Below are 114,713 nucleotides of genomic sequence, written 5' to 3'. Positions count from 1 at the left end.
CTGATTGAGTTGTTAGGAGTATGTCCTTGGACTCTATCATCCATAGTTGTCAATTCTAATGATTTTATCCCCAGATGTCCAGGATTTAATGACTTTACTTCTGCTTGTGACTAATTGATTCAGACTTAATCTGGATGATGGTTGTGTTTGCTGTACGTTTCACTACCTAGTTTTATGATGTTCTATACTTCCTACACAATGTCCCACTCAAGGTTTTATGAGTCTGGTCCCAAAAAACAAGAACTGAAAGTATGGTTATAATATTTCATGTAGATGATCCCTTACAGAACTCGCATGCATGCACTCAACCTTTATGTTAGCATGTAAAGGCTAAGATATTAGCCTTTAAACTGATTGAATTGTAGGATTTGTCAGTCTAATTCAGACACATCCAGAAAAACAAATTAAGAAGTAAAGTTTGTTTCTCATTATCGTACGGTTTGTTCTTATTTAGAAGTGATGTTAAACATTTTTTTCAAAATTTTGAAAAAAACGTCATTTACATAAAGAAATTTTGCGTTATGAATTACTGAATGTTCGTCACTTGCGTCGCAATATGTTTAACATATATGGACGCCACGTGTTGCTGAACATCGCGATTTCTCAACTCAACTTGACCATTTAAAAATGTTATTGTTCTGACAAACATGAAAAAATATTATTCTTTTAGAACATATAAAACAACTAACATTTATTGACAACATAAAAGTCAAAAGTGTACTTCCACAATCCGGAAATTTGAATGTACTTCCCTAGTATTGCCATGCGTGAGCCTGTAGTATGTCGACCTGTGCGCTGAACTTGTAACAATTTCTAATCGTGGTTGGTGATGCTTTGAATGATACTCACTACAATGTTATGATAATCTTGCTTACAACCAGGATATTATATGTCGCTGAAATGGTGATGGGAGTAGCAATATGCAAGATCAAAACAAAACATTATTGTGCCCATGCATTCAACTACTGTATGCATACTATTAGGCACTGTCTGTTGGGCAAAGTATCTTGTGGAACGAACATTTGACTGTCTGGGTTAGCATGAATGTTGGCCGATTTCCAGGGGTTTCTAGGTAGGATTTGACATTCCAGAATTTTCCAGGATCATACCAAGGTGTGAAAATGAAAATATGTGATTGCAAAATGAAAGCCGAGGAGGTTGATTTGTGTTTAGACATGTTTACATGAAGTGCCAAGTGATGGCTTTTATAAATAGCCATAAAAAAATCAAAAGCGATGAATACAGCAACCAAATTAAAAGCTTTGAAACACTGCAACAGACTTGTCAAAACAGTGCAGGTATCATATCCAATTTTTACAAACATTTCCAAGTTGTGGAGGATGATTTCCCAGTGTCACAACAGTTTATAAATAGTTACATTTTAGTATAAATGTTGCAGTGAATATTGCATAGTTCTTTTCACTTAAAACATTCTCTCACCTTCATGAGATGATGGTAAATTATTACCTTCCATGTGTCAATCACACACTCCAAATCAATGTAATTTCTACAAAAATTAGTTTGTAAAAGACTTATTGAATATTGAAACTTGGATTTCTTGCATCTTTGATGATCACATTAGAATATTGCCCATGAACTTGTACTCATTAGAACATGTACTTCATCAGCACATTTCTTGCTGCAGTGCATGGTTTTCTTTGATGATCGAAAATTATGACCAACTACGATAAAAGACGATTGTCATTATTGGAAACAAGGAAGGTGAGAAGCACTATCTATTATGTGTCGGCAATCACAAATTATTTGTATCGGTGTATTCAAAGACGACATCTTTAAGGGAAACAAAGAAAGACGAACTTATTATTTATCGTCAGTTATTCATAAACTTGAACACCTCATTATCTCCTGTTTCCCTGTCATGAATTGTCTCTACTGGTCATTACTCATCTTTTATTGTTAGGACGCGTGATTACGATGTGTTTTATTTTGAATTCACCCCTTACATGACAGTGATTGTAATGGTGAATATAGTGGGGTTATCTTACATTAGTTGGTGTCTTTCACAGTTTGAAGAGAAATCTATTTCAGACAAATTTTATGTGTCAGCTAGACATTAATTCTTTTGTTGATTGTACATTAAATTGTAGCCAATGACATTTGATATTGGATGTTAATTAGTAGTCCCACATCACAGTTGATAAAACATGATGTACATGAAAGCTTTGAATTGATAGCATTAATGTGGTATGTATAGTCCTACCCTGGAATGTGTACCCATTACAGTCAAAAAACATGTTTCTACAACTAAGTGATATCATTTAATTCTGTGTCATGTGCATCATCTTCTTCGCTATCAAACATTAACTGACATTTTCTAATTCACATGTGGTAGTCAATGATGTTAGGTTGACATCTATTAAAGTAGAATGGATTGCCATAAATACACTTACTATTTGAAGAAGCTAAAATTTGTCCTCTACTTGAAGTTTGAGAAGTCAACATGTATAATGACCATTTTTAGGCAAACAATATGAAAGAACCATTACTATAAATACAGCTGACATAGAGTAACATTACCCAGTTCAAAGTTTAACATAGCATTCTAACTAACTACTAGTAGTTGGTAATTACATTTACTAAGTTACTAATCTACCCAAATGTCAATGTGTCAATCAAACATGATGTCAACAACAATAAATCATTCTTCTTGCTGTACACATATTTACAGTGTGATTATAGATGAAAACTTTACTGCATACATGATTTGTATTCTACCTATATTATTACCTTCAGTAAGGAGGTTATATATTAGGGATGAAAAATATGTGTCTGTGTGTGTGTGTGTGTGTGTGTGTGTCTGTCTGTTTGTCTCTGTCTGTGTGTCAGTGTGTCTGTGTCTACATGTGTGTCGTCTCTCTGTCTTTATCATCATTTTTAAAAAAACGGCTGGCTCAATTCAAATGAAATTTGGTGCTCATATTCTTTTGGGTATGGTTAGATCTAATCATGTTTTGTGTACATCCATGAGCTATTTGCATAATTGATGGTTTTAGGTAATTAGGCAATATCTTAAGAATGCAGACTTCAAATTCAATTAGTACATACATTTGTGATACCAAAGCATATCTGTCCTGAAAATATTTTTCATGTATAGCTTTTAGTTTTGAATAGTTATTTGCATATTTTTAATTAGCTATCTCTTTGCAAACTTATTAAAACTCTTCATAGAGTTAGACCTATCCTAATTTGAATATTGACCCATCAATTTCATTGCAGGGATGTTTACCATTCAATATCATGATAAATCAGACCACATCTGTGGGCAATCTTGATAAATCAAACCACATCTGTGGGCAATCTTGATAATTAAGTCAGACCATATCTGTGGGCAATCTTGTAAGTCAGACCACATCTGTGGGCAATCTTGATAAGTCAAACCACATCTGTGGGCAATCATGATAAATCAGACAACATCTGTGGGCAATCTTGATAAGTCAGACCACATCTGTGGGCAATCTTGATAAGTCAGACCACATCTGTGGGCAATCTTGATAAGTGACAGACAACATCTGTTGGCAATCTTGATAAGTCAGACCACATCTGTTGGCAATCTTGAGAAGTCAGACCACATCTGTGGGCAATCTTGATAAATCAGACCACATCTGTGAGCAATCTTGATAAATCAGACCAAATCTGTGGGCAATCATGATAAATCAGACCACATCTGTGGGCAATCTTGATAAGTCAGACCACATCTGTGGGCAATCTTGATAAGTGACAGACCACATCTGTGGGCAATCTTGATAAGTCAGACCACATCTGTGGGCAATCATGATAAATCAGACCACATCTGTGGGCAATCTTGATAAATCAGACAACATCTGTGGGCAATGTTGATAAATCAGACAACATCTGTGGGCAATCATGATAAATCAGACAACATCTGTGGGCAATCTTGATAAATCAGACCACATCTGTGAGCAATCTTGATAAATCAGACCAAATCTGTGGGCAATCATGATAAATCAGACCACATCTGTGGGCAATCTTGATAAGTGACAGACCACATCTGTGGGCAATCTTGATAAGTCAGACCACATCTGTGGGCAATCATGATAAATCAGACCACATCTGTGGGCAATCATGATAAGTGACAGACCACATCTGTGGGCAATCATGATAAGTCAGACCACATCTGTGGGCAATCATGATAAGTCAAACCACATCTGTGGGCAATGTTGATAAGTGACAGACCACATCTGTGGGCAATCTTGATAAATCAGACCACATCTGTGGGCAATCATGATAAGTCAAACCACATCTGTGGGCAATCATGATAAATCAGACAACATCTGTGGGCAATCTTGATAAATCAGACCACATCTGTGAGCAATCTTGATAAATCAGACCAAATCTGTGGGCAATCATGATAAATCAGACCACATCTGTGGGCAATCTTGATAAGTGACAGACCACATCTGTGGGCAATCTTGATAAGTCAGACCACATCTGTGGGCAATCATGATAAATCAGACCACATCTGTGGGCAATCTTGATAAATCAGACCACATCTGTGTAGTGTAGGATTGGCAGGAACATTCGAACCGTAGGGAGAAAAAATAGTCCTGTAGAACAGGGGTGATATGGGATTTTGATCTGCCCTGTTTGATGCCACACAGGTGAAGATTTGCATGTATTTATGTGATAATTATTGGATATTTTATAAATCTGATATTGATACGCGAGCTGGACAGTAATCTAAGTTCAATGCTAGATAATACATGTCCGATATTCAAAAACTGTGCAATGTCATGCCTTCATGATAGATATAGTGTAGTGCACTTATTCAGTTGTTGAGCTTTTAAAGCCTTAGCAAAAAGACTTTAGTTGTAAATTTGAGATCATAAATGATGACGAATAATGAATCGATAGAGTTCCTGGTAACAAACCTAACAATAGACTATAGTCAAACAAGAAATCAGCATTAATCTGGAAATACATCATAGTTTATGATAGGAGGATTTCCATGAATTTATGTCACAGAATGTCAGTAGTCATTATGATTCTAGTTCTTGTATAGTCATAGTTGCATATCTTATATATGTAGCATGGATGTCAACATGGTATCAAATCATATATATATTGCTAACCCCGTTCGGTCAAATTACTCAATCATGAACCAAAACATTGTTCAGGCAAATGAGTGAACCCCTACGCTCATTTAAATGATGTAAACAGGATATGGATGGAACCTTAAAAATATGGAATTTAAATAAAAACACAACATATTGATCTTCATGAAATAAAATATGCAAGTCATATTACAGAGGACAACAGTATGAACTGTGTAGAAAGGCTAATTCTTACTAGACTAAGATTTAGACAATTTGTACATTTTATCATATAGGACGTGGCAAAGTTTAACCTGCGTAGGTGTTTTTATCACCTAAAAAATCAATAGTTGCCTAGCTACTTGATGTTACCAGTTGGTGTACCAAAAGATATTAATAATGACGTCATTTGAACTTTGATTGCACTGAGATCTCTAATTTCATGTTACTGTTAGTGTGAAAATATTAGATGTATCAACCATTTTAACATTTTAAAACATGTTTCTTTGCTAATGTATGTCATCATTTACTTTACTACTTGTAATTGATTTACTAAAGTGGTATAAACTAGTATTTTTGTGAAGGTCTGGGAATTCTAGTAAGAGGGTAGGGTGGGAGGGGGGAATAAACTTTTTTGCATAGCTTTCCATGGGAACCACAAGTAATAACCATGTCTTAACTCACATGATTTGACCAGCTTAAATACTGGTCCCTACACCCTTAACCCATAACACTTAACTTATGTTGATATTTGTAAACTGAAAGATGTCAATAGGTATACATAATCAGAAACAACAATGAATTTTTTAATCTAGTGATATTTAATTAAAGAACATTTGTTGTGTTTCATAAAGTAGCCTTGCTGTGTATAAAGCTTGTCTATAAATTGTCACTAGCTTGGTGTTGAACATTTTTTTTGACATGATTGCAACAGGATATTAAAAGATAAAACATAATAACATGTACAACACTTCAGTTTTTGATTAGTGAACAGCATTAAAATTTAAGTGGTTTTGTACTGTGACCTGCTGTCTATGTCTACTCTTTATCATATATGTGTGTGGTCACGTATGTGTCCATGCATATCTTTCACATGATGTAATAGAAAAGTATGACTCTAGGAGCTATTATAAATTCATCAAAAGATGTTTATCAAAAATAATTGATTACATCTTTGCCCGACATGCTTTTCATAAAAAAGAGTAAAATCTTGGTTTTTAACAGACTCATTAGCAGTCCACATTTCCTTATTGTAATCTCTGTGTAGACATATATTGAAACCATGGTGTCATGTCACCAGTATAGTTTCTGTTCAAGTTATTTATCACTGAAAGATAAGATGTTGATGAGAAATGGAACTATTTATTAGCCCCCCTCCCCACCCCTACTACAATGGGCACAGTCTGTCTGCATGTCCATCCGTCCATCCACCCGTACTACATTATTTCTCAGACATGCAATATCAGAATTCTTTCAAACCTGACATAAATGTGACATATCATATGGGACATATGCACATCAATTTGTTTTTTTATTTGACTTGATACATGTATATCCAAATTTATCCAAAACCAGGAAGCCATATTTGTAGTTAATAGAAATCAATATTTACTGCATAATTCAATAAAAATAGCACAATGGTGTTGTAGCACAACTGTACTGTTTTTAAAAAATGATTATCCACATGCTGATCTATGCTAGGTATAGGTGTTCATTTGCTGAATGATTATCCAGTTGCCTATCCAGCCCTGTTGTTATCTTTGCAATATGCTATGGGTATGGTATTGTTGCTAGGAATATTTGGATACACTTTTTGAATGTTTGTTCCCTTGTCTAAGAATCCCTGTTATCTTTGTGAAATACACCATCTGTTGGCTGCTGCTATGGGTGTGGTCATGGTTGCTAGGGATATTTGCATACATTTGTTGAATGTTTACTCACTTGCCAACCAGATGATGTTGTTGTTAGCAAACTATACTAGCATTTGGCTGTCGCTAAGGGCACAGTTGCTAGAGCCAATTGCTTCAAAATGTTTTCAACAAAATCTGCAGAATAACACTTCTAGAAACATCTCACCAAATTTCAGTCTCATTGACCAAGTACTTTTTGAGGTATAAATTTTTAACCAAAATTCACATCTTTACACCTAATTTGCATATCACCAATGATATCATTATATGCTTAATATTTATATCTGTTCAGAAGTTTTGGAACTAAAGATCTTTTACCAAAAAGAGCTCTAATTTGCATATCACTGATGGAATCATCATGTCGTGAACAACTCTTAATCTAAACACCCCTAAGAATGTTCCCACCAAATTTCAGACCAATCTGCCCAATTGTTTTTTAGTTTAAGTTTTTGGACCAAAAATCACATTTTTTGACCCAAATCACACACCTGTGATGCGATCATTTTGCTTTGAAAGATTTCCCAACTAGACACCACAAGTGATGTCCCCATCAAGTACCAAGGCAATCTGTCCAGCGGTTTTTGAGTTTAAGTTGTTTACATACACAGACAGACAAACAGACACTTTTCCATGCCTATAGCACTTAACTGAACCTAAAGGTTTTTGTTGCCACCAATTTCTTTATATTGTGCCTCCATTCAGTCACATAGAAATAAAGTATTGGGGGGGGGGGGCTGTGTCTTATACGAAGACTTGTTTTAGTTTTGTTATAAAGAAACTAGTTGATCAGAGAAGAGGTATTAATAGGTTATATTTGTTTATGTCAACTTCCAATAGACACATGACCATTAACCTTAGGCAATTGGGGACTTTGAATTTTGATTTGCCAATCATTGAGGAAGTAACAAATTCAAAACCCTCATGCACATGGATTCCAGGCTAACAACCATGATTACAGATCATCAGCATGTTGAGGAATATTTAACAAACAAATATACATTAACACTCACACACGTACCATAAAACCTGACTAAGTGAAATGTTATGTGATATGTGTATTATATACTACATTCCTCATGATGTAATATGTTAGCTAATGTACTAGTGCATTAAAGGTGATTCAAAATGCCCCACACTACAACCTTCAAAAATGTTCTTTAAATGTCTCATAACCAGTACATGCAAAGCTGACTGTTCAAAATTGAATTATAAGTGAGAAAAAAAGAGTTAAAATTGGCGATCAGTGGCGATTGGAGCAGCCATGAATTAGCAGTTACACTGGTGGGTAGTGTTGTCAAAGCAGAAGTTTTATTTCGCGGGCAGTCACCACGGCCGTGGCAGTAGGACTGTTCCCCAATCAAAGCTGAAGTAGTGTGTGTACGTATGGAATCGGGGAGCACACTCAGGTTGAATTTATCCATATGATATAATCTATATTTATCAATTGTAAATTATTAAAAATCATACAGAAATAATGACAAAACAAACGTGGCTCCAATCTAGTTGCAGGCTTTCTCTCATAACCAATCGCTGGGTCATGACCTTGATTGCTGATGTCAATATTGTCCAATCATATAGAATAGCATGAACACATTGTGATGTTTGATTTGTTGGTTTCCTAAACTGTATACTTCGGATACCATGATTCGTTATTGAATTCTTCTGAAGAATATTAACTAGGCTTGTTGTATGAAGTGATATCACAACAAAAGAAACCATACAAGTTTTCTTTTAGACAAGTCACTAAAGTCATTAAATGATAACCCGAGACTCACAAAATTTTGTAATTCTTTTACAACTTTATTGATAATATCCAGATAATAAACCTTCTTTAATGTCATTTTCATTGAAATTTAGCAAGTAATATATGAACCTTTGGCTTTTGAGTGGTACACAGTGCTATATACATGCAATGACTTGGAGCATGCTGCCATATGCTAGGAGAAAATCGAATCAATTAGTATTATGGGACCAACAAATAATATTATGGCACTGCATATCCTGATATGCTTTCTTGAAGTTTTCTTTGTATGTTTACTTTGTTGTTAAATGTGCCGTTCAAAAGGAGACATGAGTGAGTGGGATAAAATATGCTGTCAAGATGGTATTGCAGTGCTCTTGTCAGCAAATGATAAAAATCAGATAAATAAAAGTCCTTGACTGAGAAACACCCAGAAATTACAAGTATTTATTATAATCGAGTCTAGCCGGTTTCATTTACCTTGCCCACTTCAAAAATATGAGGACGTAAGGCGTAAACAAAATAATTGTGTGGTTTTGATTACATTCAATTTTAAAATAGGTGGGGTAGGTAGATTTTTTATTTTATTTTATTATATTTTATTTTTTGTCCTGTGTGAGTGTCCAGTTCAGGTTTTCCATTGTTTTACAAATTTTCTCTGTGTTGTTCATTTTATCCTATCAGTTCTATATTATCTTTTTAAGTTGATATCAATTTTCGCACCCACTATTTCTTGCGTGACTTCACGATTTTCGCGATTTTATTATTTTTCTCGCATGAGTAAAAAAAGTTTAGGGTTGGCTTCAAAAACTAGGTAGGGGTCGGGTAACTGGAACCAAACAATTTTTTTTTATTTGGCCTAATATGGAAACTTCAAATAAATGATTTTTTGTACTACCCACAGACACAGACACAGACGATAGTCAGGTAATGTGGGTAAACATTGGTAAATGCTGGTTAATAAGACATGTAGTTTTTGTGTACTGATATCTATTACCTTCAGCAATGTATTTTTTCACAATGCTGTTGAGTTTTATTCACCTGTTGACTGCTCGTCTTGAATGCTAAAGAATTCTCTCAGACGTCACTAAGCGACATGGTCTACCAGTGGGTGGGACTGGAAATACCCGAAAACTTATGGTAAATCTTATGGGAACTGACTGAAAAAAGGTCCCTCAAAGGTGTTTTCATTCAGACACTTGTTAAAAGTTTTACAACCAGAATACGTTTAACAAACATGTCGTCTAGCAAATAGCAATAGTGAATGTGAGCATTTTGAATCACCTTTAAGGTTATATGGCCACATGTGTCAGACTATATAACCACAGTTCCTGAGAAAACAAGACGCTTGTCAACCATTGAAATTAATATAAAAGTGTTGTTTGCTGTCATGAATACATTTCATACACATGTAGTTATAAATCTCTCTTTGTTGCTAAGGCTATAGATTCATATTGAATATGAATATAATTTTATATATATTTTTAAATTTGTTTGCCCATTTGTGGATTTCTTTCTTACTAGGCAGATCATAAAATTCTACCATGTGCTTTAATGTATCTGTAGCCTGTTCTAGTTTTCATTTTATGGTATACAAAAGTATGACAAACAATGCATGCCAGCCTACACATATATACATATGAGGAACAGACACTTGAGCTCTGCTACAATCACACATTAATTTTTATTAGCACAACTATTAAATTGATACTGTGATAGGGTTCAAATTCAGTGCTGCTATAGGCATGTGCGGTGTCTGTCTGTCTTTCTGTGTGTGTGTGTGTGTGTGTGTGTGTGTGTGTGTGTGTGTGTGTGTATGTGGACAACTTAAACTCGAAAACCGCTAGACCGATTACCTTGGTATTTGGTGGGACATTACTTTTGGTGTCTAGTTGGGAAATTGTTCAAAGCAAAATGATCGCATTACAGGTATGTGGTTTGGGCAAAAAAATGTCATTTTTGGTCAAAAAACTAAAAAATAATTGGGCAGATTGGTCTGAAATTTGGTGCAAACGTTCTTATAGGTGTGTAAATTACAATTTGTTCATGACATTATGATTCCATTAGTAATATGCAAATTAGGGATAAAAATGTGTCTTTTTGGTCAAAAATCTTTAATTCCAAAACTACTATTCCAAAACTGAGCAGATTGGGCTGAAATTTAATGTAGACGAAGAATATATAATATAATTAGCATATAATGATTTGAAAAATTCACTGGACAGATTGCCATGATATTTGGTGGGTACATTACCCTGGGTGTCTAGTTAGGAAATTGTTCAAATCAAAATGATCTTATCGTGGGTGTGTGATTTTGGTAAAAAAAATGTGATTTTTGGTCAAAAAAACTTCAACTTTAACTCCAGAACTGCTGAGGAGATTGATCTGAAATTTGGTTAGAACAGTCTTAGAGGTATTTATCTTAAGAATTGCTCATGACATGATAATCCCATACGTGATATGCAAGTTAGGGCTAAAATGTGTGTTTTTGGTCAAAACTCTATAATTCCAAAACTACTGAGCAGATTAGGCTGAAATTTGGTGGGAACGTTCTTAGGGGTGTTTAGATTAAGGATTGTTCATGACATGATGATCCCATCAGTGATATGCAAATTAGGTCTAAAAATGTGTCAAAAATATATAGTAGCTGAAATTTACTGAGGATGCATCTGGGGATGTGTAGATGAAGTTCATGACCTGATGATCCCAATAGCGATATGCAAATTCTGTTTTCGGAAAGATACTCACCTTAACATTCGGATTTGCTTGCAATTCCTGATGGTTTTCCAATAAAACTTTATTAATCCACCTCCTCCTACAATTACTGCCCTCAACGTTGGAAGACAAGTTGCTTTTTTTGGAACACAGTGTGAAACACGTAGTGTTATCTAGTGTACCAGAAACTCGGTGTTTTTCTCCTGCTGATCAGTGAATTCTAGTGGTTTGCAGTTTTGTTGACAATATATTGTCTAGCAACCTTTTGTGAATCTTTTCTCTGATTTTTCTTCACTTTTTCTGTGAAGATTTTCATTTTCTTGATCGTGGTGCTGTTAGCAGTTTTATTACCTGCCTTGTTATATACCGTTTATTGTCATCATGCCTAAGGGTAAGAAGAAAGGGGATTGTGGCCATTCTATGGCAAATCGTGATGACCACTCTGTCTGCCTGCCTGAATTGCGGCAGTGTTCTCGCGATGCTCCATGTACTGTGTTTATGTCGTGGGTTCCACTATTGTGGGCTGAACTCGGCACAAGCGTAGATCCAATGTAAGTAGACGCGTCACAAAGATAGGTCCATTTTGTCTAGTACTTTGCCAGCCAGTGCAGGCCATGCTGTGTCTTCCCTTTCAGATTCAACAACATGTAAGACTGCACCGACTGGGCAAAACCATCCTTTTCAGGACGAAACTAGTACCTCTACGTCAATTTGGGTGGATGGTGGTTCATTAACTTGGCACCTTCACAACCAGTCTGATCGAGGTAAGAGGTAAGAGGTCACACAGACAGAAGCATTATCATTCTTCCAGTTCCGAGTCACCCAGTTCTAAGTTGTCTTATTATAGACATTCAAAATGGCATGAGCGTTGACATTCATCGTTGACGTCACCATCAGGTGACAGAAGTTGTTACCGACGTCACTATGACATGAACGACACATGACACAACGACATTTGAATAGGCATGATTGTCAACATGCTTACTATGAAAGCCGGCATGGGGTAGAGCGCCACCAATGGCTAGAGCTGGCAAGTCGTTCAGCTTATCAACAGCCTGCGTCTCTTGATACAGGAATCATTAGACAGGTGGTTTTAGAGGCTGTAGCGGCTCTCAACCCAGAGTTAACACATGCTGGGGCACCCACATCTGATATGAGCACAGGGTGTGCCACTCCTTTGGATTCTCAATGTGTTTCTCACAGAGAGAGGATGACTGATCCTGATGCTATTTCAGTTGCAGCATCTCATAGCAAGGATTTTGGGGAATCCTCAGGGGAGGAAGAGAGGTCAAGAGGTCATGGTCCAACAATCTCTCTCACTTTGTGTAACGTCAACACTCAACTGGTTCCTAGCTGTTCTATTCAAAGAACTTCAGGCTGTAAATCTCAATAGTTCTAAGGTATCTCGAATTATTGAGATTGTGGATAAGGGCTTGTCTCATATAGCAGAGTCTGCTTGCAGAGAGTATACAACTCTCCAATTAATGGAGAGGGATGCCTTTTTGAAACGCAAATCTGGTTCATTGTCTTCCGAGTTGAAACAGGAAGCTCGTTTAGCTCCTATTACCACTTTCAGTCTGTTTGATGGACAGTCATCTCACTGCGCTAGCAGCATGTGCCAGTGAGGCTAAACAGCGAGAACACCTATTATGGGATGAACCTTCTACATCCCGTGTACAACAGCCTAGGGCAAAACAAGCTGGCAATTGACCAGCACTTGTTGGACGAGGCAAGCAACCCAGTGTTCCTTACAAGTCCAAGACATTTAATAGAGGTCAGGGGTGAGGTAATGTGTCTAAGCCTAAGAAAGACAACATGCCCAGACCATTCTTGGATTCAGTAGGTAGGGGGTCAGGGAGTGCTCAGTGCTCCTGACCCAATAACTGCTGTCACTGTCCCGCCACCAGCACAGCAAAGTCCAGTGGGGGCGATGACTCCGTTTCTATGCACAAAACTGGTCCGTAATATCATCAAACAGTTGGGTGCTAAATACAGTATGAGACAGATACATCCCAGACTTCGTATCACAGCCTCCACTATCAACAAAGTTCATAGTTACCCCGTTACCAAGGCAACCAGATCGGGTTCTTGCCTTGAGAGAGGCCATTCAACGTCTGTTAGAAAAGGCTGCTAGTACAGTCAACCTAAAGAACGCAGGACCAAGGTTTTTCAACCACCTGTTTCTGGTTCCTAAAAGATCGGGAGGCTGGAGACCAATTCTCAACATCTCCATTCTCAATCGGTATCTGCCAGTCCCCAAGTTTCAAATAGAAACACCCAGAGTGGTGTTAGCTGCCGTTCAGCCAGGCGATTGGATGGTATCCATAGACTTAAAGGACGCTTATTTCCATATACCTATTCACCCAGCCTGCTATAAATACCTCCGTTTTGTAATCGATGGACAGATATTCGAATACACGGTTCTCCCCTTTGGTCAGGCAACAGCACCATGAGTGTTTATACAGGTGGCAGCAGTGCCAGTGTGTAGTTACACCAACATTCAATTCTGTTACACCCCTATTTAGATGATTGGTTACTGAGGGAGAAGGAATGGGTCATACTATCCACTCAGGTGGCTGTGATGACAGATCTTCTCCAAAGACTAGGATTTATTCTCAATCAGGAGAAATCATGTTTGACTCCTACCCAGGACATGACCTTTGTGGGAATGAGATTGCTGACGGAATTGGGAGTCCTGCCCAACTGATGATCGAATCACTATTAACCTTCATTCGGTCCATCCTTCTTCAATGTTCAATAGTGGCAAGGAGTCTGTTATCTCACCTGGGGGCTGATGAATTCATTTATAGACATCACCCTTGGGCATGACTAAGAGCTTGCCCGATCCAATTATGCTTTGGCACCCATCCAGTCAGCCATTGCAGGCGTCCATCCCTATTCGTCCCTCTCTTCGCCTTCATCTCAACTGGTGGCTGAACATGGCAAATTTATTGAGGTCACTAGTACCCCCAACCTAGACATCTCATTATTCACCGATGCATCAAAAAAGGGATGGGAGGGGGAAGGGGTGCATGTGGAAGGTCATATGACAGCAGGTTGGTGGAATTCAAGCGAATACAGTCACCACATTAACTGGCTAGAACTGAAAGCAGTTTTCCTGGCCCTCCAGAAATGAGAGTTTCTGGTAGGAGGGGTTTGCATATTAGTACACTCACACAACACAATATAGTTGCCTACATAAACAAAATGGGGAGGGGGGGGCAGTCTCCCCAACTCTGTGTTATCTGTTGTGGGATCTAATGCTATGGTGTCATGACAGAAAGATTACACTAATAGCCAGACACCTACCAGGCAGGGCTAAATGGGATAGCCGATGCACTGTCCCATTGGTGTTGGATATGACAGACCAAATGGGAACTACCACAGAGTGTAGTAGATCTGATTTTCCATTGTTGGGTCTCCCGTCACAAGACAAGAACAGGAAACTATCACTGTATGTGTCCCCAGTCCTAGATCCAATGGCAATGGTGGTGAATGCTCTCTCCATGTCATGGGAGGGGATCATAGCATATGCATTTCCACCAGTCATTCTGCTGCCCAGAGTTCTCAGGAAAATCCGGGAAGAGGGGCCAATGATTTTTCTAGTGGCACCTCTTTGTCAAACCAAAGCATGGTTCCCAACCATTCTCAATCTGTTGATAGTTCTCCTCTCAAAATCCCATTGAGAGAGGATCTACTGACACAGGACAGAAACATCATTCACCCGTACCCAGAGATGGTCCATCTTCACGTGTTTCGGTTGTCGAACAATCCCTCATGGAGAAAGGCTTTTCTAGAGAGTCTGCAGCCATTATTGCCAGACCTCAGAGACCCAGTACACTGGCAGCATAAAATGAGAAATGGCAATTCTTCTGTAGTAGGTATGACAGAAAACAGATAAGTCCTTTCAAAATCACTAACAGGCAGTTAGATGACTTTCTTCTTTTTGTCACAAAAAAGTACTCTCCCAATACTATTAAAAAGTATATCGGTCAGCCATTGCAGCCACCATTACAAGTATTGGAGGAGACGATTTTGGACAGGACAAAATCGTCTCCAACATGATTCGCCCCTTCCTTCTCAAGCGTCCTCCCTCTAAACAAACAGTTCCACAGTGGAGTCTGCCACTGGTTTTATGAGCGTTACAGGAACCCCCTTTCGAGCCCATGGGTTCTGTGTCACTGAAAGCACTTACTCTCAAAACAGTTTTTCTTGTTGCCTTGGCATCCAGGAGAAGGCGTAGTGTGATCCATGCCCTATGTATTAGCGAGGGTCATTTAATCTCTCTCGGACTGCAGCAGTAATGCATACTGCACCAGGATTTTTAGCCAAGAACTAGCCAGGTTTTGGAGTTGGTGCCTAATCTGATTATGATCAAGTCATTGGATGACTTTGTTGGGCGAGATAAAGTAAAACAGACTCTATGTCCAGTGAGAGCACTTCACTGGTATTTAGACCGATCTAAGTCATTTAGGAAGGGTAAGACACGGCTGTTCATCATGTTTCCCCCTTCAATAAAGATGACTGCTCCCCAGCACATATTTCTAAATGGATTGTTGATACTGTCAAGTGGGATTATGTAGAAGCCCAACAGGATCATTTATCTCCTCACAGAGTCACAGCTCATGAAGTAAGAGCTATTGCTTCCTCATGGACCCTCAGATCAGGCGTGCCTGTGGCTAACATTTTACAAGCAGGCATGTGGAGGTCTCCTAATTCGTTTATTAGCTATTATCTACAGGATATGTCTAGCCATGCTTAGGATCTAGCCACTCTACAATGTAGGTCCACTTAGCATTAGCCAGAATATCACATTAACAGGTCATACAGAGACACCCACCACCTAGCTGGTGACAAATTCTGTATCCTATTGTAAGAATATTTAGGTGAGTATCTTTCCGGAAACAGAATTGTCGTTTCTCCTGAAACTACTCACCTAACAGTCCCTCCCTCCTTCCCCACTGTCTCAGTATAGTTGGGTTTCTGGACTAAGATTGTGTTCCATAGTGCAACTAGTCTTCCAACGTTGAGGGCAATAACTGTAGGAGGAGGTGGATTAATAAAGTTTTATTGGAAAACCGTCGGGAATTGCAAGCAAATCCTATAGAAAAAAATATTTAGGTGAGTATCTTTCCGGAAACAGAAATTAGTTTCGTGAGAAATGACAATTAAAAGCTTAAATTTGGTCAAAAACTTATATCTTGAAACTGCATGGTGAATGGGTTGAAACTTGATGGGGATGTTTCTGGAGATATTATTCTGCAGTTATTGTTGAAAACATGTCGACACAATTGGCCCAATTATTTGCCCTCACTGATAATGCAGTTTACTAATAAATGAATGAAAAAGAGTTATTTTTAGTCCCAAAAACTTGAAACTCCAAAATTTGCATCAAGTGTGCAGTAGTGCTTCAATAATTAGGGTTTCAAAAATATATTGTTTCTGTTCTGTTTTTAGCTCCGCTGTCAGCGAAAGCTGAAAGCGTAGCTTTAGGTATAGGTGGGTATTGAGGTATAGAGAGTAGAGTGAATCATAGGTGTCCGTCAAACTTTTATATTTTCACTTTCTATTCCGAAAGTGACAGTCGGAATTCTTCGATATTTGGTGTGCATGTTCCCTGGGGGGAGGCTATTCAGATTTGTTCATGCCAAGTTGATCTGTGCCATTTTCAATTTTTTATGATTTTTTTTCCAAAAATGACTTTTTCATCAACTCCTCATAAACTTTAAGTCAGATTGCTTTGATATCTGGTGTGTTGATGCACAGGGGGTAGCTTACTTAGATTTGTTAATTTCAAGGCTTCTCTTCTATTTTTTATGATTTTTTTTTTGAAATTTGAAAAAAAAATGAATATGTTAATGAGCATAATGACCGACGCCATATTGGAAATCAGTCCGCGAGACTTTAGGTAAAGTGCAACTTTTCAAAAGACACTATTGACGTCAAACAAGCAATGTAATATGTGCTATAGTCTTAATTCTACGCATTGTGCGCCCAAATGACAAATATTTGTTCGAAAAAGGTTTGTTTGTAAACTTCAAATCCAATTCTCCACCCCTCCTACAGAATGGTTCATTCCAGTATATGCACTCATTATCATTGTGAGAAGTCTTCCATGCCTGAACTGAAGTGTATCGAACGAGTCAGTCGTCAATAAAAACGATAATACTTTTTCTAAAATTACCACATTTTGAAAGGGAAAGTACTTTATGGTTCATTTATGGAGTTTTGTTTTTGTACGATCAATATTGGTGGCAAAATTACAGCATCAAAATTACCGATGTGGTAGTTCCGTACGGCGACAATCCCAAGTACCCGGATGCAGGAGGGACTAACCCAGAAGCAAGTCGTTGTCAGCCATACGTTACAGTGCAGTGGTAACATCGTCCGAGAAATCGCTGCGTTCAGTGTCATTATTCACAGAATTGTTGTTTTCGAGTGAAAACCCGTCTTGAATTGTATAACTCTAACATGTCAAGTTATATTTTGAAAGTTGTATCGCTAGTTTGAGACGATTTTCTCACGTACTATCGGGCTTACTTGGACTTGGACCTTACTCCAGTTCATCGGGAAGTTTAGCCAGCCCGATAATTCTTTCTGGTTTAGTTTACAACACTTTTGATCGCGCAGATTTTGTTGTTGTGATGAAAAGAAATTTAAAAAAAAGATCACTTCATCACTTAATCGAACATGAACGAGTGTTACCACTGTAACCAGGAGGGTCTATGCTGTAACGTATGGCAAGGGTTCGACATACACGTACACGCTGGTCCGCTATCCCGCGAGTCAAGTAACTTTCTGCATGGAAGTATAACCGTTTCTGGGTTATACTTCCATGCTTTCTGTAAGGACCAGTAAAGGTTACTAAAATGTCCGACGGTGACTTTTCGATAGGTATATTAGGGAGCTCAGAATTCAAACCACCGGCTATATGATGAATTCACGGTCATAGTAAAATTCATTTGATTTTTAATTTGCTATTTTGACCAACTCTGGTTGTCTATTCGCGATAAAATTACGATTAGTTTGGAAACGGGGTAGATTTTCTATGATTCCGTGTCATAAAAGCATGTGTTGTGTAGTTTTCGAAAAACACACCCGGTGGGAAAGTCGCCCAACAGGCGATCTCGCGCCATTGCTGTACTATGTGGCACTTTATTCTGGCGGGGTGTCTCTTGAAAACGGGAATAGCGAAGGATGAGCCAATCAAGTGAGACCTTTCAAATGTAGCTAATATTATAGCCAATAAAATTAGTTGTACGATGATATGTGTATAATAAGGGTAAGGCTGGCCTCTACACTGTAACAAGTAGTAAAGTTGAAATCTTTGTCGCATGAATTCGTATTTATGTACGGATGCGTAGTCTTTCTGAACAGTAATTTTTAGATCAGTTAGTATTTAAACTACGTTTCTGAGTTAATTATTCGGTAGGTAATTGACGAGCTCCCTTTGTAAAAATGCTGTACAAATTGGATGTCAGCATTCGCCCGGCCACGTTCAACGGAACTAAGTGAAGCTCAATCATAACAATGGTGACTGTCAAAATCGAAGACGCAATTTGACCGTGTTGTTATTTCAGTGAGTTTATTCAGCAAGAAAACAACGTGTTCTATGTTTTTGTACTTCCTACATGATGTGATGATTGGTTTTTTTACCGGTACAACTTACAGCCTACAATGAAACTGCTAACTTAGTAACACTAGCCCCATACTCAGGTAGGATTTTTAGTGCCGTGTAGACGGGGCTACTGACACGATTCCGTGTTCCGTGTTCCGTGTTCATGTTTTGGGGCACATTTCTAAATACGCGAAACCAGTTATTGAATGTGTAGTGGATATTGATATTCAGTTTGAAAAATTAAAATCCTGAACTTTATTTTGCGAACGGTTTTGTCATTTCTTAGTAATTATAGGGCCGACTGTATCACGTTTAACATTTATGTCAACCCGGAAGTACATAGACACGAAAATAGATGAAGTGACTTGTACATGTAATTAGTAACAAAATTTTGCTGTAACTGCTGGTAACCTTCAAATTTATTTATTTTTATGTTGTAAATATATTCTAATATGCACTAAGGACAACACTATAAAGACTTGCTCCATGGGAAGGTAATTTTTTGTCTTTTAAAAATGCAATAGTTAGATCAATGTGTACCAGAAATGTTATGTAGTATTTAAGCTAGAAATAAGACCACATAACATCTTATTACTCCCCCCCCTCCAATTAAGACAAACTACTCACAGAAAGCAACAAAAAAAGAGAAGAAGTTCCAAAACATAAAAAAGAAAATAAAATTACAGTAAGGAGTTGATGATGCACAAACAAGTACAAAGAAATAGACAGTTCAATTACAACACACGGTTTGAAATAAATATGATGGGGTTTGGAAAAGTGAATTAGAAGTAGAGCAAAAACTAAGAGAGATGAAGAGCCTAAGTGAACAAGCGAAAGCACTTAAAAATAGGACCACCAATTTTTTTGCAGGACTACTACGTTATCAATTTTACTAGTCCTGTGGGATAGTGACTTTTTTACTACAGTGTCAAACCCTGTTGGCTGAGAATGACTCTCTTTCGGGTACTTGGGGATTGTCGCCGTACGGAAACTAAGATGGCGATTAATACATTTCTTCCCTATATATATATCTACTACAACTAGTACAAGTTGAATGTTGTTGACTTGGTAAATTTGTTAGAAAATTTTTTTTTTTTTGTTGTGTGCATTTCCCAGTCATTTTTTTTCTGAGATTTTGTGCAATTTTTCATAACAGTAAATTTTTGTTATAATATGGTGACTATGGTATAAAAGTACAATACATTACCAACTTCTGTGTAAAATGTGTTTTATAGTGAGACATCATATGAAACCACTAACCACTTTATTGCATCGCTAAAACAAAACTGCATAGTAAAGAGCTGAAGAACTGAACCACTTCTACATGTCACCAAAATAAAAAATAAAATTAAAAAAAAACCAGCGGAGCTATTCTGACCGATAGGTCGCTTGTTTATTGTTCCGCCTACTAAAAGTACCTGCCAATCAAACATGCTTGTACCAAATGACTTGAAATTTGGCACATGGGTAAAACACAAAAATGGTATTTTTTTATTGTAAAACAAAGCCAATCGGTCACATGGTCTGTTGGCCATCTTGGATTCAATATTCAAATGGCATAATAAGTAAACAATCAAAACTCTGTTAAGAAGTTTTGTGGACCATGTAGCCAAGAAGCCACATGCCAAATTTCAGGTTGATTGGCCTTGTCGTCTTTGAGAAGAAGATTTTTGTGTATTTTCCTAGCAACCACTCCCTCATTAATTATTTGCATGTTTTAATTCCAAGCTCACTAATAGGATGAGAGAGATGGGTTTTGCTGGACATGGATTAGTATAGGACCAAAATATGTTCCCAAATTTAAAGGTGACCTTTGACCTTAGAATTGAATTTATTATGTGCATATCTAATTCAAGGCAATCTAATAGGGCTGGGGATGTAGTTTTTGGTTGAAATGCTCTAGTATGGGACCAAATTTATTTCCCACATGTTGGGATGACCTTTGACCTACTTTCACATATCTCAGCCTGTACAACATGTGTACACGTGGAATGTGGGTAACTATGGGATCAAATTTATTTTCCAAATTTTGGGATGGTCTTTGACCAACTTTTACATATCTCATTGTATACAGTGTGAACTTGCAGGCATAATGTCTTGAAACCCGTGATTGCTGCTTTGCAGCTATATTTGACATTATTCTTGTTACTTACAGCTGTACCAGGACCTCCTACAAATGTGAGCTATGCATGTCCCAATATGAATTGTAGTGTCACATGGGATCCCCCAGAAGGTAGCTCTAATGGTGATGTCATCTACTACACTGTAATGTATCAGCAGTAAGTACAAACCTAAATTTCCATTTGAAATCAAATAAATCATTTCAACAAAAAAATCTGAACATTTTTTGTAATATATCATGGTTTCAACAAAAACTTGAATGGATATTTACTGACATGACGTTATGGTTTCTTTGGTACTCCAGCATTTATTGATACCAATTAAATAGTGAACTACTTTATCTACCATGTTAACATAGTTTAAGTGACCTTTGACCTACATGTAGCTGCGAGTCTCCATTCAAGTTAAATTTTAATCAAAATATTAATTGCTCATATCATTATGCAATGTTAGAATATTAAAGTGTATGAAGTATCTCATTGAAACAAGTTAATATAAAAGTAACTACTGGTGAAGTTATTTCTATTTTGACACTTATAAGTCTAAATTTAACTTATACTCATTTATTTATTGGCCATTTATTTGTAAATAAACTATCCAAAGTGTCTACTGACATTTTGTCATCTAGTCTGTAAGATGCCATGATGGGGCGCCCTCACACATCGGTCAACCCTCTCATTCATTCATTCATTCATTCATTTTATTGCCAATTTTTTAAAGTAAGTTACAATTACAAAATGACAGGAAATAAATAAACAGATTGGCAATTTGGAGTCAAAAAAATAGCTTTTCGCTAATCAAGTTTGGCTCCACCTCAGAGTTCATATGCATCAATAACAATAAGGGCTACACAGAACTAGAAGAAAAAATATAATGGGAGAAAATTTCAAAAACGAGCTAACAATGCAAGAATATGTATTATATTCACTAGTTTAAATTTCATCAAGTAGATACTCTTTAAAAGCTTTCCTGAACAGATGTTTTGATGTGAGACATTTCATTTCTGTTGGCAAACTGTTCCACAATTTTGTGCCTGAAAACCTGATGGAAAATTGACCGGCAGCTGTGCGTATTTTTGGAATTGCCAAATTTCGCCTAAGTTTAAATCTTGTGTCTCGGCTATGATTGATCTCCTGGAAATAATCGCTTAAATCATGAGGAAGGTTCTTGTTATACAAATCAAAAATAAAATTTCCTATACCAAGTTTATGAAGTTTATAAATATTAAGAAGACCCAGCTTTTTAAATAAAGGAGAAGACGAGTCTCTGAACCCAGAGTAAGTCATACATCGCACACACATTTTCTGGATATACATAATTGGCTGTAGATACGACGAATATGTACTGCCCCAAACTTCTAAACCATACATTATATTGGGCTCATATTCATGAGGCTGGTGAGGGCAGAACGACACAACTTACCTTACAGTCTATTTGTCATCATGGCAAATTTGAAATAATAACATGAAAAGTTCAAAAGAAATTTTAAAAAAGCCACACTTTTCAACTGCAATGGCTACCTTTCTCAAAAGACAAAACAAGCCATGGGTGTTTTCCTTTGTAACATAAATAAATGCTTCAAGACAGTTTAAACTTAAAGTGCCCATATGGATGAAGATTGAATATTTATTTTGGATGTTAAGCCCCCCTCCTCCATGTGCACCCCACGCCCACTCCCACAAGAGAGGCTAATACAAATTGGGGTCTTTCCATTTGTCTGTCTGTGCATCTGTCCGTAAAATCTAAAAAATGTGTATAAAGTTTGTTATTGTATTTTCAATAATGAAAAATGTACACATTTATCAAGTTAATCTTCTGCCAGTTAATGATTTATTACAAAGACTTGGTATATGCTGTTCCACATGTATTTTTTCAAGTAGGCAGCCATGATAAAATTGATTTATAAATTAAAAAATCCAAAATAAATACCCAACCCTCATCCATATGGCCACTTTAATGATGTACACTATTATGGCACTTTACTGTAGCAATGGAAGATATAATCATTTCAAATTCACTGTTCATCTTGAAATGTTATGTCTTACAAATCATTTTTAAAGTTGTAATATTTTGCCTTTTTATCAATCCATCATGTTCATTAATAACCATGTATGAAGAAAAGTTACTCTTGTATGAGGTAGGTTAATTGATTCACAAGTTGATTTCACACCAGCATGAAATAATTGAACTTTTGCTAGCAGATAACTGAATGTGTATGTCACTAAATTGTACTGCTTGTTAAGTAGTTTAGATTTTAAATTTAATATCATTTTATTAGCACTACTGAACCTTCATATAGGCATGGCAAAGTGTCTGTCTGTCTGTTAGTCTGTCTGTCTGTTAGTCTGTCTGTCTGTCTGGATGTGTGTGTGTAAACAATTTAAAGTCAAAAACTGCTGGACCAATTGCTTTGTTACTTCTGGTGTCTATTTGGGAAATTGTTCAAATGAAAATGATTGCATCAGAGATGTTGGTTTTGGGTCAAAAAATGTGATTTTTGGTCAAAAAAATTAAACTCCAAAAACTACTGGGCAGATTGCCATGAAATTTGATGGGGACATTCTTAGATGTGGGTAAATTAAGATTTGTTCATGACATGATGATTCCCCTGGTAATATGCAAATTAGGGGTAAAAATGTGTCGTTTTCAAAAACCTATAATTCCAAAACTACTCAGCAGATTGGGCTGAACTTTAACAGGGATGCATCTGTGGGTGTATAGATGAAGAAATGCTAAGCATATAATGATCTCCCTAGCAACCATGACCACGCCCATAGCAACAACCAAACGGCTGTGTAGTTCACAAAGATAACAACAGGGATTAATAGACAATTGAACATTCAAAAAATGTATGTAAATTTACCTAGCAACAAGACCACGCCCATAGCAACAACCAAATAATCATGTATATTGCAAAGATAACAGGAATTGAAAGACAAATGAATAAACATTCAAAAAAATGTATGCAAATGTGCCTAGCAACAAGACCACGCCCATAGCAACAGCCAAATGATCACATATATTGCGAAGATAAGAACAGGGATTAATAGACAATTGAATAAACATTCAAAAAATGTATGTAAATTTGCCTAGCAACAAAACCACACCCATAGCAAGTTAAATAATCATGTACATTGCTAAGATAACAGGAATTGAAAGACAAATGAATAAACATTCAATAAATGTATGCAAATGTGCCTAGTAACAAGACCATGCCCATAGCAGCAGCCAATTGATCACGCATTTTGACAAGACAATATCAGGAATTCATACACAGGTGAACAAAAACATTAGAAAATGTATGCAAATATATCTAACAACATGACCACGCCCATAGCAACAGCCAAATGATCGCGTCTATCGCAAAGAGATAGCAACATGGTTGGATAGGCAACTGGATAGTCATTCAGCAAATGAACACCTATTGTTAGCATGGACTAGCATATGGATAAACATTTTTAAAAACTGTACAGTTGTGCTACAACGCCATTGGCGGTATTTTATTTGTTAGTACAGTAACATTCCTATATCATCAAGTTGAATTGAGAAATCAAGACGTTTGGCAACACGTAACGCCATACATAAATATTTGCGAAGCAAGTGATGAACGTATTCAGATATTCATAGCCCGTAATTTCGTTACATACCAGATTTAAACTGAATGCCTCCCGTAAGGGAATCACTAATTATGCAAATAAGTCATTAAACTAAAAAAACTATGGTAACAGGCTTTGTTTTTTGGACAAGCGTGCTTTCTTAGGTTGATGTATGTATGATACTGCTTAATTACTGAATATTGTTCATTATTCAAAATACTCATTAACGGAAAAAGTTGTAGCAACAAACTTCATAGGACAGGTGCGTATGGTTGATGTATGTATCATATTATACGAAATTTGAAGCTTGCATTTTTAAGATACAACCTAGTTACCTAAAATCATTAATTATGCAAATTTTTCATTAAAACTAAGCTATATAAAAGATTTTATAGGACATATCCGCTTTGTTATGGTTAACGTATGTACTAAATTGTATTGAAATTGAAGTATGCAGTCTTAAGATATAGCCTAATTACCGAAAATAATTAATTATGCAAATTATTCATTAACACTGTAAGGTACATCAACTAACTTTATAGGACATACACAATTTGTTATGGTTAATGTATGTACTGAATTGTATTGAAATTGAAGCATGCAGTCGTAAGATACAGTCTAATTACCAAGAATCATTAATTATGCAAATTATTCATTAACACTGAAAGGTACACCAACAAGCTTTACAGGACATATGCGATTGTTATAGTTAACGTGTATACTGAATTATATTGGAATTGAAGTATGTATTCTTAGATATAGCCTAATTACCGAAAATCATTAATTATGCAAATTATTCATTACACTGTACGGTGCATCAACAAACTTGATAGGACATATGTGTTTCTTATGGTTAACGTATGTACTAAATTATGTTGAATTTGAAGTATGTATTCTTAAGATATAGCCTAATTACCAGAAATAATTAATTATGCAAATTATTCATTAACGCTGTAAGATACATCAACGATTTTTATAGGACAAATGTGTGTTATTATGTTTAACAAATATACTAAATTATATTGAAATTGAAGTATGCAGTCTTAAGATATTGCGTAATTAGTTGATTTCATTAATATGCAAATTTCTCTAATTAAACATTAACAGATCTGGCTCAAAACCTAATCAGGTCTAGCTATTACCCTAAAGATTATATATCCCAAATTTCATTACAATTGAGCCAGCCGATTTTTAGAAAATGACAGACAGACAGACACACAGACAGACACACAGACAAACATTCCCCTTTTAATACCTCCCGTACCCTTACGGGAGGTAAAAATGATGTTTAGGTGACTTTTCAATATATTCAGCTCAAACCGTATAATATTGACATACATACGCTATTTTTTATTTGTTTTACTGGATATGTGTGAATTAGACTTATGAATCCTGCGACTCAAATATTACACCATCAATGCTACAGCTGGATGAAACTACTACTTTAATAGGGGGGGGGGGGGTAGAACTGTTGATCTCAGAGTGAAAATGGAGGTGTACCCGACTGAGTCGATTTCAATGTGCCTGAAAACTGATGCAAAAAACATGTGAGAGTAGTTGTTAATTACTTCTCATCCATGTCAGAGAATAAAATGTCAATCATTAAAATAGATTTTGATGGTCAACACCCCTGGAAAATGACCCAAATCAATACGAATACCCCTGGAAAACTGACGGAAAACCCCTGGAAAGCCCTGGAATTTTTTTTACTCCAAGTGTACAAACCTTGAAATTACAGAATGATAGGTGCAGAATTAGGTGTGGTAGAACACGGTATTAGGCAGGGCAGCACATGTTGGTTGCATTGTAACAGTTGACAAGTTGGGAACAATAATGATATAGAAACGACTGCAAGCTGGGTTTAAAGTGTTAGCGGACAGTTCCTTTCATGGTAAGCAAACACTTTCTTTGTGTAAAAGTGTCCCGTTAACTGAAAAAGTGTCCACTAAATGACATTGAGAGCACAGTTGAAACAATGGGAAAGAGTGGGAAAGGAGTATATTAACCTTGTAGCAATTATTGGTGTCCCCAAAGGACAAGACGAAAAAGGAAAATATGTGTGGAGTGATCTAGCTACCAAATTCCTTGCCAGGGCATGTGGCAGACCAACACAGGCCAATGTCAAGAATCATACATAGTGAAGACAGAGAGATCACTCAAACTGGGTTTATGGAGCATAGGCGACCCAGTTCCAGCACATAAGAAGTTTCCTAGCAGACCCAGTTTCAGCACATCAGTCTAAGTCTCCCAGCAGACTCAGTTTCAGCACATCAGAAGTCTCCCAGCAGACTCAGTTTCAGCACATCAGAAGTCTCCCAGCAGACCCAGTTTCAGCACATCAGAAGTTTCCCAGCAGACCCAGTTTCAGCACATCAGAAGTCTCCCAGCACAGCCACATCAAATCACCAGGACATTCCATTAACATAAACAACATTAAAATCCTAGACACTGAAACTATAGGCACTTTGAATAAGGAGTGAAGGGAGCTATCAACATCTGAGCACTTAAACCATTAGTGAAGAGAGACAGAGGGCGATATAAACTTCCAGGCACCTTCAACCCCTTTCTGTGCACCTATAACCCCTTTCTGTGCAAGTCCATATAGTAGGTCATGTGTACTATAGTGGGTCAATCTGGTGACAAAGACTGAATTGTGAAGTCGAAAATTTCAGATAAAATTTTCAAGTTGCATTTGGAACAAAGGTTAAATTCAATAGTAAAATAATGTCCTGGTTGTAATGAAAATGTCTGACCAATATCAGGCTATGTACAGTTCTGATTTGATATTATTAAAGTCACAATGTACTCTATGTGTACTCCTTAAAACCTTCAAAGTACTCATGGAAAGTCTTTCTCAAACCTTTTTTTTGTACAACAATTTCATTTGTACAAATATAGAATTAGCTATAAGTCTATAAAAATGTTTTTCACCAATGTGCCTGTATGACACAAAATATTTGCAAAATGCATGTGCTGCTGTAACAGTTGCTTAGCATGAAAGACAACCAATGCTATGTTTCTTACAGATGTAATAAAGTTTTTCTGCATGGTTGGTTAAACAAGACAGAGTGTACTAATATAACAAAGACTGCATGTCATTTTGGTGCTGATTTTGATGATGTTCATCAGAATTGGTGTGTGCCAATTGAAACTCTGAGTTGTGATGGAGGTCCAAATGTTGCATGTATTATAGTACTAGAGAATATACACCCTGCAAATGATGGTAAGAATTCAACACTTTATTTATTATTATACTTGCAGGCCTTTATCTTACTTGTGGTGATTTAACAGATATTATTATAAGAAGGACGAGATATGGAGTAATGTGTGTAACTATACAATGTCAAATGTATGTACAATTGGTGCCAAGTTTGATATTATGGAAATATCTTGGTTTGTTAAAGTCACTGCTTATAGTGAGGGATATAGACAACCAAACACAAGTAAAGAATTGCACATTCAACTTTTATTTGATGGTAGGTTAATCTGTGCTGATTCCCTCTACTTACAACTTCCCTACCATGAAGGTGAATTTCATTTGAATATAATTGTACATTTTAATTAGAATATACCAAGTGATAGATCATCTAAAATATGGACATGTATATGAATATACCAAGTGATAGATCATCTAAAATATGGACAAGTATATGAATATACCAAGTGATAGATCATCTAAAATATGGACATGTATATGAATATACCAAGTGATAGATCATCTAAAATATGGACAAGTATATGAATATACCAAGTGATAGATCATCTAAAATATGGACATGTATATGAATATACCAAGTGATAGATCATCTAAAATATGGACAAGTATATGAATATACCAAGTGATAGATCATCTAAAATATGGACATGTATATGAATATACCAAGTGATAGATCATCTAAAATATGGACATGTATATGAATATACCAAGTGATAGATCATCTAAAATATGGACATGTATATGAATATACCAAGTGATAGATCATCTAAAATATGGACATGTATATGAATATACCAAGTGATAGATCATCTAAAATATGGACAAGTATATGAATATACCAAGTGATAGATCATCTAAAATATGGACAAGTATATGAATATACCAAGTGATAGATCATCTAAAATATGGACATGTATATGAATATACCAAGTGATAGATCATCTAAAATATGGACAAGTATATGAATATACCAAGTGATAGATCATCTAAAATATGGACAAGTATATGAATATACCAAGTGATAGATCATCTAAAATATGGACAAGTACAAATGATAACGCTTCATATTTTTGCAGCATTTCCTGGACCACCTGATGTATATGAGTTGGAAAGTACAAGTGGTACCATTACCATAAGTTGGTATGCACCAGAAACCCCCTACACAAATGAGGATGGTAGTACCAAACGTCTCAGTGACTTTCACACAGATCAATATAATATGACGTATTGGAGTGTAGACCAACCAGATCATACTGTAAGTATTATTAAACTAATCATATCACTGACAAATTACTGCACTTTTCCTACTCACCTCTATAGTACTTGTAATAAATCAATCAGTCAAACTTTATTGCATAACAACATGTCATAGCAAGCATGGTAAAGCATACAAAAATAACATACAGAAATAAAGTGAATACAATCATAGACCCTTCGCCAACGTGTTGATGGAGGGTCTATGATACAATACAGTCATTTAGCCAACTGATGAAGGAGTGTTTACATCAACAAGAAATTTTCCAACAGGAAGATTATCATCAGACATCAAAATGTGCAAAAATTTACTTTTGTTATTTAAGGAATGAAAATTTGAATTATTTAATGACAAAGAAGAAAAAAGTGCCTTTCTCTCATTAATATGGGAACAAAGAATTAAAAACATCTACCGTATTTTGACAAAATTTACAGAATCTTTCATTGACAGGAATCTTGGGAGTACATCGTCTTTCCAACTCAAAATTCAAAATTCAAAATTTAGTCACTAGTTTTCTACAAACAGGATTTTTGATTTGCAGAAGATATTTCTCAAAACCAAAAACAGTTTTAAACAATCTATATGTTCTCATTTTGTTTTTATCAGTACAGTTACCTCTGTCATTATGTAATTCCCTGTACCAAGATTTACAAAATTCTTGACATAAATTATCATGAACCTTCTTGATTGAATTAAACCTGCAAAGATTTGACCACATACTGTTCTCACTATATTTATCAAGTGAATTTCTTTTATAAATGCCCCATTTTGAATAACACATAGAAGACATGTAGGCTGCTCTCAATAAACCATCTCCATCAATAATTAATATATACCAATACTTTAACATCAGTTTAATTAGTGAAATTAACAGGTAAACGACCTAATTCTCCAACAACACCACATCTTGGTACCTTCTTAGAAACCCCAAGTCGAAATCTATAAAAAGAAAATACTGCCAATGGCGTTGTAGCACAACTGTACACTTTTTAAAAATGTTTATCCATATGCTAGTCCATGCTAACAATAGGTGTTCATTTGCTGAATCCAGTTGCCTATCGAACCATGTTGCTATCTTTGCGATATACGCGATCATTTGCTATGGGCGTGGTCATGTTGCTAGATATATTTGCATACATTTTTGAATGTTTTTGTTCACCTGTGTATGAATTCCTGATATTATCTTTGCAATATACGTGATCATTTGGCTGTTGCTATGGGCGTGGTCTTGTTGATAGGCAAATTTACATACATTTTTTGAATATTTATTCAATTGTCTATTACTCCCCATTGCTATCTTCGCAATATATGTGATCATTTGGCTGTTGCTATATGATATGTGTTTTATTGTCTTATATATACTGATACATATATAATGAAATGTGCATTGATTTTGCGTGTAATGAAAAATTTACAAAAACAATATTCTGTAGAGGACTCCTAACATGAAATTGATGCGTCAATAGAGAACTTAAATTGATTCATTAAGAGTGCGGACTGCAGTTGGGTAAAAGCTAAACAATGTGCGATTAGAACCTGATTTGATCGAACGGTACCGCTCGCCTGAGCGCATAAGTTGGAATAAATTACGTGCTGGATGGAAATCGTCTTTTACAATTGACTGAGCTCTTTTCTTTACTTGAGCGTTGTACAACTCATTAAGAAAAGGAAGTTGACATCCAATGATGCTACTGGCAGTGTTAACGATTCGATTGAGACGTTTCCGGTCATCAACTGTGGCATTGCCTCACCAAACGATGATTGACAGTGTCAGGACACTCTCAATCACCGCTCGGTAGAACTTAATCAACAGTCCCTGGCTGACACGGAAACTTCTCAATCGTCTTAAGAAGAACAGTCTTTTCTGTGCTTTCTTCACAATATGATCAGTATTGATTTCCCATTTCAGATCGGCTGAGAGGTAAACACCGAGAAACTTAAAATACTGCACTATTTCAACCTCTGAGTTGTTGATGACTAGAGGAACAATATCAGATGGATTCCTTCGAAAGTCCACAATAATCTCTTTGGTCTTTTTGACATTCAGTTCAAGATTGTTTTCAGAGCACCATGTTATGATAGAGTTCACTTCATTACAATATGATGTTTCATCGTTTTTTATTAATCCGCCCACGGTGGTGTCATCAGCAAATTTGATGATAAAATTATTATCAGACACAGTAACGCAATCATGGGTAAATAATGAGTATAACATTGGCGACAAATTACAACCTTGAGGTGTACCAGTATTAAGAACTAGAGATTTCGAATAATTATTTCCAATTTTAACAACTTGTGATCGATCTAATAAAAAATGTAACACCCATTTACATATACTAGCAGTAAGTCCCAGCGATATTAGTTTGTCATATAATCTAAAGGGTGAAATTGTATTGAAAGCTGAGCTGTAATCGATGAATAAAAGTCTGGAATAGTTAGGTATTTTCTGGTCAAGGAAGCTCGTTACATTGAATAATGCTAATGAAATTGCATCCTCAACTGATCTGTTCTTTCTATAAGCAAATTGGTATGGATCAAGAGACGGTGGGAGTTTAGATCTAATGTACTGACTTACTAGAGTCTCTAAACATTTCATAACTATCGATGTTAACGCAACTGGACGGTAGTCGTTCAAACATGTAACCGGTGAACGCTTTGGCACAGGAATGATGATCGCTTTCTTTAATATATTTGGGACATAGCAGATCTTTAAGGACCAATTGAATATGGCGCAAATAATTTCACACAGTTCATCCCTGCATGATCACAAAAAGACGGGGACTAATTCCATCAGGGCCTGGCGCCTTCTTCACTTTCAGTTTGGATAGAACGCGGTGAGTGTCTTCATGCGATACCTCAAACGGTTGAGGTAGACTGTCGCTACTGATCACATGTAGTGTGCCCAGGGGTTGATCAAAACGCGCATAAAATTCATTGAGTTTGTTCGGCAAGGAAGGGTCATCACTGGGTGCAGACTTTGACCTGGGCTTAAACCCTGTAATTTTATTGAAGCCTTTCCACAGCTCGTTTGAATTTGTAACCGAAATATCCTCCTCAAGTTTGGTTTGATATCGGTGCTTCGCCTCTCTGATGGCTCTCCTGACGGCGTACCTTGCTGCTTTCATGGCTAGAGTGTCTCCACTTTTAAATGCATTATCTCTTGTGCGAAGTTCTAAACCAACTGATCGATCAAACCAAGGTTTGTCATTAGCATATGACGTCACGAGCTTTCTTGGAATACAAAGCTCCTCACAAAACTTGATATAGTTCATTGTGACTTCTGTGCACTCGTCCAGGTCAGCTGCACTGTCAATAAACAAATCCCAGTTCGTACATGCAAAGCAGCCCTGGAGCCGCTGAATAGCCTGTTCAGTCCACTGCGGGACAAGGCGCTTTGTAGGCTTCTCGCGTTTAAGTTGCTGTCTATATGCTGGAACCAGATGTATCATATTGTGATCTGAGTTACCGAGAGGGGCTCGCATTAGTGACCGATAAGCTCCCTTGATGGTCGTGTAACAGTGGTCTAGGATTTTATCCTGGCGGGTCGCACAATCCACATGTTGGTAATACTTGGGTAAGCCCTTTTTAAGGTTAGAATGATTAAAGTCACCTGCGACGATAGAAAAGGCCCCAGAGTACTCATTTTCATGTTTCATAATGATGGCTGAAAGTTGTTCAATAGCTGTATTTGCATTAACATCTGGTGGTATGTACACTGCAGTCAGTAAAAGTGAGCTGAATTCCCTCGGCAGATAAAATGGCCGACATTTGATCACAAGTGTTTCCAGCTCAGGTGTACATGAGTGTGAAATAACTTTGGCATCTGTGCACCAAGAGTCATTCAATAGGAAACATAGTCCTCCTCCAATAGACTTATTCACTCCCTTGAAATCGCGGTCTGACCGAAAGAGTGTGAATCCAGGTGGTGTGAATGATGAATCTGGGATTAGTGGGTCTAACCAAGTTTCGGTGAAACAAAATATAGAACAATCATGATAATCCTTCCTAGTGTGTATGAGGCAAGACAGTTCATCGATTTTGTAACGAAGCGAACGTACATTAGCGAGAAACATACTGGGTAGGGGTGGTGTGGTCTTGTTGCTAGGTACATTTGCATACATTTTTTGAATGTTTATTCATTTGTCTTCCAATTCCTGTTATCTTCGCGATATACGTGATTATTTGGTTGTTGCTATGGGTGTGGTCTTGTTGTTAGGCACATTTACATAAATTTTTTGAATGTTTAGTCATTTGTCTTTTAATACCTGTTGTTACCTTTGCAATATATGTGCTCATTTGGCTGTTGCTATGGGTGCGGTCTTGTTGCTAGGCAAATTTACATACATTATTTGAATCTTTATTCAATTGTCTATTAATCCCTGTTGTTATCTTTGTGAAATACATGACCGTTTGGCTGTTACTATGGGCGTGGTCATGGTTGCTAGGGATATTTGCATACATTTTTTAAATGTTTACTCACTTGCCTACCAGAAGATGGTGTTATTTAACCAAAATATACTGCCATTTGGCTGTTGCTAAGGGCGTGGTCATGGTTGCTAGGGCCAATTTTGTCAAAATGTGTTGAAGAAAATCTGCAGAATAACATTTTCAGAAACATTTCACCAAGTTTCAGACTCATTGACCAAGTACTTTTGAGATATAAGTTTTTGACCAAAAATGAACATTTTACACCTAATTTGCATATCACTCATGGAATCATTGTATGCTTAATATTTCTTTATCCATACATCCTGAGATGCCTTCCCATTAAATTTCAGCCCAATCTGCTCAGTTTTTTTGGAATGATAGATTTTTGACCCAAAAGACACATATTTAGCCCTAATTTGCATATCTCTGATGGGACCATCATATCATGAACAATTCTTAGTAAAAACACCCTGAAGAATGTTTCACCCAAATTTCAGCCCAATCTGCCCAGTAGTTTTTGAGTTTAAGTTTTTTGACCAAAAACCACATTTTTTTACCCAAATCACAAACCGGTGGTAAGATCATTTTGATTTGAACAATTTCCCAACTAGACACCCAAGGTAATAGACCCACCAAATATCATGGCAATCGTTTCAGTGGTTTTTGACTTTAAGTTGTTTACACACACACACACACACACACACACACACACACACACACACACACACACACACACACACACACACACACACACACACATACATCCACACAGACAGACAGACAGACAGACAGATGGGTGGGCGATCCCTATAGCACTACTGAACCTCAGTTCAGTTGTGCTAAAAAAACTAACATCATCAAGAAAATTTCTTTTGCTATCAATTTTAGAACCCCAAACTTCACAGCCATAAGTCATAATAGGAACAATTAAACGATCAAAGAGATCTAAAGCTACATCAATAGAAATATTCTCATTTGGAGAATAGTTCTACATAAACTAAAGAGAGCTCTCTCATGGATTTAAGCTTTAAGTTATTGAAGTTTTGTTTAAATTTATCATTAGCAGAAATAATGATACCAAGATAACGGTATTTTCTTACACGGTCGTGAGTAATGCTATCAAAATAAAATTTCACACCCTTAATTAATTGATTTCCTTTATTTAATACAAAGACTTTGGTTTTCTTAACATTGACAGTTAATTTCCACTTTGTACAAAAATAATGTAATTTATCCAAGCAACATTTTTGCAACCCAACTTTAGTTTCAGAGAACAATAATAGATCATCAGCATATAAAAGACAATTCAGAGACAGAGTTGTAAGTTTCACAGGGCTATCGTTCAAATCAAAAATAGATGGTAAATCATTTAAAAAGATGTTGAATAAAGTTGGACTTAAGTTACATCCTTGTTTAACACCAACAAATGAATGAAAGTTTCTTGGTAAGACCAACATCAGTTTTAACACAGTACTGTACACTGTCATACATAGACTTAATAAGGTTATAAAATTTACCATTTATACCATATTTTCGTAATTTCCAAACTAAACCTGTGTGCCAATAACACTATCAAAGGTCTTGCGAAAATCAACAAAACAACTGTAAAGATGTTGATTGCTATCATTGCCCTAAGATGCAGAATAAACATATTTTTCAACTACTGACTTAAGTACAAAAATATTATCAGAAGTTCTTCTTTTATCTCTAAAATCTGACTGAAATGGAGTATAAATGTTATTTTCTTCCAAAAAAATGAACAAGTCTACTATTCAACACAGAAGTAAAAAGCTTAGCCAAACAACTACCGGTAGTCACAGAAATACCCTTACCAGTATAGTTAGAAGGATCACATTTGGCACCAGACTTATATATAGCAACCAACATGGCACTTTTCCAGGTAGATGGAAACTTACCAGAATAACAAAGCATTAAATAACACACAAAGTGGTTTAAGCAAAACATGACTGCCAAATTTCAACATCTTATTCAAGATACCATCAAAACCAGGAGATTTACCACATTTCAATCTATGCAATGTTTTTAATATTTCTGATTCACACATTAAGAGTCTTGTCTATCCTACTATCATCAGATTCCATAGAAAACAACTCACTCTCTATGTTCTTAGAGGAAACATCATCAGATGATGAAATTTTCAAACCCAGTTTTTAGCACAACTGAACTTATAAGGTTCAGTAGTGCTATAGGCATGGCAAAGTATGTGTGTGTGTGTGTGTGTGTGTGTGTGAGTGTGTGTGTGTGTGTGTGTGTGTGTGAGCGTGCGTGTACGTGTGCATGTGCGCACATGTGTGTGTGTGTGTGTGTGTGTATGTATGCGTGCATGTGCGTGTGTGTGTGCGTGCATGTGCGTGTGTGCATGTGTGTGTGTGCACGTGCGTGTGTCTGTGTGTCTGTGTGTGTCTGTCTGTGTGTGTGTCTGTGTGTGTGTCTGTGTGTGTGTGCGTGTGTGGACAACTTAAACTCAGAAACTGCCAGATCGATTGCCTTATTATTTATTTGGTGGAGAGATTACTTTTGCTGGTGTCTAGTTGGGAAATGATTCAAAGCAAAATTATAACATCACAAGTATGTGATTTGGGTCAAAATAAGTCATTTTTGGTTTTAAAAAGACAATTTATTTTCGCATTCACTCGGGCCTGGCCATCGACCTGGTTCAAACTGAACATCTCAATGTGAACCCCCATATATTAGGTATGCTAGCTATATAAATCTTGATGTTATCATCTGATGACAATGACTTTATCATTTTACAGACCCATGAAGACCTTGACACCAAACGATCAGTAGTCCTGAGTGAAATAAATGGCATTAAACCATGGACTGTTTACAAAATCATAATACAAGGTCGAATTAATACAAACACCTATGGAATACCAGTTAAACTAACAGTAGAAACTAAGGAGGAAGGTAATATTTAACAATTTAAAGTCAAACTAATAAGATATCAAATATAGCTTTACAGAAACTGAGTTATATCTACCAGATATGTAACTATAAAATAGTTCTATAGTTATATCTACCAGATATGTAACTATAAAATAGTTCTATAGTTATATCTACCAGATATTTAACTATGAAATAGTTCTATAGTTATATCTACCAGATATGTAACTATAAAATAGTTCTATAGTTATATCTACCAGATATTTAACTATAAAATAGTTCTATAGTTATATCTACCAGATATGTAACTATAAAATAGTTCTATAGTTATATCTACCAGATATGTAACTATGAAATAGTTCTATAGTTATATCTACCAGATATGTAACTATGAAATAGTTCTATAGTTATATCTACCAGATATGTAACTATAAAATAGTTCTATAGTTATATCTACCAGATATGTAACTATGAAATAGTTCTATAGTTATATCTACCAGATATTTAACTATGAAATAGTTCTATAGTTATATCTACCAGATATGTAACTATAAAATAGTTCTATAGTTATATCTACCAGATATGTAACTATGAAATAGTTCTATAGTTATATCTACCAGATATGTAACTATGAAATAGTTCTATAGTTATATCTACCAGATATGTAACTATGAAATAGTTCTATAGTTATATCTACCAGATATGTAACTATGAAATAGTTCTATAGTTATATCTACCAGATATGTAACTATGAAATAGTTCTATAGTTATATCTACCAGATATGTAACTATAAAATAGTTCTATAGTTTTATTTACCAGATATGTAACTATAAAATAGTTCTATAGTTATATCTACCAGATATGTAACTATGAAATAGTTCTATAGTTATATCTACCAGATATGTAACTATGAAATAGTTCTATAGTTATATCTACCAGATATGTAACTATGAAATAGTTCTATAGTTATATCTACCAGATATGTAACTATAGAATAGTTCTATAGTTATATCTACCAGATATGTAACTATGAAATAGTTCTATAGTTATATCTACCAGATATGTAACTATAAAATAGTTCTATAGTTATATCTACCAGATATGTAACTATAAAATAGTTCTATAGTTATATCTACCAGATATGTAACTATAAAATAGTTCTATAGTTATATGTACCAGCTATGTAACTATGAAATAGTTCTATAGTTATATCTACCAGATATGTAACTATAAAATAGTTCTATAGTTATATCTACCAGATATGTAACTATGAAATAGTTCTATAGTTATATCTACCAGATATGTAACTATAAAATAGTTCTATAGTTATATCTACCAGATATGTAACTATAAAATTGTTCTATAGTTATATCTACCAGATATATAACTATGAAATAGTTCTATAGTTATATCTACCAGATATGTAACTATAAAATAGTTCTATAGTTTTATTTACCAGATATGTAACTATTAAATAGTTCTATAGTTATATCTACCAGATATGTAACTATGAAATAGTTCTATAGTTATATCTACCAGATATGTAACTATAAAATAGTTCTATAGTTATATCTACCAGATATTTAACTATAAAATAGTTCTATAGTTATATCTACCAGATATGTAACTATGAAATAGTTCTATAGTTATATCTACCAGATATGTAACTATAAAATAGTTCTATAGTTATATCTACCAGATATGTAACTATAAAATTGTTCTATAGTTATATCTACCAGATATGTAACTATGAAATAGTTCTATAGTTATATCTACCAGATATGTAACTATAAAATAGTTCTATAGTTTTATCTACCAGATATGTAACTATGAAATAGTTCTATAGTTATATCTACCAGATATGTAACTATAAAATAGTTCTATAGTTATATCTACCAGATATGTAACTATAAAATTGTTCTATAGTTATATCTACCAGATATGTAACTATAAAATAGTTCTATAGTTATATCTATCACTGACATATATAATATAGCTTTATAGTTATATCTACCACTGACATATATAATATAGCTTTATAGTCATATCTATCACAGATATATATAATATAGCTTTATAGTTATATCTACCACAGATATATATAATATAGCTTTATAGTTATATCTACCACTGATATATATATAATATAGCTTTATTGTTATATCTACCACTGATATATATATAATCTATCTTTATAGTTATATCTACCACTGATATATATATATATATATATATATATATATATATATATATATATATATAATATAGCTTTATAGTTATATCTACCACTGATATATATAATATAGCTTTATAGTTATATCTACCACAGATATATATTGCTTTATAGGTATATCTACCAGATATATATAATATAGCTTTATAGTTATATCTACCACAGATATATATAATATAGCTTTATAGTTATATCTACCACAGATATATATTGCTTTATAGGTATATCTACCAGATATATATAATATAGCTTTATAGTTATATCTACCACTGAGATATATATATATATATATATATATATATATATATATATATATATATATATATATATATATATATATATATAACTCGGTGAGTGTCAATCTGCTAAGATAGTGCTCTATACCGCAGTGGCAGAGCGTAATAGCGTAATATATATATATATATATATATATATATATATATATATATATATATATATATATATATATATATATATATATATATATATATATATATATATATATATATATATATATATATATATATATATATATATATATATATAGTTTTGGTAGTACTGGAACTCTTTCTTGGGTGTAACTCGGAGTTTCACGCATATTGCGATCATCAGACACTCTCTCTGAGTGTCTGATGATCGCAATATGCGTGAAACTCTGAGTTACACCCAAGAAAGAGTTCCAGTACTACCAAAACTATTACGCTCTGCCACTGCGGTATAGAGCACTGTCTTAGCAGATTGATACTCACCGATATATATATATATATATATATATATATATATATATATATATATATATATATATATATATATATATATATATATATATATATATATATATATATATATATATATATATATATATATATATATATATATATATATATATATATATATAATATAGCTTAATAGTTATATCTCCCACAGATATATATATATATATATATAATATAGCTTTATAGTTATATCTACCACTGATATATATATATAATATAGCTTTATAGTTATATCTACCACAGATATATATATATAATATAGCTTTATATTTATATCTACCACTGATATATATATATATATATATAATATAGCTTTATAGTTATATCTACCACTGATATATATATATAATATAGCTTTATAGTTATATCTACCACAGATATATATATATAATATAGCTTTATATTTATATCTACCACTGATATATATATATATATATATATATATATATATATATATATATATATATATATATATATATATATATATATATATATATATATATATATATATATATATATATATATATATATATATACCACTGATATATATATAATATAGCTTTATAGCTATATCTACCACAGATATATATAATATAGCTTTATAGTTATATATATACCACTGATATATATATATATAATATAGCTTTATAGTTATATCTACCACTGATATATATAATATAGCTTTATAGTTATATATACCACTGATATATATAATATAGCTTTATAGTTATATATACCACAGATATATATATATATATATATATATATATATATATATATATATATATATATATATATATATATATATATATATATATATATATATATATATATATATATATATATACCACTGATATATATATATATATAATATAGCTTTATAGCTATATCTACCACAGATATATATAATATAGCTTTATAGTTATATCTACCAGATATATATAATATAGCTTTATAGTTATATCTACCACTGACAAGTATATAATATAGCTTTATAGTTATATATATATATATATAATATAGCTTTATAGTTATATCTACCACTGATATATATAATATAGCTTTATAGTTATATCTACCACTGATATATATAATATAGCTTTATAGTTATATATACCACAGATATATATATATATATATATAATATAGCTTTATAGTTATAAAGTTGATTTTTATAGTATTTGCAAGCTATATTCCATATTGTAAATCCTACAGGTTTTATTTCTGGTGTCTCCATGTTATGATAATGTTTTGTTTATGACTATTTCTGCTGTACTTGAAATATTACTCAAATCATTCAAAAATGTCATAGTTTCCCTCGTTTTATCAATAAGCATACACAATGTCATGTACACTAATAAGTATTTCACTATATACATTTTTTTCATTCATGACCTGGAAAATACTCATAATATAAAGACCTAATGATTGTTTTTATCCATGTGTTATTTTGTTAGTTCCTGGGGAAGGTGTGACAGTCACTTCTGTTGATTACGTCACTAACTGTACATGTTCTGTTAATCTACGGCAAGTTACAGTAACTTGGTTGGTAAGTAATTGAATACAACTTTTACCATATATTACTTGTTCTGTTAATCTATGGCAAGTTAAAGTAACTTGGTTGGTAAGTAATTGAATACAACTTTTACCATATATTACTTGTTCTGTTAATTTATGGCAAGTTACAGTAACTTGGTTGGTAAGTAATTGAATACAACTTTTACCATATATTACTTGTTCTGTTAATCTATGGCAAGTTACAGTAACTTGGTTGGTAAGTAATTGAATACAACTTTTACCATATATTACTTGTTCTGTTAATTTATGGCAAGTTACAGTAACTTGGTTGGTAAGTAATTGAATACAACTTTTACCATATATTACTTGTTCTGTTAATCTATGGCAAGTTACAGTAACTTGGTTGGTAAGTAATTGAATACAACTTTTACCATATATTACTTGTTCTGTTAATTTATGGCAAGTTACAGTAACTTGGTTGGTAAGTAATTGAATACAACTTTTACCATATATTACTTGTTCTGTTAATCTATGGCAAGTTACAGTAACTTGGTTGGTAAGTAATTGAATACAACTTTTACCATATATTACTTGTTCTGTTAATTTATGGCAAGTTACAGTGACTTGGTTGGTAAGTAATTGAATACAACTTTTACCATATAATACTTATATATAATGCCTTGCAGTTTACTGAAAGAGGCTTGCTGTACACTGGGGTGAGGCATTCTGGGAAACAAACAAAGTTAGGAACTTTTAATCTCTTCTGAGGTTATTGGTTAAAGAGATAAGGAGTCACTTTGTGTATTTCCCCCCAGTGTACAGAAGATATCTTCTAGCCCAATTTGCCCATCATTATAACTCTTATTTCAAAGCAATCACATAATTAGTTCAAGGGCGACCTGGAACTTATGAATTACTGTGGGTTCTTACGTTCTATCCACTTCCGGTTTACAACTCTGTGGGGGGTCTCCATGTTTCCCAGCATGCATTGCGGCAAACACTAGCCCTTGGGGACCCCCTATCTCCATTGCTATTTGCGTAAGCTAAAAACGTTTGATAGCTGACAATATCGTGTTGAAGGTGGTACTGTACTAAAAGTTGTGGAGTTGAGGAGTCGTGTTTAAATGCTGAGTCCAAAGGTTACGTGTTTACGCATTCAAATTTCAATGATTCATATTTTGGTTGCTTTGATCGTAACACAAATTTGAAAACGCGAAAATTGTTTTTAATGGATGGCAAAATATTTCATCATGTGGGACACATTACTCAGTGTTTGACAGTATTAGGTAAATTGACTGCAAACTAAATTCACAAGTGCAAGTCAAAACTACATGTACGGTACTTCCGATGACCTTTCACTGTACAAGTACGCGATTTCTTGTGTTCAAGATCTTTCAATGATTTTCTATCCACACCCCTTGAAAAGTATGAACGGCTAAAGCTCTTTGATGATGAATATTAAACTTGTCCTATTTACGAAATCCATCTGTATTTACCAAAAACAATTGGCATAGACTCGCCAACAATCACACGACATGAATTCCACATGTACTCCTCCCCCGATAGGGCCGGCCTTCGTGTACAGCGACTTGCTCCGAAGTCGAGTGTACTTGACTACTACTACGTGGTAGTGATATACCAATCAAGTCTAGTTTTTGTCTAGTGACAAATTTGTTTGTCAATGACGTCTGTCAACATCAATATTATTTAAACTCTCATGAACAATTCAAGACGTTTTTATCGTGTTATTCCATAGACCCTCCACCTCCGTGGGTGGAGGGTCTATGGTTATTCTGAGTGAAATGAATGTCAACAGCAATTTACAGAGGCCGAGATACATATATGTGGACAGTGGCACGTACGTCATGTCAGCAAAGACACGACTACCAAAAACTAACTAATTTGATAGAAGACATGTTTATTTGTACAAAACTGTCGAATCAAAATCATGCTTTTACTATGTGTATTAAACTGAGTTTGATGTAACACATACTGGGTGTTAGAGTTTCTCTTTTGCTTCAAGTTCTAGAGCTTGTTGATGGTACATGGTGTTGCATGTAGGCTGTAGCATGTTTCTCTCTGACGGAGGTATCAGAGTCCTCGATGACTTTTCCTTATTTTTCTTAGATGCTAACTTAGATGCTTGTTCCTACCTTCTATATCTTACTTACTGAGCAAACCATTTTGATATAGAATATGATGTCCCCAACTGTGCCCTGGAACTACCACGCTTTTGCTTGCAAATGCATACTAGTGTAGAATTCCATTTGTGAAATACAGCTAGGATAAAATCAGCCTTGGTTTTGTTCCTCTTAGCCATTATTTGTTACATTGCAATCATTTACAGCCAATCAATGAAGACTATTGGTATGGTAACTTAACACATCACAAAGTAGATTACTGGATTGATGGACTAAATGATACTAAAGAAACCATATTTACGGATGCCATGGCAACATCTATTGAATTGGATAATTTATCAAGATGGAGGAACTACAACATCGTTGTACAAGTTTGCAATTCTGCTGGTTGTAGCCCACATGAATACTACCCATACACTCTAGCACCACATTCCATAGGTATGTTGTAGCCCACATGAATACTACCCATACACTCTAGCACCACATTCCATAGGTATGTTGTAGCCCACATGAATACTACCCATACACTCTAGCACCACATTCCATAGGTATGTTGTAGCCCACATGAATACTACCCATACACTCTAGCACCACATTCCATATTAGGTATGTTGTAGCCCACATGAATACTACCCATACACTCTAGCACCACATTCCATAGGTTTGTTGTAGCCCACATGAATACTACCCATACACTCTAGCACCACATTCCATAGGTATGTTGTAGCCCACATGAATACTACCCATACACTCTAGCACCACATTCCATAGGTATGTTGTAGCCCACATGAATACTACCCATACACTCTAGCACCACATTCTAAGGTAAATAATAATAATGATGATAATATAAATGATAATAAGAAAATTTATTGCAACCTTATCTATATTACCAGATGTCAGTACAATACAATAAAGTATAAAGAAAAATACTTGTATTAACCAAAAACAAAAGAAGTAGTTTCACAATGTGAAACTCAACACAGCATATTGGTTATACAGATAGTGATGAGCCTCTGAGGCCACATGTAATCAGAGGGCCTGAAAGGTAGTAAATGTATTTGTTGAATGTATTATCACGAGGCAGCTGGTATATTTTTGTTAAAATGATATTCTCGAATTTTGAATCAATGTTGAATAAATTTGCTTATTTCAACTAATGCATTTTTAGTCCCCGCCGGACAAAGTCCGGGACGGGGACTTATGGATTGGGATCCGTCTGTCTGTGCGTGCGTCCGTCCGTCCGTGCGTGCGTCCGTGCGTCCGTCCACAGCCGTTTCTTGGAGATGCCTGGACCGATTTTTTTCAAACTTGGTACAGGGGCAACATACAATGGCATACATATGCACGTCAATTTGTTTCATGATACGATCCAATATGGCCACCTAGTAGCCATTTTGTTTGTGAATTTTCCATGTCCAAAGCCATAACTCAGACTTGCTTGAACAGATCTCATTCAAAGTTGGTATTACAGTGTTCTATGACATACATGTGCATATTCATTGTTGTTGTGATACAATCCAATATGGCCACCTGGCAGCCATTTTGTTTGCGATTTTTCTATGTCCAAAGCCATAACTCAGACTTGCTTGAACAGATCTCATTCAAAGTTGGTATTAGGACAGTGTTCTATGACATACATGTGCATATCCATTTTCGTCGTGATACGATCCCCCATACCCAACCAATCCTTTATTGTTGTAGGCATGTTCCATGTCCAACAAGCAGACACAACATATCTAAGTCTTTTGATTTAGGTTCACAAGTGTTGTTGCATGATCAGAGTAGTGATAATTCCTTAAAACCCAATCATAGCGGGGACTATGTCATTCTCAATGACTTGTTGTCATTTACTTTAAAAATCTTTATGAGATTTTTATTATCCGTGCTTGTACCAGAATATATAGTTCTTTCCTTTCATTTTGATATCCTGTACAGCGTAATAAAAAATGCTCCTCGTCTTCATACAGGGCATGTCCTGCTTGATAAGGTGGTGTTTGTATCTTCCAGTTTCTATATGTAAAATATGTGCATTAATTCTAAGTTTTGTCATTGCTGATATGTATTGTGGATTTTTAATGTCTTCTAAATAGTTTTCAAAGTTCATATCCATTTTAATTTGTCTATATGTACTTAGTTTGTTTTTATGTTGCTTGTCCTTGTCCTTCATTGTGTCCATTATATTTTTGTGGAGAAGTAACTTCAACTTTTCTTTAAATCTAGCAATTAGGTTTTCACTATTTGGAGTGGTTTGGTTCAGCTGTCCAGACCTTATCCATACTCAAAAGTTTTAGTGTTTGCTTCATTCCTGTGGCCCATGATTGTATTCCACTAGACTCCAAATTTTTACTCAGACAGTAAGCTTCCTTAGTTAGGGTAGTTTCTGCTTTCTGTGAGATGATCTTTAGCTAATATTTGAACATTTGTGTCAGGCCAGATGCTAGTAGGGGATAGCAATGGGGGTATAGGTATGTTGTAGCCCACATTAATACTACCCATACACTCTAGCACCACATTCCATAGGTATGTTGACATCTGTGATAATGTCCGGTATACATTTGTTGTGAAAATTCCCATTTTGCCTACTAATTCAAAGTGTATTTGATACAAATGTATCCCATTCAAGTGTGTACACTAATGGTAATGGTAAGCTTTCTTAGACCTTGGTCTTCAAAATCAAATCAAATAGCCAAATTATACTGACAGTCTCAAAGCGTACATTAATTTTAACATGCATCAGTCAATGTCAACTAAACCTGGTACAAATGACAGATACTATACAGATGCATGAATATGAAATTACAAGTAACTAATTTCACAGTTCATATTTTTTCAAAAATTTAATACTGAATCTCTAGTTCGTAAAATCAGTAAAGATGTGAAGAATAGACAAGTGAACTTTTCCTTCATATTTGTAATGTAGAAGAAATTTACAAATCAGTCTACTAAAATGTATCCTATTCAAGAAGGATGTGAGACAAAAAAGCCTTGTAACTATTTTATCTGTGTTTTTGCCCCAGCAAAAAAAAAAAGTTAAGCTTAAATAATATTGTCTTTGAGTAAAGTAGTATAAGCACAATAGTCACATGCCAAGTAATAAAACCCCAGGGAATGACAGCATAACACTTGATTTTTACAAAACATTTTGATACATGGATTGGCTCCCATCTTTTAGATTTTCTAAATTACTGCTATGAAAAGGGTGAATTGAGTACTTCTCAGATGCAAACAGTAATCACACTTATTGAGAAGGCAAAATATAGATTGGAGCTAGACAACTGGTATCCAATCTCTTTGCTGAATGTAGATTATAAAATGGGTTCACCTAAAATGTACTCCCCAGAGTATATTGATAATGAAAATCAAATCAAACAGGATATGTCAAAAGGTCAAAGGTCAGCATATAAGTGATACAGTTTTAAATATCTTTACAGTATACCGATATTAAAGATCATCATATTCCAGGTGTTTTACTATGTGTTGATTTTAAAAGGGCCTTTGATTCATTTGAATGGTCCTTTCTTGAGCTTGCCCTGAAGAAATTCATTTTTGGTGATTTCCTTTATAAGGTGGATCTCTACTTTTTATAAGGGCATTTAAAAGTTGCATTATGAATAGTGGAGTAACATCTGGATATTTCCCCTTTACTAGAGATTCATGTCTGGGTGACCCTTTATCGCTGTATCTTTTTGTAATTACAGTTGAATTGATGGCCACAGCTGTCAGACAAAATAGTAAGATTAAAGGAATTTCCATTGAAAAGAGCAAAACTAAATTATTAACTCAGTACGCTGATGACACCACAGCCTTACTTATACTTACTTAGTACAGCCTTACTTATACTTACTTAGTACAGCCTTACTTATACTTACTTAGTACAGCCTTACTTATACTTACTTAGTACAGCCTTACTTATACTTACTTAGTACAGCCTTACTTATACTTACTTAGTACAGCCTTACTTATACTTACTTAGTACAGCCTTACTTATACTTACTTAGTACAGCCTTTCTTATACTTACTTAGTACAGCCTTACTTATACTTACTTAGTACTGAGCCTTACTTATACTTACTTAGTACAGCCTTACTTATACTTAGTACAGCCTTATACTTACTTAGTACAGCCTTACTTATACTTACTTAGTATAGCCTTACTTATACTTACTTAGTACAGCCTTACTTATACTTAGTACAGCCTTATACTTACTTAGTACAGCCTTACTTATACTTACTTAGTACAGCCTTACTTATACTTACTTAGTACAGCCTTACTTATACTTACTTAGTACACTATAGTCTTACTTATACTTACTTAGTACAGCCTTACTTATACTTACTTAGTACAGCCTTACTTATACTTACTTAGTACAGCCTTACTTATACTTACTTAGTACACTATAGTCTTACTTATACTTACTTAGTACAGCCTTACTTATACTTACTTAGTACAGCCTTACTTATACTTACTTAGTACACTATAGTCTTACTTATACTTACTTAGTACAGCCTTACTTATACTTACTTAGTACACTATAGTCTTACTTATACTTACTTAGTACAGCCTTACTTATACTTACTTAGTACAGCCTTACTTATACTTACTTAGTACACTATAGTCTTACTTATACTTACTTAGTACAGCCTTACTTATACTTACTTAGTACAGCCTTACTTATACTTACTTAGTACAGCCTTACTTGTACTTACTTAGTACACTATAGTCTTACTTATACTTACTTAGTACAGCCTTACTTATACTTACTTAGTACAGCCTTACTTATACTTACTTAGTACAGCCTTACTTATACTTACTTAGTACAGCCTTACTTATACTTACTTAGTACAGCCTTACTTATACTTACTTAGTACAGCCTTACTTATACTTACTTAGTACAGCCTTACTTATACTTACTTAGTACAGCCTTACTTATACTTACTTAGTACAGCCTTTCTTATACTTACTTAGTACAGCCTTACTTATACTTACTTAGTACTGAGCCTTACTTATACTTACTTAGTACAGCCTTACTTATACTTAGTACAGCCTTATACTTACTTAGTACAGCCTTACTTATACTTACTTAGTATAGCCTTACTTATACTTACTTAGTACAGCCTTACTTATACTTAGTACAGCCTTATACTTACTTAGTACAGCCTTACTTATACTTACTTAGTACAGCCTTACTTATACTTACTTAGTACAGCCTTACTTATACTTACTTAGTACACTATAGTCTTACTTATACTTACTTAGTACAGCCTTACTTATACTTACTTAGTACAGCCTTACTTATACTTACTTAGTACAGCCTTACTTATACTTACTTAGTACACTATAGTCTTACTTATACTTACTTAGTACAGCCTTACTTATACTTACTTAGTACAGCCTTACTTATACTTACTTAGTACACTATAGTCTTACTTATACTTACTTAGTACAGCCTTACTTATACTTACTTAGTACACTATAGTCTTACTTATACTTACTTAGTACAGCCTTACTTATACTTACTTAGTACAGCCTTACTTATACTTACTTAGTACACTATAGTCTTACTTATACTTACTTAGTACAGCCTTACTTATACTTACTTAGTACAGCCTTACTTATACTTACTTAGTACAGCCTTACTTGTACTTACTTAGTACACTATAGTCTTACTTATACTTACTTAGTACAGCCTTACTTATACTTACTTAGTACAGCCTTACTTATACTTACTTAGTACAGCCTTACTTATACTTACTTAGTACAGCCTTACTTATACTTACTTAGTACAGCCTTACTTATACTTAGTACAGCCTTACTTTCTGACATTAAGTCTGCATAGGAATTCCTTGGGACAATTGAAGATTTTGGTAATTTATCTGGCCTTGTTATCAACAAACTTAAACGAAGGCAATGTGGATTGGAAGCGACAAGTACAATGCTTGGAAGGCTCATGGTCTATCTTGGTTTGATAGGCGTCTAAACTTTTGGGTGTTTACATCTCGTATGATGAAACAAAATCAAACAAGTTTAATTTTCAAGATAAAATTTACATGGTCAGGGGATGTTTTAATGTCTGGAGATCAAGGGCTTTGATTCTTCTCAGACGTTTTCAGCGGCATCTGTAAAAATCTCATTGTTTCTAAATTTTCATATGTAGCATCTCTTTAACCAATCCCTTTTGAGTACTTGAAGCAAATTTTGAGCAAGTTCATATGGGCTAGAAAATGAGAAGAAGTTAATAAAAACACAATGATTTCAGACTTTAATAATGGAGGCTTGAAGGTACATGATAATGAAAATCAAATCAAACAGTTAATTCCAGTTAATTCTGACAACCTCCCGTATTATATGGATCAAAAGATATTTCTGTCCCTCTCGGACAACATGGAAGTTCCTTGCAGATTCATTTGCCAAAAAGTATGGAGATTTTAATATGCTCTTGTATTGTAATTTTTATGAAAACATATTGTTACTCCCAGATTTCTATAAAAGATCTGTTAAGATCCCTGGATATTGGTATGGAGTCGGTTGGATCAGTCTTAACACACTGAGTTTTTAAGGAATAACAGATATTTTCAAATTGATGGTAAATTAAGGAAGTATTCAATAGAGATATGATACAAGATTCTTTTAACAGAGTAATCCCTTTTGATGTTTGGGTAAATCAAATTGGCTATCAATTGGACATCAAAGCCAGGGTATTCCAGTACTACACATTGTATCAGTAGATATCATATCCAGAGTATTCAAATACCAATCTTTGTATCAATTAGACATCAAATCCAGGGTATTCCAATACTACACATTGTATCAATTAGACATCAAATCCAGGGTATTCCAATACCAAACTTTGTATCAATTAGACATCAAATCCAGGGTATTCCAATATTACACATTGTATCAATTAGACATCAAATCCAGGGTATTCCAATATTACACATTGTATCAATTAGACATCAAATCCTGGGTATTCCAATATTACACATTGTATCAATTAGACATCAAATCCAGGGTAATCCAATACCAAACTTTGTATCAATTAGACATCAAATCCAGGGTATTCCAATATTCCACATTGTATCAATTAGACATCAAATCCAGGGTATTCCAATATTACACATTGTATCAATTAGACATCAAATCCAGGGTATTCCAATACTACACATTGTATCAACTAGACATCAAATCCAGGGTATTCCAATACTACACATTGTATCAATTAGACATCAAATCCAGGGTATTCCAATACCAAGCTTTGTATCAATTAGACATCAAATCCAGGGTATTCCAATACTACACATTGTATCAATTAGACATCAAATCCAGGGTATTCCAATACATTGTATCAATTATTGTATCATTCCATCATAATGTTTACTAAATTATCTTGCTGTTAACTATTGGCTTAAGAAATGGAGTATTTGCAGTAGTGAGGCGTGTTGATTTTGTTCAAATCATAGTGAGTCTATTTTCTATCATTTTTTGTGAATGTGAAACTGTTAGATGAATTTTGGGAACATTTCAAGAAATGGTGGAATATGGCATGACTGAATTGTCTACTAATAATTTTGACAGCGATGTTATTTTGTATGGGTCTACAAATTTCTCAGAAATTCTCAATTACTTACTAATTTAAGCCAAGCAGTTATATCAGTCCAGAGGATCAACAAGGCTACCACCATTTCAAAATTTTACTGACCAAATCAAGCAATTGTACAAGATTGAAAACCAAATTGCCATTACAAATAACAGACAGGTTAAATTTCAAAAGAGGTGGTCACTTATGAAGAATTTCAGATAATTATTTTGATGTGGACATGGGTTGTAATTACTAGTACTGTTTTCATTACATTGTCTTCACTCTGTATGGTCAGCGTACTTTGTACTTTTCATTTGCTGGTTTGTCTCCCTTCTTTTGTTTTGTCTTGGTATTGTTAAATAAATATTAATAATAATATTTTAAAATTTTTAAAAAAATCCAAAAAACAATAGTCCTAATTGTTCACTAATCTCAGGATAATGTTCTAATGTTAATTTTAAATATAATTATTATCTTTTTCATACATAGACCAAAGTCCACCAACCAATACCTCTGCGTATACAACATCATATACCTCTTTCAGCGTGGCATGGCACCCACCAATTAGTGATGAATGTATTCAAAGTTACCATGTAGTGTATGTAAGTGATAACACACAAGGAGAAGTGGGACCAGTGTATGGACTTTATGCACACATAGAAAATGTAGCAAGTAATGTTGTTTATACTGTCTATGTGTATGCAGATATTGCTGCTGAAAATAATTCCACCATCCAAAGCATTCCTGGCACAACCATTGTAGCTACAGAAAGTAAGTATTATATTTGTCAGTGAGAAACTATAGTGGCCTTTTAATAGACTGTTAAGGATGCCTATAGTGGCCTTTTAATAGACTGTTAAGGATGCCTATAGTGGCCTTTTAATAGACTGTTAAGGATGCCTGTTTTGGCACTTTAATAGACTGTTAAGGATGCCTATAGTGGCACTTTAATAGACTCTTAAGGATGCCTATAGTGGCCTTTTAATAGACTTTTAAGGATGCCTGTTTTGGCACTTTAATAGACTGTTAAGGATGCCTGTTTTGGCACTTTAATAGACTGTTAAGGATGCCTGTTTTGGCACTTTAATAGACTGTTAGGGATGCCTGTTTTGGCACTTTAATAGGATGTTAAGGATGCCTATAGTGGCCTTTTAATAGACTGTTAAGGATGCCTGGTTTGGTACTTTAATAGACTGTTAAGGATGCCTATAGTGGCACTTTAATAGACTCTTAAGGATGCCTATAGTGGCCTTTTAATAGACTTTTAAGGATGCCGGTTTTGGCACTTTAATAGACTGTTAGGGATGCTTGTTTTGGCACTTTAATAGGATGTTAAGGATGCCTGTTTTGGCACTTTAATAGACTGTTAAGGATGCCTGTTTTGGCACTTTAATAGGATGTTAAGGATGCCTGTTTTGGCACTTTAATAGGATGTTAAGGATGCCTGTTTTGGCACTTTAATAGGATGTTAAGGATGCCTATTGTGGCCTTTTATTAGACTGTTAAGGATGCCTGTTTTGGCACTTTAATAGACTGTTAGGGATGCTTGTTTTGGCACTTTAATAGGATGTTAAGGATGCCTGTTTTGGCACTTTAATAGGATGTTAAGGATGCCTATTGTGGCACTTTAATAGACTCTTAAGGATGCCTATAGTGGCCTTTTATTAGACTGTTAAGGATGCCTGTTTTGGCACTTTAATAGACTGTTAAGGATGCCTGTTTCGGCCTTTTAATAGACTGTTAAGGATGCCTGTTTTGGCACTTTAATAGACTGTTAGGGATGCTTATTCTTATAATGATTGTGGTAGTGATGTTGACAAATACCCCAGATTATGCATTATGTACATTTAGTATGAGAATACATTATTTTTCAATAAAAGTGTATTGCAATATTTGATACAGGTACTGCATGTATTAACATTGCTATCACTATAAATGTTTTCACTTTAAAATCTTATGAGTTCTGATATTGTGAGATATAAATACCATACACTATAACCATGTAATATAACCATGTATTGAATGCCTGCATGCAGGCTCATGTCAAAATTTATCTGCCAGGAATAAGTGTGGAATGTTTAGCTTCTAATAACTTAATAATTGCATATTAAATGTAAATGTAGTTTTGATAAAACTGCATCTCTCTTCTTTGTAGTTTTCTAATTCCCAGTAAAAATCAAGAAAATTCCAAAGATTGATGGGCAAACAATAGAAGACTATATTATTCAAAGTGACAACTCTAACATTGTAATAATTATTAGGTTACAGTTTCAAACAACCATTTATTTACCCCAACTGTCTGACATGTATACTTCAATAAATGTCAAGAATTGTACAATTATATGTTTCATTGAAAAGGTGAAGTCCAGCATACCAATGCCATTTCAATTTACTCCATGGATATATACTATATATACTAAATACATGCGTTAAAAATAATTCAGCACTGATGATCATTATTTGATGTTTTGTATTTTCAATAATTGTTGTCATTGTCCCATTTAAAACATAATACAGCCAAGGATATATTGGGATGAATTTGGCAAAAACATCAAAAAAAATGTTGAGGTTATGAAAATCTCAAAACATTTTAGGATGGGGTTAAATATTTCTCTTCAATAGGGTGGTTGGATGGTTTTAAAACAATTTCTAAACATACACTATTTCCCCTCTTTTCTAAACATACACTATTTCCCCTCTTTTCTAAACATACACTATTTCCCCTCTTTTCTAAACATACACTATTTCCCCTCTTTTCTTTGTATCTGGTTGCATCAGGGCAAAGTTGGGTGAGGTACTTCAAATATTATTCAAGCCAGGAGGTGTACTTGGAAAAATAGAGAGTTTTCAGAAAGGGGTATTTGACAACATAAAGGGTCATGACTTAAAATATCCTGAATCCCACCCTCCTCACCCCCACACCACCCACACCACTTTGTGTTTAGGGAATTTAGCCAAAGATGTAATAGGTAGTGAAGTGAATGAACATTCAGAATATAACACAAACATTAATGTGTAGTAACCATAGCAACAGTCACACAACTGTATCTTATATAAAGATAACAAAAATGATGAATACCAATTAATCCACCATGACTGAACAATGTCACACCAATCACCCACCAAGACTGAATCATGACCCACCAATTAACCCACCAAGACTGAATAATATCACACCAATCACCCACCAAGACTGAATCATGACCCACCAATTAACCCACCATTCCCTCTAAATGTATATTACAATTAGCAGTCTTTACCATTCCTTCTAAATGTATATTACAATTAGCAGTCTTTACCATTCCTTCTAAATGTATATTACAATTAACAGTCTTTACCATTCCATCTAAATGTATATTACAATTAACAGTCTTTACCATTCCCTCTAAATGTATATTACAATTAACAGTCTTTACCATTCCCTCTAAATGTATATTACAATTAACAGTCTTTACCATTCCCTCTAAATGTATATTACAATTAACAGTCTTTACCATTCCCTCTAAATGTATATTACAATTAGCAGTCTTTACCATTCCTTCTAAATGTATATTACAATTAACAGTCTTTACCATTCCCTCTAAATGTATATTACAATTAACAGTCTTTACCATTCCCTCTAAATGTATATTACAATTAACAGTCTTTACCATTCCATCTAAATGTATATTACAATTAACAGTCTTTACCATTCCCTCTAAATGTATATTACAATTAACAGTCTTTATCATTCCCTCTAAATGTATATTACAATTAACAGTCTTTACCATTCCCTCTAAATGTATATTACAATTAACAGTCTTTACCATTCCCTCTAAATGTATATTACAATTAACAGTCTTTACCATTCCATCTAAATGTATATTACAATTAACAGTCTTTACCATTCCTTCTAAATGTATATTACAATTAACAGTCTTTACCATTCCTTCTAAATGTATATTACAATTAGCAGTCTTTATCATTCCCTCTAAATGTATATTACAATTAACAGTCTTTACCATTCCCTCTAAATGTATATTACAATTAACAGTCTTTACCATTCCCTCTAAATGTATATTACAATTAACAGTCTTTACCATTCCCTCTAAATGTATATTACAATTAGCAGTCTTTATCATTCCCTCTAAATGTATATTACAATTAACAGTCTTTACCATTCCCTCTAAATGTATATTACAATTAACAGTCTTTACCATTCCCTCTAAATGTATATTACAATTAACAGTCTTTACCATTCCCTCTAAATGTATATTACAATTAGCAGTCTTTATCATTCCCTCTAAATGTATATTACAATTAACAGTCTTTATCATTCCCTCTAAATGTATATTACAATTAACAGTCTTTATCATTCCCTCTAAATGTATATTACAATTAACAGTCTTTACCATTCCCTCTAAATGTATATTACAATTAACAGTCTTTACCATTCCATCTAAATGTATATTACAATTAACAGTCTTTACCATTCCCTCTAAATGTATATTACAATTAGCAGTCTTTATCATTCCCTCTAAATGTATATTACAATTAACAGTCTTTACCATTCCCTCTAAATGTATATTACAATTAACAGTCTTTACCATTCCATCTAAATGTATATTACAATTAACAGTCTTTACCATTCCCTCTAAATGTATATTACAGTCTTTATCATTCCCTCTAAATGTATATTACAATTAACAGTCTTTACCATTCCCTCTAAATGTATATTACAATTAACAGTCTTTACCATTCCATCTAAATGTATATTACAATTAACAGTCTTTACCATTCCATCTAAATGTATATTACAATTAACAGTCTTTACCATTCCCTCTAAATGTATATTACAATTAACAGTCTTTATCATTCCCTCTAAATGTATATTACAATTAACAGTCTTTACCATTCCCTCTAAATGTATATTACAATTAACAGTCTTTACCATTCCCTCTAAATGTATATTACAATTAACAGTCTTTACCATTCCCTCTAAATGTATATTACAATTAACAGTCTTTACCATTCCATCTAAATGTATATTACAATTAACAGTCTTTACCATTCCCTCTAAATGTATATTACAATTAACAGTCTTTATCATTCCCTCTAAATGTATATTACAATTAACAGTCTTTACCATTCCCTCTAAATGTATATTACAATTAACAGTCTTTACCATTCCATCTAAATGTATATTACAATTAACAGTCTTTACCATTCCCTCTAAATGTATATTACAATTAACAGTCTTTACCATTCCCTCTAAATGTATATTACAATTAACAGTCTTTACCATTCCCTCTAAATGTATATTACAATTAACAGTCTTTACCATTCCCTCTAAATGTATATTACAATTAGCAGTCTTTATCATTCCCTCTAAATGTATATTACAATTAACAGTCTTTACCATTCCCTCTAAATGTATATTACAATTAACAGTCTTTATCATTCCCTCTAAATGTATATTACAATTAACAGTCTTTACCATTCCCTCTAAATGTATATTACAATTAACAGTCTTTACCATTCCATCTAAATGTATATTACAATTAACAGTCTTTACCATTCCCTCTAAATGTATATTACAATTAACAGTCTTTATCATTCCCTCTAAATGTATATTACAATTAACAGTCTTTACCATTCCCTCTAAATGTATATTACAATTAACAGTCTTTACCATTCCATCTAAATGTATATTACAATTAACAGTCTTTACCATTCCCTCTAAATGTATATTACAATTAGCAGTCTTTATCATTCCCTCTAAATGTATATTACAATTAACAGTCTTTACCATTCCCTCTAAATGTATATTACAATTAACAGTCTTTACCATTCCCTCTAAATGTACATTACAATTAACAGTCTTTATCATTCCCTCTAAATGTATATTACAATTAGCAGTCTTTACCATTCCCTCTAAATGTATATTACAATTAACAGTCTTTATCATTCCCTCTAAATGTATATTACAATTAACAGTCTTTACCATTCCATCTAAATGTATATTACAATTAACAGTCTTTACCATTCCATCTAAATGTATATTACAATTAACAGTCTTTACCATTCCCTCTAAATGTATATTACAATTAGCAGTCTTTATCATTCCCTCTAAATGTATATTACAATTAACAGTCTTTACCATTCCTTCTAAATGTATATTACAATTAACAGTCTTTACCATTCCCTCTAAATGTATATTACAATTAACAGTCTTTACCATTCCCTCTAAATGTATATTACAATTAACAGTCTTTACCATTCCCTCTAAATGTATATTACAATTAACAGTCTTTACCATTCCATCTAAATGTATATTACAATTAACAGTCTTTACCATTCCCTCTAAATGTATATTACATATTGACTTGTATGTATTATTAATATTTATACTCATGTCAATCAAACCTTTCGATCAGTTAGACAAACTTATCTTGCCATTTGAAGTAAAAGACTTGCGATATATTTTGTATTTTGTGTTTCCTTTTTTTAACAGTTCCATTCCGTTGGTACTTCATTGTAGCCATGTTTACTGCCATTATATCAATTATTATAGTCTGTGTGGTGTATCAGTGCCGGAAACCTCTTCATAAATATCTTTGCTACATGGTTACAAAAGAAGAATTTCGACACCACCTGGTAAGACTAACATTAAAATGAAATCAAAAGGTTATAAAGAAAGAAAACAATTGTTTAGAAGGCAACTGTTCTTGTCCTCAATAGGGAACTTGCAAGCCCACCATGTTGAATGTTGCATCATGGGAAATGTGATAATAAATACTAATCAATTATAAACATTATAAACAAAATGTTTACATTGTTTGTAACCACGAATGATCAATTCATAGTTACCCTGACAATTGTGGGAGGTTTATTTTATCGGTAGCTCCAGATTACGTATTACGATAACCACAGATAATCCCATAGTCCTTTGCGTCTGAGCATGCTCAGTCTGTATTGCAAGTTCCCTATTGTCTTCAATCTATGATTGTTTGTGAATGCATTACTCCTGGAGTGTTATACAACTCTCTGAATGTCATAGTTAGTCCAACTCAAAGCTATAGCTATGAACTGTAAACGGAACTTGTAAACAAACTTACCAAGACATTGAAGTCTAGTTTTTATAGTAAATTAATTTCCGATAAATCAAATAGCAAAAACATATGGAAAGCTATACGTGATTTACACCCTAAACCTTCACAAAAGAATCCTGTTAAGTTTTGTATTGATGGAAATGATATCAAATGTCATACTGAAATAGCTAAGTCAATTAACAGACACTTTGTTAATATTGCAAACTCTCTTACAAATAACTCAATTTTGTATAGTCAATAATTATTTTCCATCTCACTGGAAAATTGCCAAAGTACTTCCCCTTCATAAAGCCAACTCAACTGAATCATGTTCCAACTTTCGACCCATTTCTATACTACCTTGTCTCTCTAAACTTCTTGAATCCCATGTCCATCAAAGCCTTTACTATTATCTCACTAAATTTGATTTACTAGTACTCTCTCCCTTTCAATCTGGATTCGGTCCTGGCTATTCCTGTTAGACTTCTCTAACCTATTTCGTAGACCTTTGCTATAAAGCTATTAATAATAATGAATGGAGTGGCATAGTTTTTCTAGACTTATCTAAAGCTTTTGATTTGGTCAATCATAAACTGCTCATTGATAAACTTGGTTCATATCATATCTTCGTGATAGAAAATAATTTGTTAATTTTAAAAATTGTCAATCTTATCTGGTGTACCACAAGGTTCTATCTTAGGACCTCTTTTATTTTTGATTTATGAAATATTAATGACCTTAATTTAAATATTGATAAAAATCATATCAACACTTATGCTGATGTCTCTTCCTTGCGTTACTAAATATTTACTGATCTATAAAAATGTCCATAACATGGTACCTCCCTACCTTTCCGATCTTTTTATAAAAAAAGAAATTCGGACTTTCAAATTCATACTCGTTCATGTTCTAATGACCTTTTCATTCTACCTACTCCCAACTGTCAACGCTTCACTCACTCTTTTCCTTATGAGGCACCCAAATTATGGAATGTACTTCCGACTTTAATAAGAAAGACTGAAAATATTAATGTATTTAAAAAACTTTTAAAGTGTCACATTTCAGGATGTGTATTTTAAAGCATTTTGATAATAAAAGTCATTATTATTATTATTATTATTATTATTATTATTATTATTACAAGTGGAGGGGTTTAAATATTATATAATAATAAAGCAATGTGTCAGAGACAATTTAGAGGAATGGTGCCTTTTGGTCCTATTGTCAATAAAATGTATCCATTTGAGCATGTATTTGCTATGCCGGCGGACGTTTGAGGGCGCACTTTCACAATTTTATCTGTACATACTGCATTCAATTTGTGAGAGTCTAAACAATAATAAAAGTCATTTCAAAATTGCATGCCTGGAAAATGAAAAAGTTAAGGGGTGTAATATTATATCATAATGAAAATGTGTGGGAGAACTTTAGTTGAATATCACTGAAGTTGAAGTTTTAATACTCAATTAATTTTGCGACATTTCTCATTCAAGCTCAAGTTGTAAAAGTTTAGAGTTTGGTTACTCCTCTGTATATGAAAATAAATATAAGTATTATTTTATTTCTTACTAATTATGCACACTTCACACTTAAATAACTGAACTTTTAATAATTCAAATCGAACATATGCCATTATACTGTGGAGTGCGCCCTGTCGACAAAAGTCTAAATGTTTGTATATACTATTAGCAGTTCTGTGCAATGACAAAACATAGATCAGTGTGAAATATCCTCAGGAATCAATAGAGTTTGTTCGAACCTACTTTATTTATTTCTATATGCCAGTGTAACTGACTGTGACTTCACATGTTTACGACTAGTTTGACTCTTACCAATATTTCTCCCGAGGCGGAACCAGTGGCCATCTCTGATAGGGGTGTGTCGTCATAGGCCCAATTTTAGACTCACCTTGACCAAAAGTCAATATCCCATTTTATACCATTAATTTACAGAGTTTTTTTAGAATAAAGTTTAAACAAAATACATTTTCCTTAGGAGGCTACATTTTGGGGCAATTTATGGCAATTACGATTTGACAAAGGACAAAGGGCCACATTTTAGACCAAGCAAAATCAAATATAATGCAAAGTGGACCTGTTTTAGACTCTTGAGTTCGAAAAAACCCTGACCCCATTTTAGACCAAATGGCTTGAAAACGAACCCAAAAGGTCGGCACATAAATGTATACTCAAATAAGGGAGTAGCCCCCCCCCCCCCCCCATATTTGTCTGAACAGCTCGCATCATGACCGAGCAAGGTTAATAGGCCACATACATTGCTCTGTTATGATTTATAATGTTGCCGATAACATTCCCTGAAAACAATATTAGCAATGAGCCTTACTATATTTTATATTTGTAATATTATTCCCAAATCGCTGCTGTTTTCAAAACATCGTAGACTTTCACAACATTCTGTAACAAATATCCCTCGCTGGCCGTTCAGCAAATTCATGTAACATAATGTAATACAATGTACAGTCCAAAGTAATTATATTATTCCACGAAGTGTTTAGTAGTAGTATTTGTACTATGCAGCAGTACATTGACAGGTACAATTATTTTGATTATACAGTGTTGCAAAGTTTACTGAAAAGATTATCAATTTTTTTCCGACACCCTGCAGGCGCTCAGAGCTGTGCGAGTGTGATAAAATTGAGCCAGGTTTTTGAGCTATTGGTACTTATTTTATTGTTCACAATATATTTGTGTGCCATTGTGGTGGAGTCAAATGATGTATCCATTCGTTGCAAAACTTGGCCTCAGATTTCTGTTTGCTATGAAGACAGGTGTACTTGATATTTAAGGATCATTTACAGAAATAATAGTTACCAACGCAACGTTAGATTTGTTTACGAATTACGTCGCTGTACCCATCATCAATGTCGCTTATCAGATGTCACACTAAATGATTGTGTTGCTTCCCATCAGAAAATTTAACTAAAGGTAAGGGAAATTTTGATCGTAACATATTCAGTCATGAAATCATCAGGTTTCTGGCAATTTCCATGACTTGTTTAGAAAGATTACAGTTCAATAATATTTGGAAGCAACAGCATAAAGTTAGTGCTAAATATTACGTGATCACAATCAATCCCAGTCAACCAGATGCACATGGTGGTATGTTTGTGCCTCATGTGTATGGTACCGAACGGACTAGCCTGTCTGTCAGTGTCACATTTTGCTTCTTATCTTCATGATGTTTTAAGAAAATGAAAATAGTCGTTGTCTGATCAACAGAATTTCTCTTCCACTGAAGTTTAGACAACATTTAGTTGTATTCTCATGTAAACGTTGTTGATCATGCATGATATGTCACACTGACCTCGTTTCCGTCGACGTCTTTATGAAACTAGGTCAAGGGTTAAATTCACCGAGAACGAACACTTTCGCTACATTGCTAGTCTTGTTTTGCCGCGTAATCGTCAAATACTTTCCAGATAATTATGAATAAATTTCTTATTTTACACTTTGGGCTTTTTAGTTTTGTCTGATAACCAGCCACCTTGAATACTATGTACTCACTTTATTTCACTTTCTCTTGATTGGGTTCATTACCATCCACACAGTGACACGAATGCGAAGCTGTTTCATTGTCTTTCAAAAACGTACCCGTCCCGTTCGTACTGAAGACTTACTGTACATGTGGCGTGGTGTATCGTCTACGACTATATTTGCCTTGTATTAGTTGTAAAATGAAATAAAATTTGAACATGCTGAACAGAACTTTGGCCAGGCATGTCTTATTTTTGTTTTATTTATTTATTTTTTTGTTTTGACGTAACTGTACTGTGTTGTGTCTATATGAACCTGTGTTTGCCATGATCCAGGTAGACACAACAATGGCAACACTGAATTGCAACATCAGTACAGCGTTGTGTATTTTTAATGTTGATTTCGACAATGATTCATGCTATGTATCAAAATAAAAGCAATCAACTTTCAGTAGTCTGTTTGAAAGCAAGACAGACAATCGGACTACGCATTATTGTTCAAAAACAAAAACAAAACAAAATATTATCATGAAGCTGACTTGCCTTCTTTATATCAGTTCAAACACAATTTTCGATTTCACTTTGATCATGAGCCACAACCGTGGAACTCCTAAATCGGTCAGAGAACTCAGTTATATTTACATGCTTACTGGCTCGGTAAAGGTTATTATTGTGATGGGCAAGTATAGTGTGTATACTAGTATTTTTTTAGAGTGTTGTGTTTTTTGGTTCATTGTGCACGATTGAAATAGAAACAGGTGAAATGCACATAAAATCGTAAGTGCTAATTCGTATTGGGGAAGGAAACGAGGTCAAGTCAAGTAATCTTTCAAAAAACTACCCAAAACAGTGTGTCATGGTGTCGTATATCGTCTACAACTATTTTTGTCTCGTAAAATAAAATAAAATTTGAACATGCTGAAGAGAACTATGGCTAGGCATGTCTTACAGTGCAATTTTTTGTTTCATTTATTTATTTATTTATTTTGTTTTGAATTTTGACGTGGGAGCGTGAGGTATTCACTGCACTGTGCGTCTGACATGTGCTATGTCCATATGAACGTGTTTTCGCCGCGATGTGTGTAATTTTCCAGGTAGACACAACATCATTGTTGCGTCTTTTTATATTGACTGCGTCAGTGGTACATGTTATTGTATCAAAATAAAAGCAATCAACTCTCGGTATCGGTAGTCTGCTTGAAAGCAAGACAAACAATCCGGACTATACCATGCATTACAAAATATTTGCAATGACCCTTTCTGTTTTTAAGTCAACTTCGTGTAAATTTTATCAACTTGTAAATTAATGATTATTCCTATTCGTTCGGCAAAGTCATGTAAACAATAAACTAGTGAGTTGGTTGCTTTCATTGCCTAACATTTTGTGTATATGATGTGTGTACGGCACACCTGGTGACACCAGGTAGCACTAACTCATACATGCCAAAAAGAAGGAAATTTTTTCACTAAATTTGATTTTTTTTCAATGTTTTATGCCAAATTTTAGAAAAATGATTAACATATTATGGTGATTTTGGTTACCATGGCAACATATAATCATAAAATAAACCCCTTTTTGAACTCAGCATAACAAACTATCCCAGGTAGGGTGGTTAATTTTCAAATAAATGTGATTTTTATTAAAATTATGAGAGAGAGAACATTAGAACTATTAATGTAACACTGTCCATTCTAGAGAACACTAGAACTATTAATGTAACACTGTTCATTCTAGAGAACACTAGAACTATTACTGTAACACTATCCATTGTAGAGAACATTAGAACTATTAATGTAACACTGTCCATTCTAGAGAACATTAGAACTATTAATGTAACACTGTCCATTGTAGAGAACACTAGAACTATTACTGTAACACTGTCCATTCTAGAGAACATTAGAACTATTAATGTAACACTGACCATTCTAGAGAACACTAGAACTATTACTGTAACACTATCCATTGTAGAGAACATTAGAACTATTAATGTAACACTGTCCATTCTAGAGAACACTAGAACTATTAATGTAACACTATCCATTGTAGAGAACATTAGAACTATTAATGTAACACTATCCATTCTAGAGAACACTAGAACTATTACTGTAACACTGTTCATTCTAGAGAACACTAGAACTATTACTGTAACACTGACCATTGTAGAGAACACTAGAACTATTAATGTAACACCGTCCATTCTAGAGAACACTAGAACTATTAATGTAACACTGTCCATTGTAGAGAACATTAGAACTATTAATGTAACACTGTCCATTCTAGAGAACACTAGAACTATTAATGTAACACTGTCCATTCTAGAGAACACTAGAACTTACTGTAACACTGTCCATTCTAGAGAGCATTAGAACTATTAATGTAACACTGACCATTGTAGAGAACACTAGAACTATTACTGTAACGCTGTCCATTCTAGAGAACATTAGAACTATTACTGTAACACTGTCCATTCTAGAGAACACTAGAACTATTAATGTAACACTGTCCATTCTAGAGAACATTAGAACTATTAATGTAACACTGTCCATTCTAGAGAACATTAGAACTATTAATGTAACACTGTCCATTGTAGAGAACACTAGAACTATTAATGTAACACTATCCATTGTAGAGAACATTAGAACTATTAATGTAACACTGTCCATTCTAGAGAACACTAGAACTATTAATGTAACACTATCCATTGTAGAGAACATTAGAACTATTAATGTAACACTATCCATTCTAGAGAACACTAGAACTATTACTGTAACACTGTTCATTCTAGAGAACACTAGAACTATTAATGTAACACTATCCATTGTAGAGAACATTAGAACTATTAATGTAACACTATCCATTCTAGAGAACACTAGAACTATTACTGTAACACTGTTCATTCTAGAGAACACTAGAACTATTACTGTAACACTGACCATTGTAGAGAACACTAGAACTATTAATGTAACACTGTCCATTGTAGAGAACACTAGAACTATTAATGTAACACTGTCCATTGTAGAGAACATTAGAACTATTAATGTAACACTGTCCATTCTAGAGAACACTAGAACTTACTGTAACACTGTCCATTCTAGAGAGCATTAGAACTATTAATGTAACACTGACCATTGTAGAGAACACTAGAACTATTACTGTAACACTGTCCATTCTAGAGAACATTAGAACTATTACTGTAACACTGTCCATTCTAGAGAACACTAGAACTATTAATGTAACACTGACCATTGTAGAGAACACTAGAACTATTACTGTAACACTGTCCATTCTAGAGAACACTAGAACTATTAATGTAACACTGACCATTGTAGAGAACACTAGAACTATTACTGTAACACTGTCCATTGTAGAGAACACGAACTATTATTGTAACACTGTCCATTCTAGAGAACATTAGAACTATTACTGTAACACTGTCCATTGCAGAGAACATTAGAACTATTACTGTAACACTGACCATTCTAGAGAACACTAGATCTATTACTGTAACACTGTCCATTCTAGAGAACACTAGAACTATTAATGTAACACTGTCCATTCTAGAGAACACTAGAACTATTATTGTAACACTGTCCATTCTAGAGAACACTAGAACTATTACTGTAAAACTGTCCATTCTAGAGAACACTAGAACTATTAATGTAACACTGTCCATTGTAGAGAACATTAGAACTATTAATGTACCACTGTCCATTCTAGAGAACACTAGATCTATTACTGTAACATTGTCCATTCTAGAGAACACTAGAACTATTATTGTAACACTGTCCATTCTAGAGAACACTAGAACTATTACTGTAAAACTGTCCATTGTAGAGAACACTAGAACTATTAATGTAACACTGTCCATTGTAGAGAACATTAGAACTATTAATGTACCACTGTCCATTCTAGAGAACACTAGATCTATTACTGTAACACTGTCCATTCTAGAGAACACTAGAACTATTAATGTAACACTGTCCATTCTAGAGAGCATTAGAACTATTAATGTAACACTGTCCATTCTAGAGAACACTAGAACTATTACTGTAACACTGTCCATTCTAGAGAACACTAGAACTATTAATGTAACACTGTCCATTCTAGAGAGCATTAGAACTATTAATGTACCACTGTCCATTCTAGAGAACATTAGAACTATTAATGTAACACTGTCCATTGTAGAGAGCATTAGAACTATTAATGTAACACTGTCCATTGTAGAGAACACTAGAACTATTACTGTAACACTGTTCATTGTAGAGAACACTAGAACTATTAATGTAACACTGTCCATTCTAGAGAACACTAGAACTATTAATGTAACACTGTCCATTCTAGAGAACACTAGAACTATTACTGTAACACTGTCCATTCTAGAGAACACTAGAACTATTACTGTAACACTGTCCATTGTAGAGAACATTAGAACTATTAATGTAACACTGTCCATTCTAGAGAACATTAGAACTATTAATGTAACACTGACCATTCTAGAGAACATTAGAACTATTACTGTAACACTGTTCATTGTAGAGAACACTAGAACTATTACTGTAACACTGACCATTCTAGAGAACATTAGAACTATTACTGTAACACTGTCCATTGTAGAGAACATTAGAACTATTAATGTAACATTGTCCATTCTAGAGAACACTAGAACTATTACTGTAACACTGTCCATTGTAGAGAACACTAGAACTATTAATGTAACACTGTCCATTGTAGAGAACATTAGAACTATTAATGTAACACTGTCCATTGTAGAGAACACTAGAACTATTACTGTAACACTGTCCATTCTAGAGAACATTAGAACTATTAATGTAACACTGACCATTCTAGAGAACACTAGAACTATTACTGTAACACTATCCATTGTAGAGAACATTAGAACTATTAATGTAACACTGTCCATTCTAGAGAACACTAGAACTATTAATGTAACACTATCCATTGTAGAGAACATTAGAACTATTAATGTAACACTATCCATTCTAGAGAACACTAGAACTATTACTGTAACACTGTTCATTCTAGAGAACACTAGAACTATTACTGTAACACTGACCATTGTAGAAAACACTAGAACTATTAATGTAACACCGTCCATTCTAGAGAACACTAGAACTATTAATGTAACACTGTCCATTGTAGAGAACATTAGAACTATTAATGTAACACTGTCCATTCTAGAGAACACTAGAACTATTAATGTAACACTGTCCATTCTAGAGAACACTAGAACTTACTGTAACACTGTCCATTCTAGAGAGCATTAGAACTATTAATGTAACACTGACCATTGTAGAGAACACTAGAACTATTACTGTAACGCTGTCCATTCTAGAGAACATTAGAACTATTACTGTAACACTGTCCATTCTAGAGAACACTAGAACTATTAATGTAACACTGTCCATTCTAGAGAACATTAGAACTATTAATGTAACACTGTCCATTCTAGAGAACATTAGAACTATTAATGTAACACTGTCCATTCTAGAGAACACTAGAACTATTAATGTAACACTGTCCATTGTAGAGAACATTAGAACTATTAATGTACCACTGTCCATTCTAGAGAACACTAGATCTATTACTGTAACATTGTCCATTCTAGAGAACACTAGAACTATTATTGTAACACTGTCCATTCTAGAGAACACTAGAACTATTACTGTAAAACTGTCCATTCTAGAGAACACTAGAACTATTAATGTAACACTGTCCATTGTAGAGAACATTAGAACTATTAATGTACCACTGTCCATTCTAGAGAACACTAGATCTATTACTGTAACACTGTCCATTCTAGAGAACACTAGAACTATTAATGTAACACTGTCCATTCTAGAGAGCATTAGAACTATTAATGTAACACTGTCCATTCTAGAGAACACTAGAACTATTACTGTAACACTGTCCATTCTAGAGAACACTAGAACTATTAATGTAACACTGTCCATTCTAGAGAGCATTAGAACTATTAATGTACCACTGTCCATTCTAGAGAACATTAGAACTATTAATGTAACACTGTCCATTGTAGAGAGCATTAGAACTATTAATGTAACACTGTCCATTGTAGAGAACACTAGAACTATTACTGTAACACTGTTCATTGTAGAGAACACTAGAACTATTAATGTAACACTGTCCATTCTAGAGAACACTAGAACTATTAATGTAACACTGTCCATTCTAGAGAACACTAGAACTATTACTGTAACACTGTCCATTCTAGAGAACACTAGAACTATTACTGTAACACTGTCCATTGTAGAGAACATTAGAACTATTAATGTAACACTATCCATTGTAGAGAACATTAGAACTATTAATGTAACACTATCCATTCTAGAGAACACTAGAACTATTACTGTAACACTGTTCATTCTAGAGAACACTAGAACTATTACTGTAACACTGACCATTGTAGAGAACACTAGAACTATTAATGTAACACTGTCCATTGTAGAGAACACTAGAACTATTAATGTAACACTGTCCATTGTAGAGAACATTAGAACTATTAATGTAACACTGTCCATTCTAGAGAACACTAGAACTTACTGTAACACTGTCCATTCTAGAGAGCATTAGAACTATTAATGTAACACTGACCATTGTAGAGAACACTAGAACTATTACTGTAACACTGTCCATTCTAGAGAACATTAGAACTATTACTGTAACACTGTCCATTCTAGAGAACACTAGAACTATTAATGTAACACTGACCATTGTAGAGAACACTAGAACTATTACTGTAACACTGTCCATTCTAGAGAACACTAGAACTATTAATGTAACACTGACCATTGTAGAGAACACTAGAACTATTACTGTAACACTGTCCATTGTAGAGAACACTAGAACTATTATTGTAACACTGTCCATTCTAGAGAACATTAGAACTATTACTGTAACACTGTCCATTGCAGAGAACATTAGAACTATTACTGTAACACTGACCATTCTAGAGAACACTAGATCTATTACTGTAACACTGTCCATTCTAGAGAACACTAGAACTATTAATGTAACACTGTCCATTCTAGAGAACACTAGAACTATTATTGTAACACTGTCCATTCTAGAGAACACTAGAACTATTACTGTAAAACTGTCCATTCTAGAGAACACTAGAACTATTAATGTAACACTGTCCATTGTAGAGAACATTAGAACTATTAATGTACCACTGTCCATTCTAGAGAACACTAGATCTATTACTGTAACATTGTCCATTCTAGAGAACACTAGAACTATTATTGTAACACTGTCCATTCTAGAGAACACTAGAACTATTACTGTAAAACTGTCCATTGTAGAGAACACTAGAACTATTAATGTAACACTGTCCATTGTAGAGAACATTAGAACTATTAATGTACCACTGTCCATTCTAGAGAACACTAGATCTATTACTGTAACACTGTCCATTCTAGAGAACACTAGAACTATTAATGTAACACTGTCCATTCTAGAGAGCATTAGAACTATTAATGTAACACTGTCCATTCTAGAGAACACTAGAACTATTACTGTAACACTGTCCATTCTAGAGAACACTAGAACTATTAATGTAACACTGTCCATTCTAGAGAGCATTAGAACTATTAATGTACCACTGTCCATTCTAGAGAACATTAGAACTATTAATGTAACACTGTCCATTGTAGAGAGCATTAGAACTATTAATGTAACACTGTCCATTGTAGAGAACACTAGAACTATTACTGTAACACTGTTCATTGTAGAGAACACTAGAACTATTAATGTAACACTGTCCATTCTAGAGAACACTAGAACTATTAATGTAACACTGTCCATTCTAGAGAACACTAGAACTATTACTGTAACACTGTCCATTCTAGAGAACACTAGAACTATTACTGTAACACTGTCCATTGTAGAGAACATTAGAACTATTAATGTAACACTGTCCATTCTAGAGAACATTAGAACTATTAATGTAACACTGACCATTCTAGAGAACATTAGAACTATTACTGTAACACTGTTCATTGTAGAGAACACTAGAACTATTACTGTAACACTGACCATTCTAGAGAACATTAGAACTATTACTGTAACACTGTCCATTGTAGAGAACATTAGAACTATTAATGTAACATTGTCCATTCTAGAGAACACTAGAACTATTACTGTAACACTGTCCATTGTAGAGAACACTAGAACTATTAATGTAACACTGTCCATTGTAGAGAACATTAGAACTATTAATGTAACACTGTCCATTGTAGAGAACACTAGAACTATTAATGTAACACTGTCCATTCTAGAGAACATTAGAACTATTAATGTAACACTGACCATTCTACAGAACACTAGAACTATTACTGTAACACTATCCATTGTAGAGAACATTAGAACTATTAATGTAACACTGTCCATTCTAGAGAACACTAGAACTATTAATGTAACACTATCCATTGTAGAGAACATTAGAACTATTAATGTAACACTATCCATTCTAGAGAACACTAGAACTATTACTGTAACACTGTTCATTCTAGAGAACACTAGAACTATTACTGTAACACTGACCATTGTAGAAAACACTAGAACTATTAATGTAACACCGTCCATTCTAGAGAACACTAGAACTATTAATGTAACACTGTCCATTGTAGAGAACATTAGAACTATTAATGTAACACTGTCCATTCTAGAGAACACTAGAACTATTAATGTAACACTGTCCATTCTAGAGAACACTAGAACTTACTGTAACACTGTCCATTCTAGAGAGCATTAGAACTATTAATGTAACACTGACCATTGTAGAGAACACTAGAACTATTACTGTAACGCTGTCCATTCTAGAGAACATTAGAACTATTACTGTAACACTGTCCATTCTAGAGAACACTAGAACTATTAATGTAACACTGTCCATTCTAGAGAACATTAGAACTATTAATGTAACACTGTCCATTCTAGAGAACATTAGAACTATTAATGTAACACTGTCCATTCTAGAGAACACTAGAACTATTAATGTAACACTGTCCATTGTAGAGAACATTAGAACTATTAATGTACCACTGTCCATTCTAGAGAACACTAGATCTATTACTGTAACATTGTCCATTCTAGAGAACACTAGAACTATTATTGTAACACTGTCCATTCTAGAGAACACTAGAACTATTACTGTAAAACTGTCCATTGTAGAGAACACTAGAACTATTAATGTAACACTGTCCATTGTAGAGAACATTAGAACTATTAATGTACCACTGTCCATTCTAGAGAACACTAGATCTATTACTGTAACACTGTCCATTCTAGAGAACACTAGAACTATTAATGTAACACTGTCCATTCTAGAGAGCATTAGAACTATTAATGTAACACTGTCCATTCTAGAGAACACTAGAACTATTACTGTAACACTGTCCATTCTAGAGAACACTAGAACTATTAATGTAACACTGTCCATTCTAGAGAGCATTAGAACTATTAATGTACCACTGTCCATTCTAGAGAACATTAGAACTATTAATGTAACACTGTCCATTGTAGAGAGCATTAGAACTATTAATGTAACACTGTCCATTGTAGAGAACACTAGAACTATTACTGTAACACTGTTCATTGTAGAGAACACTAGAACTATTAATGTAACACTGTCCATTCTAGAGAACACTAGAACTATTAATGTAACACTGTCCATTCTAGAGAACACTAGAACTATTACTGTAACACTGTCCATTCTAGAGAACACTAGAACTATTACTGTAACACTGTCCATTGTAGAGAACATTAGAACTATTAATGTAACACTATCCATTGTAGAGAACATTAGAACTATTAATGTAACACTATCCATTCTAGAGAACACTAGAACTATTACTGTAACACTGTTCATTCTAGAGAACACTAGAACTATTACTGTAACACTGACCATTGTAGAGAACACTAGAACTATTAATGTAACAATGTCCATTGTAGAGAACACTAGAACTATTAATGTAACACTGTCCATTGTAGAGAACATTAGAACTATTAATGTAACACTGTCCATTCTAGAGAACACTAGAACTTACTGTAACACTGTCCATTCTAGAGAGCATTAGAACTATTAATGTAACACTGACCATTGTAGAGAACACTAGAACTATTACTGTAACACTGTCCATTCTAGAGAACATTAGAACTATTACTGTAACACTGTCCATTCTAGAGAACACTAGAACTATTAATGTAACACTGACCATTGTAGAGAACACTAGAACTATTACTGTAACACTGTCCATTCTAGAGAACACTAGAACTATTAATGTAACACTGACCATTGTAGAGAACACTAGAACTATTACTGTAACACTGTCCATTGTAGAGAACACTAGAACTATTATTGTAACACTGTCCATTCTAGAGAACATTAGAACTATTACTGTAACACTGTCCATTGCAGAGAACATTAGAACTATTACTGTAACACTGACCATTCTAGAGAACACTAGATCTATTACTGTAACACTGTCCATTCTAGAGAACACTAGAACTATTAATGTAACACTGTCCATTCTAGAGAACACTAGAACTATTATTGTAACACTGTCCATTCTAGAGAACACTAGAACTATTACTGTAAAACTGTCCATTCTAGAGAACACTAGAACTATTAATGTAACACTGTCCATTGTAGAGAACATTAGAACTATTAATGTACCACTGTCCATTCTAGAGAACACTAGATCTATTACTGTAACATTGTCCATTCTAGAGAACACTAGAACTATTATTGTAACACTGTCCATTCTAGAGAACACTAGAACTATTACTGTAAAACTGTCCATTGTAGAGAACACTAGAACTATTAATGTAACACTGTCCATTGTAGAGAACATTAGAACTATTAATGTACCACTGTCCATTCTAGAGAACACTAGATCTATTACTGTAACACTGTCCATTCTAGAGAACACTAGAACTATTAATGTAACACTGTCCATTCTAGAGAGCATTAGAACTATTAATGTAACACTGTCCATTCTAGAGAACACTAGAACTATTACTGTAACACTGTCCATTCTAGAGAACACTAGAACTATTAATGTAACACTGTCCATTCTAGAGAGCATTAGAACTATTAATGTACCACTGTCCATTCTAGAGAACATTAGAACTATTAATGTAACACTGTCCATTGTAGAGAGCATTAGAACTATTAATGTAACACTGTCCATTGTAGAGAACACTAGAACTATTACTGTAACACTGTTCATTGTAGAGAACACTAGAACTATTAATGTAACACTGTCCATTCTAGAGAACACTAGAACTATTACTGTAACACTGTCCATTCTAGAGAACACTAGAACTATTACTGTAACACTGTCCATTGTAGAGAACATTAGAACTATTAATGTAACACTGTCCATTCTAGAGAACATTATAACTATTAATGTAACACTGACCATTCTAGAGAACATTAGAACTATTACTGTAACACTGTTCATTGTAGAGAACACTAGAACTATTACTGTAACACTGACTATTCTAGAGAACATTAGAACTATTACTGTAACACTGTCCATTGTAGAGAACATTAGAACTATTAATGTAACATTGTCCATTCTAGAGAACACTAGAACTATTACTGTAACACTGTCCATTGTAGAGAACACTAGAACTATTAATGTAACACTGTCCATTGTAGAGAACATTAGAACTATTAATGTAACACTGTCCATTGTAGAGAACACTAGAACTATTACTGTAACACTGTCCATTCTAGAGAACATTAGAACTATTAATGTAACACTGACCATTCTAGAGAACACTAGAACTATTACTGTAACACTATCCATTGTAGAGAACATTAGAACTATTAATGTAACACTGTCCATTCTAGAGAACACTAGAACTATTAATGTAACACTATCCATTGTAGAGAACATTAGAACTATTAATGTAACACTATCCATTCTAGAGAACACTAGAACTATTACTGTAACACTGTTCATTCTAGAGAACACTAGAACTATTACTGTAACACTGACCATTGTAGAGAACACTAGAACTATTAATGTAACACCGTCCATTCTAGAGAACACTAGAACTATTAATGTAACACTGTCCATTCTAGAGAACATTAGAACTATTAATGTAACACTGTCCATTGTAGAGAACACTAGAACTATTAATGTAACACTATCCATTGTAGAGAACATTAGAACTATTAATGTAACACTGTCCATTCTAGAGAACACTAGAACTATTAATGTAACACTATCCATTGTAGAGAACATTAGAACTATTAATGTAACGCTATCCATTCTAGAGAACACTAGAACTATTACTGTAACACTGTTCATTCTAGAGAACACTAGAACTATTAATGTAACACTATCCATTGTAGAGAACATTAGAACTATTAATGTAACACTATCCATTCTAGAGAACACTAGAACTATTACTGTAACACTGTTCATTCTAGAGAACACTAGAACTATTACTGTAACACTGACCATTGTAGAGAACACTAGAACTATTAATGTACCACTGTCCATTCTAGAGAACACTAGATCTATTACTGTAACATTGTCCATTCTAGAGAACACTAGAACTATTATTGTAACACTGTCCATTCTAGAGAACACTAGAACTATTACTGTAAAACTGTCCATTGTAGAGAACACTAGAACTATTAATGTAACACTGTCCATTGTAGAGAACATTAGAACTATTAATGTACCACTGTCCATTCTAGAGAACACTAGATCTATTACTGTAACACTGTCCATTCTAGAGAACACTAGAACTATTAATGTAACACTGTCCATTCTAGAGAGCATTAGAACTATTAATGTAACACTGTCCATTCTAGAGAACACTAGAACTATTACTGTAACACTGTCCATTCTAGAGAACACTAGAACTATTAATGTAACACTGTCCATTCTAGAGAGCATTAGAACTATTAATGTACCACTGTCCATTCTAGAGAACATTAGAACTATTAATGTAACACTGTCCATTGTAGAGAGCATTAGAACTATTAATGTAACACTGTCCATTGTAGAGAACACTAGAACTATTACTGTAACACTGTTCATTGTAGAGAACACTAGAACTATTAATGTAACACTGTCCATTCTAGAGAACACTAGAACTATTAATGTAACACTGTCCATTCTAGAGAACACTAGAACTATTACTGTAACACTGTCCATTCTAGAGAACACTAGAACTATTACTGTAACACTGTCCATTGTAGAGAACATTAGAACTATTAATGTAACACTGTCCATTCTAGAGAACATTAGAACTATTAATGTAACACTGACCATTCTAGAGAACATTAGAACTATTACTGTAACACTGTTCATTGTAGAGAACACTAGAACTATTACTGTAACACTGACCATTCTAGAGAACATTAGAACTATTACTGTAACACTGTCCATTGTAGAGAACATTAGAACTATTAATGTAACATTGTCCATTCTAGAGAACACTAGAACTATTACTGTAACACTGTCCATTGTAGAGAACACTAGAACTATTAATGTAACACTGTCCATTGTAGAGAACATTAGAACTATTAATGTAACACTGTCCATTGTAGAGAACACTAGAACTATTACTCTAACACTGTCCATTCTAGAGAACATTAGAACTATTAATGTAACACTGACCATTCTAGAGAACACTAGAACTATTACTGTAACACTATCCATTGTAGAGAACATTAGAACTATTAATGTAACACTGTCCATTCTAGAGAACACTAGAACTATTAATGTAACACTATCCATTGTAGAGAACATTAGAACTATTAATGTAACACTATCCATTCTAGAGAACACTAGAACTATTAATGTAACACTGTTCATTCTAGAGAACACTAGAACTATTACTGTAACACTGACCATTGTAGAGAACACTAGAACTATTAATGTAACACCGTCCATTCTAGAGAACACTAGAACTATTAATGTAACACTGTCCATTGTAGAGAACATTAGAACTATTAATGTAACACTGACCATTGTAGAGAACACTAGAACTATTACTGTAACGCTGTCCATTCTAGAGAACATTAGAACTATTACTGTAACACTGTCCATTCTAGAGAACACTAGAACTATTAATGTAACACTGTCCATTCTAGAGAACATTAGAACTATTAATGTAACACTGTCCATTCTAGAGAACATTAGAACTATTAATGTAACACTGTCCATTGTAGAGAACACTAGAACTATTAATGTAACACTATCCATTGTAGAGAACATTAGAACTATTAATGTAACACTGTCCATTCTAGAGAACACTAGAACTATTAATGTAACACTATCCATTGTAGAGAACATTAGAACTATTAATGTAACACTATCCATTCTAGAGAACACTAGAACTATTACTGTAACACTGTTCATTCTAGAGAACACTAGAACTATTAATGTAACACTATCCATTGTAGAGAACATTAGAACTATTAATGTAACACTATCCATTCTAGAGAACACTAGAACTATTACTGTAACACTGTTCATTCTAGAGAACACTAGAACTATTACTGTAACACTGACCATTGTAGAGAACACTAGAACTATTAATGTAACACTGTCCATTGTAGAGAACACTAGAACTATTAATGTAACACTGTCCATTCTAGAGAACACTAGAACTTACTGTAACACTGTCCATTCTAGAGAGCATTAGAACTATTAATGTAACACTGACCATTGTAGAGAACACTAGAACTATTACTGTAACACTGTCCATTCTAGAGAACATTAGAACTATTACTGTAACACTGTCCATTCTAGAGAACACTAGAACTATTAATGTAACACTGACCATTGTAGAGAACACTAGAACTATTACTGTAACACTGTCCATTCTAGAGAACACTAGAACTATTAATGTAACACTGACCATTGTAGAGAACACTAGAACTATTACTGTAACACTGTCCATTGTAGAGAACACTAGAACTATTATTGTAACACTGTCCATTCTAGAGAACATTAGAACTATTACTGTAACACTGTCCATTGCAGAGAACATTAGAACTATTACTGTAACACTGACCATTCTAGAGAACACTAGATCTATTACTGTAACACTGTCCATTCTAGAGAACACTAGAACTATTAATGTAACACTGTCCATTCTAGAGAACACTAGAACTATTATTGTAACACTGTCCATTCTAGAGAACACTAGAACTATTACTGTAAAACTGTCCATTCTAGAGAACACTAGAACTATTAATGTAACACTGTCCATTGTAGAGAACATTAGAACTATTAATGTACCACTGTCCATTCTAGAGAACACTAGATCTATTACTGTAACATTGTCCATTCTAGAGAACACTAGAACTATTATTGTAACACTGTCCATTCTAGAGAACACTAGAACTATTACTGTAAAACTGTCCATTGTAGAGAACACTAGAACTATTAATGTAACACTATCCATTGTAGAGAACATTAGAACTATTAATGTACCACTGTCCATTCTAGAGAACACTAGATCTATTACTGTAACACTGTCCATTCTAGAGAACACTAGAACTATTAATGTAACACTGTCCATTCTAGAGAGCATTAGAACTATTAATGTAACACTGTCCATTCTAGAGAACACTAGAACTATTACTGTAACACTGTCCATTCTAGAGAACACTAGAACTATTAATGTAACACTGTCCATTCTAGAGAGCATTAGAACTATTAATGTACCACTGTCCATTCTAGAGAACATTAGAACTATTAATGTAACACTGTCCATTGTAGAGAGCATTAGAACTATTAATGTAACACTGTCCATTGTAGAGAACACTAGATCTATTACTGTAACACTGTCCATTCTAGAGAACACTAGAACTATTAATGTAACACTGTCCATTCTAGAGAACACTAGAACTATTATTGTAACACTGTCCATTCTAGAGAACACTAGAACTATTACTGTAAAACTGTCCATTCTAGAGAACACTAGAACTATTAATGTAACACTGTCCATTGTAGAGAACATTAGAACTATTAATGTACCACTGTCCATTCTAGAGAACACTAGATCTATTACTGTAACATTGTCCATTCTAGAGAACACTAGAACTATTATTGTAACACTGTCCATTCTAGAGAACACTAGAACTATTACTGTAAAACTGTCCATTGTAGAGAACACTAGAACTATTAATGTAACACTATCCATTGTAGAGAACATTAGAACTATTAATGTACCACTGTCCATTCTAGAGAACACTAGATCTATTACTGTAACACTGTCCATTCTAGAGAACACTAGAACTATTAATGTAACACTGTCCATTCTAGAGAGCATTAGAACTATTAATGTAACACTGTCCATTCTAGAGAACACTAGAACTATTACTGTAACACTGTCCATTCTAGAGAACACTAGAACTATTAATGTAACACTGTCCATTCTAGAGAGCATTAGAACTATTAATGTACCACTGTCCATTCTAGAGAACATTAGAACTATTAATGTAACACTGTCCATTGTAGAGAGCATTAGAACTATTAATGTAACACTGTCCATTGTAGAGAACACTAGAACTATTACTGTAACACTGTTCATTGTAGAGAACACTAGAACTATTAATGTAACACTGTCCATTCTAGAGAACACTAGAACTATTAATGTAACACTGTCCATTCTAGAGAACACTAGAACTATTACTGTAACACTGTCCATTGTAGAGAACATTAGAACTATTAATGTAACACTATCCATTGTAGAGAACATTAGAACTATTAATGTAACACTATCCATTCTAGAGAACACTAGAACTATTACTGTAACACTGTTCATTCTAGAGAACACTAGAACTATTACTGTAACACTGACCATTGTAGAGAACACTAGAACTATTAATGTAACACTGTCCATTGTAGAGAACACTAGAACTATTAATGTAACACTGTCCATTGTAGAGAACATTAGAACTATTAATGTAACACTGTCCATTCTAGAGAACACTAGAACTTACTGTAACACTGTCCATTCTAGAGAGCATTAGAACTATTAATGTAACACTGACCATTGTAGAGAACACTAGAACTATTACTGTAACACTGTCCATTCTAGAGAACATTAGAACTATTACTGTAACACTGTCCATTCTAGAGAACACTAGAACTATTAATGTAACACTGACCATTGTAGAGAACACTAGAACTATTACTGTAACACTGTCCATTCTAGAGAACACTAGAACTATTAATGTAACACTGACCATTGTAGAGAACACTAGAACTATTACTGTAACACTGTCCATTGTAGAGAACACTAGAACTATTATTGTAACACTGTCCATTCTAGAGAACATTAGAACTATTACTGTAACACTGTCCATTGCAGAGAACATTAGAACTATTACTGTAACACTGACCATTCTAGAGAACACTAGATCTATTACTGTAACACTGTCCATTCTAGAGAACACTAGAACTATTAATGTAACACTGTCCATTCTAGAGAACACTAGAACTATTATTGTAACACTGTCCATTCTAGAGAACACTAGAACTATTACTGTAAAACTGTCCATTCTAGAGAACACTAGAACTATTAATGTAACACTGTCCATTGTAGAGAACATTAGAACTATTAATGTACCACTGTCCATTCTAGAGAACACTAGATCTATTACTGTAACATTGTCCATTCTAGAGAACACTAGAACTATTATTGTAACACTGTCCATTCTAGAGAACACTAGAACTATTACTGTAAAACTGTCCATTGTAGAGAACACTAGAACTATTAATGTAACACTGTCCATTGTAGAGAACATTAGAACTATTAATGTACCACTGTCCATTCTAGAGAACACTAGATCTATTACTGTAACACTGTCCATTCTAGAGAACACTAGAACTATTAATGTAACACTGTCCATTCTAGAGAGCATTAGAACTATTAATGTAACACTGTCCATTCTAGAGAACGCTAGAACTATTACTGTAACACTGTCCATTCTAGAGAACACTAGAACTATTAATGTAACACTGTCCATTCTAGAGAGCATTAGAACTATTAATGTACCACTGTCCATTCTAGAGAACATTAGAACTATTAATGTAACACTGTCCATTGTAGAGAGCATTAGAACTATTAATGTAACACTGTCCATTGTAGAGAACACTAGAACTATTACTGTAACACTGTTCATTGTAGAGAACACTAGAACTATTAATGTAACACTGTCCATTCTAGAGAACACTAGAACTATTACTGTAACACTGTCCATTCTAGAGAACACTAGAACTATTACTGTAACACTGTCCATTGTAGAGAACATTAGAACTATTAATGTAACACTGTCCATTCTAGAGAACATTAGAACTATTAATGTAACACTGACCATTCTAGAGAACATTAGAACTATTACTGTAACACTGTTCATTGTAGAGAACACTAGAACTATTACTGTAACACTGACCATTCTAGAGAACATTAGAACTATTACTGTAACACTGTCCATTGTAGAGAACATTAGAACTATTAATGTAACATTGTCCATTCTAGAGAACACTAGAACTATTACTGTAACACTGTCCATTGTAGAGAACACTAGAACTATTAATGTAACACTGTCCATTGTAGAGAACATTAGAACTATTAATGTAACACTGTCCATTGTAGAGAACACTAGAACTATTACTGTAACACTGTCCATTCTAGAGAACATTAGAACTATTAATGTAACACTGACCATTCTAGAGAACACTAGAACTATTACTGTAACACTATCCATTGTAGAGAACATTAGAACTATTAATGTAACACTGTCCATTCTAGAGAACACTAGAACTATTAATGTAACACTATCCATTGTAGAGAACATTAGAACTATTAATGTAACACTATCCATTCTAGAGAACACTAGAACTATTACTGTAACACTGTTCATTCTAGAGAACACTAGAACTATTACTGTAACACTGACCATTGTAGAGAACACTAGAACTATTAATGTAACACCGTCCATTCTAGAGAACACTAGAACTATTAATGTAACACTGTCCATTGTAGAGAACATTAGAACTATTAATGTAACACTGTCCATTCTAGAGAACACTAGAACTATTAATGTAACACTGTCCATTCTAGAGAACACTAGAACTTACTGTAACACTGTCCATTCTAGAGAGCATTAGAACTATTAATGTAACACTGACCATTGTAGAGAACACTAGAACTATTACTGTAACGCTGTCCATTCTAGAGAACATTAGAACTATTACTGTAACACTGTCCATTCTAGAGAACACTAGAACTATTAATGTAACACTGTCCATTCTAGAGAACATTAGAACTATTAATGTAACACTGTCCATTCTAGAGAACATTAGAACTATTAATGTAACACTGTCCATTCTATAGAACACTAGAACTATTAATGTAACACTGTCCATTGTAGAGAACATTAGAACTATTAATGTACCACTGTCCATTCTAGAGAACACTAGATCTATTACTGTAACATTGTCCATTCTAGAGAACACTAGAACTATTATTGTAACACTGTCCATTCTAGAGAACACTAGAACTATTACTGTAAAACTGTCCATTGTAGAGAACACTAGAACTATTAATGGAACACTGTCCATTGTAGAGAACATTAGAACTATTAATGTACCACTGTCCATTCTAGAGAACACTAGATCTATTACTGTAACACTGTCCATTCTAGAGAACACTAGAACTATTAATGTAACACTGTCCATTCTAGAGAGCATTAGAACTATTAATGTAACACTGTCCATTCTAGAGAACACTAGAACTATTACTGTAACACTGTCCATTCTAGAGAACACTAGAACTATTAATGTAACACTGTCCATTCTAGAGAGCATTAGAACTATTAATGTACCACTGTCCATTCTAGAGAACATTAGAACTATTAATGTAACACTGTCCATTGTAGAGAGCATTAGAACTATTAATGTAACACTGTCCATTGTATAGAACACTAGAACTATTACTGTAACACTGTTCATTGTAGAGAACACTAGAACTATTAATGTAACACTGTCCATTCTAGAGAACACTAGAACTATTAATGTAACACTGTCCATTCTAGAGAACACTAGAACTATTACTGTAACACTGTCCATTCTAGAGAACACTAGAACTATTACTGTAACACTGTCCATTGTAGAGAACATTAGAACTATTAATGTAACACTGTCCATTCTAGAGAACATTAGAACTATTAATGTAACACTGACCATTCTAGAGAACATTAGAACTATTACTGTAACACTGTTCATTGTAGAGAACACTAGAACTATTACTGTAACACTGACCATTCTAGAGAACATTAGAACTATTACTGTAACACTGTCCATTGTAGAGAACATTAGAACTATTAATGTAACATTGTCCATTCTAGAGAACACTAGAACTATTACTGTAACACTGTCCATTGTAGAGAACACTAGAACTATTAATGTAACACTGTCCATTGTAGAGAACATTAGAACTATTAATGTAACACTGTCCATTGTAGAGAACACTAGAACTATTACTGTAACACTGTCCATTCTAGAGAACATTAGAACTATTAATGTAACACTGACCATTCTAGAGAACACTAGAACTATTACTGTAACACTATCCATTGTAGAGAACATTAGAACTATTAATGTAACACTGTCCATTCTAGAGAACACTAGAACTATTAATGTAACACTATCCATTGTAGAGAACATTAGAACTATTAATGTAACACTATCCATTCTAGAGAACACTAGAACTATTACTGTAACACTGTTCATTCTAGAGAACACTAGAACTATTACTGTAACACTGACCATTGTAGAGAACACTAGAACTATTAATGTAACACCGTCCATTCTAGAGAACACTAGAACTATTAATGTAACACTGTCCATTGTAGAGAACATTAGAACTATTAATGTAACACTGTCCATTCTAGAGAACACTAGAACTATTAATGTAACACTGTCCATTCTAGAGAACACTAGAACTTACTGTAACACTGTCCATTCTAGAGAGCATTAGAACTATTAATGTAACACTGACCATTGTAGAGAACACTAGAACTATTACTGTAACGCTGTCCATTCTAGAGAACATTAGAACTATTACTGTAACACTGTCCATTCTAGAGAACACTAGAACTATTAATGTAACACTGTCCATTCTAGAGAACATTAGAACTATTAATGTAACACTGTCCATTCTAGAGAACATTAGAACTATTAATGTAACACTGTCCATTGTAGAGAACACTAGAACTATTAATGTAACACTATCCATTGTAGAGAACATTAGAACTATTAATGTAACACTGTCCATTCTAGAGAACACTAGAACTATTAATGTAACACTATCCATTGTAGAGAACATTAGAACTATTAATGTAACACTATCCATTCTAGAGAACACTAGAACTATTACTGTAACACTGTTCATTCTAGAGAACACTAGAACTATTAATGTAACACTATCCATTGTAGAGAACATTAGAACTATTAATGTAACACTATCCATTCTAGAGAACACTAGAACTATTACTGTAACACTGTTCATTCTAGAGAACACTAGAACTATTACTGTAACACTGACCATTGTAGAGAACACTAGAACTATTAATGTACCACTGTCCATTCTAGAGAACACTAGATCTATTACTGTAACATTGTCCATTCTAGAGAACACTAGAACTATTATTGTAACACTGTCCATTCTAGAGAACACTAGAACTATTACTGTAAAACTGTCCATTGTAGAGAACACTAGAACTATTAATGTAACACTGTCCATTGTAGAGAACATTAGAACTATTAATGTACCACTGTCCATTCTAGAGAACACTAGATCTATTACTGTAACACTGTCCATTCTAGAGAACACTAGAACTATTAATGTAACACTGTCCATTCTAGAGAGCATTAGAACTATTAATGTAACACTGTCCATTCTAGAGAACACTAGAACTATTACTGTAACACTGTCCATTCTAGAGAACACTAGAACTATTAATGTAACACTGTCCATTCTAGAGAGCATTAGAACTATTAATGTACCACTGTCCATTCTAGAGAACATTAGAACTATTAATGTAACACTGTCCATTGTAGAGAGCATTAGAACTATTAATGTAACACTGTCCATTGTAGAGAACACTAGAACTATTACTGTAACACTGTTCATTGTAGAGAACACTAGAACTATTAATGTAACACTGTCCATTCTAGAGAACACTAGAACTATTAATGTAACACTGTCCATTCTAGAGAACACTAGAACTATTACTGTAACACTGTCCATTCTAGAGAACACTAGAACTATTACTGTAACACTGTCCATTGTAGAGAACATTAGAACTATTAATGTAACACTGTCCATTCTAGAGAACATTAGAACTATTAATGTAACACTGACCATTCTAGAGAACATTAGAACTATTACTGTAACACTGTTCATTGTAGAGAACACTAGAACTATTACTGTAACACTGACCATTCTAGAGAACATTAGAACTATTACTGTAACACTGTCCATTGTAGAGAACATTAGAACTATTAATGTAACATTGTCCATTCTAGAGAACACTAGAACTATTACTGTAACACTGTCCATTGTAGAGAACACTAGAACTATTAATGTAACACTGTCCATTGTAGAGAACATTAGAACTATTAATGTAACACTGTCCATTGTAGAGAACACTAGAACTATTACTGTAACACTGTCCATTCTAGAGAACATTAGAACTATTAATGTAACACTGACCATTCTAGAGAACACTAGAACTATTACTGTAACACTATCCATTGTAGAGAACATTAGAACTATTAATGTAACACTGTCCATTCTAGAGAACACTAGAACTATTAATGTAACACTATCCATTGTAGAGAACATTAGAACTATTAATGTAACACTATCCATTCTAGAGAACACTAGAACTATTACTGTAACACTGTTCATTCTAGAGAACACTAGAACTATTACTGTAACACTGACCATTGTAGAGAACACTAGAACTATTAATGTAACACCGTCCATTCTAGAGAACACTAGAACTATTAATGTAACACTGTCCATTGTAGAGAACATTAGAACTATTAATGTAACACTGTCCATTCTAGAGAACACTAGAACTATTAATGTAACACTGTCCATTCTAGAGAACACTAGAACTTACTGTAACACTGTCCATTCTAGAGAGCATTAGAACTATTAATGTAACACTGACCATTGTAGAGAACACTAGAACTATTACTGTAACGCTGTCCATTCTAGAGAACATTAGAACTATTACTGTAACACTGTCCATTCTAGAGAACACTAGAACTATTAATGTAACACTGTCCATTCTAGAGAACATTAGAACTATTAATGTAACACTGTCCATTCTAGAGAACATTAGAACTATTAATGTAACACTGTCCATTGTAGAGAACACTAGAACTATTAATGTAACACTATCCATTGTAGAGAACATTAGAACTATTAATGTAACACTGTCCATTCTAGAGAACACTAGAACTATTAATGTAACACTATCCATTGTAGAGAACATTAGAACTATTAATGTAACACTATCCATTCTAGAGAACACTAGAACTATTACTGTAACACTGTTCATTCTAGAGAACACTAGAACTATTAATGTAACACTATCCATTGTAGAGAACATTAGAACTATTAATGTAACACTATCCATTCTAGAGAACACTAGAACTATTACTGTAACACTGTTCATTCTAGAGAACACTAGAACTATTACTGTAACACTGACCATTGTAGAGAACACTAGAACTATTAATGTAACACTGTCCATTGTAGAGAACACTAGAACTATTAATGTAACACTGTCCATTCTAGAGAACACTAGAACTTACTGTAACACTGTCCATTCTAGAGAGCATTAGAACTATTAATGTAACACTGACCATTGTAGAGAACACTAGAACTATTACTGTAACACTGTCCATTCTAGAGAACATTAGAACTATTACTGTAACACTGTCCATTCTAGAGAACACTAGAACTATTAATGTAACACTGACCATTGTAGAGAACACTAGAACTATTACTGTAACACTGTCCATTCTAGAGAACACTAGAACTATTAATGTAACACTGACCATTGTAGAGAACACTAGAACTATTACTGTAACACTGTCCATTCTAGAGAACACTAGAACTATTACTGTAACACTGTCCATTGTAGAGAACATTAGAACTATTAATGTAACACTGTCCATTCTAGAGAACATTAGAACTATTAATGTAACACTGACCATTCTAGAGAACATTAGAACTATTACTGTAACACTGTTCATTGTAGAGAACACTAGAACTATTACTGTAACACTGACCATTCTAGAGAACATTAGAACTATTACTGTAACACTGTCCATTGTAGAGAACATTAGAACTATTAATGTAACATTGTCCATTCTAGAGAACACTAGAACTATTACTGTAACACTGTCCATTGTAGAGAACACTAGAACTATTAATGTAACACTGTCCATTGTAGAGAACACTAGAACTATTAATGTAACACTGTCCATTGTAGAGAACATTAGAACTATTAATGTAACACTGTCCATTGTAGAGAACACTAGAACTATTACTGTAACACTGTCCATTCTAGAGAACATTAGAACTATTAATGTAACACTGACCATTCTAGAGAACACTAGAACTATTACTGTAACACTATCCATTGTAGAGAACATTAGAACTATTAATGTAACACTGTCCATTCTAGAGAACACTAGAACTATTAATGTAACACTATCCATTGTAGAGAACATTAGAACTATTAATGTAACACTATCCATTCTAGAGAACACTAGAACTATTACTGTAACACTGTTCATTCTAGAGAACACTAGAACTATTACTGTAACACTGACCATTGTAGAGAACACTAGAACTATTAATGTAACACCGTCCATTCTAGAGAACACTAGAACTATTAATGTAACACTGTCCATTGTAGAGAACATTAGAACTATTAATGTAACACTGTCCATTCTAGAGAACACTAGAACTATTAATGTAACACTGTCCATTCTAGAGAACACTAGAACTTACTGTAACACTGTCCATTCTAGAGAGCATTAGAACTATTAATGTAACACTGACCATTGTAGAGAACACTAGAACTATTACTGTAACGCTGTCCATTCTAGAGAACATTAGAACTATTACTGTAACACTGTCCATTCTAGAGAACACTAGAACTATTAATGTAACACTGTCCATTCTAGAGAACATTAGAACTATTAATGTAACACTGTCCATTCTAGAGAACATTAGAACTATTAATGTAACACTGTCCATTGTAGAGAACACTAGAACTATTAATGTAACACTATCCATTGTAGAGAACATTAGAACTATTAATGTAACACTGTCCATTCTAGAGAACACTAGAACTATTAATGTAACACTATCCATTGTAGAGAACATTAGAACTATTAATGTAACACTATCCATTCTAGAGAACACTAGAACTATTACTGTAACACTGTTCATTCTAGAGAACACTAGAACTATTAATGTAACACTATCCATTGTAGAGAACATTAGAACTATTAATGTAACACTATCCATTCTAGAGAACACTAGAACTATTACTGTAACACTGTTCATTCTAGAGAACACTAGAACTATTACTGTAACACTGACCATTGTAGAGAACACTAGAACTATTAATGTACCACTGTCCATTCTAGAGAACACTAGATCTATTACTGTAACATTGTCCATTCTAGAGAACACTAGAACTATTATTGTAACACTGTCCATTCTAGAGAACACTAGAACTATTACTGTAAAACTGTCCATTGTAGAGAACACTAGAACTATTAATGTAACACTGTCCATTGTAGAGAACATTAGAACTATTAATGTACCACTGTCCATTCTAGAGAACACTAGATCTATTACTGTAACACTGTCCATTCTAGAGAACACTAGAACTATTAATGTAACACTGTCCATTCTAGAGAGCATTAGAACTATTAATGTAACACTGTCCATTCTAGAGAACACTAGAACTATTACTGTAACACTGTCCATTCTAGAGAACACTAGAACTATTAATGTAACACTGTCCATTCTAGAGAGCATTAGAACTATTAATGTACCACTGTCCATTCTAGAGAACATTAGAACTATTAATGTAACACTGTCCATTGTAGAGAGCATTAGAACTATTAATGTAACACTGTCCATTGTAGAGAACACTAGAACTATTACTGTAACACTGTTCATTGTAGAGAACACTAGAACTATTAATGTAACACTGTCCATTCTAGAGAACACTAGAACTATTAATGTAACACTGTCCATTCTAGAGAACACTAGAACTATTACTGTAACACTGTCCATTCTAGAGAACACTAGAACTATTACTGTAACACTGTCCATTGTAGAGAACATTAGAACTATTAATGTAACACTGTCCATTCTAGAGAACATTAGAACTATTAATGTAACACTGACCATTCTAGAGAACATTAGAACTATTACTGTAACACTGTTCATTGTAGAGAACACTAGAACTATTACTGTAACACTGACCATTCTAGAGAACATTAGAACTATTACTGTAACACTGTCCATTGTAGAGAACATTAGAACTATTAATGTAACATTGTCCATTCTAGAGAACACTAGAACTATTACTGTAACACTGTCCATTGTAGAGAACACTAGAACTATTAATGTAACACTGTCCATTGTAGAGAACATTAGAACTATTAATGTAACACTGTCCATTGTAGAGAACACTAGAACTATTACTGTAACACTGTCCATTCTAGAGAACATTAGAACTATTAATGTAACACTGACCATTCTAGAGAACACTAGAACTATTACTGTAACACTATCCATTGTAGAGAACATTAGAACTATTAATGTAACACTGTCCATTCTAGAGAACACTAGAACTATTAATGTAACACTATCCATTGTAGAGAACATTAGAACTATTAATGTAACACTATCCATTCTAGAGAACACTAGAACTATTACTGTAACACTGTTCATTCTAGAGAACACTAGAACTATTACTGTAACACTGACCATTGTAGAGAACACTAGAACTATTAATGTAACACCGTCCATTCTAGAGAACACTAGAACTATTAATGTAACACTGTCCATTGTAGAGAACATTAGAACTATTAATGTAACACTGTCCATTCTAGAGAACACTAGAACTATTAATGTAACACTGTCCATTCTAGAGAACACTAGAACTTACTGTAACACTGTCCATTCTAGAGAGCATTAGAACTATTAATGTAACACTGACCATTGTAGAGAACACTAGAACTATTACTGTAACGCTGTCCATTCTAGAGAACATTAGAACTATTACTGTAACACTGTCCATTCTAGAGAACACTAGAACTATTAATGTAACACTGTCCATTCTAGAGAACATTAGAACTATTAATGTAACACTGTCCATTCTAGAGAACATTAGAACTATTAATGTAACACTGTCCATTGTAGAGAACACTAGAACTATTAATGTAACACTATCCATTGTAGAGAACATTAGAACTATTAATGTAACACTGTCCATTCTAGAGAACACTAGAACTATTAATGTAACACTATCCATTGTAGAGAACATTAGAACTATTAATGTAACACTATCCATTCTAGAGAACACTAGAACTATTACTGTAACACTGTTCATTCTAGAGAACACTAGAACTATTAATGTAACACTATCCATTGTAGAGAACATTAGAACTATTAATGTAACACTATCCATTCTAGAGAACACTAGAACTATTACTGTAACACTGTTCATTCTAGAGAACACTAGAACTATTACTGTAACACTGACCATTGTAGAGAACACTAGAACTATTAATGTAACACTGTCCATTGTAGAGAACACTAGAACTATTAATGTAACACTGTCCATTCTAGAGAACACTAGAACTTACTGTAACACTGTCCATTCTAGAGAGCATTAGAACTATTAATGTAACACTGACCATTGTAGAGAACACTAGAACTATTACTGTAACACTGTCCATTCTAGAGAACATTAGAACTATTACTGTAACACTGTCCATTCTAGAGAACACTAGAACTATTAATGTAACACTGACCATTGTAGAGAACACTAGAACTATTACTGTAACACTGTCCATTCTAGAGAACACTAGAACTATTAATGTAACACTGACCATTGTAGAGAACACTAGAACTATTACTGTAACACTGTCCATTGTAGAGAACACTAGAACTATTATTGTAACACTGTCCATTCTAGAGAACATTAGAACTATTACTGTAACACTGTCCATTGCAGAGAACATTAGAACTATTACTGTAACACTGACCATTCTAGAGAACACTAGATCTATTACTGTAACACTGTCCATTCTAGAGAACACTAGAACTATTAATGTAACACTGTCCATTCTAGAGAACACTAGAACTATTATTGTAACACTGTCCATTCTAGAGAACACTAGAACTATTACTGTAAAACTGTCCATTCTAGAGAACACTAGAACTATTAATGTAACACTGTCCATTGTAGAGAACATTAGAACTATTAATGTACCACTGTCCATTCTAGAGAACACTAGATCTATTACTGTAACATTGTCCATTCTAGAGAACACTAGAACTATTATTGTAACACTGTCCATTCTAGAGAACACTAGAACTATTACTGTAAAACTGTCCATTGTAGAGAACACTAGAACTATTAATGTAACACTGTCCATTGTAGAGAACATTAGAACTATTAATGTACCACTGTCCATTCTAGAGAACACTAGATCTATTACTGTAACACTGTCCATTCTAGAGAACACTAGAACTATTAATGTAACACTGTCCATTCTAGAGAGCATTAGAACTATTAATGTAACACTGTCCATTCTAGAGAACACTAGAACTATTACTGTAACACTGTCCATTCTAGAGAACACTAGAACTATTAATGTAACACTGTCCATTCTAGAGAGCATTAGAACTATTACTGTAACACTGTCCATTCTAGAGAACACTAGAACTATTACTGTAACACTGTCCATTCTAGAGAACACTAGAACTATTAATGTAACACTGTCCATTCTAGAGAGCATTAGAACTATTAATGTACCACTGTCCATTCTAGAGAACATTAGAACTATTAATGTAACACTGTCCATTGTAGAGAGCATTAGAACTATTAATGTAACACTGTCCATTGTAGAGAACACTAGAACTATTACTGTAACACTGTTCATTGTAGAGAACACTAGAACTATTAATGTAACACTGTCCATTCTAGAGAACACTAGAACTATTAATGTAACACTGTCCATTCTAGAGAACACTAGAACTATTACTGTAACACTGTCCATTCTAGAGAACACTAGAACTATTACTGTTACACTGTCCATTGTAGAGAACATTAGAACTATTAATGTAACACTGTCCATTCTAGAGAACATTAGAACTATTAATGTAACACTGACCATTCTAGAGAACATTAGAACTATTACTGTAACACTGTTCATTGTAGAGAACACTAGAACTATTATTGTAACACTGTCCATTCTAGAGAACATTAGAACTATTACTGTAACACTGTCCATTGTAGAGAACATTAGAACTATTAATGTAACATTGTCCATTCTAGAGAACACTAGAACTATTACTGTAACACTGTCCATTGTAGAGAACACTAGAACTATTAATGTAACACTGTCCATTGTAGAGAACATTAGAACTATTAATGTAACACTGTCCATTCTAGAGAACACTAGAACTTACTGTAACACTGTCCATTCTAGAGAGCATTAGAACTATTAATGTAACACTGACCATTGTAGAGAACACTAGAACTATTACTGTAACACTGTCCATTCTAGAGAACATTAGAACTATTACTGTAACACTGTCCATTCTAGAGAACACTAGAACTATTAATGTAACACTGACCATTGTAGAGAACACTAGAACTATTACTGTAACACTGTCCATTCTAGAGAACACTAGAACTATTAATGTAACACTGACCATTGTAGAGAACACTAGAACTATTACTGTAACACTGTCCATTGTAGAGAACACTAGAACTATTATTGTAACACTGTCCATTCTAGAGAACATTAGAACTATTACTGTAACACTGTCCATTGCAGAGAACATTAGAACTATTACTGTAACACTGACCATTCTAGAGAACACTAGATCTATTACTGTAACACTGTCCATTCTAGAGAACACTAGAACTATTAATGTAACACTGTCCATTCTAGAGAACACTAGAACTATTATTGTAACACTGTCCATTCTAGAGAACACTAGAACTATTACTGTAAAACTGTCCATTCTAGAGAACACTAGAACTATTAATGTAACACTGTCCGTTGTAGAGAACATTAGAACTATTAATGTACCACTGTCCATTCTAGAGAACACTAGATCTATTATTGTAACATTGTCCATTCTAGAGAACACTAGAACTATTATTGTAACACTGTCCATTCTAGAGAACACTAGAACTATTACTGTAAAACTGTCCATTGTAGAGAACACTAGAACTATTAATGTAACACTGTCCATTGTAGAGAACATTAGAACTATTAATGTACCACTGTCCATTCTAGAGAACACTAGATCTATTACTGTAACACTGTCCATTCTAGAGAACACTAGAACTATTAATGTAACACTGTCCATTCTAGAGAGCATTAGAACTATTAATGTAACACTGTCCATTCTAGAGAACACTAGAACTATTACTGTAACACTGTCCATTCTAGAGAACACTAGAACTATTAATGTAACACTGTCCATTCTAGAGAGCATTAGAACTATTAATGTACCACTGTCCATTCTAGAGAACATTAGAACTATTAATGTAACACTGTCCATTGTAGAGAGCATTAGAACTATTAATGTAACACTGTCCATTGTAGAGAACACTAGAACTATTACTGTAACACTGTTCATTGTAGAGAACACTAGAACTATTAATGTAACACTGTCCATTCTAGAGAACACTAGAACTATTAATGTAACACTGTCCATTCTAGAGAACACTAGAACTATTACTGTAACACTGTCCATTCTAGAGAACACTAGAACTATTACTGTAACACTGTCCATTGTAGAGAACATTAGAACTATTAATGTAACACTGTCCATTGTAGAGAACATTAGAACTATTAATGTAACACTGACCATTCTAGAGAACATTAGAACTATTACTGTAACACTGTTCATTGTAGAGAACACTAGAACTATTACTGTAACACTGACCATTCTAGAGAACATTAGAACTATTACTGTAACACTGTCCATTGTAGAGAACATTAGAACTATTAATGTAACATTGTCCATTCTAGAGAACACTAGAACTATTACTGTAACACTGTCCATTCTAGAGAACACTAGAACTATTACTGTAACACTGTCCATTGTAGAGAACACTAGAACTATTAATGTAACACTGTCCATTCTAGAGAACATTAGAACTATTACTGTAACACTGTCCATTCTAGAGAACATTGGACTATTAATGTAACATTATCCATTCTAGAGTACACGAACTATTAATGTAACACTGTTCATTGTAGAGAACATTAGAACTATTAATGTAACACTGTCCATTGTAGAGAACACTAGAACTATTACTGTAACACTGTCCATTGTAGAGAACACTAGAACTATTAATGTAACACTGTCCATTCTAGAGAACACTAGAACTATTAATGTAACACTGTCCATTCTAGAGAACACTAGATCTATTACTGTAACACTGTCCATTCTAGAGAACACTAGAACTATTACTGTAACACTGTCCATTGTAGAGAACATTAGAACTATTAATGTAACACTGTCCATTCTAGAGAACATTAGAACTATTAATGTAACACTGACCATTCTAGAGAACATTAGAACTATTACTGTAACACTGTTCATTGTAGAGAACACTAGAACTATTACTGTAACACTGACCATTCTAGAGAACATTAGAACTATTACTGTAACACTGTCCATTGTAGAGAACATTAGAACTATTAATGTAACATTGTCCATTCTAGAGAACACTAGAACTATTACTGTAACACTGTCCATTCTAGAGAACACTAGAACTATTACTGTAACACTGTCCATTGTAGAGAACACTAGAACTATTAATGTAACACTGTCCATTCTAGAGAACATTAGAACTATTACTGTAACACTGTCCATTCTAGAGAACATTGGACTATTAATGTAACATTATCCATTCTAGAGTACACGAACTATTAATGTAACACTGTTCATTGTAGAGAACATTAGAACTATTAATGTAACACTGTCCATTCTAGAGAACATTAGAACTATTAATGTAACACTGCTCATTGTAGAGAACATTGGACTATTAATGTAACATTGTCCATTCTAGAGTACACGAACTATTAATGTAACACTGCTCATTGTAGAGAACATTAGAACTATTAATGTAACACTGTCCATTCTAGAGAACACTAGAACTTACTGTAAAAACACTTTCCATTCTAGAGAACATTAGAACTATTACTGTAACACTGTCCATTGTAGAGAACACTAGAACTATTACTGTAACACTGTCCATTCTAGAGAACACTAGAACTATTACTGTAACACTGTCCATTCTAGAGAACACTAGAACTTACTGTAACACTGTCCATTGTAGAGAACATTAGAACTATTACTGTAACACTGTCCATTGTAGAGAACACCAGAACTATTACTGTAACACTGACCATTGTAGAGAACACTAGAACTATTAATGTAACACTGACCATTCTAGAGAACACTAGAACTATTAATGTAACACTGTCCATTCTAGAGAACACTAGAACTATTACTGTAACACTGTCCATTGTAGAGAACACTAGAACTATTAATGTAACACTGTCCATTGTAGAGAACACCAGAACTATTACTGTAACACTGACCATTGTAGAGAACACTAGAACTATTAATGTAACACTGTCCATTGTAGAGAACACTAGAACTATTACTGTAACACTGTCCATTCTAGAGAACACTAGAACTATTAATGTAACACTGACCATTGTAGAGACACTAGATCTATTACTGTAACACTGTCCATTGTAGAGAACATGAACTATTAATGTAACACTGTCCATTGTAGAGAACATTAGAACTATTACTGTAACACTATCCATTGTAGAGAACACTAGAACTATTATTGTAACACTGTCCATTCTAGAGAACATGAACTATTAATGTAACACTATCCATTGTAGAGAACATGAACTATTAATGTAACACTGTCCATTCTAGAGAACACTAGAACTATTAATGTAACACTGTCCATTGTAGAGAACACTAGAACTATTAATGTAACACTGTCCATTGTAGAGAACACTAGAACTATTAATGTAACACTGGCCATTCTAGAGAACACTAGAACTTACTGTAACACTGTCCATTCTAGAGAACACTAGAACTATTACTGTAACACTGTCCATTGTAGATAACATTAGAACTATTAATGTAACACTGTCCATTCTAGAGAACACTAGAACTATTAATGTAACACTGTCCATTGTAGAGAACATTGGACTATTAATGTAACATTGTCCATTCTAGAGTACACGAACTATTAATGTAACACTGCTCATTGTAGAGAACATTAGAACTATTAATGTAACACTGTCCATTCTAGAGAACACTAGAACTTACTGTAAAAACACTTTCCATTCTAGAGAACATTAGAACTATTACTGTAACACTGTCCATTGTAGAGAACATTAGAACTATTAATGTAACACTGTCCATTCTAGAGAACATTAGAACTATTACTGTAACACTGCCCATTCTAGAGAACATTAGAACTATTACTGTAACACTGTTCATTGTAGAGAACACTAGAACTATTACTGTAACACTGACCATTCTAGAGAACATTAGAACTATTACTGTAACACTGTCCATTGTAGAGAACATTAGAACTATTAATGTAACATTGTCCATTCTAGAGAACACTAGAACTATTACTGTAACACTGTCCATTCTAGAGAACACTAGAACTATTACTGTAACACTGTCCATTCTAGAGAACACTAGAACTATTACTGTAACACTGTCCATTCTAGAGAACATTGGACTATTAATGTAACATTATCCATTCTAGAGTACACGAACTATTAATGTAACACTGTTCATTGTAGAGAACATTAGAACTATTAATGTAACACTGTCCATTGTAGAGAACACTAGAACTATTACTGTAACACTGTCCATTCTAGAGAACATTAGAACTATTAATGTAACACTGCTCATTGTAGAGAACATTGGACTATTAATGTAACATTGTCCATTCTAGAGTACACGAACTATTAATGTAACACTGCTCATTGTAGAGAACATTAGAACTATTAATGTAACACTGTCCATTCTAGAGAACACTAGAACTTACTGTAAAAACACTTTCCATTCTAGAGAACATTAGAACTATTACTGTAACACTGTCCATTGTAGAGAACACTAGAACTATTACTGTAACACTGTCCATTCTAGAGAACACTAGAACTATTACTGTAACACTGTCCATTCTAGAGAACACTAGTACTTACTGTAACACTGTCCATTGTAGAGAACATTAGAACTATTACTGTAACACTGTCCATTGTAGAGAACACCAGAACTATTACTGTAACACTGACCATTGTAGAGAACACTAGAACTATTAATGTAACACTGACCATTCTAGAGAACACTAGAACTATTAATGTAACACTGTCCATTCTAGAGAACACTAGAACTATTACTGTAACACTGTCCATTGTAGAGAACACTAGAACTATTAATGTAACACTGTCCATTCTAGAGAACACTAGAACTTACTGTAACACTGTCCATTGTAGAGAACATTAGAACTATTACTGTAACACTGTCCATTGTAGAGAACACCAGAACTATTACTGTAACACTGACCTTTGTAGAGAACACTAGAACTATTAATGTAACACTGTCCATTGTAGAGAACACTAGAACTATTACTGTAAAAACACTTTCCATTCTAGAGAACATTAGAACTATTACTGTAACACTGTCCATTGTAGAGAACATTAGAACTATTAATGTAACACTGTCCATTCTAGAGAACATTAGAACTATTACTGTAACACTGACCATTCTAGAGAACATTAGAACTATTACTGTAACACTGTTCATTGTAGAGAACACTAGAACTATTACTGTAACACTGACCATTCTAGAGAACATTAGAACTATTACTGTAACACTGTCCATTGTAGAGAACATTAGAACTATTAATGTAACATTGTCCATTCTAGAGAACACTAGAACTATTACTGTAACACTGTCCATTCTAGAGAACACTAGAACTATTACTGTAACACTGTCCATTCTAGAGAACACTAGAACTATTAATGTAACACTGTCCATTCTAGAGAACATTAGAACTATTACTGTAACACTGTCCATTCTAGAGAACATTGGACTATTAATGTAACATTATCCATTCTAGAGTACACGAACTATTAATGTAACACTGTTCATTGTAGAGAACATTAGAACTATTAATGTAACACTGTCCATTGTAGAGAACACTAGAACTATTACTGTAACACTGTCCATTGTAGAGAACACTAGAACTATTAATGTAACACTGTCCATTCTAGAGAACACTAGAACTATTAATGTAACACTGTCCATTCTAGAGAACACTAGATCTATTACTGTAACACTGTCCATTGTAGAGAACACTAGAACTATTACTGTAACACTGTCCATTGTAGAGAACATTAGAACTATTAATGTAACACTGTCCATTCTAGAGAACATTAGAACTATTAATGTAACACTGACCATTCTAGAGAACATTAGAACTATTACTGTAACACTGTTCATTGTAGAGAACACTAGAACTATTACTGTAACACTGTCCATTCTAGAGAACACTAGAACTTACTGTAACACTGTCCATTGTAGAGAACATTAGAACTATTACTGTAACACTGTCCATTGTAGAGAACACCAGAACTATTACTGTAACACTGACCATTGTAGAGAACACTAGAACTATTAATGTAACACTGACCATTCTAGAGAACACTAGAACTATTAATGTAACACTGTCCATTCTAGAGAACACTAGAACTATTACTGTAACACTGTCCATTGTAGAGAACACTAGAACTATTAATGTAACACTGTCCATTCTAGAGAACACTAGAACTTACTGTAACACTGTCCATTGTAGAGAACATTAGAACTATTACTGTAACACTGTCCATTGTAGAGAACACCAGAACTATTACTGTAACACTGACCATTGTAGAGAACACTAGAACTATTAATGTAACACTGTCCATTGTAGAGAACACTAGAACTATTACTGTAACACTGTCCATTCTAGAGAACACTAGAACTATTAATGTAACACTGACCATTGTAGAGACACTAGATCTATTACTGTAACACTGTCCATTGTAGAGAACATGAACTATTAATGTAACACTGTCCATTGTAGAGAACATTAGAACTATTACTGTAACACTATCCATTGTAGAGAACACTAGAACTATTATTGTAACACTGTCCATTCTAGAGAACATGAACTATTAATGTAACACTATCCATTGTAGAGAACATGAACTATTAATGTAACACTGTCTATTCTAGAGAACACTAGAACTATTAATGTAACACTGTCCATTGTAGAGAACACTAGAACTATTAATGTAACACTGTCCATTGTAGAGAACACTAGAACTATTAATGTAACACTGGCCATTCTAGAGAACACTAGAACTTACTGTAACACTGTCCATTCTAGAGAACACTAGAACTATTAATGTAACACTGTCCATTCTAGAGAACACTAGAACTTACTGTAACACTGTCCATTGTAGAGAACATTAGAACTATTATTGTAACACTGTCCATTGTAGAGAACACTAGAACTATTATTGTAACACTGTCCATTGTAGAGAACACTAGAACTATTACTGTAACACTGTTCATTGTAGAGAACACTAGAACTATTACTGTAACACTGTCCATTGTAGAGAACATTAGAACTATTACTGTAACACTGTCCATTGTAGAGAACACTAGAACTATTACTGTAACACTGTCCATTCTAGAGAACACTAGAACTATTAATGTAACACTGTCCATTCTAGAGAACACGAACTATTAATGTAACACTGTTCATTGTAGAGAACACTAGAACTATTACTGTAACACTGTCCATTGTAGAGAACACTAGAACTATTAATGTAACACTGTCCATTCTAGAGAACACTAGAACTTACTGTAACACTGTCCATTGTAGAGAACATTAGAACTATTATTGTAACACTGTCCATTCTAGAGAACACTAGAACTATTACTGTAACACTGTCCATTCTAGAGAACACTAGAACTATTACTGTAACACTGTCCATTGTAGAGAACACTAGAACTATTAATGTAACACTGTCCATTCTAGAGAACACTAGAACTATTAATGTAACACTGTCCATTCTAGAGAACACTAGAACTATTAATGTAACACTGTCCATTGTAGAGAACACTAGAACTATTAATGTAACACTGGCCATTCTAGAGAACACTAGAACTTACTGTAACACTGTCCATTCTAGAGAACACCAGAACTATTAATGTAACACTATCCATTGTAGAGAACATTAGAACTATTACTGTAACACTGACCATTCTAGAGAACACTAGAACTATTAATGTAACACTTTCCATTGTAGAGAGCATTAGAACTATTAATGTAACACTGGCCATTGTAGAGAACACTAGAACTTACTGTAACACTGTCCATTCTAGAGAACACCAGAACTATTAATGTAACACTATCCATTGTAGAGAACACTAGAACTATTACTGTAACACTGACCATTCTAGAGAACACTAGAACTATTAATGTAACACTTTCCATTGTAGAGAACACTAGAACTATTAATGTAACACTGGCCATTGTAGAGAACACTAGAACTTACTGTAACACTGTCCATTCTAGAGAACACCAGAACTATTAATGTAACACTATCCATTGTAGAGAACATTAGAACTATTACTGTAACACTGACCATTCTAGAGAACACTAGAACTATTAATGTAACACTTTCCATTGTAGAGAACACTAGAACTATTAATGTAACACTGACCATTCTAGAGAACACTAGAACTTACTGTAACACTGTCCATTCTAGAGAACACCAGAACTATTAATGTAACACTATCCATTGTAGAGAACATTAGAACTATTACTGTAACACTGTCCATTGTAGAGAACACTAGAACTATTACTGTAACACTGTCCATTCTAGAGAACATTAGAACTATTACTGTAGCACTGTCCATTCTAGAGGACTAAGCCATGGCAACAACAATATATAGTTGCTAAGACTCACCTGGTAGCTAGAATGTCAAGACTAGAGACATAGCAACAAGAACATAGTTGCTAAGATTTACCTGGTAGCTACGATGTCAAGACAATAGTCATAGCAACAAGAACATAGTTGCTAAGATTTACCTGGTAGCTAGGATGTCAAGACTATAGTCATAGCAACAAGAACATAGTTGCTAAGATTTACCTGGTAGCTAGGATGTCAAAATTATAGACATAGGTACAAGACCATAGTTGCTAATACCTACCTGGTAGCCAGGATGTCAAGACTATAGCCACAGCAACAGGAAATTGACATTAACTATTGCAAAAAAAAAACGGTGCATTTTTGGTGTAGTCAAGTGAATGAGCTTTAAAGATATTAACATTAGTATGTCATAACAATATTTAATATAGCAACAGCCAAACATAGCATATAGCAACAACCAAACATAGCACATAGCAACAGGGAAACATAGCACATAGCAACAGCCAAACATAGCAACAGCCAAACATAGCACATGGCAACAACCAAATGACATCGTATTTCGTAAAGAGGGTAATTAACACTATTAAGTGAGTGAACAATCAAGAGTACAGAGGTATGCATAGTGACCATGGCCTCATCCATAGCAACAGTCTTTTTTTTACAATAACAGTGGGTAGTCAAGTGAATGAGCATTCAGAATAAACACATGTATATAACTGACATGCCCATAGCAACAACCTAACAACAACAAAGATAACAATAGTGAAAGATATATTAATCAACCCACCTAGAGTAAACGTCCCACCAACCAAACCAAAAGTTACAAGAACTTGAATTCTAACACAAAGTATCACCTCGCCTTGAGTAAACGTCCCACCAACGAAACCAAAAGTTACAAGAACTTGAATTCTAACACAAAGTATCACCTCGCCTTGAGTAAACGTCCACCAATGAAACCAAAAGTTACAAGAACTTGAATTCTAACACAAAGTATCACCTCACCTTGAGTAAACGTCCCACCAACGAAACCAAAAGTTACATGAACTTGAATTCTAACACAAAGTATCAACCCACCTTGAGTAAACGTCCCACCAACCAAACCAAAAGTTACAAGAACTTGAATTCTAACACAAAGTATCACCTCACCTTGAGTAAACGTCCCACCAACCAAACCAAAAGTTACAGGAACTTGAATTCTAACACAAAGTATCAACCCACCTAGAGTAAACGTCCCACCAACCAAACCAAAAGTTACAAGAACTTGAATTCTAACACAAAGTATCAACCCACCTAGAGTAAACGTCCCACCAACCAAACCAAAAGTTACAAGAACTTGAATTCTAACACAAAGTATCAACCCACCTAGAGTAAACGTCCCACCAACCAAACCAAAAGTTACAAGAACTTGAATTCTAACACAAAGTATCACCTCACCTTGAGTAAATGTCCCATCAACCAAACAAAAAGTTACAGGAAATTGAATTCTAACACAAAGTATCAACCCACCTAGAGTAAACGTCCCACCAACCAAACAAAAAGTTACAAGAACTTGAATTCTAACACAAAGTATCAACCCACCTTGAGTAAACGTCCCACCAACCAAACCAAAAGTTACAAGAACTTGAATTCTAACACAAAGTATCAACCCACCTAGAGTAAACGTCCCACCAACCAAACCAAAAGTTACAAGAACTTGAATTCTAACACATAGTATCAACCCACCTAGAGTAAACGTCCCACCAACCAAACCAAAAGTTACAAGAACTTGAATTCTAACACAAAGTATCACCTCACCTTGAGTAAACGTCCCACCAACCAAACAAAAAGTTACAGGAAATTGAATTCTAAAACAAAGTATCAACCCACCTAGAGTAAATGTCCCACCAACCAAACAAAAAGTTACAGGAAATTGAATTCTAACACAAAGTATGCAGTTATGCTAAAATCCAATTTGTGATATTTTTCGCTATTTTTTGACAAAATTGTACTTTGCAATTACAAAATGTTTTACTTAGATTTTGTAGTGATTTTCAATTGACAGTCGTAATAACTATGACAGATAGAGTTGTTTGTCTAAAATCACCATGGTAATAGGTATCTTTCAATTTCAGTATAATATGAATTGAATTGATGTTCAGTAAATAACTATTAAGGTACTGGTAGAACATGCCACTGTACACTAGTTTACCCACAACTCTCTCCAATTTGTATTGTCAGACATCATCTCCTTCAAGTCAGACAAATCTCACCTATGTTCTGGGTTTTGTACAAACATTTTTGACATAATTGACATTTGTGAAGCATAGAATAGCCACTCGTGAGTTTCTGTATATCCATTTTTATTGATTCAGATATCATAGAATAGCCACTCCTGAGTTTCTGTATACCCATTTTTGTTGGTTTATTGTAGAGGAGATACAAGTTTTAGGAATTTGTCAACAGGCTTTCTTGAAAAACATGCACAATTTTTGCAATGAAACTAAGGAAAATGTGTGCACCTTGATTTCTCTGAATACGTATAACAAAAGAAATTTACATATTAAAACTCTTCATACAAACTGACATTGAAAAGTATTTTATTCAGAGCATGTTTAATTTAGTTAGTGGTGCATTTTTATGCAATATTTAGAACTAAGCCTTTCTTTTGTTACATATTATTTGAAAGTAATTATTATGCTTAAAATGTTGAGAAATAGTGTCTTTAAATATTGACCTTTATTTAAGAACTTTGTCCAGTGACCCTTCATTTAAATATTGACCTTTATTTAAGAACTTTGTCCAGTGACCCTTCATTTAAATATTGACCTTTATTTAAGAACTTTGTCCAGTGACCCATCATTTAAATATTAACCTTTATTTAAGAACTTTGTCCAGTGACCCTTCATTTTAATATTGACCTTTATTTAAGAACTTTGTCCACTGACCCTTCATTCCTTTTTCCTATGATTTTAACTGAGAAATGGTTTTAGTTTTCTTGAAGAAAGTAGCAGAAAAGTTTAAACAGTTGATTGCTGAGCTTCATTCTGTTAAGTGTGTATTATTTGTTTATTTTATGACTTCAAACTTGAAACAAATATGATTGAAAGAAGTAATCCAAGATGTGATATTTCAGACTGTTTGTCTTTTAATATTAACAAAGACTATAGTAGAAGTCATTAAAAGTCAGTTGATCTGATTATAGTCTCTCATATTTATCTTCCACAGACAAAAACATTGGAATCTAAACCAGTAATTCCCAAAACTGAAGATGACAATGAATATGACCATTTGATAACATCAGATAGTTCATCCAGTGGTCCACATAGGGAAGCTATTGAAATAGGTGTTATCAATGCAAATCAAAGCGTTAGTATGGGTATGGGAGTGAACAACCCTGTTATGGTGGCAAACCCTACTGTGGCAATTAACAGTACTCAAACCCAGTCCTCTGGACACAGTCCAAATGGATATATTGGTGAAAGCTATAGTCAGCTGTCGAGACATGCTACTAAGGAACAAAGAGATCAAGAAATACAAGTAGACTTTGAGATTGATGAAGAATGTCCAAGTATCCCTATTGATGACTTCACCAGTAAAACTGAAACACAAGAAAATCCAACATTAAGTGATATACTGGATTTTGATAACACGAGAGATATTGCTGACAGTCTCAATATTAGTTCAGATGCAAATCATGATCAACCAAACAACCTGCAAGTGAATGATACAAGTAGTTCAGATGATATACAGATTGACATGAGTCAATTTTTGAGAGATGATATGGGCATTGACCGGAATGATGGAAATCAAATGGAACGTACTCCACCAGGTTGTTCCCTTGAAACACCAAACTCATCTGATGCAGTCATACCTGAGAAGACTGACAGTAGTATGGAGAGTGATTATAGTGCCTCTGAAAACACAGGATACAGGGACTTCATATCAAACATTGACACCGATGGACATACATCTACAGGGCCCAACTTTGATAGTCAAGATAAAGAGCAGCTGTCCAATTCAGACTACGCTGGTGTAGTTTCAAGACCATTAGACACAGCATTAGGTGCTGCATCAACATCTGGATCATTGCCCTCATATGTCAAGGCAACTGATAACAATGGAAATTGTACATCAAATTCAGTATTGAATGACATGGCTGATGTAAGTAAGCTGATTCCAGAACCTGACATGACATCACAAAGAAACACAAGTACTTCATCACCAGTGGAATCCACTAACCCTAAACCTTTACAGTTGCAGGGAATGGAGTCAGATGACTGTAATCTCCCACAGAACACAGCTGCAACTATATCATGTCCTGCAGATTTTACCAGTAGCAGTGATGCATCTGACAGTGAACACAGAAATATTCAAGAATCACTGATAGAACATATCTCTGGTGATTATGAAGGATCCAGAAATATGGCAATAATGAACAACCCATTAATGGTGGAACACTTAGATGTCTTTGACTCAACTCAGAATGGAGGTAGTTGTAGTGACTCCGCTGTTTCCGGTTTATCATCATCTACTAAGTCTGACATTTTACATGATTCAAACTCTAGTTGCTCAGATATCTCAACAGAACAAGAAAATTGAGAACCATCGATAGAAAACAAGAAAATTGAGAACCATCGATAGAAAACAAGAAAATTGAGAACCATCGATAGAAAACAAGACTTTGAGCAGTCAGATATCTCAACAGAACAAATAATACCGCCAATGGCAGTTTTTAAAAGTGTTTATCCATATGCTAGTCCATGCTAACAATAGGTGTTCATTTGCTGAATGACTATCCAGTTGCCTATCCAACCATGTTGCTATCTTTGCAATATACACGATCATTTGGCTGTTGCTATGGGCATGGTCATATTGTTAGATATATTTGCATATATTTTCAAATGTTTTTGTTCACTTGTGTATGAATTCCTGATATTATCTTTGCAATATATGTGATCATTTGGCTGTTGCTATGGGCATGATCTTGTTGCTAGGCATATTTGCATACATTTTTTGAATGTTTATTCATTTGACTTTCTTATTCCTCTTGTTATCTTTGCAATATACATGATTATTTGGCTGTTGCTATGGGCGAGCTTGTGGGTCTTGTTTTCAGCATTTTTTCTGTACTCCGAGAAACACACAGGTCATGAATCATATACACATTGTTTGTGAATGTTGTAGGATGGTAACTTGATACACTAATTAGTTGAAAATCAATCAGTTTGTATCATAGAATGTAAAACCTTTCAAAATGAGACAAATTCTCCTGCAAACAGCTGTTTAGATTGTGTGTCACTCAGAATTATTCAAATATGCAATATTTGCATGTGAACAACCCAGATAGGGAATGTATACAGTATGGGAATAAAATTTAGCCATGCTGTGTGATGTTGATTATAATATTTTTACAGTATTGCCTGCAAGCCAATTCAACATACTACTTATGCAGAATTAATTAGTTTGGTGCACTAAAAATATTTAATATGCCTATATTTGCCTTACCTTAGTACCCTTTACCATGACAACGCAAAAGTAAACACATTTTTTGATAATTTGACTCATCACACGTTTTTTCTTCTGTTAGGAGATACACTACTGGTATGTAAAACAGTGATTCAACTTTAGATGATGCCCTCTACCATCTAACTGTAGAGGGCGCCCTTCTATAATGTCTACAGTTGAACCTACCATGAGTATAAAGTTGGCGTCAGATTCAGATTCAGATTCAGGTAGCGTCATATTCAGCGTTATATTCAGCATCAGATAGCCTCAGATCCGAAGACACCCGATGGACTCAATCAAACGTGAAATAATACCGTTGAGACTACAGGGAAAGATTCCGCCTCACAACCTTTTGATGGAAGGAGGAATGTCTCTACTTGCACAATTATTAAATTTTAAATTTAAATTTTTAAAAATAGCAACATATTACGTACGTAAACTTTACTTTTACTGACACCTTTACTGACGGCATCCCACGTCATGTACATTTTTGGCAAAATGTATCAACCAACAAACATACAGTGGCTGAACTTGGGGCTATCAATGTCTCAGTTGCAAGTATTTCAACTCTTATTTCATGTATTTTTCCCAAATAAAAGAAGAGGAATCTTTTCCTGTAGTCTCAACGGTATTATTTCAGGTTTGATTGAGTCCGTCAGGTGTCTTTGGATCTGAGGCTATCTGACGCTCAATATGACGCTCCATATGACACTATCTGAATCTGAAGCCAACTTTATACTTGTCAACCTACCATTGATACATTTCTAGTGTACAGAAAATAGACGTAGTTATTAAACTACTAGTAGATGAAGTGACTATGCAACTTAACTGAGAAAGGAGAATTTCAGTACAAAATACTTCACATGCTGCATTTTAACAATTCTAAATACTTGTGACAAATCAAGACACATTGGTCTGATGCTATTCAAATAATGTTTTAATAAAAATAATATTTGGAATATTTTAAATGGATGATGAAATGTACTTAGAATATAGAAATTGATAGACATTATTGAAGTTAATTTTACCCAGATTGACAGACTTTTATTGAAGACAAAAATTATTCTAGGTAGAACTAACCATATAGAGTCGATCCGATATGGAATATTATATGTGAACATTTTAATGTCTATTGTTAATTTCTGGAGCATTAAGTATTAACTTGTAAAGAAACAAACATTACAAACATTATAATCAGCTCCAAAAGTTTATTTTACTAAACTCCATTACGGTTGGAAGGTCCCGGCCACATGCAGGATTGAAACCGAATAAAGGGGTCTTAAAAGTTACGATGACATCAAAGTTGCTCGAAATATGTATTTTATCTTGCATTGGACAAGTGACTTTCAATTTGGGTTCAAAAGTAACCACTCCACTGATATGTGTATCTTTGTGTTAAAAGAGATAATTGACTTTTATAAGAGACACAATTCGCCAGTATTTTCCTGTTTTATGGATGCAACGAAAGCATTTGATCGGGTGAACCACTGGACCATGTTTAGAAAACTGATCAATAGAAATATTCCTTTATTTATAGTTAGAATATTGCTATTTTGGTATAGTAGCCAATTATTCTCTGTTCACTGGGCTTCAGCAGAATCTACCCCTTTTAGTGTTTTTAATGGGGTTCGTCAAGGAAGCATCATTTCGCCAAAGTTATTTGCTGTATATGTCAACGGACTGAGTAAAGAGCTCCAGTTAGCAGGAGTAGGGTGTCATATGGCTGGCAAAATAGCTAGCCACCTGTTTTATACAGATGATCTAGTCCTGATTTGTCCTTCAGTCAAGACTTTAAGGAAATTGATTAAGATTTATGAACAGTATGGCGAGCAGCATGACATTCTTTTTCACACAACTAAAACTGAGTGTATGTATATTTACCCTAAATTTTGGAAACCGGTTCGGATCCCCAATGTTTATTTGTACGGAAAGCAATTGAAGTTTGTTACTTCTAAAAAGTACCTCGGGTACATAATGTCTTCGACAGGGGATGATGAATTAGATATGCGGAGGCAGCTCAAGTCGTTTTATGCTAGGGCAAATTTCATTGTTCGTAAATGTAGTCATTGCTCCGAGAAGGTGAAATGCACACTTTTTAGAAGTTTTTTATACAATGTATATTGTTTAAATGTTTGGTGTAACTATAGTACTAGGATGACGCATACTTTAAAAGTGGCATATAATAACACAATGAGATTAGTATTTGACCTAAGAGGTGCAGTCAGCATTAGAAATATCTGTGTATCCAGTGATATTTTGAATTTTTCATCACTCCACTGAAAGACAATACTTTAATTCGAATCTGCATTGACTCTGATGCATACTTTCGTTTTGGAGAAAGTATAGGATTGTCATGTATACTGCAAGATAGTTGCTAGTTTAATATTATTTTATGTCTTTTTCTTTGTGTTTGTATGTTTTTTATATTTTATGGGACATCTTAGTGGCATGAAATTAAAGAAATAATAATAATAATAATAATAATAATAATATTAATAATATACTCAGCAATATCACTCGAACTTAAGCAACTCATTTCCGCATGGAAAGATATATTTTTCTCCTTACATATATTTTTTATAGTTAGTGGTTCTGAAAGTGCAAAATAACTTAGCTTAGCGGAGTCCGTCCCACTCTATTCCATGTGTATGCCCATCTTTTGCCAAGTTTTCTTGGCCATGATTTGTTGGACAACTGTTGGGATTCTTGCCACGCCTTCTTTAGGCATGTTGTTTGTCTTTTGTGCATGTTTGGCTTCGGCCTTTGTTTTATTGTTCTGTTAAAAAAAATGGGTGTCGACATAACTAATCATTCCGAAAAAACAAAGAAACTATTTGTAATCAATTCATGGATGATAAGGTATCGATCCTTACTTTGAATTGTAGGGGACTGAGGGAATATAAAAAGAGGAAAAAGGTTGAGATCTGGCTTAGCAACAAAAATATTGATATTGTTTTTTTACAAGAAACTCATAGCACCTTGGCGGATGAACAGTTTTGGTCATCCCAATTTAAAGGGAAATGTTGGTTCTCACATGGCACTAGCAATAGTAGAGGGGTAATGATAAATATCCGTAACCCAAACCTAACCGTTAATAACACATTCCATGATAACCAAGGCAGGCTTATTGTGATTCATACCACAATTGATGACTCCCCTTGCCTCCTGCTTAACACTTACGCGCCAAATAAAAAGGGGGACCATCTTGCATTTCTGGGTATGGTACAGGATAAACTTAATACTCACACTGAGATCCCAGGGGATATAGTTATCTGGACTGGGGATTTGAATTTTACTCTTGACAATAATTTAGATAGGACTGGGTCTAGCTCATTACCATGGAAGGGTTCAGTGATCAAATTCCACGAAACACTACTAAGAACAATTTAACCTTATTGATTTATGGAGGGTCAAACATGAAGACACCAGGCAGTTTACCTGGCATAGAAGAAATCCAATTCTGCAACAAAGTAGGCTAGACTATCTGACTGCTTACAGTCCATCACCAAAAGCATTGGTATCATTCCAGGTATCGGATCGGATCACTCTGCAGTAATGTTACAGCTTCAGAACCCAAATCAAACAGTCACTGGAGATTCAACTCCTCCCTGGTGGCTGATGAAACTTACAGGAATACATTAAAGGAAAAAGTTGGAAAATTGGGACAGGGAATTTACAGAAATGCAAGACAAACATATGAAATGGGACCTGTGCAAATTAAATTACAGAGACTGAATAATATCTACTTCTCCTAATGAGCTACATCTTTCTAACCTTGAGACAGCAGCAAAAGAATTGGAAGAACACTATAATTATATAACTGAGGGCTCCATCATTCCATCAATATCTATTTGGTATGAAAAAGGGGAAAAGAATAACAGGTATTTTTTGAATTTAGAAAAACAGAACAAAAAGAAGTCAAGTATAAAGCACTTAAGGAGGACTGGGAATTTTTAAACAGGGTACTCCAGAGATACAATTTTGGCCCTAACTTTATCAGCTGGATAAGGGCAATGTATAATAATATAGAAAGCTGTGTGATGAACAATGGGTATAGCACTGGATATTTAAAATTAGGCCGTGGGATCAGACAAGGAGACCCCTTATCGCCAATGTTATTTATACTAGTTCTTGAACCATTGCTAGTCACCATAAGAGCCAACAAAGATATTCATGGCATAAAGTGTGCGGATATAGAGATGAAAGAAAGTGCATTTGTGGATGATTTGACATGTTTTTTGACCTGTGAAAAATCCGTCAAGGTGCTATTTCAAGTGTTAAAGAAATTCCAGTTGTGCTCTGGTCTGAAGGTTAACACTGAGAAGACGGAAGGGGTGTGGCTTGGCCCATGGAATGGGAGAGGGGAGTTAAAGTTTGGGGTAAGATGGCCTACCGCCCCTGTCAAAATCGTGGGAGTCTATTTTGCGTACAACCAGAGGGAGGTTGAAATATTAAATAGTAGTACAGCACTAAATAAAATGAAAAGTGTCATAAACACTTTCCCTTTTTGGGAAAGTTTAAATCATTAAAACTTTGGCTGTGTCTCAGTTTTCATATATATTAAATTGTGCTGTGCTCCCCAAAGATGTTCTCCAAAACATAAATAAGTTGATCTTCAACTTCCTCTGGGATGGACGGGACAAAGTTGCAAGGAAAACCATGAGAGGGGAGGTGGGCCAAGGTGGACTAGGGGTACCAGACCTGACCATAATGAAAAAACAACAACGTATCCTTCTAATAAAGAAGTTCTTGAACCCTGACTTCACTCACCTCTGGACAACATTTGTGAAAAAAAGCATTAGAGAAAAAAGGAGGAAAATTGATCTTCAAATGTAATTACAATATAAACACCCTACCCATTATTGGTGGATGTACACCCTTTTGGAGGGAATGTATGGAGTCGTGGGCCAGTGTGACAGAGGACTTCTATGGAGAATTCAATCAAATAATTTGGAACAACAAACATATAAAGATAGGGGGAATGTCAATTTACTATCCAGAATTTGTTGCACATGGTATAATGAGAATTTCAGATCTGTATATGGAAAATGGAATTATACCATGGCGTGAGCTGGCACTCTCTGAACTATCCCCCATTTTCAAACTAAAGTGGATAGGCATTTTACATGCGATTCCAGAAAATCTAAAGAATATAGATGATTATATAGATGATGTCTGCATGAACATATCAGGTATTGCAACTCCTATAGATATCACAAAACACAAACTAAATTCAGAACTCATCAACAGAAAATTTACCAAACCAAGCAGTGAAAAGAAACTTGAAAGAGACCTGGGAGTTGACCTACTGCAATGGCATAAAGTGTATAAACAAATTCTCAAAGTCACAGTCGATAGCAAATCAAGAGAGTTCCAGTTTAAAATTCTGCATAATATACTGTACACAAACGAGAAACTGTACAAATTAAACCCAGTAAAGTTCCCCACAAACCTCTGTAGCTTCTGTCATGCGGTCTCAGAGACCATAGAACACTTATTTTACAACTGTAAACACACTATTGGTATCTGGGAAGCAATAATAACTATGGGGCAAAGCACTTAAGTTAAGGGCTGTTCCTAGCAAAATCTGCCTAATTTTGTCAGACCCAGATGAGACACTTTTACTCAATTTCATAAGCCTTATAGTTAGAAAATACATTTACTACTGTAAAAGAAAGGAATCCCTTCCTGTGTTCAGAGAACTGTACAACCAGTTTAAACAAATTTATGAATATGAACACTTTATTGCAAAGAAAAACCACAAACTCATACCATTTCTAAAGAAATGGACCCCCTCATTCCATATGTATCATAAATGGTATTGGATTGCAATGTAAACATTGCTCTTTTGTAAACTGGAATGTAACATGACATGTATACACTTTACAAATAACACCAAATAAAAACCTTAAATTACAAAAAAACAACAACAAAAACTCCATTACGGTTTCAAACCTCTGTATTTGTACTTTTTTTGTTAAGGTAAAAAGTTTTTTCTACACCATGATTCAGTTTGCAATTACATTGTACAATTGTAATTTTCCTGTAGTCATTTCTGTATGCATATCTTTTAGCTCATATTTTTATAAGTAAAACAAATTTTGTAAAATTTATAATAGAAGTTGTACAAGTATATACCAGTACTAGTATATTGTAATGAAAGTTTTCAAATGAATACAAACATGTCTCTGTATTGTTACTTGGTTCATATCACTATATCTCAATCACAGATGGAGCTTTGGTTCCATATTTGTAACTGTAAACAATATCAATGGATTGACTGATCGATGTTTAGTTTCAAAGCTATTCACACTACTGGGTCTGCAAGGTAATGGATGACAGTGCCCTCAATGTTAATACAGTCCTAGGAATGAAGGTATAAAATGGACAATGCCCAGTTTTGTGAAATAGAATAAATCAACCAACAAGTTTCACTATTTGATGTTCATACAACAAGGTGTACAGTACAGTTTAAACTCCCACTATTTTATTTATTTACTTTCTGAAAATACTGAAGTAGATATATTAGCTCGTGCAGTGGCAGCAAAGCTGCCGCGTAGCAGCTCAATGACTAGTACGCATGCGCGTCGTGTATACTATGCGAAAAAAATTGGTGGTTCTCCCAGGGATGCATTGTCGCCTTCCATATACTATGTGCATTCTCCACGCGCTACCATATCATTGTATAGCATAGGCGACATAACATCACCATGCATTGCAATATTGTAACAGTAGGCCTGTTGGCACAATTATTGTAACATTGTAACAAGTATCGAGGCATCACTGTACCTCAAGGAGAAATTGTTACACTATTTGGAAGTTTGATGCACGGCGGTACGCGATACGGACCACTGATGACATAGTGCAGTTTAATTTCCGGGTTGTGGAAGTGTGGTTTTGACATTTATATTGTCGTTAATTGATTTTTTACATGTTCTAAAAAGAATAACTACTTTCCTATGTTTGTTGGTACAGTAACATTCCTAAATCATCGAGTTGAATTGAGAAATCGTGATGTTCGGCAACATGTCAACAAAACATTTGTCCAAAGACCAACGTACGTTGGTGGAGGGTCTATGATAAGTTGGCTGATTGAAAATGAACAATATTAATCTAATGGCTATAATGGTTTTTGAAACCAACAACTGCATAGTGTTGACTTTCTTTACTTCTCGTCCATGTCAGAGAATTAGATGTCATTCAATAAAATAAATTTTGATGGTCAATACCCCTGGAAAATGACCCAAATCAAGTGTATCAACCCTGGCCCAGATCACAAATGAATCTACCCTGCGCGAGCTTATGGGCTTTGCCTAGTTATGATATTATCTCTCTACTTTGCCTGGCTATGAGGGCTCTAGTAGACACCTATCGGTACTACACCAGGGGGTTGTTATGCAGTAACTATGAGGAAAGTAGTTCCTAAATAACTACGTAACTTCTACACTAGGGGTAATACGACATCTACTAGTGCCCAAATAAGGCCATACAATAAGTGATTTATAACACATTATTCTCAGGTACATATTCTTTCCATAGTCAATGCAAATAACTAGTAGCCTAGGACTCCCTTGCTATATGATTGGTACCCTAGGAAAAATTGAATGAGTAGTGCTTGCTCTATGCAAATTGAGGTCATTGTGGGTCATTAGTCCATACCACAATTAACTGGATCTAATCCAGTCACTGAACCATTTTAAAGCTACACTAGCTGCAGCTGGAACATTAGATACTTTTGTTAGATATAATGATTTACTTGTAGTATTGTACACACTCCATGGTATTGAATCAACTATGACTACATGTATTTGTGTAACTGTACATATATGGTACAAGGAATCCAATCCAATCAACTTTTTGGTATGACAAATTCAACTTCAACTGTACCACTTATCTATATCCCGACCACTAATTAACATGTACAATTTCTAATTATTGATATTTTAAGTGAAAATATTATTAGCTGCCTCGTTGAAAAAAATAATAACCATGTTACTGGTGCAGGAAGGGTTGAGACTTACATGCATGCCTGTCAAGACTTCTTTATTTAGTGTTATAGTGCCCTCTATGGTGAGTAATGAGTGAAGTTACAACTGATTGAATAATTTTCAAAAGAGCTTTGTATCAGTTTTGTGACACATGGCTGAGACATTTAAACAGATGGAAAATATATCCCCATGGCAGTGCAGTGTGTTCGTTGAGGGCGCTATTCAGGATAAGGAGCAAATGGTTGAATGTGTGGGTGATAAAGGCTGATGGTCAATGTGGAAGAAGGGAACGTGTGTATGCATCTTTGTGAGTCCATGATCAACATAGTGTTATAACATTCAGTGGAGCCCTATCATTTGACATACATACTTTGTTGGCATCTATACATTTAATACTTCATTGTAACTTCTTGCAACTTGTTTTTATCAGCCGACTAATCAAATCATGACAAATTTAACAATAATATTTAAAAATACTTGTTGTTAGTTTTCTGTAATTTTCAAATCTTATTTTCCTAACTAACATTTTCATCTAGGCATGTCATAAAATTAAGAATTCATCAATTTCTTCTAATAGTTGACTTCCATTCCACATGCATGATGCAATTTTACTAAAAGCTGACCATGAAGCCTGTCTTCTTTTTCTATTTTCACACTCTAGCACTAGGTAAAATGCAATCCAACCACTACAACACTTAGACTACACACTACCCAATCTCACTAGGTAAAATGCAATCCAACCACTACAACACTTAGACTACACACTACCCAATCACACTAGGTAAAATACAATCCAACCACTACAACACTTAGACTACACACTAGCCAATCTCACTAGGTAAAATGCAATCCAACCACTACAACACTTAGACTACACACTAGCCAATCTCACTAGGTAAAATGCAATCCAACCACTACAACACTTAGACTACACACTACCCAATCTCACTAGGTAAAATGCAATCCTACCACTACAACACTTAGACTACACACTACCCAATCTCACTAGGTAAAATGCAATCCAACCACTACAACACTTAGACTACACACTAGCCAATCTCACTAGGTAAAATGCAATCCTACCACTACAACACTTAGACTACACACTACCCAATCTCACTAGGTAAAATACAATCCAACCACTACAACACTTAGACTACACACTACCCAATCTCACTAGGTAAAATGCAATCCAACCACTACAACACTTAGACTACACACTACCCAATCACACTAGGTAAAATACAATCCAACCACTACAACACTTAGACTACACACTACCCAATCTCACTAGGTAAAATGCAATCCAACCACTACAACACTTAGACTACACACTACCCAATCACACTAGGTAAAATACAATCCAACCACTACAACACTTAGACTACACACTACCCAATCTCACTAGGTAAAATGCAATC

At 34.2% G+C, this 114,713-nt stretch overlaps 1 protein-coding gene across 1 annotated transcript; it reads left to right on the top strand.

The window, feature by feature from the left end:
- Nucleotides 1-15,808: 15,808 nt before the first annotated feature.
- On the top strand, nucleotides 15,809-105,531 carry LOC144436455 (uncharacterized). The gene is made up of 10 exons (XM_078125254.1): nucleotides 15,809-15,917; nucleotides 21,212-21,335; nucleotides 27,800-27,996; nucleotides 29,067-29,245; nucleotides 36,451-36,604; nucleotides 41,048-41,139; nucleotides 43,456-43,687; nucleotides 51,317-51,598; nucleotides 57,321-57,463; nucleotides 103,025-105,531. The coding sequence occupies exons 1-10, from the start codon at nucleotides 15,809-15,811 to the stop codon at nucleotides 104,396-104,398; spliced, it is 2,886 nt and encodes a 961-aa protein (XP_077981380.1). The 3' UTR covers nucleotides 104,399-105,531.
- The last annotated feature ends 9,182 nt before the right edge of the window (nucleotides 105,532-114,713 follow it).

This window comes from Glandiceps talaboti, chromosome 6 (genome assembly GCF_964340395.1).
Source record: "Glandiceps talaboti chromosome 6, keGlaTala1.1, whole genome shotgun sequence".
Classification (NCBI taxonomy): Eukaryota; Metazoa; Hemichordata; class Enteropneusta; family Spengelidae; genus Glandiceps; species Glandiceps talaboti.
The sequence above is the reverse complement of the archived record's forward strand: the minus strand, read 5'-3'. Positions and strand labels throughout refer to the sequence as shown.

Excerpts from the sequence above, each read along its gene's own strand:
- LOC144436455 (XM_078125254.1), top strand. The coding sequence starts at position 15,809 with ATGATCAAGTCATTGGATGACTTTGTTGGGCGAGATAAAGTAAAACAG. Across the intron at positions 36,605-41,047 it reads AGTAGAAACTAAGGAGGAAG|TTCCTGGGGAAGGTGTGACA; the intron begins GTAATATTTAAC and ends TTATTTTGTTAG. Across the intron at positions 51,599-57,320 it reads AACCATTGTAGCTACAGAAA|TTCCATTCCGTTGGTACTTC; the intron begins GTAAGTATTATA and ends TTTTTTTAACAG.